Here is a 144179-nt window from a genome sequence, read left to right as displayed (position 1 = left end):
ACTTGGTATTTATTCCTGAGACCCTCTGCCATTAGGGTCATAACAATACACACAGCACTGATCACTGTACACAGGTGCTGGACCCCATATATCACCATTATTACCGCATATACTGTATACACACAGCACTGATCACTATACATAGGTACTGGACCCTATGTATCACCATTATACACACAGTACTGATCACTATACACAAGTACTGGACCCCATATATCACCATTATTACCTCATATACTATTTATACACACAGTACTGATCACTATACACAGGTACTGGACCCCATATATCACCATTATTACCTCATATACTATATACACACAGCACTGATCACTATACACAGGTACTGGACCCCATATATCACCATTATTACCTCTTATACTATATACACACAGCACTGATCACTATACACAGGTACTGGACCCCATATATCACCATTATTACCTCAAATACTATATATACACAGTATTGATTACTATACACAGGTACTGGACCCCATATATCACCATTATTACCTTATATACTATATACGTGCAGTGCCCCAGAGTCCTGGTCGTTGCAGTACTGTGGCTCCGCCGCTAAGGGGGGCTATGGTACGTCTGATGGCACTGAAGGAGTTCACCTGACCAGGTATCACAGACACCAATACATTTCACAGTCTGGCCTCCAGGGGGAGCTAAGGGTTCTATTCATTAGGCCACTCCTCACAGTCTGGTAAAACTGGGGGTTAGGCAGGAAGTTAGGAAGAAAGCTGACTGGGTTGGAACCAGGCAACATCTTGTGGCAGAGGGTGTTGTAGGGGAAGATTCGGTAGGGTCCCTGTCAGGGGTGGGATCCTGACAGAGACCTGGCAAACAGAGAGAAAGCTACGGGACCGCGCCTGCACTTCATAGCGGCGGTGCCCTAAGAAAGGACAAGAAGCAAGATTTATTCTGCTGAGTGAGAAACGAGATCAACGCAACAGGGAGAAAGACCAGTAGGAGTCGTGCTGTTAGACCGAGGCAACATCCTACTGAGGCGTAACTAACCGGTGGCCGGAACGCCGAGGAAGTACAGGGCTCTAGGCATTACTTCAAACCAACGGCAGGGCAGAGAGCTATAGGCTGGCTGTCTCACCTACATCACCTACGCAGACATAGGGGGCAACTTGTGGAGAGGGGCGACTCTAGGGTCCCGGAAGAGCTCCGAGCCTTCCCGTCATACGGGTGCGTCCTACCATAAGATCTGGGGGATGAGAAGAAGAAGAAGAACATCAGAATCGAGTTGTGAGGGAACACGAGAAACAGACACAACAGTTGTGGGGACTATCCCGTAAGCACAGCAGGGGAGGACCACAACACATAAGCGCTAGAAGGAAGGCACAGATTTCCACCTGCGAAGGGAACTCTGGAGGTGCCATCGGACCGGCCGGACTTGCGCAGCCCGGTTAACCGTATTCCGGACTGAGGACCCAGAAGCCTTCAGTAAAGAGGTAAAGAGACTGCAACCTGGTGTCCTCGGTATTTACTGCACCGCACCACCACCACCATCCACATCTATTACTGTACGCCCCTCAGCAGGGTCACGGACCGGGCCTAGCCACCATGACAACCCCAGAGCAGAGACTCAGAGGCCCGGTACCGGGTACCCCTCGGCCCTGCGGCTGTGGGGGCGCTACATACGCATAGCACTGATCACTATACACAGGTACTGGACCCCATATATCACCATTATTACTTCATATACTGTATACAGGCAGCACTGATCACTATACACAGGTGCTGGACCCCATATATCACCATTATTACCTCATATACTGTATACACACAGTACTGATCACTATAGACAGGTACTGGACCCCATATATCACCATTATTACCTCATATACTATATACACACAGCACTGATCACTATACACAGGTGCTGGACCCCATATATCACCATTATTACCTCATATACTAGATACACACAGCACTGATCACTATAGACAGGTACTGGACCCCATATATCACCATTATTACCTCATATACTATATACACACAGCACTGATCACTATACACAGGTGCTGGACCCCATATATCACCATTATTACCTCATATACTAGATACACACAGCACTGATCACTATACACAGGTACTGGACCCCATATATCACCATTATTACCTCATATACTATATACACACAGCACTGATCACTATACACAGGTGCTGGACCCCATATATCACCATTATTACCTCATATACTATATACACACAGCACTGATCACTATACACAGGTACTGGACCCCATATATCACCATTATTACCCCATATACTATATACACACAGCACTGATCACTGTACACAGGTACTGGACCCCATATATCACCATTATTACCTCATATACTATATACACACAGCACTGATCACTATACACAGGTACTGGACCCCATATATCACCATTATTACCTCATATACTATATACACACAGCACTGATCACTATACACAGGTGCTGGACCCCATATATCACCATTATTACCTCATATACTAGATACACACAGCACTGATCACTGTACACAGGTACTGGACCCCATATATCACCATTATTACCTCATATACTAGATACACACAGCACTGATCACTATACACAGGTACTGGACCCCATATATCACCATTATTACCTCATATACTATATACACACAGCACTGATCACTATACACAAGTACTGGACCCCATATATCACCATTATTACCTCATATACTAGATACACACAGCACTGATCACTATAGACAGGTACTGGACCCCATATATCACCATTATTACCTCATATACTATATACACACAGCACTGATCACTATACACAGGTGCTGGACCCCATATATCACCATTATTACCTCATATACTAGATACACACAGCACTGATCACTATACACAGGTACTGGACCCCATATATCACCATTATTACCTCATATACTATATACACACAGCACTGATCACTATACACAGGTGCTGGACCCCATATATCACCATTATTACCTCATATACTAGATACACACAGCACTGATCACTGTACACAGGTACTGGACCCCATATATCACCATTATTACCTCATATACTAGATACACACAGCACTGATCACTATACACAGGTACTGGACCCCATATATCACCATTATTACCTCATATACTATATACACACAGCACTGATCACTATACACAGGTGCTGGACCCCATATATCACCATTATTACCTCATATACTATATACACACAGCACTGATCACTATACACAGGTACTGGACCGCATATATCACCATTATTACCTCATATACTATATACACACAGCACTGATCACTATACACAAGTACTGGACCCCATATATCACCATTATTACCTCATATACTAGATACACACAGCACTGATCACTATACACAGGTACTGGACCCCATATATCACCATTATTACCTCATATACTATATACACACAGCACTGATCACTATACACAGGTACTGGACCGCATATATCACCATTATTACCTCATATACTATATACACACAGCACTGATCACTATACACAAGTACTGGACCCCATATATCACCATTATTACCTCATATACTATATACACACAGCACTGATCACTGTACACAGGTGCTGGACCCCATATATCACCATTATTACCTCATATACTATATACACACAGCACTGATCACTATACACAGGTGCTGGACCCCATATATCACCATTATTACCTCATATACTATATACACACAGCAGTGATCACTTTTCACAGGTACTGGACTGCATATATCACCATTAGTACCTTATATACTATATACAGTACACTGCACTGCACTGAGGAAATCCTCATTTTTTGCTGCTGTATCCTGCTGAAAGATGGATCTTGGCATGGAGAGCTTCTATGTTAATCTGGATTTACAATTGAAACGGCTGTTGCCTTTGCTTTTGCTTGTCAAGAAGAAAGAAGAAAACAAAGACTGAGAAGGCGTCATCGCTACTGGCAACACCCCATCCTTGAACTCCGAAAGAGCCGTGGAGCATAGCACTCATTATACACCGACCTGCGTGCAAACCCACAGCAGTTTTTTGACTATACGAGGATGTCTGAACGGAGTTTCGATGACTTGCTGCAATGTGTCCGAGGATCCATTACCAGGCATGACACACAACTCCGTAGAGCAATTCCTGCTGAGGAACATCTGTTGGTGACCCTGAGGTAAGTAATTGTGAAAAACAAACACATGTTCATGGTATTATTGTTAGAAAACCCATGTATTCATTTTCTCCTTCGCCTCATTGGGGGACACAGGACCATGGGTGTATGCTGCTTCCGCTAGGGTTAAAGAACACAGCGAACACCTCTAAAGACCACAATTCAGACCTAAATAGGAATAGAAATCGTAATATATCCCAAGGGGTTAGGGTGCACTGTGAAAGCTTCAGTGAAAAGACTGAGAAAAGGGACCGAACCACCCAGCCACCACAGAATAAGAAATCACTAGAGAGTATCACAACGTTAGGATCAATAATAAGCCTTTATTAAATATATTGGCATTTCATACATAAAAAAGTTCTTGTTAAAAATATACATATAAATAAAATATAATAGAGAAATAATAACAAAAACGCAGGAAATATTATCTGGTACCCCGAGACCCCTAGATAATGAAGGTAGCAACCCACCAAGGTTAAAATTGCCTTTACTTGCTGTGTATATACAGAAATAGTAATAATAATAATCTGAATAAAAAAAGGGTTCAGTAGTAAACAAAAATTATATAGCAGTGAAACAAACTGGTGAAACCAGAAAAAATAAGGCTATATATCCACTAAAAAAATATATTATAAATTAATTCTTGAAAATCAGTGCAAAACCTCATAAAAATTGCATATATTACTGTCCATAGACAACAAAGGTGCTAAAAAAATTAAAATACATGAAAAATGTATAAGAGAAATCCTTATATAGTGGCAAAGTGTAAAGAGGATTATAGCAGCATATTTCAAACAAAATGACTAAAGTGCATACGATGATTCTAGTGCAACACAGTAAAATGGGGATATTGATAGTGATGTAAATAAAGATTGTATTCACTCACTGTATACAAGGTGATTAGGTGCAGAAAAGTGATTATAGCACAGCGAGGTAGGTGGGGATGATGTTAGTTTCACCGCATAAATATGTGTCCAAATACAATGGAGGGCCGTGAGTTAATAACCCTGCAGTCTATCGACTCACTATATAGGCAGATACCCACATGTAGTAATCAATAGCTAGTAAGTAAATCGGCGGTCATAACATTGCCGCAGACAAGCTTTCCATATATATTAGTAAATTAATAATTAAATGGACAAATCATTACCGCAGATGATCTACCTTCAGGGAGAAACAGAGTCCAGGACCTGCGTGCGCCCGACGCGCGTTTCAAAAATGTTTCTTCGTGACGAAGAAACATTTTCGAAACGCGCGTCGGGCGCACGCAGGTCCTGGACTCTGTTTCTCCCTGAAGGTAGATCATCTGCGGTAATGATTTGTCCATTTAATTATTAATTTACTAATATATATGGAAAGCTTGTCTGCGGCAATGTTATGACCGCCGATTTACTTACTAGCTATTGATTACTACATGTGGGTATCTGCCTATATAGTGAGTCGATAGACTGCAGGGTTATTAACTCACGGCCCTCCATTGTATTTGGACACATATTTATGCGGTGAAACTAACATCATCCCCACCTACCTCGCTGTGCTATAATCACTTTTCTGCACCTAGTCACCTTGTATACAGTGAGTGAATACAATCTTTATTTACATCACTATCAATATCCCCATTTTACTGTGTTGCACTAGAATCATCGTATGCACTTTAGTCATTTTGTTTGAAATATGCTGCTATAATCCTCTTTACACTTTGCCACTATATAAGGATTTCTCTTATACATTTTTCATGTATTTTAATTTTTTTAGCACCTTTGTTGTCTATGGACAGTAATATATGCAATTTTTATGAGGTTTTGCACTGATTTTCAAGAATTAATTTATAATATATTTTTTTAGTGGATATATAGCCTTATTTTTTCTGGTTTCACCAGTTTGTTTCACTGCTATATAATTTTTGTTTACTACTGAACCCTTTTTTTATTCAGATTATTATTATTACTATTTCTGTATATACACAGCAAGTAAAGGCAATTTTAACCTTGGTGGGTTGCTACCTTCATTATCTAGGGGTCTCGGGGTACCAGATAATATTTCCTGCGTTTTTGTTATTATTTCTCTATTATATTTTATTTATATGTATATTTTTAACAAGAACTTTTTTATGTATGAAATGCCAATATATTTAATAAAGGCTTATTATTGATCCTAACGTTGTGATACTCTCTAGTGATTTCTTATTCTGTGGTGGCTGGGTGGTTCGTTTGCTTCCGCTAGGGGGCTGACACTAAGTAAATACGAAAAAAGTTACCTCCTCCTCTGCAGTATATATCCTCGTGCTGGCTCCACAAGAACCAGTTCATGCTTAGTGTCTGTAGGAGGCACACTGGTCTGTTTTTTTCAGACCATTCATTTTTATTTTTTTCCTACCAAGATGAGATAGGGGCGATGGACCCTATTGAAAGGGTCCAATCTCCCCAACCCAACAACAGGCGATCACGTGGAGTGTCGCCTCCACGTATCCTCTCCTGTGACGTGGGACATTTTGACGGACACAGCCATGTCCACCCTAAGGTATTGAAACCCTAGGCTGCATAGAGGCACAGATTTAGTCTGTGCAGCCTGGAAGAAGGCGGACGGTCCCTCTCCTCATCCCTTACAAGGGAGGATGGATTGCGGGTGCCTGCACCGTCTATAATACAGCCCCCTCCCCTCTGACCTGGATCTTCATGGAGTATGTGAAGAAGGGGGGCTGGGAGGGCTCCTGCAGCGTTGCGTTCCTATCCGGCTGCTTCACATCGCGCCGATGCTGTAGTTTTACTCCCTAGCTTCGACCTGTACTAGGCCGCAGGCTGGTGGCTCCGCCCTCTTGCACATGTTCTTCTGGTGGCCCCACCCCAAGCGAGCATATTTCCGGCAGCCCCGTCCACCCGCCCGGCGCTTCCCAGAGGCGCCTCTTTTGAATCTGGACAGGGGCACCACCGACAAGCCGCAGATCTCACACGATCTCCGCAGATCCAGGACACTCACGGGTACAGGTCCTGGGGTACGCACTTCAGCCCTATATCAAAATAGGCTGCGCTGACACTTAGTACTACGGCACCATAGCAGCCTCCCAGCAGTATAAAGCCATCTTAACCAGGTATGATTTACCATACGGTGTTGTTCACCTCATGTACCTCCTGTCACTGCTTTCCCGCGAGCGCAGAATAAGCATTTATGCAAAGCCTGCGATCCCGAACGCGCTCAGGAGCCCTCCGCTGTGACTTATCCCAGTGTACCTGGCCCTTCTGAATGGGCCTCCGTCGCAGTCCATGGCATCACTGGCTAGTGCAATTGGGTCCCTTCAGGCCCCCAACAGGTGTAAGGACAGCTCGCCTGTCTCAGAGAGATCCTCCATCTCGCAGGATCCATCGGCCTGCAGGGGCCGCTCTCACTCTAGGCATGCACAGACAGCCAGAAAGCGATCCCATACTGCGTCTCCCGGGCCGTCTGGCACCTCGGCACCCATGAGCTCCGTCTCTCCCTCACCAGAGGTTGGTAGCAAGCAGAACTCGGACTACGATTCTGATGGGCCCCTCAGTCTAGATGCACCTGGTTATCAAGAGACAGTTGATAGTCTCATTGAGGCTGTCAATCAAACCCTGGAGATTGATGAGGAATCCACTCTTATCACAGGCCACAAGGTGTCATTTAAACGGGCCAAACATCCCCATAGGATGTTCGGCAGTCACCCCGAGTTCAACGACATAGTGCAGTGGCATAGGGAGCGGCCAGACAAGCATTTTTCAGGCCACAAGGTGCTTAAAGTGAGATAGCGGGTTCAGCGCTCTCCCCCTCCTTTGCAGCAGCATGGGTGGCTGGGGCCATGTTATCCTGGGCGGAGTCTCTAAACAGAGCTTTGCAGGGTACTGCCTTCCACCAGAGGTTGCTATTTGGTTAATGCATCCCTGGACACGGCTAACTGCACGGCGCTTGCGGCCACAAATGCTATTTCTATTAGGAGAGCTCTGTGGCTCAGGACATGGCAAGCAGACTCTACAAAAAAGTCCCTAACTTCTCTGCCTTACCAAAGCGGCCAGTTATACTGTGAGAAGTTAACCAGCTTATCTCGGACACCACTGTCAGAAAAAGTAACTTCCTCCCCCAACAGAAGGTTAGGCGACCCTTTCGTCTCCAGCTGCAAAGCGTTTTCGGACCTTTTGCAGCCCCAGTTGGGCGACCTCAACCAATCCTTCAGGCTCGGGCCACCCCGCTCTGGGGGACAGAGATCGTCAAATCTCTTACAAAATGAACGCATTGTGGAAAAACCATCTCATCCGGTCCAGATCTAAGGGATCCAGGTCCCACAGATTTTCAATCAAATGACTCGAGGCTCTTTTCGGTCAACTCCGGTAGAGTAGGCGGTTGCCTTTCTGGTTTCGCAATGTCTGGCTCTCTGTCGCTCACGACGCATGAGTCAGAGATCTGGTGTCTTCCAGATACAAAATAGAGTTTTGCTCCCACCCTGTTAAATATGCTTATTTTCGCACATTTATTTAATCAAGACTATTCACCAGGTGCATTACTCTTAAAGAAAAATGTCATGATATTCCGATGTCCATGGAGAATGATGGTAAAGGCAGGAGGTGTCAGTCCCACGTGACAAAAAGCGAACCCCCACCCTCCTAAGAGCTGTGTTTATATATGTGTCCTCAGACCACGTGTTCCCCTTTATATGGAGTTGACTTATGCTCTGAGATTCATGCACACAAATAGCTCTTTGTAATGTCAGCAAGAAGCAATGTGCTCAGTACAGGATTGAATAAGAATAATTCAATTAATTAATATTTAACAATTCCCCCTTTTGAGGGTGACAGACATTGATTGGTACCCTCAAATTAAAATATATTAATAAGATCTTTCTTCTTTTCTTCTTCTTTGGCAAAATAATTTAATGTTCATAATAATATAAATAATAATATCATTATACGTATTCAATAATATAATGATATGTAAATTCATGTTATGGTAAGCCGTGACTAATCTAATATATAAAGCTGAATGTGTGTGTGTGTGTATGTATGTATGTATGTATGTATGTCCGGGATTGGCATCTGAACCGTAGCAGCTACAGCCACAAAATTTTGCACAGTCACACGTCTGGACCCCGAGAGCGTCATAGGCTATGTTGTGAGGTGAAATTTTAACCCCGCGCTTTCCAATTCACCAAACAATTTTGCCCCTATCTACATAATGGGGAAAAAGTGAAAGGAAAAGTGTTGGAGGCGTCGCAGCTACAGGCACAAAATTTTGCACAGTCACACGTCTGGACCCTGAGAGCGTCAAAGCTATATTGTGAGGTGAAATTTTAACCCCGCGCTTTCCAAGTCACCAAACAATTTTGCCCCTATCTACATAATGGGGAAAAAATGAAAGGAAAAGTGTTGGAGGCAAATTAACAGCTGCCAGATGTGAACAAGGGGGACTTAAAGAATGACAGCGATGGCACCAAAGAGTATATACTGTACAGTTGCTAAGGTGGGGCCCCAACATGGGATAATCACACCACCACGGGGATATGAACACACACACAAAATGCGCCACACACTACCACGTGCTCGAACACATATACCACCCTCAGTGCACATTTCACCACACATACACCAACCTCGCCACATAAAAGTAGAAACACAAAAGTCGCCGCTCAAAACTCGCCACGCGCAAAACTCTCCACATGCAAAACTCGCCACACGTGCAAAACTCGCCACACGCAAAACTTGCACACGCAGAAAAATTGCCACACGCAGAAAAATTGCCACATGCACAAAAGTTGCAACACATGCAAAAGTTGCCTCACACAAAACTTGCACATACTCAAAAGGCACCACACATAAAACTCGCCACGCGCAAAACTCGCCATGCGCAAAACTTGCTGCACACAACTTGCTACACTAACCTGTCACATGCAACTCGACACACAAAAAGTTGCTACACGCATGTCGCCACACAAAACTCATCTCACAAAAGTCCCTACATGCATGTCGCCACACGCAACTCAACACACACAACTTGACACACGAAACTCGCCCTAAAACACACACAAGTCTGGTATCCTTCAAAAATAAAAATCTGATTAATAAGCAGACAAACTACAAGAGCAACAAATGTACCATATAGGAATCCGGCAGCTGTCAGTCACATGACCAGTCTATTATGTGTATGTGTGAGCTAATATATACTGCCAGGGGGTGGGCTTACTGTTGGCTGGGGATTTATCAGGCTGCCATTTTAGCTTACAAATACTGAGGTAAAAATACTGACCAAATAACGTGTGAACGAGGGCTAATACAGGAGGAGATGGCATACAGCTATATACTATATACAGGAGATGACACACAGGTATATACTATTTACAGGGGAGATGACACACAGGTATATACTATATACAGGAGGAGATGACACACAGATATATACTATATACAGGAGAGATGACACACAGGTATATACTATATAGAGGAGGAGATGACATACAGGTACATACTACATACAGGAGGAGATGACATACAGGTATATACTATATACAGGAGGAGATGACACACAGGTATATACTATATACAGGAGCAGATTACCTACAGGTATATAGTATATACAGGAGGAGATGACACAGGTATATGCTATGTATAGGAGGAGATGACATACAGGTATATACTATATACAGGAGATGACACACAGATATATACTATATATAGGTGAGATGACACACAGGTATATACTATATACAGGAGATTACATACAGGTATATCTAATATATAAAGCTGAATGTGTGTATGTATGTATGTGTGTATGTCCGGGATTGGCATCTGTACCGTCGCAGCTACAGCCACAAAATTTTGCACAGTCACACGTCTGGACCCCGAGAGCGTCATAGGCTATGTTGTGAGGTGAAATTTTAACCCCGCGCGTTCCAATTCACCAAACAATTTTGCTCCTATCTACATAATGGGGAAAAAGTGAAGGGAAAAGTGTTGGAGGAAAATTGACAGCTGCCAGATGTGAACAATGAGGACTTAAAGAATGAGAGCGATGGCGACAAAGAGTATATACCGTACAGTTGCTAAGGTGGGGCCCCGACATGGGATACTCACCACACACGGGGATATGAACACAAACACAAAATGCGCCACACACTACCACGTGCTTGAACACATATACCACCCTCAGCACACATTTCACCACACACACACACCAACCTCGCCACATAAAAGTCGAAACACAAAAGTCACCACTCAAAACTCGCTACATGCAAAACTCGCCATATGCAAAACTAGGCTCACGCAAAACTCGCCACACGTGCAAAACTCACCTCATGGAAAACTCACCTCATGCAAAACTTGCACACACAGAAAAATTGCCACATGTACAAAAGTTGCACCACATGCAAAAGTTGCCTCACACAAAACTTGCACATACTCAAAATGCACCACACATAAAACTCGCCACGCGCAAAACTCGCCATGCACAAATCTTGCTGCACACAACTTGCTACACTAACCTGTCACATGCAACTCAACACACAAAATGTTGCTACACGCATGTCGCCACACAAAACTCATCTCACAAAAGTCGCTACATGCATGTCGCCACACGCAACTCAACACACACAACTTGACACATAAAACTCGCCCTAAAACACACACAAGTCTGGTATTGTCCTTCAAAAATAAAAATCTGATTAATAAGCAAACTACAAGAGCAACAAATGTACCATATAGGAAATACGGCAGCTGTCAGTCACATGACCTGTCTATTATGTGTATGTGTGAGCTAATATATACTGCCAGGGGGGAGGGCTTCCTGTTGGCTGGGGATTTATCAGGCTGCCAATAGCAACCAATCACAGCTCAGCTTCTATTTTGCTACAGTTAATTAACCTGAGCTCTGATTGGTTAATATAGGCAACAAAGACATTCTCAGTATAACAAAGCTAATATATGTTGTGAAATGCTTCTATTTGCTTAGTTTTTGCCTTTTAATAATTACATTTCTATCTATTTGTTTTGTGGTTTTTGTGTGCAGAATAAATTTTTGTTAACACATTCTATTTTGCTAACAGCAGTCATTAACCCGGGCGAAGCCGGGTAGTACAGCTAGTATTCATATAAAATATATAATTATACTTCCCTATATCTACTTGAAGCATCTCAGGTCTGATGTCATCTGGTCTTCATCTTGATGTCTTCCTCTTGGTTCTTTTAAAACAATCTTTATTATAACTCTTTTGAAATATATGATATCATGTAGATATTGTAGAGACTGTGTGTCATGTGTCAATCAAAGTCCATAAATTCAAATGTTGATAAGAAAACAAAGTTCATAGATGAAATGTAGGTTTAATATCTGTGCAGTGTCACCTTTAGAGACCTGGACTTACATTGGCTCGCCTTGGAAATCATCTGGAATCTCCATATCATCCGCATTGGTCTTGGAACAGGTGTGACATCTTTAGTCGGCACAGCAAGGGTTACATTGACTCTTCCTTGCTAAACATAGCACCATAACCAGTCTTTAGTGCACAGGACACATGTCAGGGTTGTAGCATCCTGACAATTACCTGATTGTTCACCAGCTTTCATGGAAGTCTTATAGGTGATAGGAAACCACTAGAACGTAATAACACAGTTCATTTTCGCTTCATAGGATCATCGTCCCAATTGTGATTGTCAGTTTAGATACTGTACTCATAGTTGTCAGTGATGGATGCTGTAGGTGTGAGTGGTGACATGAATTGTATTTGACACAGTCTATTATTATTCAGAAATCATAGCATTGTTACCTTGTGGAACTTCTGGATAACGGCTTTTTCTTCTTGCAACTTTTAAGAATCAATTGAATTTAAAAATATAAAAAGTCTTTATTAACGCAACTTTCTGTATCTTGATTGAAGTCTTCATTCCCTATTCTATACCAAATCTGGTAATTTTCCTAACCTATAATATCACAGCGTACCATAACAATCAATAATATCCATATAATTATTATTAATATTCTTGTATTAGACATTACTTTATTAAATATTGATTTATATTTTGAGATAAAATAAAAATTAAGAATAAAAATTGAAGAAAAAATGAAAAATAAAAAATAAAATTAAGAATAAAAATTGAAGGAAAAATTAAAAATGAGAATAAAAATTAAAATAAGAATAAATGAAAAATTAAAAATAAAAATGAGAATAAAAATAAGAATAAGACCTTTATATGTTGATGATAAATGCAGAGGTTATGTCTCAATAACACATTCCCTTTAATATTTCCATTATTTAGATGTTGTCATAACCTTGGATTACTGAAATATTGAAATTATGCAGCTTTGCATGTAATATCCTTCATTAGAGAAAAAATTACTTTTATAACACTTAATGTTATTATACCCAATAATACCTTATTAATATTTCTTCTTTATTAAAATGTGTGAAGAGGTATTGATGAAATGTGATGATGTAATCAAGATCAAAAACACATTTCCCCCTTATTACCAAAAAATAATATTTTATGAAAAAAATTTGTAAAAACCAAAATTAAAAAATAATCATTTTTAGAACTGTCATATCAGCTTGTGCCATAAATTTGTTTGAAGATGTGTACCCATCTATGTAACTATTAAAAAAAACACTATCATAAAATTATCATTTGGAAAAATGTTCTAAATGTAGATTTTCTTGATAAACCATATTGATGTGTGATTGCACTTATTCACTATTAACTAAATCAAGAAATAATAATTACTAAAGAAATATAGAAATATATGTTGAGTAAATAATATTTAAATATATCTTAATATTGACTGAATCTTATTTTCTATAAACACAAAGTTGTGGGGTTTTTTTTCAACATACCATAAATCATGAGACTGAAAGAGGCCAGTTTCATACTGTACATTCCACACTATAGTCACTCCTACATTAACTTCACTCTTACGTTAACTCCACTCTTAGCAGCTGCTCATACGCTCATCTGTCATCTGTCACTCAGACTGTGACACACATAGAAGTTCACAATACATATTTCACATACAAAGAATAAGAATACATGTATATTAACCCAAAATATTGTATCCTAATTATCAATGCGCATTGTATACTATTAAACTTAATATTCTAATTTTTTTTTTTTATATTCCCCAAATACATATCTACAGTAACGCTATTTTCTAGCCTATAGATAAGACTCATCCATTTGAATGTAAAGGCTGAGGAGCTTTCTAAATTCTTCTTACACTAAAACAAGGGTATATGATATCTTTATTTTTAACTCACAGTTGTCACATGTCATGCACCATGCAATGGAGGAAAAAAACAAGTTTTAGATTATGTTAGAGAACAAAAATTACAGTACACAAATTTTAGATTGTTAGTTATGTATTATTTTTTTAAAATATAAAATATATAAAATCATGCAGTTATTATAGCTTCCTGTGTGAATAAATACATAAATTCATGTAAGAAGTGTTTTGTTCAATTCCTGCTTTGAAATGAAAGCTCTAAGGAAAAATAAAAGATAAGGTTAATTTCATATTTATTTAAAAACAAAATAATTTAAATATCTTATACATATGTATATATTTAATAAATGTAATTACCGTATTTTTCGGACTATAAGACGCACCGGACTATAAGGCGCACCCAGGTTTTAGAGGTGGAAAATAGGGGAAAAAAATATTTGAAGCAAAAAAATGTGGTAACATATTTAATAACATAAATAACATACTATTATATGTGGTGTTATTACATATAATAGTATGTTATTATGTTGGAAGCTGCAGGACCAGTGTGGTGTCTGTGAAGTACTATATGAAGATGCTGGAGGGTGAGTATAAGAATGGGGGCACAGGGCTGATATTGAAAGCACCACTCCTGCACTGCAAAATAGCACTGGAGTGCTGCTTTAAAATCCCATGGGAGAACTATAACTCCCAGCATGTCCTGCAGATCCTATGACATGCTGGGAGTTATAGTTCACCACAGGAGTGGCAGAGTGCTTTATTGTGTATTGTAAAGACTAACCTCTTAATTGTGGCAGAGAGCCAGCCTGTGGTGAGGTAAAAGCATCCCATGACTGCACACAGAGCCCTCCCTCTTGTTGCCTTTCCACAGCACAGGTTTTGAGGACGCTGCAGATTCTAGTGGAGAGCCTGAAGGACCTGTGATGATGTCAGAAGAGGGAGGGCTCTGAGCTGCCATGTGATGCTCCAGCCCGCCCACTCCTGACATCACACAGGTCCTGTTTGTGCACTGCACTCGGCATCCAGGCATTGCAGGCAGGTATACAGCGATCTCCTCTCCGCTCTGGCCCCTGCTGCTGCTGCCTCCTCCCCAGGACACACGGATCTCCCCAGCTGCTGCAGCAATCAGCGCTGAGGAAGCCATGCGTGTCCCCGCTTAAGTGCAGTATTCATTTGCTGCTCCCGGCTCACCGCTCAGCTGATCGGTGGGCGGGGAGCCGCTAATGAATATTCACTGCACTTAATCATCGGGACCACGTGGTTTTCCCAGCGCTGATTCCGGGCAGCGGGGACATCCTGAAGTGGGATAACAGTGCGATCCCACTCACTGCTGCCCCCCTCCCCACATGCTACATCCGTACCATAAGACGCACCCACACTTTCCCCCCAAATTTGGAGGAAAAAAAGTGCGTCTTATGGTCGGAAAAATACGGTAATGTAATTCTAAGTATTATTACTGGAGTAAATTTTAATTATTTCACTATACATATAAAAATACAGTTAATATAATCTCTACTTATACAAATATGCTACAGTATTTACTGTATACTATATTAATATATATATATATAACTGCAGAAATATATTTTATAAAATAATTACATATCAATAAATAATACATTGTATAACTCATCTACACATCATATAATATTATTATATTTTTAGCCAATTCCTAAACCAAATCTCAACTCTCTGTCAATAATTTGTTGAATAGCACTATTTAATAAGGTCAATTTTAACCCTATGGACTCTTTGAAGAGCTGTGATAATGGAGTATTCAGTTCACCCCCTGGGATACTCACCTGCTTCCGTCTGTCAATTTCCGCCATCTTTACAGAGAGATCTGAACCTTCAGCTTTTAACCCTTTCAGAGCTACTTCTTTAATGGACTCCTGAATCGTTTCATAGGGTTTGTAGCAAATATGTAATTTTCTTCGTACTTCATAGATTTGATTTTGGGTAAATTTTGGAGATTTTGATTTTGGCTTCTCATAAGATATAATTCTGCCTGGTTTAAAAAACTTAGTATGATTTGTTTTCCTTTCAAGATACTCATGTTTTCTAGAAAAATCAAGGGATTGCGCACATTCAAATAAAGAATCTTTTGTGACGCAATAACACAAGATACAGGATTTAGGAATCTAAATTTGTTTACAAAGCAATTTATCATTGATTTTTCATTCAAATTCATACTGACCATTCTGTACACCCTTTCAAAAATGGACATAAATGTAAAAGTACATTCTTTCCGGACAATCTTTAATTTGAGAAGAATATCAAGATCTGGATAATTTTCTTTTAATCCACAAAATATCAACATTTTTAATCTTTCTATATCAGTTATTTCTTCATGGAACTCATCATCCTGCATTTTTAATGAGAATTTTCTGGAAAAAATTACTGGAAGCCAAATTTTAAACAATTCATTTTTCTGTTCATTAGTCAAATCAAACTTATCAGCAAAACTCTCAAATATCTCTGAATTTCTGCACACATAGATTTTGTCATCATATGCAGGAATGATTTTGCATAATTTTAACAAGATTTTCCTAGATTTAGTTTGGGGTTGGGCTTCTGAGTCATCTTCTATTTTAAGTGACCCTTCTACATCATCTTTGTCAGTTGTCATGTCTCCTACGTGTCCTCCATCTTGTTTTTCATCATGAGACACAAAGTCACCTTGGGTGGCCATTAATGACACGTGCATCACCTCTTGCTCACTCTTCACATTACAGTCAATCTTGGGAACATCAATAATTTCCATTTCCTTAGAAATTCTTTGTGCAAGAAGAAGGAAATCCACGCAAAAATAGCACAAAAAATCAAAACTAGCTGGCTTGGCCAATGTTAAATATGCTTATTTTCGCACATTTATTTAATCAAGACTATTCACCAGGTGCATTACTCCTAAAGAAAAATGTCATGATATTCTCATAAAAAAGGTAGTGGTTTATTGAATTGTCCACAGAAAAAACACTTTTTAGTGAAACATAAAAATAGATGAAATAGTTGCGAACAGATTGTCCATGTGTAGATATCAGCACTTGATACTCATCTTTCTCAAAGTTTGAATGGTAAAAGCCATCTGTCTGTGTGAAGTCTGAAGGTCATCATGGCTACCGCTACCAGCTGTTGCTTCCTTGAGTGACTTGTCCGATGTCCATGGAGAATGATGGTAAAGGCAGGAGGTGTCAGTCCCACGTGACAAAAAGCGAACCCCCACCCTCCTAAGAGCTGTGTTTATATATGTGTCCTCAGACCACATGTTCCCCTTTATATGGAGTTGACTTATACTCTGAGATTCATGCACAGAAATAGCTCTTTGTAATGTCAGCAAGAAGCAATGTGCTCAGGACAGGATTGAATAAGAATAATTCAATTAATTAATATTTAACACACCCCCCAAAATGTTTTTTTCTTTCCCATACCCCCAAAGCAGAGGCACGCGCCCGATCCTTTTTTTTTTCAGGCCATCGAGTCACTCCGGCACAACGGGGTTATCATTCCTGTGCCGAAAAACAAAAGATTCCAGGGTTTCTATTCGAACCTGTTCGTAGTTCCAAAAAAGGACGGAACTGTAAGGCCCATTCTGGACCTAAAGCTCCTTGTCAGGACTCTGAACAATTTTTATTATTTTTTTGTGCATTACTACCCTTTACCAAGATGGCGTCTTTGGTCTCATGTGCACTGTGTCTTCCTGCTATAAAACTCCACCACAGTCTTCAGTCTGTGCTAGAGTATTCTGCCTTGCATCCAGCTCCTGACCTCTGGTGACTCCCTGGCTATTTACCTGCTCCTGTGAACCTGTGGGGTTATCCTGCTACTCTGCTCTGAGTTCCTGCTGCATACACAGTTCCAGTAATCCTCCCTCATCTGCTGCTCGTGTTTGCTCCCATCTGCATTTGCTGGACATGTAAGCTGTTTCTGCTCTGCAAGAACCTGAGACTATTACCCAGACCTCCCTGGTTGAGCTAAGATATTATTTGCACTGCCTTATAAGCATATCTATCTGTGTTGTGGACTAAGCAAGGACTTATTCGTGTCAAGTATCCTCAAGAATAATTGTGCTTCATAGACTTTCTGCGTGATTGCATTTTCCTCTGAAGTTTCCTATAGACTGCTGAGCTGCATTTGATATTTGCACCAAGTGTTGTGGACTTGAGTTTCTCTCTGCACCTGTTTGAATCACCGTGTTATAATATAGACTTTACCACTTATAAAACTGTGTCCTGTAGTTGTCTTGTTCCACGCAAAGAGTCTCCTGAGTTATCCCCTATAATTATTACACTCCTGAACAGGTTTGTCAAAAGCAGACTTTTCCGGATGGAGTCCCTCTGCTCCGTCAACTCTTTGATGGAAAGGGGAGAGTTCTTGGTGTCTATCGACATCCAAGACGCCTATCTTCATATTCCTATTTTTCACTATCATCAAAGGTTCCTGCATTTCGCTGTCTGCGGGCCACACTTTCAGTTTACAGCCCTGCCCTTCGGACTAGCCACCGCTCCTAGGGTGTTCACAAAGGTCATGGCGGCCGTCATGTCTATTCTGCATTCTCGGGGCTTGGTTGTCTTCCCATACTTAGACGACCTCTTGATCAAGGGACCGTCTTTTCAGGCCTGCGAAGAATGCGTCCACATCATGTTGGATACGCTGTCTCACCTGGGGTGGCTCATAAACTTGAGAAAGACTTCTCCCTTCCCAGCTCAGAAAATTTCCTTCTTAGGAATGATCTTGGACTCATCCCAAGGGTTGGTGATTCTCCCTCGAGACAAGGTCATAGCCATTTGTCTGGGAGTTCAGGCACTCCTTGGCCAATTCCTCATTCCATCCAATTTGGCATGAGGGTCCTAGGAAAAATGGTGGCAACAGTGGAAGCTGTTCCTTTTGCCCAGTTTCACCTCTGCCCCTTGCAGCATGCGCTGCCGGCAACCTGGGGCAAGAGCCTGCTTTTTCCCGACCGCCCGTGTCGTCTGTCTGCCCGGATCACGCAGGCACTCAAGTGGTGGACGTTGAGCTCCTCCCTCCTTCAGGAGAAATCCTTCTCCCCGGACCACTGGCTGGTCGTCACTACCGACGCCAGTCTCCTCTGCTGGGGAGCTGTTTTCCATCACCACACGGCTCAGGGGCGTTGGTTGCCTTGGGAGTCACGCCTTCCTATCAATCCCCTAGGAATATGGGTGATTCAGTGGGCTTTGCGGCACTTCCATCATCTTCTGGCGGGGCGCCCAGTCCGAATTCAGTCGGACAATGCCACGGTCGTGACTTATATCAATCTTCAATCTCCAAGGGGGCACCCGCAGCAGAGCGACCTTGCTCGAAGTAGAACACGTCCTCCGCTGGGTAGAGAAAAAACACTCAGTGATCTCAGCAGTTCAGCAGAATTTCTCATCCGGCAGGGTCTCTCATCGGAGGAATGGTCTCCATCCAGAGGTTTTTCAGCAGATTTGTCAATGCTAAGGAACCCCGAATGTGGATCTGATGGCCTCCAGGTTAAACACCAAGGTGCCTGAGTTTGTTGCTCGATCCCGAGACCCAAAGGCCATCGGCATGGATGCCTTGGTCCTTCCGTGGAATCAATTCCGGCTACTGTACGTGTTTCCCCCCGTTGCCGCTGCTTCCGAAAGTTATCCGGAAGATCAAATTGGAAGGGGCCCAGTAATCCTGGTCGTCCCGTACTCGCCTCGTTGGGCATGGTACACAGAGCTAATGCAACTAGTTGCTGAGGTCCCCTGGCGGCTACCGGATCGTCCGGACCTACTTTCCCAGGGTCCGATCTACCACCAGAACTCAGGGACTCTGTGTTTTAACGGCTTGGCCATTGAATCCTGGGTCCTGACCCAGGCCGGACTCATGTCCACACTCAGGCCTCAGCAGAGGTGAGTCTGGGCAGAAAAATTCTGCAGACAGCAGTAGCACACCTGTAGATAGTTGGTATTTGTGGCTTATTCTGTTGGGTCAAATTTCCCACCCAGGGACTACTTTTGGACGTCCCTTGGTCCTGTGTCCCCCAATGAGGTGAAGGAGAAACAGAGATTTTTGTGTGCTTACCGTAAAATCCTTTTCTCCAAGACACTCATTGGGGGACACAACACCCGCCCTTTGGCCTGATGGCTCTTTATGATATTTGGGTCTTCTTTTACACATTTTGTACCTTGTATTAGATATTTCTTTTTTGTTCTACTGCTTTTGCACTGAACTGGTTCTTGTGGAGCCAGCACGAGGGTATATACTGCAGAGGAGGAGCTAACTTTTTTTCGTATTCACTTAGTATCAGCCTCCTAGCGGCAGCAGCATACACCCATGGTCCTGTGTCCTCCAATGAGTTTCTTGGAGAAAAGGATTTTACGGTGAGTACACAAAAATCCCTGTTTTTTTATTTCCATTGTCTGTTCAACAGATACCTGGCTACCGGAGAGACTTTATCATCTCTCCATTTCCAGTTCCGATTTGAAAACAGCTGACATGTCGCGGCTTTGAGGTGGGCTCACCGCCGGAGCCCACCTCAAAGTGGGGAAGTCTACCAGCTGATGTACTATCCCGTCTTCTGGCAGAAAGGGGTTAAAAAAACACTGAATACCATGAAGTTATCATTTGGAAAAAATATTCTAAATGTAGATTTTCTTAAACCATTTTGATGTGTGATTACACTTATCCACAATTAACTAAATCAAGAAATAATAATTAATCCAGAAATATAGAAATATATGTTGAGTAGATAATATTTCATTATATCTTAATATTCTAATAATTTAACTGATTTGCATTATTTCCCATAAACACAAGTTTTATTTTTATTTTTTTTCTTCTAGCATACCATGAATCATGAGGCCTCCCATACATCACACATACCACGTTACTCTTGCGTTACATTCCCTCTCAGCAGCTGCTCTTATGCTCATCTGTCACCTATCACTCAGACTGTGGACAAATATATAAGTTCAAACCACATATTCCACATACAAAAATATGAATACATGTATATTAACCCAAATTATTGTATCCTAATTATCAATGTGCATTGAAAACTATTAAATTTAATATCTTAATATTTCTTTGAATATTCCCCAAATACAAATAACACTTTGTAAATCATTCTATAGATAGAAGGACTCATAAGAAAATTGGGCATGAGTTGTAACCATATATTTGGTGCAGGGGCTGCAACAGAATACAAACCTTTAGGGTATGTGCACACGTCAGGATTTCTTGCAGAAATTTCCAGAAGAAAACTGGAAATTTTCTGCAAGAAATCCGCATTTTTTTTTTGCGTTTTTTTCCCGTTTTTTTTTTCGCTTTTTTATTAGCATTTTGCAAGCGTAATTAGCTTGCAGAATGCTAAAGTTTTCCAAGCGATCTTTAGCATCGCTTGGAAAACTGACTGACAGGTTGGTCACACTTGTCAAACATACTGTTTGACAAGTGTGACCAACTTTTTACTATAGATGCTGCTTATGCAGCATCAATATTAAAAAGATATCATGTTAAAAATAATTAAAAAATGGTTATACTCACCCTCTGCAAACAGCCGATCTCCTCAGCGGCGTCTGTTCCTATAGATGGTGTGTGCAGGACCTTCGATGACGTCGCGGTCACGTGAGCGGTCACATGAGCGGTCACGCGACCAATCACAAGACCGCGACGTCATCGCAGGTCCTTCACACACACCATCTATAGGAACGGAAGCGGCAGCGTGCACCGATGAGAGGCGGGAAGACTCCGGGGCCATCGAAGGTGAGTATATCACTATTTTTTATTTTAATTCTCTTTTTTTTACCAATTATATGGTGCCCAGTCCGTGGAGGAGAGTATCCTCTCCTCCACCCTGGGTACCGACCGCACATAATCTGCTTACTTCCCGCATGGTGTGCACAGCCCCGTGCGGGAAGTAAGCAGATCAATGCACTCCTAGTTGTGCGGAATCCCCGCAATTCCGCAAATTTAAGGAACATTTTTTTCCGTGATGCGATTTTTTTCGCGGAAAAAAATGCAACATTTGCACAAGAAATGCGGAATACACTGTAAATAATAGGATGCATATGTAAGCGGTTTTTTTTGCGTTTTTATCACGTTTTTATAGCGAAAAAACGCGAAAAATACTGAACGTGTGCACATGGCCTCAAACTTAGGCCTAAAGAATTGCTTTGACTTGTTAAAGTCTCTCAGAAGTTCTTCTCACTGAGGTTACAAGCTTTAAGTTACACAACTGAAATAGGGGTATGGTATCCTTATTATTAGCCCACAGTTCACAAGTCACCTGCTGTGACTGTCATGACATCCCATGCAGTAAAGATATATATATATATATATATATATATATATATATATATATATATATATATTCCCCACCATCCTGTAGAATGTAAGCCCACAAGGGCAGGGTCCTCGCCCCTCTGTACCAGTCTGTCATTGTTAGTTTACTGTAAGTGATATCTGTAATTTGTATGTAACCCCTCCTCATGTACAGCACCATGGAATCAATGGTGCTATAGAAATAAATCTGCAAAATGTTACAAAAAAATTAACAGCGCACAAAAACTAAATTTAGATTCAGTTATATATTATTTCTTTGAAGCGTTAAATATATCAAATCATGCAGTTATTACAACTTCCTGTGTAAATAAAGACATAAAGCCATGTAAGAGGTTTTTGATCAAATTCTGCTTTGAAATAAAAATTCTAAGGAAATTGAAAGCTAAGGTTAAATATCATATTCATACAGAAACAAAACAATTTAAATATCTTATACATATACTGAATGTATATATATATATATATTCAAAGAATAATAATAGCCACGCCCCCGGAAGAAGCTCTGGGCGAAACGCGCGTCGGGGCGCACGAGGAGGAAAGGGACCTGCTGTATTGCATTATCTGGGTCTGTATACATATACATTTGATATCTTTATATGCCGTACTAACTAATGGGTGTGTATAGCATTAGTTATATGTGTGAAATATGTGGACGGGATAATCATCCTAATAGTGAGAGGAACTTTATTTCCCTGTATTTCCACAATATATTTTCTAGCATATTAGGCTGTTATATCAGTACCATTGGTTACATTTGTTATTTGTTATTTAGGATACTGTGCAGGTCTCCTTTCTCTTCAGGACACTCTGTCATTATATCAGGTCTTATTACTAATTTTTGTTGTCTTGTAAATTGATTTAATAAAGATATCTTGATTTTATATCTTGGTTCTCTTCGTGCGGTTAATGGTATCTAAATCCGCGTTTTGTGTAGATATATTCAAAGAAGCTTTATTGGCAGGACCAAATACACATCAGTTTTGCCAAAGCAAGTGTATAAAGACAATTGGAATAGGGACTGTGGGGATGTTGGGTAGGAGCTGCAGGGGAGGTGGATGGGGGCAGATCCAGGGTGGGGGCTATAGTCCATGGCATAGGGGAGGTGGATGGGGGCAGATCCAGGGTAGGGGCTATAGTCCATGGCATAGGGGAGGTGGATGGGGGCAGATCCAGGGTAGGGGCTATAGTCCATGGCATAGGGGAGGTGGAAGGGGGCAGATCCAGGGTAGGGGCTATAGTCCATGGCATAGGGGAGGTGGATGGGGCAGATCCAGGGTGGGAGCTATAGTTCATGGCATAGGGGAGGTGGATGGGGGCAGATCCAGGGTGGGGGCTATAGTCCATGGCATAGGGGAGGTGGATGGGGCAGATCCAGGGTGGGGGCTATAGTTCATGGCATAGGGGAGGTGGATGGGGGCAGATCCAGGGTGGGGGCTATAGTCCATGGCATAGGGGAGGTGGATGGGGGCAGATCCATTGTGGGGGCTATAGTCCATGGCATCATGGCTGTCTTTCTCGCAGTCTATGACATTCGCTCACATACCGCGCTGCTATCTCCACTGCTCTCTCTTCTTCTCCCAGCAGGATATATGTCTTCCTTCATGGTGATGAAGTCCGGGAAGAGATGTGAGAGTCTCCTGAAGTGAGTGTCCCTCACTGCTGAGTATTTGGAGCAGTGTAGCAGGAAGTGGGTTTCGTCCTCTATGGCCTCCTGATCACAGTGTTGGCACAGTCTGTCCTCCCTGGGCTTGTAGTTCTGCCTGTGTCGGCCACATTCGATGGCCAGACTGTGGGCACTGAGTCTATATCGGCTCAGGATCTTGCAATCTCTGGGGTCCGGGAGTTTCTCCAGATATGGGGCCAGTCTGTAGTCTCTCTGTAGACTCCGGTACATGATCAGTTTCTGTGAGTTGTTGATATCATTCTTCCAGTCACTGACATACCTCTCCTGGCCTTCGTCTGCCAATATAATATAGACCATTTGTGACTTCATGAACAACGTGCGCTATTTTGGCACAAAGACCACGGACAAAAAAGAGAAGTGACTTTAAAAAAAACACGTAAATGATAATTTGAGGCCATTAAGTAAATCAATGTTCCATATTTTGAATTCACTTTCACTTGATGAAACTGAATAATAAGTAATCCATTCTCACATTGTGTTCTATGATCTGAAAAATCAAGTACAGAAATGCACTAATTTTTAGGAGTCATATTTTGGGTCTGATGTTTTGGGTGTTGGTTGGATATCAACCTAGAAAATTAAATCCGATTAGAATAAAAGTTATATTGTGCAAAATAAAAAGTGCAGAATAAGGACGACAGTCATCCACATTTACTTGTTATGTTTAATAGGTGGACAACCTTATTTTAGTACTAGTAGTAGGCAGATGAGCTCCATCTATCATAGTGACGCATGCTGTCTGATAGATATGGCGCATTTGCTATACACTTGCTCTCTCACCCATATTTGCCTTAATTTAGACCATTAATTTGCACTAAAACTCAGGACACGCCATTAATAAATCTGGCACATTTTGAGATTCACCAGATCTATGCACCATTTTGTAGACAGTAGACACATGTAAAAAGTATCCAGTGATTGTTACAAATCCATTTTCTGGAACAAAGCAATGAAAAATAATCTGGTGCCAGAATTTGGCGCAATAACAATGAATCTTTGAAAACAGAATTATCTCACAAGATATTTCAGGATAGAACAATGCTGTATTCCCGTACACCTGTTCTCCATGTATCACAATTACGGTAGTCATTTTTTTAACATTTATTTTATTTGAAAATTTCCAGGACATGCAGAAAGATCTTCATGGACGTCAACACTTGTAACCAATATGATGCACAAACCACTTTCTTGTAAGCGATGGCCTGGATGGAGCTGCATCATTAGACTTCTCTACGTTTGTCCTGCTGTCAGAAACACACATACCAGTTAGTTAAGTCTTTACTTCTGGATAAATTGTTCACATCAGTCAGGATGAACAAGGCTCCGATCACACTTGCTTTGGCTCTTTTTTTTTGTTAGGCTTCAGTGTTTTTTTTTGATGGTCATAATCAGGGCTGTGGAGTCAATGTCCATTTTGGTGGAGTCGGTATCAATTGGACAGACAATTACAGTATAATAAATTGGGTACAGTATTTAATTGCAGTATGTGCTGAATATTTTTTCAGAATTTGGGAAAGTTATGAAATGTCTTATAAATGTCTGTTGTATAATTGATCTGAGGATCTCGGCTTTTAGTGGAGATGAATCTGTGCTGCACTTTATGCATGTGCTCAGTAGTAAAGCTCTTCTACAGATCAGAGCACAAAGCCTCGGGTAAGGAACGTCTGCAGCGCTGCACTCATCACAAGAACTGCTAGTGTGAACAGGAAAACAGGATTAAGGCAAGTACTTATTACACAGATCTAAACTTTCGGAATTCATCTATGGCTGCAGTGACTATTTTGTAACATCTTCACCGCTCTTTGTTCTGGAGATTTGAAAATATGCCAGTTAAGTGCCCATGCATTGTAGGGACCCCATACAGTGTAAAGCCCCCATGTGTTTAGCAAATATGTCCACAGTAACATCACTAAGGGTACCGTCACACAGTGCCATTTTCATCGCTACGACGGCACGATTCGTGACGTTGCAGCGTCGTATAAGTATCGCTCCAGCGTCGTATACTGCGGTCACACGTTGCAATACACGGCGCTGGAGCGATAATTTCATGATGTATTTGCGATGTAGAAGCCGTTGGTTACTGTGCGCACATCGTATACAACCTGTGTCACACAATGCAATCATGCCGCCACAGCGGGACACTAGACGACGAAAGAAAGTTTCAAACGATCTGCTACGACGTACGATTCTCAGCGGGGATCCGGATCGCAGTAGCGTGTCAGACACAGCGATATCGTAAATGCATCGCTGGAACGTCACGAATCGTGCCGTTGTAGCGATCAAAATTGCACTGTTTGACGGTACCCTAATACCAAAAATGTGCAAATAGATGTGTCAAATTAATTACTCTGCATGGACCCAGTAGAGGGTTCAATACATGAAGCAACATAAATCATATAGAAAAGAATGTACAACTGAACCCATATATTGTAGCGCTACCATGAATTGTTTCCCCATTCATTGTAGTACCCCTATACATTGTTCCCCTATACAGTGTAGTGCGCCCATACATTGTGCCCCATACAATGTAGGGCCCCCATACATTCTCCCTCCATACAGTGTAGCGTGCCAATACAGTGTAGAGCCCCCATACAGTGTAGCTCCACTGTACACTGCAGCCCCATACATTATAGTGCCCCCATACCATGTAGGGCCCCATAGATTGTTCCTGTTACGGAACCCCCCAGCACCCAGAATATGTTGCGCAGTCATATGTATGTATAATAGGTTCCATGTGAGATGCATGTCCCTAATGCATCAGCCCACAGGCTACGCCCCTGGGCAGAGGGGACAAGATATCCCCCTTCTGACCTTCCCCACCTTTGTAATTCCCACAGTAAATATTGTCAGGCTCCGGCCACCTGCGGCTATTGTAATGTATGTCTGGCCTGCTGCTTTTCAATTGGCCTGCAACCTGTATCTGTGTGATATATTCTGTGTCCTGTGAGTATAAAGTGTTGTCATACTGGAAATACGTGGAGAAGCAGTGATCTTTTATATGCGCCCATGCAACCAAGCAATTCCAGCCAGCGTCCTTCATTCAGACTCCAGCCAAAGCAGAGTGGACCTCCTGAACCACGGGGTGGTACTGAAAGAGGTACTCCAGCACGGTAGACCCCGTTACACTGGTGGCAGACAGCGGGATGTGATACCCAGTCTACAGGAGGAAAGGAATGAATGGAAAACAACTACTGTGATATATGTGATGCAGTAACCCCTGTAACAGGTAGGGGGCGCTGCATGATCTCCCCAGTATGCGCTTGGAGGCGTGATGGTGTAGAGAGAAAGTTTGGCAGAATTGTAAATGGCCAATATGTGTGTTGCAGAGGAGGTTACTCTGCACTGTCAATCTGAATGTAAGTTGGTCTGCTGGGACCTGTAGTCCCTCAAGAGTTTGTGTTATGTGTATAGTTCTCATGGGAGATTGGCAGGGCTAGTCATGAGAGATGGGAGGGTCAGACTAGCCACACACACACACACTCCCACCCAGGGGAGTGGTTACCAGTATGTAACGTGACCAGGGTGTGGGTCAGTGTTCGTTGTGAGCTCACTGTGTGTGGGGCTGAGAGGTGTGTCCGGTAGGTCCTGTGTGGTTCCTGTGTATGGACCTGACTGGTGAAGGTGCTGGATTGTCCTAGGAATGACTAGGGTCCTGCAAGCACCTGAGACGGTCGGTGCTGGATTGTCCTAGGAATGACTAGGGTCCTGCAAGCACCTGAGACCGTGAGACTTGGCTTCGGGTGGCCTGGGTATTGGACGTTCCCGGCTGGGGAAGGACGTCCTGAAGAGTACCCGGACTAGGCCACCAGGTGGGGTCCTGGCTACCTGGGTGTTGGGAGGTCCTGCGAGGAGGACCGGATCCCTGAATAGCACGAGGTGAGGACCGGGATCTGCGGGGCCAGGGACAGTTACTGTGTGGGGAAGCTGGAGTCCTTCGGTGAGGTCTGGACTGACTACTGGGTGCCGACCAGGCAAGTTGGGGATCCCCGTTAGGCAGCTTACCCAGAAGAGTGTTAACGGAGTGTGGGGAAGCTGGAGTCCTTCGGTGAGGTCTGGACTGACTACTGTGTATTGACCAGGCAAGTTGGTGATCCCCGTTAGGCAGCTTACCCAGAAGAGGTTAACGGAGTCGGCATGAGGAGCAGGAGCTCCCGTCAGGTACCAAAGAGACTGTTGGTGCCTGTTGTGTTTTATATGATATAAGTAATGAACTTTGCATAACCCGGTTTATGGCATATTCAATAAACCGCATGGACTGTTTTGTTAGAAAATTGTGCCCGGCTACATTAATCCCGCGCCAAGTGAGTGTCCCCCAATACACTCAGTAAGAGAAATCTTACACTACCAGAAGTTAAAGAGGACTACATTAAAAGATCTGGTGGAAGCCCGTGGGTTCATCGCCAGCAACAAAACAAAAACGGATTTGATAGCTGCCATCATGGAACACGACTGGAACACGACTGGAACACGACAGTGCAGCGCCCCCCAATGTGAACGTGGAGGAGACTGAATTCCAGAGGGAGGTAAAGAACAGACTGGCGTTCTATGGCCCAAACCCTGCAGTAGAGATCATATGAGAGGTGATGGCTGATGTGCGTACTGATCTGAAGGAAAAGATGGCCGAGCGGACCAGGATAGAGCTAGCCAAGATGGAGTTGGCAGAGCGGACCAAAGTGGAGCTGGCCAAGATGGAGAGTCAGCGAGCAGGGGGAGCTCTGGCCTCCGCCCAGGTACCTTCAACAGTAAGCCACAAAAAGATCCAGTATAATGCCTTCCGACAGTTGGGGGAGGCAGAGGAAGATATTGATGGCTTTCTGCAGGACTTTGAGCGGCAGTGTGCCCTTCATCAAGTGAAGCCGGAGGAACAGGTTCAGATTCTGGCCAGCAAGCTGACAGGCCGGGCAGCGGATGCCTATCGCACGGTACCTGATGAGGACTGTATGGACTATGAGCAGATCAAAGAAGTGATCTTGGCCCGGTATGCACTGACACCAGAAGCATACCGCCAAAAGTTCCGCGGACTTATAAAACAAGTAACCGATACCCACGCTGAATGGGCCTGTAAATGACGGCGGTCACTGCTACAGTGGGTACAAGGGAGCCAAGCAACCACTAAGGAGGACGTCCTCCAGCTCTTCTTGTTAGAACGATTCCTTAATGGACTAACCCCCGAGACACCGGAATGGCTTCGGGACAGGCGGCCAACGACTCTTGAGGAGGTCGCTCGTCTGGCCGATGAACATCATGATGCCAGGAGGCCTCAGTTGTCCGGATCAAAGATGGTCACTAGGGGTCCGCCCATGGACCTGGAGGCCCCCAAACCACAGAAGATTGTAGGGGGACCAGCTAAAAACCCGGCCTACCACAGTCCCCCTGGGGTGCGATGCCACACCTGCCATCAGCTGGGCCACCTGCAAAGACAATGTCCCAACCGGACTCAGCATACCCAGTGGCCAAAGGCGGGAACAGCTACCTTCAGCCGGGCCGCTGTACACTGCTACCAAGGCGAAGCTGACCCGGCATTGGGGCCTACGACTAACCAGGGGGTGGAAGAGATGGAGGAAGTGCTGCATGAAGTAGACCCTGTGCAGGCAGCCCGGGCAGATAATCGACAACAGCATCGACAGGTCGTGTGGGTTAATGGGAAAAGTATGCAGGGACTAAGAGATTCCGGGGCAACTTTGACCCTTGTGAAGCCTCATCTCGCCCGGGACCAAGAGAAGACAGACCGGACAGTGGCAGTCCATGTAGCAGGGGGAGCCATACATCGACTGCCCACTGCCAGGATTCACCTGAACTGGGGAGTCGGGGATGGCCTGGTTGAGGTCGGCTTGATGGAGGATTTGCCTGCAGATGTCTTGCTGGGAAATGACTTGGGGCCCATGTTGTCTGCCTTCTCGGTTGCCCCTCTGGCTGAGACATATCCTGTGACCATTTATCCAGAGGACAATGAGTGAATACCAACAACAAATAATTCAAATATAACAATTATTTTTATTTTTACTGACATAAACTTGTTTACATCTAGAATAAATACATAGGTCTTCATAAAATTATGTGAATCACACCAAACTGTTTAGATGTGACACAGGATGGAGCATATCAGACTGTGGTTACTAAATAAATAATGAGGGATCCTTAGGGTACCGTCACACATTGAAATTTCCATCGCTACGACGTTACGATTCGTGACGTTCTAGCGATATCGTTACGATATCGCTGTGTCTGACACGCTACTGCGATCAGACACCCTGCTGAGAATCGTACATCGTAGCAGATCGTTTGGAACTTTCTTTCGTCGCTTGATCACCCGCTAACATCGCTGGATCGTTGTGTGTGACAGCGATCCAGCGATGTCTTCGCTTGTAACCAGGGTAAACATCGGGTAACTAAGCGCAGGGCCGCGCTTAGTAACCCGATGTTTACCCTGGTTACAAGCGTAAACGTAAAAAAACAAACCGTACATACTCACCCGTCGGTGTCCTTCAGGTCCCTTGCCGTCTGCTTCCTGCTCTGAGTGCCGGCCGGAAAGTGAGAGCAGATCACAGCGGTGCTGCGCTCTGCTCTCACTGTACGGCTGCACTCAGAGCAGGAAGCAGACGGCAAGGGACCTGAAGGACACCGACGGGTGAGTATGTACTGTTTGTTTTTTTACGTTTACGCTGGTAACCAGGGTAAACATCGGGTTACTAAGCGCGGCCCTGCGCTTAGTTACCCGATGTTTACCCTGGTTACCCGGGGACTTCGGCATCGCTCCAGCGCCGTGATTGCAACGTGTGACCGCAGTCTACGACGCTGGAGCGATGATTATACGACGCTGCGACGTCACGAATCGTGCCGTCGCAGCGATGAAAATTTCAATGTGTGACGGTACCCTTAATGCTTTTAACTAGGTGCCAATGAGTCCACTGAAAACAGTGCATCACTAATTGTGATTGCACTCCCTCCTACTCATGCCAAAGTATTCACACCATATGCTATAGACAACAAGGATAGATAAATCACCGGTTGCCAGTGCAACCCCTCCTATTTATATACATATGCTACGATTAGCTAATCCCACATCAGTATACAAAAGTAACAACTGTATTTACCCATGATAAGGTCCAATGTCCAGCTCCAAACTGTGTCAGGAACCCCAACGCGCGTTTCGCGTATAAATTATGTCGCTTCCTCAGGGGACCCCTGTTACTTGTTACTTTTGTATACTGATGTGGGATTAGCTAATCGTAGCATATGTATATAAATAGGAGGGGTTGCACTGGCAACTGGTGATTTATCTATCCTTGTTGTCTATAGCATATGGTGTGAATACTTTGGCATGAGTAGGAGGGAGTGCAATCACAATTAGTGATGCACTGTTTTCAGTGGACTCATTGGCACCTAGTTAAAAGCATTAAGGATCCCTCATTATTTATTTAGTAACCACAGTCTGATTGGCTCCATCCTGTGTCACATCTAAACACTTTGGTGTGATTCACATAATTTTATGAAGACCTATGTATTTATTCTAGATGTAAACAAGTTTATGTCAGTAAAAATAAAAATAATTGTTATATTTGAATTATTTGTTGTTGGTATTCACTCATTGTCCTCCGGATAAATGATATATTTATGAGTTATTATACCTACATGGGTCTGTAGTAATTTCTGGTGCCGTATAGAAATATCCTGTGACCACTCAGAGACAAGCTCAAGCTGCAGAGGCGGAATCACACTCAGAGGAGGCCCAGGTAAGACATCCCAGCCCTACACGTATTCCCATAGCCAGACACATTTCTTGGGCCACCCCAGCTGAATTTAAGAGGGAGTTACTTGAGGATCCTTCATTGGAGGGATATTGTGGGAAGGAACAGGAGGGGAGAGGGGTACTGGAAGGGGAACAGTTTGTATGGAAGCAGGGTCTCCTCTACTGGATCACAGAGCAGCACCACACAGGGACGAGCCCCACTATAAAACGACAGCTGGTAGTTCCCAAGAAGTATAGGCAGGAGTTACTGCAAATCTCTCATGACATACCCTTGGCCGGGCACTTTGACGTCAGTCGCACCAGGCATCGTCTGACACAAAACTTCTTTTGGCCGGGGGTAACCTATGATGTTTGTCAGTACTGCCAGACCTGTGACAGTTGCCAGCAAATTGGCAAGAGGGGAGATCGATGCAAGGCCAAATTACACCCCCTCCCCATTGTGGAGGAACCATTTAGCCAAGTAGCGGTCGATCTGATAGGGCCGTTAGCCAAACCTAGTCCGTCAGGGAAAAGGTATATATAGACAGTGGTAGATTATGCCACACGGTATCCAGAGGCGGTTGCGTTACCTAACATCCTGGCAGAGGCGGTGGCGGCTGCCCTGCTCCAGGTTTTCTCATGGGTTAGATGTCCCCGGGAGATTATCTCGGACCAGGGTACCCAGTTTACAGCAGAGGTGACCAACCAACTGTGGAAGCTGTGCGGCGTAAATCCATTAGAAGCGCCCTGTACCCCCCGCAAACCAATGGGTTGTGTGAACGCTTTAACAGGACGTTAAGACAACTCATTGGGACTTTTACCAGGACCTACAGGGACTGGGAGAAATTCTTGCCACACCTCCTGTTTGCCTATCGGGAGGTGCCCCAAGAATCCACGGGGTTCTCCCCATTCGAACTGGTATAAGGGAGGCAGGTAAGGGGACCCCTAGACTTAGTGCTAGAACACTGGGAAGGCGAGGGCATCATAGAAGGGGTACCTATTGTACCCTATGTGCTGGAATTCCGGGACCGCTTACAGGAGCTGACCCAGGCTGTTCATGGGAACATGCAGGTGGCCCAGTGGCACCAGCACGTATGGTATGATCGGAGGGCCAGAGAACGCACCTTGGAAATAGGACAGAAGGTCCTGGTGTTAGAGCCCACTAGGCAGAACAAGTTCCAAGCTGCATGGCAGGGGCCCTACCAGGTAGTGGGGAAAAGAGCCGACACCACCTATAATGTCGCCGATTGTGACGACACCAGGGTTATCCGCATGTTCCATGTGAATATGCTGAAGCCCTACCGGGAGTGCCCTGAAGAGGTAGTGGCCATCTGTGCACCTGAAACAGAGGATTTAGCCGGACTTCCCTTGCCTGATGTCTTAGGGGAAAGGACTCAGACTAAAACATGGGACCAGGTACACTGGGGTGAAGACCTAGATCCCCGGGAGAGACAGCAGGCGGAGGCGTTGTTGAGGCAGCGACAGAGGATGTTTTCGGGGAGACCAGGGTACACTCGCCTGGCACAACACAAGGTTGAGACCCAGGATCAGACTCCCCCTGCGACAACCCCCCTTCCGCGTCCCTGAGTCTGTATGAGAAGGGATGCGACAAGAGATACGAGAGATGTTGGGGTCATTGAAGAGTCAGATAGTCCCTGGGCATCCCCCGTAGTGTTAGTGCCCAAGAAGGATGGAACTACACGGTTTTGTGTAGACTATCGTAAGCTCAATGAGAAAATGGTGACGGATGCGTATCCCATGCCGCGTGTGGATAAGTTGTTAGACCGGCTGGCGGGGGCAAAGTATTTGACCACCATCGATCTATGTAAAGGCTACTGGCAGATTCCCCTTAGTCCTTATGCTATTCCCAAGTCGGCATTTGTCAACCCGTTCGGCTTATTCCAGTTTCGAGTTATGCCATTCGGGATGAAGAATGCCCCGGCGACCTTCCAGAGGCTGGCTGACCGGCTTCTGGATGGTCTCCAGGACTATGCTTGTGCCTACCTGGATGACATCGCCATCTACAGCGCGACATGGGAAGAGCATCTAAATCACCTAGAGACAGTATTGGACAGGATCCACAAGGCCGGAATCACCCTGAACCCAAACAAGTATCACGTGGGCAAAGCAGAGGTTCAGTATTTAGGGTATTGGGTGGGAAGTGGGAAACAGCAACCAGAACCAGCCAAGATTGAGGCCATAGCCAAATGGCCCACTCCACGCACTAAAACCCAGGTCATGGCGTTTCTAGGGACAGCGGGGTATTACAGGAAATTCGTCCCCAATTACAGCAGCGTAGCCAAGCCCCTCACTGATCTGACCTGTAAGAACCAACCCGGTCAGGTAACCTGGACCCCAGAGTGTGAGGAAGCCTTCCGCCAGCTAAAGGACACCCTCCCCAATACCCCTGTATTGGCCGCACCCGATCCAACTAAACGTTTCCTTGTTCACACAGACGCTTCAAAGTTTGGATTGGGGGCAGTACTGAGCCAAGTCGGGCCGGACGGCCAAGAACACCCGGTAGCTTACCTGAGTCGGAAACTACTGCCCCGTGAAGTAAGCTATGCGGCCATCGAGAAGGAGTGCCTGGCGGTAGAATGGGCACTCAAAAAGTTGCAACCATATTTGTATGGATGATAGTTTTCCCTCCTAACGGACCATAATCCCCTAGTCTGGCTTAATCGGGTCTCCGGAGACAACGCCAGATTACTGCGGTGGAGTTTAGCCCTACAACCTCTGGACTTCACCATCCACTACAGACCCAGCAAACAAAACGGTAACGCCGATGGACTAAGTCGACAAACGGAACTTGTACCAACCCCATAAACTTCGGTCATCCCCAAACTGATCCGTTAACCCCTTCACCCCCAAGGGTGGTTTGCACGTTAATGACCGGGCCAATTTTTACAATTCTGACCACTGTCCCTTTATGAGGCTATAACTCTGGAACGCTTTGACGGATCTTGGCGATTCTGACATTGTTTTCTCGTGACATATTGTACTTCATGTTAAAGGTAAAATTTATTCGATATAACTTGCGTTTATTTGTGAAAAAAATGGAAACTTGGCGAAAATTTTGAAAATTTTGCAATTTTCCAACTTTGAATTTTTGTGCCCTTAAATCACAGACATATGTCACGCAAAATACTTAATAAGTAACATTTCCCACATGTCTACTTTACATCAGTACAATTTTGGAACCAAAATTTTTTTTTGTGACGGAGTTATAAGGGTTAAAAGTTGACCAGCAATTTCTCATTTTTACAACACCATTTTTTTTTAGGGACCACATCTCATTTGAAGTCATTTTGAGGGGTCTATATGATAGAAAATACTCAAGTGTGACACCATTCTAAAAACTGCACCCCTCAAGGTGCTCAAAACCACATTCAAGAAGTTTATTAACCCTTCAGGTGTTTCACAGGAATTTTTGGAATGTTTAAATAAAAATGAACATTTAACTTTTTTTCACACAAAATTTATTTCAGCTCCAATTTGTTTTATTTTACCAAGGGTAACAGGAGAAAATGGACCCCCAAAGTTGTTGTACAATTTGTCCTGAGTACGATGATACCCCATATGTGGGTGTAAACCATTGTTTAGGCGCATGGCAGAGCTTGGAAGGGAAGGAGCGCCATTTGACTTTTCAATGCAAAATTGACTGGAATTGAGATGGGACGCCATGTTGCGTTTGGAGAGCCCCTGATGTGCCTAAACATTGAAACTCCCTACAAGTGACACCATTTTGGAAAGTAGACCCCCTAAGGAACTTATCTAGATGTGTGGTGAGCACTTTGACCCACCAAGTGCTTCACAGAAGTTTATAATGCAGAGCCGTAAAAATAAAAAATCATATTTTTTCACAAAAATGATCTTTTCGCCCCCAATTTTTTATTTTCCCAAGGGTAAGAGAAGAAATTGGACCCCAAAAAATGTTGTGCAATTTGTCCTGAGTACGCTGATACCCCATATGTGGGTGTAAACCATTGTTTGGGCGCATGGCAGAGCTTGGAAGGGAAGGAGCGCCATTTGACTTTTCAATGCAAAATTGACTGGAATTGAGATGGGACGCCATGTTGCGTTTGGAGAGCCCCTGATGTGCCTAAACATTGAAACTCCCTACAAGTGACACCATTTTGGAAAGTAGACCCCCTAAGGAACTTATCTAGATGTGTGGTGAGCACTTTGACCCACCAAGTGCTTCACAGAAGTTTATAATGCAGAGCCGTAAAAATAAAAAATCATATTTTTTCACAAAAATGATCTTTTTGCCCCCAATTTTTTATTTTCCCAAGGGTAAGAGAAGAAATTGGACCCCAAAAAATGTTGTGCAATTTGTCCTGAGTACGCTGATACCCCATATGTGGGTGTAAACCATTGTTTGGGCGCATGGCAGAGCTTGGAAGGGAAGGAGCGCCATTTGACTTTTCAATGCAAAATTGACTGGAATTGAGATGGGACGCCATGTTGCGTTTGGAGAGCCCCTGATGTGCCTAAACATTGAAACTCCCTACAAGTGACACCATTTTGGAAAGTAGACCCCCTAAGGAACTTATCTAGATGTGTGGTGAGCACTTTGACCCACCAAGTGCTTCACAGAAGTTTATAATGCAGAGCCGTAAAAATAAAAAATCATATTTTTTCACAAAAATGATCTTTTCGCCCCCAATTTTTTATTTTCCCAAGGGTAAGAGAAGAAATTGGACCCCAAAAAATGTTGTGCAATTTGTCCTGAGTACGCTGATACCCCATATGTGGGTGTAAACCATTGTTTGGGCGCATGGCAGAGCTTGGAAGGGAAGGAGCGCCATTTGACTTTTCAATGCAAAATTGACTGGAATTGAGATGGGACGCCATGTTGCGTTTGGAGAGCCCCTGATGTGCCTAAACATTGAAACTCCCTACAAGTGACACCATTTTGGAAAGTAGACCCCCTAAGGAACTTATCTAGATGTGTGGTGAGCACTTTGACCCACCAAGTGCTTCACAGAAGTTTATAATGCAGAGCCGTAAAAATAAAAAATCATATTTTTTCACAAAAATGATCTTTTTGCCCCCAATTTTTTATTTTCCCAAGGGTAAGAGAAGAAATTGGACCCCAAAAAATGTTGTGCAATTTGTCCTGAGTACGCTGATACCCCATATGTGGGTGTAAACCATTGTTTGGGCGCATGGCAGAGCTTGGAAGGGAAGGAGCGCCATTTGACTTTTCAATGCAAAATTGACTGGAATTGAGATGGGACGCCATGTTGCGTTTGGAGAGCCCCTGATGTGCCTAAACATTGAAACTCCCTACAAGTGACACCATTTTGGAAAGTAGACCCCCTAAGGAACTTATCTAGATGTGTTTTGAGAGCTTTGAACCCCCAAGTGTTTCACTACAGATTATAACGCAGAGCCGTGAAAATATATTTTTTTTTTTTTCTCAAAAATGATTTTTTAGCCCCCAGCTTTGTATTTTTACAAGGGTAACAGAATAAATTGGACCCCAAAATTTGTTTTCCAATTTGTCCTGAGTACGCTGATACCCCATATGTGGGGGGGAACCACTGTTTGGGCGCATGACAGAGCTCGGAAGGGAAGGAGCGCCATTTGGAATGCAGACTTAAATGGATTGGTCAGCAGCCGTCACGTTGCATTTGCAGAGCCCCTGATGTACCCAAACAGTACAAACCCCCCACAAGTGACCCCATATTGGAAACTAGACCTCCCAAGGAACTTATCTAGATGTGTTTTGAGAACTTTGAACCCCCAAGTGTTTCACTAAAGTTTATAGCGCAAAGCCGTGAAAATAAAAATTCTTTTTTTTTTTTCACAAAAATGATTTTTTAGCCCCCAGTTTTGTATTTTCACAAGGGTAACAGGATAAATTAGACCCCAAAAGTTGTTGTCCAATTTGTCCTGAGTACGCTGATACCCCATATGTCGGGGGGAACCACTGTTTGGGCGCATGACAGAGCTCGGAAGGGAAGGAGCGCCATTTGGAATGCAGCCTTAAATGGATTGGTCTGCAGGCGTCACGTTGCATTTGCAGAGCCCCTGATGTACCCAAACAGTACAAACCCCCCACAAGTGACCCCATATTGGAAACTAGACCTCCCAAGGAACTTATCTAGATGTGTTGTGAGAACTTTGAACCCCCAAGTGTTTCACTACAGTTTATAATGCAGAGCCGTGAAAATAAAACATCTTTTTTTTCCCACAAAAATGATTTTTAGCCCCCCAAATTTTTATTTTCCTAAGCATAACAAGAGAACTTGGACCCCAGAAGTTGTTGTTCAATTTGTCCCGAGTACGCTGATAACACATATGTTGGGGTAAACCCCTTTTTGGGCGCACGGGAGAGCTCGGAAGGGAAGGAGCACTGTTTTACTTTTTCAACGCAGAATTGGCTGGAATTGAGATTGGACGCCATGTCGCGCTTGGAGAGCCCCTGATGTGCCTGGACAGTGGAAACCCCCCAATTCTACCTGAAACCCTAACCCAAACACACCCCTAACCCTAATCCCAACGGTAACCCTAACCACACCCCTAGCCCTGACACACCCATAATTCTAATCCCAACCCTAATCCAAACGTAAATGTAATCCAAACCCTAACCCTAACTTTAGCCCCAACCCTAACTTTAGCCCCAACCCTAACTTTACCTCCAACCCTAGCCCTAACCCTACCCCTAACCCTAACCCTAACCGTGACTGAAATACGTGGCACTGAAATACGTGGCACTGAAATACGTGGCACTGAAATACGTGGCACTGAAATACGTGGCACTGAAATACGTGATACGTGGCACTGAAACACGTGGCACTGAAACACGTGGCACTGAAATACGTGGCACTGAAATACGTGGCACTGAAATACGTGGCACTGAAATACGTGGCACTGAAATATGTGATATGTGGCACTTAAATACGTGGCACTGAAATACGTGGCACTGAAATACGTGGCACTGAAATACGTGGCACTGAAATACGTGGCACTGAAATACGTGGCACTGAAATATGTGATACGTGGCACTTAAATACGTGGCACTGAAACACGTGGCACTGAAATACGTGATACGTGGCACTGAAATACGTGGCACTGAAATACGTGGCACTGAAATACGTGCAACTGAAATACGTGGTACTAAAATATGTGGCACTGAAATACGTGATACGTGGCACTGAAATACGTGGCACTGAAACACGTGGCACTGAAATACGTGATACGTGGCACTGAAATACATGGCACTGAAATACGTGGCACTGAAATACGTGGCACTGAAATACGTGGCACTGAAATACGTGGCACTATGACTGTCAGAAAATGTTCATTAAACGGTTAGGGGTGAGGTTAGGGGTAGAGTTAGGGTTAGGGTTTGGATCCCTTTATCACCTTGATGGTGGTGGGTGGCTTTTCAGTGTGTTTTCTGTTTTTTTCGATAAAAATGCATGCGTTTTTAACGCAAACAAACGCATGTGCTTAAAAACGCAAGAAAATACTGCAGGTTGTATTTCTGAAAATGAACGCATGCAGAAAAAAACCGCATGCGTTTGAAAACGCGACCAAACGCGTACAAAAAAACCGCATGCGTTTTCAATGTTAAATATAGGGAAAAAACGCATGCGTTTTTTTGTGCAAAAAACGCTGCAGACAAAAACGGAAGTGTGAAACCAGCGACGCTTTTTATAGCAAAAAAGTTTTTGCGTCTCCACATTTTGAGACCTATAATTTTTCCACATTTGCTCCACAGAGTCATGTGAGGTCTTGTTTTTTGCGGGACGAGTTGACGTTTTTATTGGTAACATTTTCGGACACGTGACCGTTTTTGATCGCTTTTTATTCCGATTTTTGTGAGGCAGAATGACCAAAAACCTGCTATTCATGAATTTCTTTTGGGAGAGGCGTTTATACCGTTCCGGGTTTGGTAAAATTGATAAAGCAGTTTTATTCTTCGGGTCAGTACGATTACAGCGATACCTCATTTATATCATTTTTTTATGTTTTGGTGCTTTTATACGATAAAAACTATTTTATAGAAAAAATAATTATTTTGGTATCGCTTTATTCTCAGGACTATAACTTTTTTATTTTTTTGCTGATGATGCTGTATGGCGGCTTGTTTTTTGCGGGACAAGATGACGTTTTCAGCGGTACCATGGATATTTATATCAGTCTTTTTGATCGTGTGTTATTCCACTTTTTGTTCGGCGGTATGGTAATAAAGCGTTGTTTTTTGCCTCGTTTTTTTTTTTTTTTTCTTACGGTGTTTACTGAAGGGGTTAACTAGTGTGGCAGTTTTATAGGTTGGGTCGTTACGGACGTGGCGATACTAAATATGTGTACTTTTATTGTTTTTTTTTTTAATTTAGATAAAGAAATGTATTTATGGGAATAATATTTTTTTTTTTTTTTCATTATTTTGGAATATTTTTTTTTATTTTTTTTTACACATTTGGAAATTTTTTTTTTTACTTTTTTACTTTGCCCCAGGGGGGGACAATACAGATCGGTGATCTGCCAGTTTGCATAGCACTCTGACAGATCACCGATCTGCGAGAAGTACAGGCTGCTTCACAGTGCCTGCTCTGAGCAGGCGTCTGTGAAGCCACCTCCCTCCCTGCAGGACCCGGATCCGCGGCCATCTTGGATCCGGGTCTGGAGCAGGCAGGGAGGGAGGTAAGACCCTCGCAGCAACGCGATCACATCGCGTTGCTGCGGGGGGCTCAGGGAAGCCCGCAGGGAGCCCTCTCCCTGCGCGATGCTTCCCTGCATCGCCGGCACATCGCGATCATGTTTGATCGCGGTGTGCCGGGGGTTAATGTGCCGGGGGCGGTCCGTGACCGCTCCTGGCACATAGTGCCGGATGTCAGCTGCGATATGCAGCCAACACCCGGCCGCGATCGGCCGCGCTCCCCCCGTGAGCGCGGCCGATCGGCTATGACGTACTATCCCGTCGGCGGTCATACGGGCCCACCCCACCTCGACGGGATAGTACGTCAAATGTCGGGAAGGGGTTAAGGATCAGACTGTGTATGCCGATCGCGTCGCTGAAAAGGGGAGCCGTGTTACGGAACCCCCCAGCACCCAGAATATGTTGTGCAGTTATATGTATGTATAATTGGTTCCATGTGAGATGCATGTCCCTAATGCATCAGCCCACAGGCTGCGCCCCTGGGCAGAGGGGACAAGATATCCCCCTTCTGACCTCCCCCCACCTTTGTAATTCCCACAGTAAATATCGTCAGGCTCCGCCCACCTGCGGCTATTGTAATGTATGTCTGGCCTGCTGCTTTTCAATTGGCCCTACACAGTATAGGGGTACTACAATATATGGGGACACTACACTGTATGGGGGTACTACACTGTATGGAGGAACAATGTATGGGACACAATGTATGGGAGTGCTACAATATATGGGGGCACAATGTATGGGGGCCCTACACAGTATAGGGGTACTACAATATATGGGGACACTACACTGTATGGGGGTACTACACTGTATGGAGGAACAATGTATGGGACACAATGTATGGGAGTGCTACAATATATGGGGGCACTACACTGTATGAGGGTTCTACATTGAATGGGAAAACAACATGGGGGAACAATATATGGGGGCCCTACAATGCATGGGGGAACAAAGTATGGGGCACTACACTAAATGGGGAAACATTGTATGGGGCACTACAATTTTTTGGGGCACAATATACGAGGGTGCTACAATATATGGGGACCTACACTGTATGGGGGAACTGTAACGGGGTCTACCGTGCTGGAGTACCTCTTTCAGTACCACCCTGTGTTTCAGGAGGTCCACTCTGCTTTGGCTGGAGTCTGAATGAAGGACGCTGGCTGGAATTGCTTGGTTACATGGGCGCATATAAAAGATCACTGCTTCTCCACGTATTTCCAGTATGACAACACTTTATACTCACAGGACACAGAATATATCACACATCATACAGTGTAGTGTCCCCATATATTGTAGTACCCCTATACTGTGTAGGGCCCCCATACATTGTGCCCCCATATATTGTAGCACTCCCATACATTGTGTCCCATACATTGTTCCTCCATACAGTGTAGTACCCCCATACAGTGTAGTGTCCCCATATATTGTAGTACCCCTATACTGTGTAGGGCCAATTGAAAAGCAGCAGGCCAGACATACATTACAATAGCCGCAGGTGGGCGGAGCCTGACGATATTTACTGTGGGAATTACAAAGGTGGGGGGAGGTCAGAAGGGGGATATCTTGTCCCCTCTGCCCAGGGGCGCAGCCTGTGGGCTGATGCATTAGGGACATGCATCTCACATGGAACCAATTATACATACATATAACTCCCCATACAGTGTCTCCCCATACAGTATAGTACCCCCATACATTGTTCCCCCATACAGTGTAGGGCCCCCATACATTGTCTCCCCATACAGTATAGTACCCCCATACATTGTTCCCCCATACAGTGTGCCCCCATACATTGTCTCCCCATACAGTATAGTACCCCCATACATTGTTCCCCTGTACAGTGTGCTCCCATACATTGTCTCCCCATACAGTGTCTCCCCATACAGTATAGTACCCCCATACATTGTTCCCCCATACAGTGTAGGGCCCCCATACATTGTTCCCCTATGCATTATAGAAATACATGCAGCTGAACGATCCGATCCCGAGTGCCGGCAGCAGTGCCGGGCATTGATACGAGAGACTCGCATCACACTTGCAAGTGTGACCCCGGCCTAACAATGCTTGTTTCTAAAAAAAAATTAAAAAAATGTTGTCTCCATACTCTTGAGAGATATTACTTTTTAATTTTTTGGCAAATGGAGCATTTTGAGGCCTTACTTTTTGAGGGACAAGTTGATGTTGTTTTTGTACCTTTTTGGGGTATATAACATTTTTTTTTATCACTTTATTCATTTTTTTCAGATGCAGAATGAACAAAAATCAGCAATTCAGTTATTAGGCAGATTTATTCATTGTGTCAGTACGATTACAGTGATACCAGATTTATAGCTTTTTTTTTATACTTTCCTACTTTTACAGACTAAAAACAATATTTTACAAAAATGAATTTTTTTTTTCATCGCCATATTCTGAGAGCTGTAACTTTTATATTTTTTGTCAAATGAGCTATATTAGTTCTTGGTTTTTTTTGTGAGACATTTGGCATCTTCATTTATAGAATATTTTTTTTGCACATGACTATCTGATCGCTTTTTTTTTATTTTTTTTATGTGTTAGTATTTTGAAAAAGCTACATTTTTGGCACTCTTTTTATATATATTCTTTTACAGTTATTAGCAGTTTTATAGGTCGGGTCGTTACGGATGTGGTGATACCAATTGTGTGTATATTTTTGTTTACTTTTGTTTTAACACAAAAGTTGCATTTTTAGTGGCGAAACAGGTTTTGAGGATTTTTGTATGTTTTTTTTGTACTTTTTTACATATTTTATTTAACTCTTTTTACCGTTTCACTTAGTCCCACTATGGACATTAATATTTTTTGCTCTGATCAGAATGGTTTTCGAAAATTACCAAAATGGTTTTCAAGAATTACTGTTCGCATTTGTTTCTCTGACTGCTCCCATAATAGCTGTTCAGATAAAAATCACCTGAGGCTGAAATCCTGCACAGCAGATGACCTCACAACCAAAGTGTTCCATATAACAAAATAACTCAACCAGAGATCTTCTGCGAGATTTATTACATCTTCTTACCATATTACTTTTATCGTCATCTGTTCTTTTTCTTTTACGCGAAGAAGTTGAATTAAGGCCGTTGCTTTGTGGTGTTGAAACATTTGAATCACTTGTAATTTTTACTTCTAGATTTAAATGTACTTCTGCAATAAGACCTAACACAATGAAAGTGTTATATTCATAAAAATAGGCATAAAAGCAGATTGAAAACCAAGACATTGATAAGAGCCTGATAGGTAAGGTACACAGGGCTGCCACTAGGAATTTCGGGGCCCCATACTGGCAACATTTTCGGGCCCCCTTGAGACTCCGCCCAGACTCCACCCCAGCTCCACCTCCACCCTTCAAACCTTCCACAGTCCCACCGCTCACTCTTGGAAAAGCTCAACTTCTCCACCACATCCTCATCAATCCGGTAGTAACAGTTCCCATCAAACACCAGATCACATACATAGACAGCAGTTTTTGTTCTGGCCAAAAGAATTTTTAAGCCGCCACTACGACACGTTAAGACTCTTTTGGCAAGACCCTACTCAACTCTAACCTATTAAATATAAGTATATTTTTATGTATTTTTCATTAAGGGAATGAGTCACATACATTTTTTTTAAATGACCATTAATACAACATACAAGGGACAAATATCGTAACACCATGACCAGACCACATATTACCACCACATGGAGACCTATAATACCACACACAAGGGACAAATGCAGTCACACCATGACCAGACCACATATTACCACCACACAGTGACCAAATAATATCACATACAAGGAACAAATGCCACCACACCATTACCAGACCACATATTACCACTACATAGTGACTGAATACTAAAATGCTGATCATTAATTAAAAAAAACAACAACACAATACTAAGTGACATTATACACAGGAACTCTGTATGCAGTGTCAGTGTACAGATAATATAGTGATCTCTGCTGACATTATACACAGGAGCTCTGTATATAGTATACAGTGTATAGTGTCACTGTACAGGTAACACACTGACTCAACAGTGACGTTTCTAGATGAAATCCTTCATCTTTGCTTTTCTTTTTCATGCAGCGCAGACCACCATCACTTCTTCCAGACAGGACTCATCTCTGCATAAAATAACACATAGTTACCTAGAGCACCGCTTCCAGAGCACATTCCTCTCTTTTTCCCTTTCTTCTACATTACACATCTGAATATAGATATGCACCCACTATTAATACATAATTGGTTATTATGCAACCCACCATTCCAAATATAAATTATAATATGCCACTTTCCCCACCTAATAAATATATAAATGAATTAGCACCTGTACTCTTTTCCCCAATTCATTACCAGTCACTGCATGCTCAACGCCCCCCACAATGTACCTCATGCTCCCCCGACTTATTATATTTACATGCCCCTTCTGCCCCAATTCATTGTCATGTCTTCTCTCTCCCACCCTCTATTCATTATCAACAGCTCTACCCCCACAATCAATACATCATTTACTCCCCCACCCTCAAAATGTGTTATTATTTGCTCTCTCCCGATCATCATTTGCTCTCCCCACCTCCTTCCTTCAATTCAATTGCTGTCCCTCTTCCCTCACTCTCAATCCATCATTTGCAGTCTCCCATCCCCTCCCCCACTTCATCATGTGCAGTCCCTCTCCCCCCTCTTCATCATGTGCAGTCCCCTTCCCCCAATTCATCATGTGCAGTCTCCTTTTCCCCCCACTTCATCATGTGCAGTCCCCCTTTACCCCATGTCCTCCTTTGCAGTTCCTTTTAACCCCCCACTTCATGTGCAGTCTCCCTTTAACCCTCTCTCCACATCGTAATGTGCAGTCCCCTTTAAACCCCCTCCCCATATCATCATGTGCAGTTTCCCTTTAACCCCCCTCACCACATCATCATGTGCAGTCCCCCTTTAACCCCCCCACATCATCATGTGCAGTCCACTTTACCCCATGTCATCCTTTGCAGTTCCTTTTAACCTCCACTTCATGTGCAGTCCCCCTTTAACCCCCTCCCCACATCATGTGCAGTCCCCCTTTAACACCCACACATCATGTGCAGTCCTCCTTTAACCCCCCTCCCCACATCATGTGCAGTCCCCCTTTAACCCCCCACATCATCATGTGCAGTCCCCCTTTAACCTCCCTCCTCACATCATCATGTACAGTCCCCCTTACTCCTTCCCCCGTCATCATGTGCAATTCCTCCTTCCCTCACCCATTTAATGCCTTTTGTACAGAAAACAAAAAGTTTTGTATACTTACCTCATTGTCGCTCCCCAGCAGCGCGGCTCTGCCTCCAGCGTCCGGTACATGTCGGGCGGCGTGTACGTGATGACATCATCATGTACGCTCCATCACCTGACAGGAAGTACACCAAAGACGGAGGGAGCAGGAGCTGCGCAGCCGTCAAGGTCAGATGGCTGTGCAAAGCTCTGGGAAAACTCTCGGGCCGCAGCGCTGATGTGTGCGCCGCAGCGCGCACCACTTTGCCGCACAATGGGGCCCGATGAACAGTAGCACATAAGCGGGGACCCGGACCCGCGGACCCCTCTGTGTACTGCTGTGTTCACCCATACAGGAGTAAGGGCAGTAGTGCCCAGATGGCGGCCCTGAAGGTACGTGAGACCGCTGCTGCGGGACGCCTGCTAGTTCTTGGTGAGGCGCAGCTGGGTAGTGAATTGTAATTACACTAAGTGATTATTTGATGCACAAGACTTACAGTGGGTGAAATAAGCATTGAACACTTCCCCAGTTATCTAAGTAAATCTATTTCTAGGTGCTATTGACATTCTCACCAGATGTCAGTAACAACCCATCCAATCCACACAGGAAAGAAATCACCATAGATGTCCATAAATTATGTGTAATAATGAGAAATGACACCGGGAAAAATACTGAACACATTGCTGACATTTATTTAATACTTTATACAAAAGCTTTTGTTGGTTATGAAGCTACAAGACTCCTCCTGTATGAAGAAACTAGTCGCAGGCATTGCTCAGGTGTGATTTTGTCAAATTCTTCCACACAAACACCCACATCCTGAAGGTCCCGTGAGCTCCTTCTATGAACTCTGAGCTTTAGTTCCTTCCATAGATTTTCTCTTTTTCAGGTCCGGTGATTGGATCGGCCATTCTAGTAGATTTATGTTCTTTCCCTGAAACCAATTGAGAGTTTCCTTGGCTGTGTGTTTGGGATCATTGTCTTTCTGAAATGTCCATCCTTGTTTCATCTCCATCATCCTGGTGGACATTTGTCCATTCATCCTTCCATCAATGAAATTAAGTTTTCCAGTGCTGTATGCTGAAAAACAGAACAACACCATGATGTTCCCACCACCAAACATCACTGTGGGTATGGTGTCTTTGGGGTGATACGCATTGCCTTTCGGCCTACAAACATCATGTTTATTATGGCATCCAAATAGTTCAATTCTGGTCTCATCTGACCAGACTATATTCTCCCAGTATTTCACAGGCTTGTCTAAATGTGGAGCAAACTGTGAATATGCTTGAAGATGCTTTTTGAGCAGCAAATGAGTCTTGCATGTTGAGCGCACTCTCAAAAAAAGCCATGGAGGTTACGTGGTGAGCGTGCATACAGGCCATGGAGGTTACGTGGTGAGCGTGCATACAGGCCATGGAGGTTACGTGGTGTGCATACAGGCAGTCACGGTTCACAGGGAGGATACCTTTATCATCCCCACCACTCACACCAATTTGTCATGAACCGGGGTTGTTTGGTTGCCCCTGTTTTTTTCTGAAGGGGATTTATCTATATGTAATAATTATAGGGGATAACTCAGGAGACTCTTTGCGTGGAACAAGACAACTACAGGACACAGTTTTATAAGTGGTAAAGTCTATATTATCACACGGTGATTCAAACAGGTGCAGAGAGAAACTCAAGTCCACAACACTTGGTGTAAATATTAAACGCAGCTTAGCAGTCTACAGGAAACTTCAGAGGAAAATGCAATCAAGCAGAAAGTCTATGAAGCACAGTTATTCTTGAGGATACTTGACACGAATAAATCCTTGTCTTAGTCCAAACACAGATAGATATGCTTATAAGGCAGTTCAAATAATATCTTAGCTCAACCAGGGAGGCCTGGTTAATAGTCTCAGGTTTTTGCAGAGCAGCAAACGCTTACATGTCCAGCAAATGCAGATGGAAGTAAATAGGAGCAGCAGATGAAGGAGGATTACTGGAACTGGTGTATGCAGCAGGAACTCAGAGCAGAGTAGCAGGAACACCACACAGGTTCACAGGAGCAGGTGTATAGCCAGGGAGTAATCAGAGGTCAGGAGCTGGATGCAAGGCAGAATACTCTAGCACAGACTGAAGGCTGGGGTGGAGTTTTATAGCAGGAAGACACAGTGCACATGAGACCAAAGACGCCATCTTGGAAAAGGGCAGTAATGCACAAAAGGTAAAAAATGTTCAGAGTCCTGACACTATATCTCACTTCCCAGTTCCGGTTTGGAACTTGCAGCTCTCTGGCGTCCCCCTTAGCCTCAGGTCAGACCGGGTACTGCACCTAGGATAATTAGTCGCCAGAAAGGCTGCCTTACTTTGTACTGGCTAATGGGCACACTGCAGCGAGGACGATATAACTACTCCCACTCAGACGGGAACAATAATTATCAACGCCGCCGTCGCTACAAAGCCTCCTAAATGCACAGGACAAATCCGCTGCCACCAGCACCGATTTCTTAATTAATAACGGGTCCGGAGCCCACCCAAATTAGTAGCGTAATTCACTTTAGAGGCCGTGACAGTACGTTATAGAGCAAGGAGAGACAAAGCTAATAATTTTATATATTTTACTCCAAAAAAAGGTAGGCAGTGTTTACAGAAGTATAAAAAGATATTATAAAGAAGACAAGTATCGTATGTACAGTACAATTACAAATAAAACGGGATTAAAGTTGAAAGAACTTAAATTTCGTTCAGATCATTTCATCTCATGGCTGACCGTGCGCTGTGGGGGATGGGCGACACATCTAGATGCATCACACCTGTCTTGCAGCTAGATCACAGACAAAAGACACTGAAAACTCCTGATTCACTCACTTATTTCCCAGCTTAAAACCAAGGCACTCCCCCTGTGGTGACCTCACTCAGAGGCTGAATCTTCCCCTTTTCTTAGAGCTATGACAAACTATTTTTTTATATAGCTCGCTGTATGAACCTCGTATACGAATGATACAATGATCAGGATGTGCACCACATGGGGGGGATTCTTTTAAGTGTAAACACTGCATAGTTGCATGACCCACTTACAGAGAAATCCGCTCCTTGCAACTCGTTGGGTTTAGCTCCTAGCGACTTCAGTGAGCTATAGATCTCTCGATGGACATCCACAATATATAATCCTTATATCTCTAGCCCGAACTGGTGTCTGTATACATAAATTTGAGAGAATCGAGTCCCATGCAGTTTCTGTACCAGTTTTGGCTGGTATCAGGTGGGTGGGGGGAATGAGGGATTTACACAGAGGCTGGGTTTCGCAGCTAAAAGCCATAAACTGCTCATTGGGGGGCTGCTACACATTGGTATCAAGTTGCACAGAGTGTGTCTGCCATATGGCTTTGTTTTTGTATCAGCGAATGCAGTGGGGAAGAAAGGGGTCAAATCTGCAGCGCGTGTCTGTGCCATGGAACCTTCTAGAACTAAACTCATAATATGGCATTTTTACATTATTGTGACACCTCCCCCTTTTGGACCGTGCTACGGAGGCAGGACCTCTCAGTACTCCTCCATGCGCACCTCGGCAGGTTCGCCCTGGTGGGACAACCCATCTGCATTGCCATGCTTGCTGCCCTTTTTGTGTTTCACAGTAAGGTCGTACTGTTGGAGGGCAAGGCTCCAGCGTATCAACCTTCCGTTGGTTCCACACATGACTTGTAGCCAGCGCAGAGGGTTGTGGTCAGTCACCACAGTGAAGGTGCGACCATACAGGTAGGGCTGGAAATGTTACAGGGCTCAGACCATGGCCAGGCACTCCTCGATGGTGGAATAGGCCACTTTTCTCGGCAGAAGCTTCCGGTTCAGGTACAACACGGGGTGCTCTTGGTTCGCTGAGTCAACCTAGCTGAGCACAGCACCGAGGCCAAACTGCTATCGATTGCTTTTAACACGGGAGAGTTGCACAGGGCTGTTTTCAAAGCCTGGAAGGCCCCTTACTCCAGTCGACTATTTGGGGTAGCTTCTTCCTGGTGAGGTCCGTCAAGGGTTTTGCCTGGCTACTATAGTTCTGTACGAAGCGCCTATAGTACCCTGCAGTGCCCAGGAAGGACCTGCAGTGCCCAGGAAGGACATCACCTGCTTCTCGGTGCTGGGGGTGGGCCAGGATGCGATTGCGTCCACTTTCCCAGGCTCTGGCCTTATGGAGTTCCCGCCTACCCGATGTCCCAGGTGGTGGACCTCTCTCATGCCCATCTGGCACTTTCACGGGTCGATGGTCAGACCTGCTTGGTGAATTCTCCTGAGCACCTCCTGAAGATGCCTCAGGTGTTCGTCCCAGGAGGAACTGAAGATGGCAGTGTCATCCAAGTACACCACTGCTTACTTCTCCAGTCCCTGAAGCAGGTGGTTGACCAGCCGCTGGAAAGTGGCAGGGGCATTCTTCATGCCGAAGGGCATGACCATGGACTTGTACAGTCCGAAGGGTGTGATAAATGTGGACTTCTCCTGTGCCTCAGGGCTCAGGGGAATCTGCCAGTGTCCTTGACTCAGATCCATTATGGTCAGATATTCTGCGCCAGCTAACCGCTCAGGCAGCTCCTCGATGCGCGGCATTGGGTGCGTGTCAGAGGCTGTGATGGCGTTGAGCACCCTGTAGTCCTTGCAGAACCAGGTGGTCTGATCCTTCTTTGGAACGAGAACTACAGGTGAGGCCCATGTGGTCTTTGACCGTTGAATCACCCCCAGCTGTAACATCTCATCGATCTCCTAGCGCATAACCTGCTACACCTCTGCGGAGATCCAATAGGATGTTCGCCGTAGTGGGGCATGATTCCCCAGACTTGCCTGCCGTACAGAAGCTCGGAGGGGGAGAACCCCATTGAGGCCTGCGGAACCTCTCGGTAAGCGAATAGCAAGTGTGGGAGGTACTGCTTCCAGTCACGTCCTTGGGTCTCAGCCAGTATGCGTAGCATTTGTTTGAGGGTACCGTTGAAGCGCTCACACAAGCCATTGGTCTGTGGGTGATACGCACACAATACCATGTGCTTCACCTGCATTCTCCTACAGAGAGCCTCCATTAGGGGAGACATGAATTGGGTCCCTTGATCGGTAAGCATCTCCCTGGGAAATCCTACCCGTGAAAAAAAGATGGCCAACAGTGCATCCGCCACCTTATCTGCCCTAGTTTAGGACAGAGCCACTGCCTCTGGGTACCGGGTAGTGTAGTCTACCACTGTGAGGACGTATTACTTTCCAGAGCTGCTAGGGGCGGCCAGCGGGCCCACAATGTCCACCGTGATCCTCTGAAAAGGCTCCTCTATCACTGGCAAAGGGATGACGGGAGCTTTAAGAACAGGCCCCACCTTCCCCACTCTTTGGCAGGTGATACAGGAGCAGCAGTAGTTTGTCACATCTGTCCCCATCTTGGGCCAATAGATGTGTTGAGACATCCGGGCCTTAGTTTTGCTGATCCCCAAGTGTCCAGTGAGTGGGATCTCATCGGCAATCTGTAACAACTCACTCCTGAACTGGTACGGGACGACCAGCTGTCTTTCCCTCAACCACTCCTTTTGGGATTTTCCAGGTACTGTTTCCCGGTACAACCTCCCTCATTCCCAGACCACCCTCTCCTTATCCATCATGGAGGTGGGCATCTCGGCGAGGTGTCTCAAATTCTCCAGGTTTGCATCTTAGTGCAGAGCTGCCTGGAACTCCTGGCTAGGGGCAGCCAGAAGCCACGTCAGGGTCCCATCCCCACGGGAACCCTCTGGGACCTGCTCTTGGTCCATCTCTGGTTCAGTCATGCCTGTGTTTGAGGAGGGTCCAGAAGGCAGAACGATATCTGCGTTCCAGGAACTCTAACTGCGGGTGACAGCAGCTAAGTAGGCTGTTTCCCCAGGGATTTCCACAGATCCATCAGCCGTCGCTGCTATTGGTAATACCTCCCCATCCACCCCAACATTTCAGGAGCAGTGCTACTTGTGGGGCAGTTACCTTCCTCTGTGGCACTGGTCAGTTGCACAGCATCACCTTCCTCACGGTTCCCATGCACCTCCCCATTTCCCTTAGCACCTTCGCTTGCTCCTGGTGGGGGTTCCTCAGCCATCTCTCCCCGCAGAGTGACGTGGCTGAGCACTCCTGCAACTGTGAGCACATCATTCTTAGGAAATAAATGGTTAGCAGGTAAAACATGCATATTTTCATCATCAGTATTACCCTCAGCATTTTCAGAAAACTGATCATCAGGTACAGCATTAACCGGTAAAGCATTGTCCGGTAACACATGCAATTTCCCATAGCTATCATCAGCATTCGATCGGGGAGGGGAGTCAGGGACATAATATGCAACCATCCTCCCCAAATCAGTCCCCAATAAGACATCAATGGGCAAGTTATCGGACAGCCCCACTTCCTTCACCCTGCTCCAGGCACCCCAATCTATATGCACACGGGCCATTGGCAGGGGACAGCGGATTCCTCCAATCCCGGTGACAGTCAGGGTTTTCCCCGGAATAATCTCTTCAGGGGCCGCCAGTTCGGGTTGGATGAGGGTTCGTTCAGCCCCGATGTCCTTGAGGCCTGTTACGACATGGCTTCCGACGGTGACGTGCTGCACGTTGTCATACACCCTCCCAACTGTCCCACCCACCAAAATAACTGCTGCATTAGGCCCTGGGGCCTTGGCTGGGGGATTCTTCTGCTTCCCTGGACAGTAGGCGCTGATATGACCAGTCCGTTTGCAGAAAAAACACTGGCGAAGGTCGGTAGTTGGTCTGATGCTGTTGGCAACGGGGACAGGGCCTCTGGTGATTTGGCTGGCAGGGGTACTGGCATTGGTTGCAGGCTTACCCCCTCTGCAGCTGGCAGTGACTGGCTACTGCTCTTCCGATTTACGGTTGGCCTCAGGCATCGGCAATCTGCGCTGCTTTAGTCAAATCTTTGGGCTCTCTGTCCATCACGAACTGTCGCACCTCAGCTGGGGACAGATGTAGAAATTGGTCTTTGATCATCAGGTCCCTCAGCTGTGCAATGGTGGTCACTGACAGTCCTTGAGTCCACGTGTCAAAGTGAGTCCCTGCTCCATGCGCCACATCACCGTAGCTGTCGTGTGGGCCACGTTGGAAGTTCTGGAACTTTCCATGGTAAACCTCAGGTGTAAGCTGTTACTTTGTTATCAGGGCCTGCTTGATGGCCTCATAATCTTCATATCTTGGTATGGCGGGAGAGAAGCAAACGCCTCCAGAGCTTTGCCTTCTAGCCTTGTGGTCAGGTATCAGGCCCATTGGTTATCCGTCAGCTGGTACTGTCGGCAGGCTTTCTCAAAGGCCCGCAGAAAAGTGTCCAAGTCCCCGTCTTTTTCCATCACAGGAAAGTGCTCTGGCCAGGGTTTTGGGAACTGCGCGTTGCTGGACTCACTGCTCTGCGTGGTATATGGTACTGCTCTGAGTTGGGCCAGCTGCAGTTAATGGTCGCTCCGAGCTTGGGCCTCTCGCTCAGCTCTCTCCACTTCCTGCTGGGCTCTCTCCGCCTCTCACTTTTCCGCTTTTTCTTGGTATTGCTGGATCAGATGCAGACGTCCATCACGGTCGTCGGCGGGGAGTTGTTCCAAGGCCGCCAGCAGGTGGGGGTCCAATCCATCCTGGTTGCTAGTAGGGCCGGCATTTAGTGGTTGGACCTCTGCTGCAGCACCATTTTCGCTGGTGCTGGCTTCTGTGTCCGCTGGGTCCTGAGGCCAGACTTGGTCCACTTCAAATTGCACCAGTTCTGTGACCAATTGAGCCTTGGTTTTGCCATGGGGGTCCAGGCCGTGGTACGTGCATACTCCAACAAGATTGTCCTCCTTCTGCTGGGTGTACCAGCCTTCTCCTTTTGCGGCCATCATTGCCAAATAAAAGATAGGATAGAAAAACAAAGAGAAAGGGGGTAATTGCTATACACACAATTGTCTCAGGACAAGTAAACACTGAGCTTGTTCTCCAAAACTTTTTTGCGTCAAGTCCTCGCAAGAACTGTGCAAGTTTTTAGTGAGAGGAATGATTGCTCAAACCAGATCACTAATGCTCTATTATCCCACCGCATTGCCACCAATATGTCACGGTTCACGGGGAGGATACCTTTATCATCCCCACCACTCACACCAATTTGTCATTAACCGGGGTTGTTTGGTTGCCCCTGGTTCTTTCTGAAGAGGATATATCTATATCCCACTTCCCAGTTCCGGGAAGCTCTCTGGCACCCCCTTGGCCTTAGGTCAGACCGGGTACTGCACCTAGGGTAATTAGTCGCCAGAAAGGCTGCCTTACTTTGTACTGGCTAATGGGCACACTGCAGCGAGGGCGATATAACTACTCCCACTCAGGCAGGAACAATAATTATCAACGCTGCCGTCGCTTCACAGCCTCCCAAATGCACAGGACAAATCCGCTGTCACCAGCTCCAATTTCTTAATTAATAACGGATCCGGAGCCCACCCAAATTAGTAGCATAATTCACTTCAGAGGACGTGATAGTACGTTATAGAGCAAAGAAAGACAAAGCTAGTAATTTTATATATTTTACTCAAAAAAGAAAGGTAGGCAGTGTTTACAGAAGTATAAAAAGATATTATAAAGAAGACAAGTATCGTATGTACAGTACAATTACAAATAAAACGGGATTAAAGTTGAAAGAACTTAAATTTCGTTCAGATCATTTCATCTCATGGCTGACCGTGCGCTGTGGGGGATGGGCGACACATCTAGATGCATCACACCTGTCTTGCAGCTAGATCACAGACAAAAGACACTGAAAACTCCTGATTCACTCACTTATTTCCCAGCTTAAAACCAAGGCACTCCCCCTGTGGTGACCTCACTCAGAGGCTGAATCTTCCCCTTTTCTTAGAGTTATGACAAACTATTTTTTTACATAGCTCGCTGTATGAACCTCGTATACGAATGACACAATGATCAGGATGTGCACCACGTGGGGGGGATTCTTTTAAGTGTAAACACTGCGTAGTTACATGACCTGCTTATGGAGAAATTCGCTCCTTGCAACTCGTTTGGTTTAGCTCCTAGCGACTTCAGTGAGCTATAGATCTCTCGATGGACATCCGGAATGTATAATCCTTATATCTATAGCACGGATCAGCACCAGTATACATAACTTTGTGAGACAAAAGAGCCCCATGCAGTTTCTGTACCAGTTTTGGCTGGTATCAGGTGGGAGGGGGGAATTAGGGATTTACACAGAGGCTGGCTTTCACAGGTAAAAGCCATAAACTGCTCAGTGGGGGGCTGTTACACATTGGTATCAAGTTGCACAGAGTGTGTCTGCCATAGGGCTTTGTTATTGTATTACCGAATGCAGTGGTGGAAGAAAGGGGGGTCGAATCTGCAGGGCGTGTCTGTGCCATGGAACCTTCTAGAACTAAACTCATAATATGACATTTCTACATTATCGTGACACAGGCCATGGAGGTTATGTGGTGAGCATACATACAGGCCATGGAGGTTACGTGGTGAGCATGCATACAGGCCATGGAGGTTATGTTGTGAGCGTGCATACAGGACATGGAGGTTACGTGGTGAGCGTGCATACAGGCTGTCATGGGTTTCTTCTCCGGTATCACACAATCAACAGAGCAAGAGAATAGTGAACAATTCCAAGACCTTTATTTAGGAAAAACACGAAAGGTCCATATATACGATCCATCACACAAAGGATAAAATAGTCCAGAACACGAATGGATTTCAGTAACAGGATAAAAGTCCAACAATCCAGCACAGAGAATAACAGTCCATATTCCCTTCTTTCTCTCTGATATGCTCTTCACATCATGGTTCCACATCAGACTGCTCTCTGTGTCTCACCTCCCTGATATTTACAAGTCTCCCCCCTCATTCACAGGCCAGGAGGGGGAAGGTCTCAGGGTCTCATTGTTTCAACAAGCTAGGTCAACATGTCATTAGCATATTAGCAAACAACATTATTCACTGACCCTGTGGAGAGATAACACAGAACTGTGGGGAGAATATCAGATGGCAAATAACAACTCATCCTACAAGATACAGTAACACCATGATAATCAATAAAATAGAAATATACACAAAAATGATACCCACATAACATATCACACCATCACAACCTCTCCCCCCTCATAATAAGTGAGCACGCCATGAGGCCTACACAGACCTCTGGCCTGCTCACCTTAGTCAACTTTGCTCCACTGTTTATAGTTCCTTGTACAGTGGCAGGGGTTGCAATAATCATGAGCACTTGTCCATAAATTCCGGGGTCCTGGCTTTATGGTCATACCAGGCTTTTTGACGGGACTGGGCCTTTTGCTGATGTTCATTAGCCAAGGTAGCTAGCTGGGCGAGACAGTCTCTGAACTCTAGAACGTAGGGAATGATGGGCGTTATGGTATCTGCGATATCTCCTTTCAATTGTTCTTTCAGAAGAAGGAGAGGCCCACGGACCTTCTGCTCCCACAAAATGACTTTGCAACTCCCCAACGTCATTTCCAAGGAGGATATCTGCAGGAAGTCCTCCCATAACGCCAATCCAACACAGTTTTTCTCCAAAACCGAAATCCAAACATACCAAAGCTCTCTGTATATATTTGCAGACACCCCCGCCAGGATAATGGGAATTCCTGGGCCCTGGTGAATTGCCTCGGGTCGAACCACACGGGGGGCAGCGATAGTCAGGAATGCCCCTGTGTCTCTAAATCCAGACACTTTGTATCCATCAATTAAGACATCCTACCAGTGGCAATGCCGTTGCTTTGTATTTCTGATGGACAAAGGCCGGAGTCCGTACACTCCAGGAGGAGTATCTATGGTGCTGTGGTCGGTGGTCCACTCTGGTGGGGGTGGTGGTTCCTCTTCCTCAGGCAGGATGGAGTGCACAAGATGCACTGGACGAGGTGGGGCTGCGTGGGGCTCCCTCCGAATCCTTGAGGGACAGCCAGACTGCAAATGTCCCAGTTGCCCACACCCGTAACATCTCTCTCTGTGATACCCCCAGGTTGTGGTCGGAACTTTTGGGGCCCAGGATTGTGAGCTGTGATTTTCATCGGCCTGCGGCTGGGTGGAGGGGCAGATATAATCGGAGGGGAACGGGGCGCGGTCGAAGGCCGTGGTTCATTGTCCAGAAGCCTCCTCCATTGCGGTCGGAAAGTGAGGGCTTCATCGGCCAGGGCTGCAGCTCTATCCACGGTGCACGGCGTGCGCTCCCGGACCCATTCCCGTACCTCTGCGGGGCACTTGGCAAGAAATTGTTCTATAAGGAACGCCTGTATAACATCTTCCACAGTAAAGGTGTTTTCTGCATACATGCTAAACGATCCCCCCGTAGTGCATGGGAGGTCTCGGAACTTGGCCCTATATGAGTCTGGGGTGATAGCATGGTAATCCAGGATAGTCTGCTTTACAATGTTATAATCCCGATTCCGCTGTGAGTCAATGGTTCGGTAAGCCTCCGCCAGGCTACCGTTCAGGAGTCCCACTAATAAACGCATCCAGCCAGAGTGGGGCACCTCCATCACAGCACACTGCTGCTCAAAGTCCTTGAAGAACCCCTCCACATCTCCGGAAGCCTCATCAAATGGCTTAAACTCTGTGCGGGTGATCAGTACAGGCTCCCAGATCGTTGGGTTTACATTCCACATTGCATTACTCCCTCTTTCAAGCTCCATTGCTTCTTGTCTCCGCTGTGCGTGGCGGGCAGCCTCCTCCTTGTACTGCTGAGAGACACCTGGGCCCAGAACCGCCATCTCTTCTTCGTACCACACCACCCACTGGCTTTTTGAGGTAGGGGTCCTCGTCTCCAGTGCTCGTCTTTCAGACAGATGGGAGTAAGTGGTCTGGCTAGCACCCACCAGTAGATCGATTAAGGGCCTCTTTAGTCAGTCCCTGGTAGTTCAGGCCCAGGTCTCTGGCTCTCTCCTGTAAACTGGATACAGTCCAATTTCTGTACTCACTCAGTGGGTGGTTCTCCATTAGGTTGCGCTCTGTTGTTCCTGCTGCTTGCCACCAGTTGTTACAGGTTCCTTTTCTGGTATCACACAATCAACAGAGCAAGAGAAGAGTGAACAATCCCAAGACCTTTATTTAGGCAAAACACGAAAGGTCCATATATACGATCCATCACACAAAGGATAAAATAGTCCAGAACATGAATGGATTTCAGTAACAGGATAAAAGTCCAACAATCCAGCACAGAGGATAACAGTCCATATTCCCTTCTTTCTCTCTGATATGCTCTTCACATCATGGTTCCACATCAGACTGATCTCTGTGTCTCACCTCCCTGATATTTACAAGTCTCCCCCCTCATTCACAGGCCAGGAGGGGGAAGGTCTCAGGCTATGTGCACACATTGCGGTTTTTACCGCGGAACAGCAGCGATTTTGACACTGCGGGTCAGCAGCAGTTTCCATTGCGTTTACAGTTACATGTAAACCTATGGAAAAAAGAATCCGCTTTGCACATGCTGCAGGAAAAACCGCGCAGAAACGCAGCGGTTTACATTCCACAACATGTCACTTCTTTGTGCAGAATCGCGGCGATTCTGCACACATAGGAAAGCATTGATCTGCTTACTTCCCGCAAGGGGCTATGTCCACGATGCGGGAAGTAAGCGGATCATGTGCGGATGGTACCCGGGGTGGAGGAGAGGAGACTCTCCTCCAGGCCCTGGGAACCATATTTGTGTTAAAAAAAAGAATAAAAATAAAAAATAATGATATACTTGCAGCGCCCCAGAGACCTGGTCGTTGCAGTAACGTCGCTCTGCCACTAAGGGGGAGTGATGGTACATCCGATTGCACTAAAGGAGTTCACCTGACCACAGGTATCACAGACACACAATACACTTCACACTCCGGCCGCCAGGGGGAGCAAAAGGCCCTATCTACTAGGCCACTCCTCACACTTGGGTAAAACTGGGGGTTGGATAGGAAGTGGGGAAGAAAGTAGCTGGGAAGAGCTCGAGAGAGGACCTGTCAGGGGTGGGATCCTGGCAGAGTCCTAGAAAGGGACAGATTGTTACGGAGTTGTGCCTGTGCCTGTGCCTTACAGCGGCAGACTCCTAAGAAAGGACAAGAAGCGAGGTTTATTGCGGAGAAGTGAGAAACGGGAATACAGGAAAAAGGAGATAATACCAGAAGGAGTCGTGCCTCAAGATCAGCAACATCCTTCTGAGGCGCGTAGCCGGCGGCCGGAACGCCGAGAAAGTAAGAGACTCCACGCATTACTTTAAACTACGGCCGGGCAGTTAACCATAGGTTGGCTGTCTCACCATTACACCTAACGAAGACAACGGAGGCAAACTGTGGGAGAGGGGCGTCCCTAGGGTCCCTATAAAATAGCTCCAGGCCTACCCCGTCATACGGGTGCGTCCTAGCCATATCATCTGGGGGACGGAGAGAGAGAGAAAGAACAGAAATATACACGACAGTTGTGAGGACTATCCCGTGGTGCTCAGCAGGGAAGTACTACCACACACAGGCGCTAGAAGGTAGACACTGATTTCCACCTGCAAAGGGAACTCTGGATGTGCCTTCGGACCGGCCGGTCTCAGCCAGCCCTGTTAGCAGTGCTCTGGATTGCGGATCCCAAAGCCTTCAGTAAAGAGGGAAAGAGACTGCAACCCTGTGTCCTCGTTATTTCATCGCACCACCCACCATCATCTCATCTTTCATTGGACGCCCCTTAGCAGGGTCACGGACCGGGTCTAGCCACCGTGACGACCCCAGAACTGAGACAGAGAGGCCCGGTACCGAGTACCCCACGGCCCTGCGTCTGGGGGCACTCCAAACTTGGCGTCACGAACAGGATCTACTTAAGCCTGAAGAATCAGGTCATGTGTGCCTTGGAACTGTGTCTGAATTGTGCTTGAACCGTGATTTATTGCAAAGACTGTGTTGCTATTTGCCGCCAAAATCCTCCATCGCCACGCACGAAGGGAGGAGCCATAGCTTCGTAGGCGGAGCAGGTCAAAAAGAGCTCGGAACCCGAAGACGCGGTAAAGCGACGATCCCGGAAGAGGAACACCAACTTCCAGCAGGTTAGCAAGGGGAAGGAGCGGCCATGTCTGAGTCGGGGGGAGCAGAGGCGGCGGTCGCAGCCGTAGACCCAGAGGCACCTTCGGGCCCCGCAGTAGACGCAGCCGCGGGCCTTGTACCACAGCCGGTTGCCGCAGAGCTCGCTGCTCCTATCCGCCAGCCGGAGGCTGCTGCGACTACAACAGCCATAATGCCTTTCTCCATGCCGTACCTACCTGGAGCAGCCTGGCTCCCGCAATACTCTGGAGAGTCACATACATTAACTTACTTCAAAGAGGGGATCTGCAGCCTGCTCGAGTTCTATCCCTTGACAGAGCCTCAGAAAGTTCATATGATAACAGGCCAACTCTTTGGGGCGGCTCTGAGAGAAGTGAAGTCCTGGCCCGCCGCGGATAAGGGAACTGCACAGCAGGTCTTTGCAAAGCTTAAAGCCACCTTTGACACCCGAACCGCTACGGAAATTAAGTTGACTTTCTATGGGTGCAAACAGAGGCCGCAGGATAGCTTACGGGACTATGCCCTTAATTTCCAGGAGGCACTGCGGGCCATCAAGCAGAGTGACCCCGGCAGCATGCAAGATGAAGATAAACTCCTGAAAGAGCGGTTCATTGAGGGGCTCCTGTGCAGCCACCAAAGGGGTCAACTGCACTTCCTGGCCATGCAGAATCCAGACCTGACTTTTGCGCAATTCAAGGATCAAGCCATCCAGGCGCTACAAGAGCGACAACCCAGCCGTCCAGTGCCTCCCAGGCGTCAAGCTCTCACATACCACCAGGAGGTGGCGTCGGATGCCCCAGTCACCGCCGAGGCCGAGGCCCAGATCCTAGAGGACGATCCCCCCGCAGGACTCCGCCTCCAGATGCAGGAGCTGACCAAGAGTGTTGCTGCCGTAGCCCGGACCGTGCAGTCCCTACAGGAGGCCCCCAAGGAGAAGAACCAGCTGGCCTCCAGACCAGAGGATGTCCCCTGGATGCGACAGAGGAGGACTCCACCGACCAGAGGCAGGGACGACGATCGCTTTCATCGGGACGGATGACCTATCTGCCGCCGCTGTCATCAGGTGGGCCACCTTGCAAGGTACTGTCATTTAAACGAGCAACCCCTGGGGCAGAGGGCCAACCCCCAGGAGTAGGAAGATCAGGCCCGCAGCATTGGAGAGCCAAATACATTGGAGGGCGACCAGTTCTCCCTATTGTGATCGACGGTATCCCCATGAACACTTTGCTGGACACCGGTTCTCAGGTGACGACTATGCCTTACGTGCTTTATAAACGGTATTGGGAGGACGCCGATATTACTCATGGCCCCGATGACGATTTCACCATAATAGCCAGTAATGGTCAACCATTGCCACAAGTGGGGTATAAAGAGGTCACCATCAAAGTGGGGCGGGTGGAATTGAAGGCCCAAGGGATTGTAATTGTTGATATTGACCGCCGTGAATGTAATCCCATGATGACCATTGGTACTAATGTTATAGAAAATTGTCTTGCAGAAGTTATTGTCCTATTACAACAGGTAGCAGAAACAGCTGGCTACCGTGAACAACGTGCCCTGCAAAAAGAAATCAGGGCCCTGATGCAAAGACAGCAGGTGGAGCTGACTGGTGGTGAAATTGGTCGTGTCACAGTGAGTGATTCAAACCCCATTGCGATACCCCCCAGGAGTGAAATGTTAATATGGTGTCGGGCAGCCATAGGCCTCAGGGGTAAAGACTATCAGGCCCTGGTAGAACCCGTATATTCGGATAATCGGCCTACCCTCCTGACAGCCAGAGGGGTGGTTGACGTCCGCAAGGGGAGGGTGCCAGTACGTGTTCTTAATTGCGGGGAGGAAGAAGTCCAGCTAGCCAAATATGCCACACTTGCCAAACTGTTTACTGTTAATAGTAGTGTGATACAGGCACCTGGGCCCTTGGTCCCGTCCAATCCGGCGGAGAACAACGGTTCTGCAGGGCAACCGAAAGATTGGTGTCGGGAATTACACGTGGGCACTGACTCTACCCCACCTCACCAGAAACAGGGGGCCTACAGGGTGGTTCATGAGTACGAGCGGGTCTTTAGCAAACACCCCCTAGATTTTGGGCAGGTAAAAGGGATCCAACATCATATCCCCACAGGGGATCATCGACCCATAAAAGAGAGATACCGTCCTGTACCCCCAGCTCATTATCAGTGTGCCAAGGACATGTGAGAGATGAAGGAGGCAGGGGTAGTGAGGGACAGTTGTAGCCCCTGGGCAGCTCCATTAGTCCTCGTTAAGAAAAAAGATGGCACAATGAGAATGTGTGTGGATTATAGGCAGTTAAATCGCATTACACATAAAGATGCATACCCACTGCCCAGGATAGAGGAGTCCCTGGCTGCTTTAAAATCTGCTAACTACTTCTCTACCTTGGATCTCACCAGTGGGTACTGGCAGGTTCCCGTGGCGGAGGCGGACAAGGAGAAGACGGCCTTCACGACGCCGATGGGTCTCTGTGAATTCAACTACATGCCCTTCGGATTATGCAATGCCCCGGGGACGTTCCAGAGGATGATGGAGTGCTGTCTGGGGCACAAGAACTTTGAAACCGTACTGCTGTATCTGGACGATGTCATTGTCTTCTCCAAGACCTATGAAGACCATCTGAAGCACCTGGCCGAGGTGTTTGAAGCCCTGTCCAACTTTGGCTTAAAGGTGAAACCATCCAAATGCCACCTGCTGAAACCCAAAGTGCAGTATCTAGGCCATGTGGTGAGTGCTGAAGGAGTGGCCCCAGACCCCGACAAGGTTACGGTGATTAAGGACTGGCCGAAACCCAGCAACCTCCATGAAGTCCGGCAGTTCCTCGGGTTGGTAGGCTATTACAGGAGGTTCATCAAGGACTTCACCAAGAAGGCCGCGCCATTGCAAGATCTGTTGGTGGGCCAATCCAAGTAGACCAAGGGGAAGAATACCCCATTTGATTGGAACGAAGGACTGAAAGGATCATTCACTTGCTTGAAGATGGCGCTGACGGGAGAAGAGGTACTGGCCTACCCTGAATATGATCAGCCGTTTGTACTGTATATGGATGCCAGCAACGTAGGACTGGGAGCTGTGTTGTCCCAGGTCCAGAAAGGCAAGGAGAGGGTAATCGCTTATGCCAGCAGGAAACTTCGTCCCACGGAAAGGAACCCTGACAACTACAGTTCCTTCAAGCTGGAATTCCTCGCCATCGTTTGGGCAGTGACGGAGAGGTTCAAGCACTACCTGGCTTCAGCAAAATTCACCGTCTTCACGGATAACAATCCACTAATGCACTTGGACACAGCAAAACTCGGGGCCTTGGAACAGCGGTGGATGGCCCGGCTGTCCAATTACGACTTCACCATCAAGTACCGGGCAGGACGCAAGAATGCGAATGCCGATGCCTTGTCCCGGATGCCCAATTTGCCAGAAAAGGGGAGGATCGGGAGGCACTTGAAGAAGTAGAGCTGCCCGCTTTCCATCGCCCCAAAGCCACTCAGTGCTCCCATCATGTGAAGAACAGGCACAGAAACAACCAGGATGCCACACTGAATCCCCTGCCCCACCACGGGTGGGCAGAGACCCAGGATGGTGACCCTGCGGTCCGTCGGGTGAAAGAGCTCCTGACGCAGGCAGGTTTGCATCCCGGCCCGGATGATCCACAAGAAACCCAACAGCTGTGGAAAGGGAGAAGCAAACTGTTTATTCACGATGGTAAGCTGTGCCGAAGAAGTATCGACCCCCGCACTCATGAATTGGTGTGGTAGATAGTGGTTCCCAGGCAAGATGCGCCAATGGTTCTGGGAGCGTACCACGATGGGGCTGGACACTTCGGGTGGAGGAAGTTGGAGAGACTACTCCGAGGGAGATTCTATTGGATTGGCATGAAAAGAGCCATCGAGAAGTGGTGTCGGGAGTGTGGCCCGTGCAGCCTACGCAGGAAGGACCGTGACAGCCAACGGGCTCCTTTGCAGCCCATCATCACCAAACGGCCGCTAGAACTGGTCGCGCTAGACCACGTGAAGCTGGTCGGGCTATATTTATGCCCTCACCATAGTGGATCACTACTCCAGGTTCCTGGTGGTTGTACCTGTCAAGGATCTAACGGTCAGGACAGCCGCCAAAACCTTCCAGCAGTACTTCTGTAGGCCCCATGGGTACCCGGAGAAGGTACTGACCGATCAAGGACCAGCGTTTGAGGCGGAGGTGTTCCAGGAGTTCTGCAATCTGTACGGGTGTAAGAAGATCAGAACCACACCGTACCATCCACAAACCAACGGGATGTGTGAAAAGATGAACCAAGTGGTGATTGACTTATTGAAGACCTAGCCTGTAGAAGAACGGAACTTGTGGCCCACAAAGTTGCCCGACCTGATAGACATGTACAACCATATCCCCGTGAATTCTACCAACTGCACTCCGGCGTACCTGATGCGAGGAAGGTCCAGCAAGTTGCCCGTTGATCTGGACATGGGGGTTCTAACCCCCGAAGATACCTCGCCGGATGCCGAGTGGGATACGGAGAGGCAGCAAAGGTACCGCAAAGTACAGGAATGCGTGGAAAGAAGTCTCGCTCAGGCCAGGCAAAAACAGGAAAGGGACTACAACCAGCATGCTCCTGCGATTCCCTTGCCACCTGGTGAGCAAGTACTCAAGCGGAAGAGAAGGCTACACAAGCTTGACGACCAATGGGAAGCGGAACCGTATACCATCCTGCCGTCCGATTTCGACAATATTAAAGTCTGTCTCATCAGCAAAGATGGAGGGGAAACCTCAACGGCAATATCCAGAGACCACCTTAAGGTATGCCCTGATAAGTTGAGGTAAAAGGAAACAGATCCAAGAGCCTCTCCACCTGTAGAAGAGGAGAAGATGATACACTCTGTTCTTGGTGATTTTCCCCAGTCTTGGACTCAAATAAATCAGGCCATCGTGGTACCTGTTGTAGGGATTTCACTCACTCAGGTGCAACGGCTGACACTCAGGAGGCACGTTCCTTTAAAAGTTCACAGGGTTTATTACTTCATAAACCACATGGCAAAATAACAGCAAACAAATAGCCTTTAGTTCAGGAAAAGGAAAAACAAAGTGTCCAGTCCACCAGGCTAAGTCCTGTAGCCTTAACACACTCAGGAGGGTTTCACCTCCACACATATCCACTGTGTTAAGCATTAGCCTGTCTTATATAGAGCTAACCACACCCAGTAACCCATCACATGATTAGCCATGTGGTCTGACATCACCACAGGTCCTGAAGCACACATATATACATGGTTATGTACAACAAAAAAATACTCCGGGCTACATTACAGCAACAAGCCACCTATGCGACACATATCTCCCGTCGATTACACACCCTTTAGCCATGCTACATACCTCCCCCCTCTGCCTAAAGCTGTGGGGCTTGGCACTTTCCCCCACTAAACAAGGGATTCTTGATAGGGCATCCGCATTGCCGTGCAGCTTTCCGGCCCTATGTTCCACATGGAAACTGAAGTCCTGCAAGGCTAAGAACCAACGGGTGACCCTAGCATTTCTACCTTTTGTTTCCCTCATCCATCTAAGTGGGGCATGGTCAGATATTAGTCTGAATTTACGACCCAGCAGATAGTACCGTAACGTGTCCACCGCCCACTTTATGGCCAAACACTTTTTTTCTACGACTGAGTAGTTCTTCTCAGATGAGGACAGCTTTCTACTCAGATAGAGGACAGGATGCTCCTCCCCATGTAGCTCTTGGGAAAGGACTGCTCCTACCCCAACATCTGAGGCATCTGTCTGAAGAATAAATTCTTTCTTGAAGTCCGGGGCCATCAGAACGGGCTGCTTACATAGAGCCCCTTTCAACTCTTGGAAGGCTGACTCTGTCTCTTCGGACCATTTAACCATCACCGATTTTGTCCCCTTTAGTAGATCAGTCAGAGGCGCAGCCACTGTGGCGAAATTCGGGATGAACCTCCTGTAATATCCCACGATTCCCAGAAAGGTTTTAACTTGCTTTTTGGAGAGTGGTTTCGGCCATGTTTGGATTGCCTCCACTTTCCTGATTTGGGGCTTTATTTCTCCACGACCCACTATATAGCCTAGGTATTTAGCTTCTTCCTTACCCAAGGCACACTTCTTCGGGTTTATTGTAAACCCCGCCTCTCTCAGAGCATCAAACACCGCTTGGACTTTCTCCAGATGACTCTCCCAGTCCGGGCTAAAGATGACGATATCATCTAAGTACGCAGCAGCGTAGGCCTTATGGGGTGCAAGGACTCTATCCATAGCCCTCTGGAAGGTCGCCGGAGCTCCCTGTAGGCCAAACGTCATCCGGACATACTGGAAGCATCCATCAGGAGTCGAAAAGGCCGTCTTCTCCTTGGCTTCCTGTGCCATGGGGATCTGCCAATACCCCTTTGTCAAATCCAAGGTGGATATATATCTGGCGTGCCCAAGCCTTTCGATGAGCTCATCAACGCGAGGCATGGGATAAGCGTCAAACTTGGAGACCTCATTCAACTTCCGATAGTTGTTGCAAAACCTCCACTCTCCATCAGGTTTTGGGACCAGGACAATTGGGCTCGACCAACCGCTCTTGGATTCCTCAATGACTCCAAGCTTCAACATACGCTCCACTTCCTTGGAGATAACTTCTCGACGAGCCTCAGGAATACGATAGGGCTTCACGTTCACCCGCACATGTGGCTCTGTTAGGACCTCGTGCTCTATGACCTTCGTGTGTCCTGGCAACTCTGAAAACAGGTCCCTGTTTTTCTGGAGTAACTCCCGGCACTGCTGTTTCTGGGTCTTCGATAGCGTCTCCGCTATAGTAACCGCTCCAACCTCACCTTCTGGGTTGCTTAACAATGATGGAGTTACTGTCGGCTCTCTATCTTGCCACGGCTTGATGAGGTTGACATGGTATACTTGGAATTGTTTCCGTCTTCCTGGTTGGTGAATTTTATAATTTACTTCACCAAGTTTCTCGACAACCTCATATGGCCCTTGCCATTTGGCCAAGAACTTGCTTTCCACCGTCGGAACTAACACAAGAACTCGGTCTCCCGGATTGAACTGCCTCACTCTTGCAGACCGGTTGTAGACTCTGGCCTGAGCTTCTTGTGCCTGGAGGAGGTGTTCTTTCACGATAGGCATCACCTTTGCAATCCTCTGCTGCATCAGGGCCACATGCTCAATGACGCTTCTGTGGGGCGTGACTTCGGCTTCCCAGGTTTCCTTGGCTATATCCAGGAGTCCTCGCGGATGTCGGCCATATAGAAGCTCAAATGGTGAGAACCCTGGGGAGGCCTGTGGAACTTCACGAATGGAAAACATCAGATAGGGTAAGAGACAATCCCAGTCTCTACCGTCTTTCTCTATAGCTTTTCTCAGCATGCTCTTCAGTGTCTTGTTAAATCTCTCAACAAGGCCATCTGACTGGGGATGGTACACCGAGGTCCTCAACTGGGAGATTTTCAGGGCTTTGCATAACTCCCTCATCACCTTGCTCATGAAAGGTGTCCCCTGGTCAGTCAGGATCTCCTTCGGCAGACCTGTCCGGGAAAAGACATGGACCAACTCGTGGGCTATACTCTTCGAGGAAGAATTTCTCAAGGGAATTGCCTCAGGATAGCGTGTGACATAGTCCAGGATAACTAATATATACTGATGGCCCCGGGCTGATTTAACTAAGGGACCAACCAAGTCCATGGCAATTCTCTCGAACGGCACCTCAATAATGGTCAGTGGCACAAGGGGGTTCCGGAAATGAGAAGTGGGAGCAGTTAGCTGACATGTAGGGCAGGACCTGCAATAGTTCACTATTTCCCGGTGACACCCAGGCCAATAGAACCTCTGCACAACCCATTCCTGCGTTTTTTCCACCCCTAGGTGTCCACCCAAGATGTGTGAATGGGCCATGTCCAACACCTTCCGTCTATATGGACCCGGCACTACCAACTGCTCTACCAACTCCTCCCTTATTTTCGTGACCCGGTACAACAACTCCCCACTCATCAGAAAATGGGGAAATCTTTTGTCTGCCCCTGGCTCCTGTACCACCCCGTCAATGACTGTGACATTATTAAAGGCTTCCCTCAGAGTGGGGTCCCTATGTTGGGCAGTCCCAAAATTTTCACCGGTTACCTCTAACTCCATAATGTCAGATGCAGGGGACACTTCCTCCTCATCCCCAACCAGAACACAAAAAGGAAACCTGTCTGTCTCTGGGTGTGGCGACACCCTTCCAGGGTTCATTGGTTCCCTACTCTTGCTAGGGAGCTCAGAACCTTTTCCCCACAAATCCCAAAACAAACAGAAATCCCGGCCAATAATTATAGGGTGCAACAAGTCCTGCACGACGCCGACTATGTGGGACTCAGTGCCACATGCCGTTTCAATGTCCACCCTGGCCAAAGGGTAGTCCTTTGCATCACCATGTATGCACCGCACTCCGACCTTCTTTCCCGGGAGGAGGTGGAGAGGAAAAGTGGCCCTCACCAGGGTCACTAGGCTCCCCGAGTCTAACAGTGCCGTGACTGCTCGACCGTTCACCTTTACGGGACACGCTTGAGGTCCCTCGTTGGGCGGAGAGTTCACACAGCAGGCTGGATACGCATAGTATGAACAACGGCGTCCCATGCTGCAGTCCATCTGCTCAGTGGTTTGGGAACAACGGGCAGCTATATGTCCTGGCCTGTGGCACCTCCAACAAATAATATCACCCGTAGGGACCTTGGACACCACCTCCCCCGCCCTTTGTGACCTTGGACGCACCACCCCTTTTTGGGACTCCGCTCCCTTCTGGGACCCCCAGTACGGCATGGGTTGTCTCCCGGAGGAGCCTTCCAACGCTTGGTATCTCTCGACCAGTCCGATCAGTTCGTCGGCATTCTGGGGATCACCCTGGGCAACCCAAGTCTGTATGGACCTCGGGAGGGAATGCACAAACCGATCCATCATCACTCGTTCCACCATCTGTGCAGGGGTACATGACTCTGGCTGCAGCCATTTCTGGACCAGGTGCAACATATCAAACATTTGAGAGCGAGGCGGTTTGTCCCGGTGATAGGCCCAGCTGTGATCTCGCTGTGCCCTGACAGTCAGTGTCACCCCCAAACGTGCGAGAATCTCGACTTTCAATTTATGATACTCTTCGGCATCCTGCAAGGTCAAATCATAGTATGCCTTCTGAGGTTCTCCCGTCAGGTATGGCGCCAGTACCTCTGCCCACTGCTCTGGCGGGAGTTTTTCCCTCTCAGCGACCCTCTCAAACACCATCAGGAAGGCCTCAACATCATCCCCGGGGGTCATTTTCTGCAATGCGCGTCTTACCATCTTCCGGACGTGGGTGTCATCAGCCAAACCTGGGGTTGGAGCACTCATCTTGCCCTGAATGGCGGTTGCCAGAAGCTGCATCTGCTGCCGTTGCTCCTGCTGGCTCTGTTGCATCTGCTGCCGTTGCTCCTGCTGGCTCTGCCGTTGCTCCTGCTGGCTCTGTTGTATCTGCTGCTGGCTCTGTTGTATCTGCTGCATCAACAGCCTGTTGGTCTCTTGCTGCCGTTGCTCCTGCTGTGACTGCAACTGGACCAAGTGTTTCAGCAGGTCCTCCATTTTCCCCGGCAATGCTTGCTGGCTTACAGCCGACTTGACCCAGGACATCCAATAATAGACTTACGTCTCCACTGGGAACGCTGCCCGCATTCTCCACCAATTGTAGGGATTTCACTCACTCAGGTGCGACGGCTGACACTCAGGAGGCACGTTCCTTTAAAAGTTCACAGGGTTTATTACTTCATAAACCACATGGCAAAATAACAGCAAACAAATAGCCTTTAGTTCAGGAAAAGGAAAAACAAAGTGTCCAGTCCACCAGGCTAAGTCCTGTAGCCTTAACACACTCAGGAGGGTTTCACCTCCACACATATCCACTGTGTTAAGCATTAGCCTGTCTTATATAGAGCTAACCACACCCAGTAACCCATCACATGATTAGCCATGTGGTCTGACATCACCACAGGTCCTGAAGCACACATATATACATGGTTATGTACAACAAAAAATACTCCGGGCTACATTACAGCAACAAGCCACCTATGCGACACATATCTCCCGTCGATTACACACCCTTTAGCCATGCTACACTGTCTTAACGTTTTGTCAACCGAACCCGCCTGAACTAAACGTGATGCCAGATCCTCCGGACCCGCAATCACCACAGACCCCACCGGACGATGCCATGCCCACCGTCGGACCGGCGGAGCCTCCCTCTGCTATCGGCGAATCTGCCGTACCCACTGTTGGTAGCAGCATCTCTGAAAGATCCAGAATGCCATTGCTACCCAGACTCACTAGAAGCGTAGCTAGAAGGCAGTGCACTACACCAGTGATAGCAAGCATAGCGAGCTCTGCTAGGCCAATAGCAACCCCTGCACTACGGAGGTCTACACGTAGCACCAAGAATCAAACTCCCCTTCGCTACAAAACTTGGAGGTATTAACTAAAGTTGCTAATTGTGTTTGTGTAAATATCTTTGTTACAAGTTTAAAAATGGACAACGGAGCAATGGACAGTGAATTGCTCCAAAACGTTCAAAAGGGACCCCTTTGTTTACCCGGGGTCCCTGTTGTTTTAAAGTTACAACCACTGAACTGAGAGCCATGAACTGTGCATGGCCAAAACTTTCGCAACTTTCAAGTGTCCTCACCTCCCGTAAAGGGAAGCACTGTTATATTTACTTGTTCATGGCGTTTACTTGTTTATTGCATTTCAAAACTTTGTATGTCTTTAACTAACATGTATTGTTATTCTTCTTTCCCAGTCCGGGAGTACTGGATTTAACCGGGGGGGGAGTGCAGCGCCCCAGAGACCTGGTCGTTGCAGTAACGTCGCTCTGCCACTAAGGGGGAGTGATGGTACGTCCGATTGCACTAAAGGAGTTCACCTGACCAGGTATCACAGACACACAATACACTTCACACTCCGGCCGCCAGGGGGAGCAAAAGGCCCTATCTACTAGGCCACTCCTCACACTTGGGTAAAACTGGGGGTTGGATAGAAAGTGGGGAAGAAAGTAGCTGGGAAGAGCTCGAGAGAGGACCTGTCAGGGGTGGGATCCTGGCAGAGTCCTAGAAGGGGACAGATCGTTACGGAGTTGTGCCTGTGCCTTACAGCGGCAGACTCCTAAGAAAGGACAAGAAGCGAGGTTTATTGCGGAGAAGTGAGAAACGGGAATACAGGAAAAAGGAGATAATACCAGAAGGAGTCGTGCCTCAAGATCAGCAACATCCTTCTGAGGCGCGTAGCCGGCGGCCGGAACGCCGAGAAAGTAAGAGACTCCACACATTACTTTAAACTACGGCCGGGCAGTTAACCATAGGTTGGCTGTCTCACCATTACACCTAACGAAGACAACGGAGGCAAACTGTGGGAGAGGGGCGTCCCTAGGGTCCCTATAAAATAGCTCCAGGCCTACCCCGTCATACGGGTGCGTCCTATCCATATCATCTGGGGGACGGAGAGAAAGAACAGAAACATACACGACAGTTGTGAGGACTATCCCGTGGTGCTCAGCAGGGAAGTACTACAACACACAGGCGCTGGTAGGTAGGCACTGATTTCCACCTGCAAAGGGAACTCTGGATGTGCCTTCGGACCGGCCGGTCTCAGCCAGCCCTGTTAGCAGTGCTCTGGATTGCGGATCCCAAAGCCTTCAGTAAAGAGGTAAAGAGACTGCAACCCTGTGTCCTCTTTATGTCATCGCACCACGCACCATCATCTCATCTTTCATTGAACGCCCCTTAGCAGGGTCACGGACCGGGTCTAGCCACCGTGACGACCCCAGAACTGAGACAGAGAGGCCCGGTATCGAGTACCCCGTGGCCCTGAGTCTGGGGGCGCTCCATACTCACCTCTCAGCGCTGCACGCGGCCGTCCGGTCTCAGGATTGCTGTGCGAGCAGGACCTGCGATAACGTCGCGGTCACATGACCGTGACGTCACGAAGGTCCTTCTCGCACAGCATCTTTGGAACCGGACCGCCGCGTGCAGCGCCGAGGAGATCGGGACGTCAGAGGGTGAGTATAACCATTTTTTCATTATTTTTAACATTACTATTGATGCTGCATATTGCTGCATATGCAGCATCAATAAAACCTGCAGCGGAAACCGCAAGACAAACAGCGATAAATCTGCAGGGATAACCGCAGCGGTTTTGCCCTGCAGATTTATCAAATCCGCTGCGGGAGAACCCGCAGAGGACCCTCCCTACGTGTGCACATAGCCTCAGGGTCTCATTGTTTCAACAAGCTAGGTCAACATGTCATTAGCATATTAGCAAACAACATTATTCACTGACCCTGTGGAGAGATAACAATACAGAACTGTGGGGAGAATATCAGATGGCAAATAACAACTCATCCTACAAGATAAGGCCCCGTCTCACATAGCGAGATCGCTAGCGAGATCGCTGCTGAGTCACTAGTTTTGTGACGCAACAGCGACCTCAGTAGCGATCTCGCTATGTGTGACACGTACCAGCGATCAGGCCCCTGCTGCGAGATCGCTGGTCGTGTCGGAATGGCCTGGACCTTTTTTTGGTCGTTGAGGTCCCGCTGACATCGCTGAATCGGTGTGTGTGACACCGATCCAGCGATGTCTTCACTGGTAACCAGGGTAAACATCGGGTTACTAAGCGCAGGGCCGCGCTTAGTAACCCGATGTTTACCCTGGTTACCAGCGTAAATGTAAAAAAAACCAAACAGTACATACTTACCATCTGATGTCCGTCAGGTCCCTTGGCGTCTGCTTCCTGCTCTGACTGAGCCGCCGTAAAGTGAGAGCACAGCAGTGACATCACCGCTGCACTCTGCTCTCACTGTACGGCGGCTCAGTCAAAGCAGGAAGCAGACGGCAAGGGACCTGACGGGCAACAGATGGTGAGTATGTAGTGTTTGTTTTTTTGGTAACCAGGGTAAACATTGGGTTACTAAGCGCGGCCCTGCGCTTAGTAACCCGATGTTTACCCTGGTTACCCGGGTGCTGCAGGGGGACTTCGGCATCGTTGAAGACAGTTTCAACGATGCCGAAGTCGTTCCCCTGATTGTTGGTCGCTGGAGAGAGCTGTCTGTGTGACAGCTCCCCAGCGACCACACAGCGACCACACAGCGACGCTGCAGCGATCAGCATCGTTGTCTGTATCGCTGCAGCGTCGCTGTGTGAGACGGGGCCTATACAGTAAAGGTACCTTCACACAACGATTTCGCTAACGATATCGTTGCAACGTTACGCTTTTTTGTGACGTAGCAACGATCCCGATAACGATCTCGTTATGTGTGACAGCGACCAACGATCAGGCCCCTGCTGGGAGATCGTTGGTCGTAGGGAATGATCAGGACCTTTTTTTGGTCGCTGATCACCCGCTGTCATCGCTGGATCGGCGTGTGTGACTCCGATCCAGCGATATGTTCACTTGTAACCAGGGTAAACATCGGGTTACTAAGCGCAGGGCCGCGCTTAGTAACCCGATATTTACCCTGGTTACCATTGTAAAAGTTAAAAAAAAAAAAAACACTACATACTCACATTCCGATGTCTGTCACGTCCCCTGCCGTCAGCTTCCCGCACTGACTGTCAGTGCCGGCCGTAAAGAAGAGCACAGCGGTGACGTCACCGCTGTGCTCTGCTTTATGGCCGGCGCTGACATAGTCACTGCGGGAAGCTGACGCCGGGGGACGTGACAGACATCGGAATGTGAGTAACATAGTAACATAGTAACATAGTTAGTAAGGCCGAAAAAAGACATTTGTCCATCCAGTTCAGCCTATATTCCTATATTCCATCATAATAAATCCCCAGATCTACATCCTTCTACAGAACCTAATAATTGTATGATACAATATTGTTCTGCTCCAGGAAGACATCCAGGCCTCTCTTGAACCCCTCGACTGAGTTCGCCATCACCACCTCCTCAGGCAAGCAATTCCAGATTCTCACTGCCCTAACAGTAAAGAATCCTTTTCTATGTTGGTGGTAAAACCTTCTCTCCTCCAGACGCAAAGAATGCCCCCTTGTGCCCGTCACCTTCCTTGGTATAAACAGATCCTCAGCGAGATATTTGTATTGTCCCCTTATATACTTATACATGGTTATTAGATCGCCCCTCAGTCGTCTTTTTTCTAGAATAAATAATCCTAATTTCGCTAATCTATCTGGGTATTGTAGTTCTCCCATCCCCTTTATTAACTTTGTTGCCCTCCTTTGTACTCTCTCTAGTTCCATTATATCCTTCCTGAGCACCGGTGCCCAAAACTGGACACAGTACTCCATGTGCGGTCTAACTAGGGATTTGTACAGAGGCAGTATAATGCTCTCATCATGTGTATCCAGACCTCTTTTAATGCACCCCATGATCCTGTTTGCCTTGGCAGCTGCTGCCTGGCACTGGCTGCTCCAGGTAAGTTTATCATTAACTAGGATCCCCAAGTCCTTCTCCCTGTCAGATTTACCCAGTGGTTTCCCGTTCAGTGTGTAATGGTGATATTGATTCCTTCTTCCCATGTGTATAACCTTACATTTATCATTGTTAAACCTCATCTGCCACCTGTAGTGTTTTTTTTTTTAAGTTTTACAATGGTAACCAGGGTAAATATCGGGTTACTAAGCGCGGCCCTGCACTTAGTAACCCGATGTTTACCCTGGTTACCCGGGTGCTGCAGGGGGACTTCGGCATCGTTGAAGACAGTTTCAACAATGCCTAAGTCGTTCCCCTGATCGTTGGTCGCTGGAGAGAGCTGTCTGTGTGACAGCTCTCCAGCGACCACACAACGACTTTCCAACGATCACGGCCAGGTCGTATCGCTGGTCGTGATCGTTGGTAAGTCGTTTAGTGTAACGGTACCTTAACACCATGATAATCAGTAAAATAGAAATATACACAAAAATGATACCCACATAACATATCACACCATCACACAGGCCATGGAGGTTGCGTGGTGACAGTGCATACAGGACATAGAGGTTACGTGGTGAGTGTGAATACAGCACATGGAGGCTGCGTCGTGAGCGTGCTTACAAGCCATGGAGGTCAAGTGCATTACTTATTGTTTTCTATTAAACAATTGTACTTTCTTTTTTTAGGTCTTTCTCTCCACAGGTGGTCCTTAGCTCTTGGACTCCTGTGATAATTTTTTTTCACTCCTCTGCCTGAAATCTTGCGGGAGCACCTGTTCAAAGGTGGAATAATTATAATATATAAAAACTTGCTTTATTATTCCAATATATACACTATGAATAAGGCTCCTAGCTGAAGCGCCTTTGTCTACATGGTTGTCTTTTTATTTATTGGAATAAAAAGCAAATTTTTATATACACTGCTCAAAAAAATAAAGGAAACACTTAAACAACAGAATCTAACTCCAAGTAAATCAAATGTCCGTGAAATAAAACTGTCCACTTAGGAAGTAACACTGATTGACAATCAATTTCACATGCTGTTGTGCAAATGGAATAGACAACAGATGGAAATTATTGGCTATTATCAAGACCCCCTCAATAAAGGAGTGGTTCTGCAGGTGGGGACCACAGACCACATCTCATTATAGTGCTTTGGAACAAAGCACTATACTGTTATTCCATCGTGGTAAACTTCTTCTTCTTCTTATTATTATTATTAGGCTTTTTTTAGCAGTTAATGCGGCCCGAACCGCTGAACGCACAGACTCCAGTGAGGTGTCATTTGGAAGCCAGCGTCCACGAGAGGTGTGCTAAGTTATTTTCATGTCGATCGGATTTGTAGTTTTGGCGCAATTTGCATTTGAAAATTGTTTCCCCCTCATTGGAAAGCATTGTTTCAATGCATTTCAATAGGGAAATTTTCCTATACGTTTAAAATGGGCTGGTTTCTGAGGCAATTTCTAAAAATAACTTAACTGCTAAATGCCACCTGGCTGATTAGCTCATTGATATGCGCAGTCAGACACAGTTACTATGCCAACGCCTGCGAACTGTACATGACCACACCAGCACAGTTTTGCCAGATAATATCAGCTCTTAAAGTGAAAGCATAGCACAATTCCAAAGGACTATCTGTAGTCTTATTATTATTACAGTATACAGCGCAGAGCCCCGCAGTATACAGCGCAGAGCCCCGCAGTATACAGCGCAGAGCCGCGCAGTATACAGCGCAGAGCCGCGCAGTATACAGCGCAGAGCCCCGCAGCATACAGCGCAGAGCCGCGCAGTATACAGCGCAGAGCCGCGCAGCATACAGCACGGAGCCGCGCAGCATACAGCGCGGAGCCGCGCAGCATACAGCGCAGAGCCCCGCAGTATACAGCGCAGAGCCGCGCAGTATACAGCGCAGAGCCGCGCAGCATACAGCGCAGAGCCGCGCAGCATACAGCGCAGAGCCCCGCAGCATACAGCGCAGAGCCCCGCAGTATACAGCGCAGAGCCGCGCAGTATAAGCACGGAGCCGCGCATTATACAGCACGGAGCCGCGCAGCATACAGCGCGGAGCCGCGCAGCATACAGCGCAGAGCCCCGCAGTATACAGCGCAGAGCCGCGCAGTATACAGCGCAGAGCCGCGCAGCATACAGCGCAGAGCCGCGCAGCATACAGCGCAGAGCTGCGCAGCATACAGCGCAGCATACAGCGCAGAGCCCCGCAGCATACAGCGCAGAGCCCCGCAGCATACAGCGCAGAGCCCCGCAGCATACAGCGCAGAGCCCCGCAGCATACAGCGCAGAGCCCCGCAGCATACAGCGCAGAGCCCCGCAGTATACAGCGCAGAACCCCGCAGTATACAGCGCAGAGCCCCGCAGTATACAGCGCAGAGCCGCGCAGTATACAGCGCAGAGCCGCGCAGTATACAGCGCAGAGCCGCGCAGTATACAGCGCAGAGCCGCGCAGTATACAGCGCCCACCAAATCGGACCCAGAGTGGCTACAACTACCAAACCAGCGCCTGAGGGGCACCCAAGTGTGAAAGTCTTGCTGGGGCAACCCGGGCACCATTCCAAAGCACTATCTGTAGTTCCTTCAGGAAATACCCATCTATTTCTCTCTGTTACCAGCCATTCCCGGTCCTGCTGTCAGTCTATTCTCTCTGTTATCAGCCATTCCCCGTCCTGCTGTCAGTCTATTTCTCTCTGTTATCAGCCATTCCCCGTACTGCTGTCAGTCTATTTCTCTCTGTTATCAGCCATTCCCCTGTCCTGCTGTCAGTCTATTCTCTCTGTTATCAGCCATTCCCCGTCCTGCTGTCAGTCTATTCTCTCTGTTATCAGCCATTCCCCTGTCCTGCTGTCAGTCTATTCTCTCTGTTATCAGCCATTCCCCGTCCTGCTGTCAGTCTATTTCTCTCTGTTATCAGCCATTCCCCTGTCCTGCTGTCAGTCTATTCTCTCTGTTATCAGCCATTCCCCGTCCTGCTGTCAGTCTATTTCTCTCTGTTATCAGCAATTCCCCTGTCCTGCTGTCAGTCTATTCTCTCTGTTATCAGCCATTCCCCGTCCTGCTGTCAGTCTATTTCTCTCTGTTATCAGCAATTCCCCTGTCCTGCTGTCAGTCTATTCTCTCTGTTATCAGCCATTCCCTTGTCCTGCTGTCAGTCTATTCTCTGTTATCAGCCATTCCCTTATCCTGCTGTCAGTCAGAGTGACCCGGCCCACCAAATCGGACCCAGAGTGACCCGGCCCACCAAATCGGACCCAGAGTGATCCGGCCCACCAAATCGGACCCAGAGTGACCCGGCCCACCAAATCGGACCCAGAGTGACCCGGCCCACCAAATCGGACCCAGAGTGACCCGGCCCACCAAACCGGACCCAGAGTGACCCGGCCCACCAAATCGGACCCAGAATGACCCAGCCCACCAAATCGGACCCAGAGTGACCCGGCCCACCAAATCGGACCCAGAGTGACCCGGCCCACCAAATCGGACCCAGAGGGACCCGGCCCACCAAATCGGACCCAGAGGGACCCGGCCCACCAAATCGGACCCAGAGTGACACGGCCCACCAAATCGGACCCAGAGTGACACGGCCCACCAAATCGGACCCAGAGTGACCCGGGCCACCAAATCGGACCCAGAGTGACCCGGGCCAACACATCGGACCCAGAGTGACCCGGGCCACCAAATCGGACCCAGAGTGACCCGGCCCACCAAATCGGACCCAGAGTGACCCGGGCCACCAAATCGGACCCAGAATGACCCTGCCCACCAAATCGGACCCAGAGTGACCCGGCCCACCAAATCGGACCCAGAGTGACCCGGCCCACCAAATCGGACCCAGAGTGACCCGGCCCACCAAATCGGACCCAGAGTGACCCGGCCCACCAAATCGGACCCAGAGTGACCCGGCCCACCAAATCGGACCCAGAATGACCCGGCCCACCAAATCGGACCCAGAGTGACCCGGGCCACCAAATCGGACCCAGAGTGACCCGGCCCACCAAATCGGACCCAGAGTGACCCGGCCCACCAAATCGGACCCAGAGTGACCCGGGCCACCAAATCGGACCCAGAGTGACCCGGGCCACCAAATCGGACCCAGAGTGACCCGGGCCACCAAATCGGACCCAGAGTGACCCGGGCCACCAAATCGGACCCAGAGTGACCCGGCCCACCAAATCGGACCCAGAGTGACCCGGGCCACCAAATCGGACCCAGAATGACCCGGGCCACCAAATCGGACCCAGAGTGGCCCGGCCCACCAAATCGGACCCTGAGGGGCCCCGCCCACCAAATCGGCCCCTGAGGGGCCCCGCCCACCAAATCGGACCCAGAGTGACCCGGGCCACCAAATCGGACCCAGAGTGACGCGGCCCACCAAATCGGACCCAGAGTGACCCAGCCCACCAAATCGGACCCAGAGTGGCTCCACCCCCCAAATCGGACCCAGAGTGGCCCCGCCCACCAAATCCTCAACCCTGAGGGGCTACAACTACCAAACCAGCATCTGAGGGGCACCCAAGTGTGAAAGTCTTGCAGGGGCAGCCCGGGCACCATTCCAAAGCACTATCTGTAGTTCCTTCAGGAAATACCCATCTAGTATTATTATAGTGCTTTGGAACAAAGCACTATACTGTTATTCCATCATGGATAACTTCTTCTTATTATAGTGCTTTGGAACAAAGCACTATACTGTTATTCCATCGTGGTAAACTACTTCTTATTATTATAGTGCTTTGGAACAAAGCACTATATTGTAATCCGAACGTGGATAACTTCTTATTATTATTATTATTAGGCTTTTTTCCGCAATTAATGCGGCCCGAACCGCTAAACGCACAGACTCCAGTGAGGTGTCATTTCGAAGCCAGCGTCCACGAGAGGTGTGCTAAGTATTTTTTGTGTCGATCGGATTTGTAGTTTTGGCGCAATTTGCGTTTGAAAATTGTTTTCCCCCCATTGGAAAGCATTGCTCAATGCATTTCAATAGGGAAATTTCCTCATATGGTATAATGGCATGATTTCTGAGGCAATTTCAAAACTGCCACCTGGCTGATTAGCTTATTGATATGCGCAGTCAGACGCAGTTACTATGCCAACGCCTACGAGCCCACTAGGAAACAGGTTTTGTCAGTCAGATAATATCAGCTCCTTTCTGTTATCAGCCATTCCCCTGTCCTGCTGTCAGTCTATTTATTCTTATTAGGCTTTTTTCCCGCAATTATTCTCTCTGTTATCAGCCATTCCCCATACTGCTGTCAGTCTATTTCTCTCTGTTATCAGCCATTCCCCTGTCCTGCTGTCAGTCTATTCTCTCTGTTATCAGCCATTCCCCGTCCTGCTGTCAGTCTATTCTCTCTGTTATCAGCCATTCCCCCATCCTGCTGTCAGTCTATTTCTCTGTTATCAGCCATTCCCCTGTCCTGCTGTCAGTCTATTTCTCTCTGTTATCAGCCAATCCCTGTCCTGCTGTCAGTCTATTTCTCTCTGTTACCAGCCATTCCCTTGTCCTGCTGTCAGTCTATTCTCTGTTATCAGCCATTCCCTTATCCTGTCAGTCAGAGTGACCCGGCCCACCAAATCGGACCCAGAGTGACCCGGGCCACCAAATCGGACCCAGAATGACCCGGGCCACCAAATCAGACCCAGAGTGTCCCGGGCCACCAAATCGTACCCAGAGTGACCCGGGCCACCAAATCGTACCCAGAGTGACCCGGGCCACCAAATCGGACCCAGAGTGACCCGGCCCACCAAATCGGACCCAGAGTGACCCGGGCCACCAAATCGGACCCAGAGTGACCCGGGCCACCAAATCGGACCCAGAGTGACCCGGGCCACCAAATCGGACCCAGAGTGACCCGGGCCACCAAATCGGCCCCAGAGTGACCCGGGCCACCAAATCGGACCCAGAGTGACCCGGGCCACCAAATCGGACCCAGAGTGACCCGGGCCACCAAATCGGACCCAGAGTGACCCGGCCCACCAAATCGGACCCAGAGTGACCCGGCCCACCAAATCGGACCCAGAGTGACCCGGCCCACCAAATCGGACCCAGAGTGACCCGGCCCACCAAATCGGACCCAGAGTGACCCGGCCCACCAAATCGGACCCAGAGTGACCCGGCCCACCAAATCGGACCCAGAGTGACCCGGCCCACCAAATCGGACCCAGAGTGACCCGGCCCACCAAATCGGACCCAGAGTGACCCGGCCCACCAAATCGGACCCAGAGTGACCCGGCCCACCAAATCAGACCCAGAGTGACCCTGCCCATCTAGTTATTATTATTATTAGGCTTTTTTTCGCAGTTAATGCGGCCCGAACCGCTGAACGCACAGACTCCAGTGAGGTGTCATTTCGCAGCCAGCGTCCACGAGAGGTGTGCTAAGTTATTTTCATGTCGATCGGATTTGTAGTTTTGGTGCAATTTGCATTTGAAAATTGTTTCCCCCTCATTGGAAAGCATTGTTTCAATGCATTTCAATAGGGAAATTTTCCTATATGTTTAAAATGGGCTGGTTTCTGAGGCAATTTCTAAAAATAACTTAACTGCCAAATGCCACCTGGCTGATTAGCTCATTGATATGCGCAGTCAGACACAGTTACTATGCCAACGCCTACCAACTCCACCAGGTCACAGTTTTGTCAGATAATATCAGCTCTTAAATTGACAGCACAGCACAATTTCAAAGCACTATCTGTAGTCTTATTATTATTACAGTATACAGCACAGAGCCCCGCAGCATACAGCGCAGAGCCCCGCAGTATACAGCGCAGAGCCCCGCAGAATACAGCGCAGAGCCCCGCAGTATACAGCGCGGAGCCGCGCATTATACAGCATGGAGCCGCGCAGCATACAGCGCGGAGCCGCGCAGCATACAGCGCAGAGCCCCGCAGCATACAGCGCAGAGCCCCGCAGCGTACAGCACAGAGCCGCGCAGTATACAGCGCAGAGCCCCGCAGCATACAGCGCAGAGCCCCGCAGTATACAGCGCAGAGCCGCGCAGTATACAGCGCAGAGCTGCGCATTATACAGCGCAGTGCCCTGCAGCATACAGCGCAGAGCCGCACAGCATACAGCGCAGAGCCGCGCAGCATACAGCGCAGAGCCACGCAGCATACAGCGCGGAGCCGCACAGCATACAGCGCGGAGCCCCGTAGCATACAGCGTGGAGCCGCGCAGCATACAGCGCAGAGCCGCGCAGCATACAGCGCAGAGCCGCGCAGCATACAGCTCAGAGCCCCGCAGCATACAGCGCAGAGCCCCGCAGCATACAGCGCAGAGCCCCGCAGCATACAGTGCAGAGCCGCGCAGCATACAGCGCAGAGCCGCGCAGCATACAGCGCAGAGCCACGCAGCATACAGCGCAGAGCCGCGCAGCATACAGCGCAGAGCCGCGCAGCATACAGCGCAGAGCTGCGCAGTATACAGCGCAGAGCCGCGCAGTATACAGCGCAGTCAGACCCAGTTACTATGCCAACGCCTATGAACTCTACATGAGTCCAGCACACAGGTGTTGTCAGATAATATCAGCTCTTAAAGTGACAGCACAGCACAATTCCAAAGCACTATCTGTAGTCATATTATAATTATTGCCCCGCTCACCAATTCGGACCCCGAGTGGCGCCGCCCGCCAAATCGGACCCAGAGTGGCGCCGCCCGCCAAATCGGACCCAGAGTGGCGCCGCCCGCCAAATCGGACCCAGAGTGGCGCCGCCCGCCAAATCGGACCCAGAGTGGCGCCGCCCGCCAAATCGGACCCAGAGTGGCGCCGCCCGCCAAATCGGACCCAGAGTGGCGCAGCCCGCCAAATCGGACCAAGAGTGGCGCCGCCCGCCAAATCGGACCCAGAGTGGCGCCGCCCGCCAACTCGGACCCAGAGTGGCGCCGCCCGCCAACTCGGACCCAGAGTGACCCGGGCCACCAACTCGGACCCAGAGTGACCCGGGCCACCAAATCGGACCCAGAGTGACCCGGGCCACCAAATCGGACCCAGAGTGACCCAGGCCACCAAATCGGACCCAGAGTGACCCGGGCCACCAAATCGGACCCAGAGTGACCCGGGCCACCAAATCGGACCCAGAGTGACCCGGCCCACCAAATCGGACCCAGAGTGACCCGGGCCACCAAATCGGACCCAGAGTGACCCGGCCCACCAAAATCGGACCCAGAGTAACCCTGGCCACCAAATCGGACCCAGAGTGACCCGGGCCACCAAATCAGACCCAGAGTGACCCGGCCCACCAAATCGGACCCAGAGTGACCCGGCCCACCAAATCGGACCCAGAGTGACCCGGCCCACCAAATCGGACCCAGAGTGGCCTCAACCCTGAGGGGCTACAACTACCAAACCAGCGCCTGAGGGGCATCCAAGTGTGAAAGTCTTGCAGGGGCAGCCCGGGCACCATTCCAAAGCACTATCTGTAGTTCCTTCAGGAAATACCCATCTAGTTATTCTTCTTATTATTCAGTCCGCACGTAATGCGGCCCGAACCGCTAAACTCACAGACTCCAGTGAGGTGTCATTTCGAAGCCAGCGTTCCTGAGAGGTGTGCTAAGTATTTTTCGTGTCGATCGGATTTGTAGTTTTGGCGCAATTTGCGTTTGAAAAAAGTGTCTCAATGCGTTTCAATAGGGAAATTTTCCAATACGTTTATAATGGGCCTGATTTCTGAGGCAATTTCTAAAAATAACTGCCACCTGGCTGATTAGCTCATTGATATGCGCAGTGAGACCCAGTTACTATGCCAACGCCTATAAACTCTACATCAGCCCACCAGGTCACAAGTTTTGTCAGATAATGTCCGCTCTTAAAGTGACAGTAGAGCACAATTCCAAAACACTATCTGTAGTCTTATAATTATGGCCCCGCTCACCAAATCGGACCCAGCCCACCAAATCGGACCAGAGTGCCCCCTCTTGCCAAATCGGACCCAGAGTGGCGCCGCCCGCCAAATCGGACCCAGAGTGGCGCCGCCCGCCAAATCGCACCCAGAGTGGCGCCGCCCGCCAAATCGGACCCAGAGTGGCGCCGAACGCCAAATCGGACCCAGAGTGGCGCCGCCCGCCAAATCGGACCCAGAGTGGCGCCTCCCGCCAAATCGGACCCAGAGTGGCGCCGCCCGCCAAATTGGACCCAGAGTGGCACCACCCACCAAATCGGACCCAGAGTGGCGCCTCCCGCCAAATCGGACCCAGTGTGGCGCCGCCCGCCAAATCGGACCCAGAGTGGCGCCGCCCGCCAAATCGGACCCAGAGTGGCGCCGCCCGCCAAATCGGACCCGGAGTGGTGCCGCCCGCCAAATCGGACCCGGAGTGGCGCCACCCGCCAGAGTGGCGCCGCCCGCCAAATCGGACCCGGAGTGGTGCCGCCCGCCAAATCGGACCCGGAGTGGCGCCGCCCGCCAAATCGGACCCGGAGTGGCGCCGCTCACCAAATCGGACCCGGAGTGGCGCCGCCCGCCAAATCGGACCCGGAGTGGTGCCGCCTGCCAAATCGGACCCAGAGTGGCGCCGCCCGCCAAATCGGACCCAGAGTGGCTACAACTACCAAAACAGCACCTGAGGGGCACCCAAGTGTGAAAGTCTTGCTGGGGCAACCCGGGCACCATTCCAAAGCACTATCTGTAGTTCCTTCAGGAAATACCCATCTAGTTAAGTTACCAATGCTTTCTGGCTGATGTTTTGGTCACTTTTGAATGTTGGTTGTGCTTTCACACTCGTGGTAGCATAAGACGGACTCTACAACCCTACAACCCATACAAGTGGCTCAGGTAGTGCAGCTCATCCAGAATGGCACATCAACGTGAGCTGTGGCTCCAGAGGCTAAAGGCGCTACCAGGAGACAGGCCAGTACACCAGGAGATGTGGAGGGGGCCGGAGGAGGGCAACAACCCAGCAGCAGGACCGCTGCCTCCGCCTTTGTGCAAGGAGGAACAGGAGGAGCACTGCAAAATGACCTCCAGCAGGCCACAAATGTGCATGTCTGTACAAATGGTTAGAAACCGACTCCATGAGGATAGTCTGGTGGCCCGATGTCCACAGATGGGGGTTGTGCTCACAGCCCAACACCGTGCAGGACGCTTGGCATTTGCCACATAGCACCAGGATTGGCAAATTCGCCACTGGCGCTGTCACGATTCACGCCGTGACTGTCCAGATCCCTTAGCCGCGGCCAGCAGTTAGTGGTCAGGAATCCCTGTGGATTTTGTAACAGTCACCAATATGTCACGGATTGGGGTGACTTTAGACCAACAGCCGGCTATCACATGTGCAGGGGGGCTTATCTTAGTTATCTTAGTTATCCCTCCACTGCCACAATGTGATTAAAAAAAAAACACACACAAGGCTATTGACCTCTTAGTTTACAGCAGGGGCTTATTCTGGGTATCCCACTGCTCTTCAATACACCATGAACTGCAGGGATTTATGTATCCCGCTTACAGTTCCACTTAACACTTGCAGCTCTCTGGCACCCCCTTTACCCGCAGGTCAGATTAGGTACTGCACCTAGGGTAATTAGTCGCAAGAAAGGCTGCCTGCTATGTACGGGCTATTGGGCACGCTGCAGCGATGCGATGAACTACTCCCGCTCAGGCAGGAACAATAATTATCAAGCCGCAGTCGCTACAGTGACACCCAAAGGCCGGCACAGTACGGTATCACTGCCACCAGCTTCGATTAAACGGGTCCGAAGCAAACCCAAAACAGTAGCGTAATTTCCCTTCAAGAGACAGGGTACGTTTTTAGAGCATGGAGAAAGAACTGGCATGAAGTAATATACCCCACAAAATGTAGGCAGTGCTTTATCAAAATATTTTACAAAGATGTTACAAATGAGGCAATTGCAAATATGTACAAGGTAATTATAAAAAAAACCAGGGCATAACACGAGAAATAACACTTACAGTTGTTCAAAGCAGGCAACAGGCTAGGGGGACTTTCCATCTATCCCAGTGCATCAGGGCGTGCACTCTGGGCTCTTCAGGTAAAAACTCAAATCTGCCTCTCTTGGACGCCGGCCAGCACTTAAAACCTACAGCCTGTGACCTCACAGAAAGGGCTGGCTTTTCCAATCCCTCCTACCGCTTCCTTTTTACTAACAGGGCATGAAATATATCTGATGCCCGTAACTTCGCTCCAGAACATGTCATAGTCATATCAAACCCAGCATTCATCTCGGATTAACGTGAGCATTCTAATGAGATCAAATATGTCCTATCTGGGATACATATTTGCAGATAAATCCCTACTTCTTTATTAGATGGAGTTAGAAACCCGTGTTTCGAGGGATGGGTAGATCCTCCGAGTGTGATTATGACGATATATTTTTGTGTTCCTATCTCCCATGGTTGGCAAAACTTTGTAATATCTTACTTTTTGTAATATCTTACAAAAACAGAACAAAGAACTTTCATAGATTCTAGAAGTTTCTAGTCCAGTTATAGCTGGATAAGAGCTTACACGGCAGGAAATGCCGGTCGTAAATACCTTGGCTCTCATAACCCCCACACTCTCTGAGAAGGAAAGTCAGGAATTTGCAGCTACGAGCTGTTGCTGAATCACTCCAAGGAGGGGGGCTTAGCCCACAGCATGCTAGCAAGAGAACTAAACTTATGATATTTCATACCATCGTGACACCTCCCCCCTTTGGAGTGCGCTAGGGAGGTAGAACCCCACGGTATGCCTCCATGCGCACCTCCGTAGGTTCACCCTGGCGGGACAGTCCATCTGCATTCCCATGCTCTTTGCCCGCTTTGTGTTTAATGGTGAAGTCAAATTGCTGAAGGGCAAGGCTCCAGCGTAGCAACCTGCCGTTGGTTCCACACATGGTGCTTAGCCAGCGCAGAGGGTTGTGGTCGGTCACCACATTGAAGGTGCGACCGTACAAGTAGGGCTGCAAGCGCTGCAGGGCCCAGACTATGGCCAGGCACTCCTTCTCAATGGTGGAGTAGGCCACTTCCCTCGGCAAAAGTTTCCGGGTTAGGTACAACACGGGGTGCTCTTGGTCCTCCGAGTCAACCTGGCTGAGCACAGCACCGAGGCCAAACTTGCTGGCATCAGTCTGTACCAGGAACGGTCGACTGCTGTCGACTGCTTTCAACACAGGGGCGTTGCACAGTGCGGTTTTCAACGCCTGGAAGGCCCCCTCACAGCCATCTGTCCAGTTGACGATGTGGGGTAGCTTCTTCCTGGTGAGGTCCGTCAAAGGTTTTGCCAGGCTACTATAGTGCTGCACAAAGCGCCTATAGTACCCTGCAGTGCCCAGGAAGGACATCACCTGTTTCTTGGTCCCAGGAGTGGGCCAGTTCACGATCGCGCCCACTTTCTCAGGCTCGGGCTTTAGGGTGCCTCCGCCTAACCGGTGCCCCAGGTAGTGGACCTCCCTCATGCCCATCTGGCACTTTCCCGGCTTGATAGTCAGTCCTGATCGGTGAATTCGCCTGAGCACCTCCTCGAGATGCTGCAGGTGTTCCCCCCAGGAGGGACTGAAGATGGCAATGTCATCCAAGTACGCCACAGCGTACTTCTCCAGTCCCTGAAGCAGGAGGTTGACCATCTGCTGGAAAGTGGCAGGGGCATTCTTCATGCCGAAGGGCATGACCGTGGACTCGTACAGTCCAAAGGGTGTGATAAAGGCGGACTTCTCCTGTGCCTCGGGGCTCAGGGGAATCTGCCAGTATCCGCGACTCAGATCCATTATTGTCAGGTATTTTGCGCCAGCTAACTTCTCAAGCAGCTCCTCGATGCGCGTCAGAGGCTGTAATGGCGTTGAGCCCCCTGTAGTCCACGCAGAACCGGTTGGTCCGGTCCTTTTTTGGCACGAGCACTACAGGTGAGGCCCACGCGCTCTTTGACCGTCGAATCACCCCCAGCTGTAACATCTCATCGATCTCCTGGCGCATAATCTGCTGCACCTGGTCAGAGATTCGATAGGGTGTTCGCCGTAGTGGGGCGTGATTCCCGGTGTCCACCTAGTGGACGGCTAACTCAGTCCTTCCAGGCCGGTTGGAGAACACGACCCGGAAGGGTTCTAGTGTGGTTTGCAACTGCAACCGCTGTGGTTCATCTAGCGAGGCGCTTACCTCCACGTCCTCAATGGACCCATTGGCCTTGGCTTGGGCCAGCATGTCCAGGAGGGTGTCTTCCTCCCCGTCTTCGGGTGCGCTGCAGACCGGTAGGACAAAAGGTTCACGTTTGTGATGAGCCTTCATCATGTTGACGTGAAAGGCCTTTCGCCTACCCCGAGCGTGGTCAAGCGTGACCACGTAGGTGACCGGGTTGAGCTGTTGGTGGACGACGTACGGGCCCTCCCAGGCTGCCTGAAGCTTATCCGTTGGTACGGGGACCAGCACCCACACCTTTTGACCCACGTTCTGGTCGTACCAGTGCTTCTGATCAGCCTGAGCCTGCGTCATGTTGTCATGCACCAACTGCGTCAAGGTCTGCATCTTGTCATGGAAGCGCATGACATACTCCACTAGGGACACTTCAGAAGGGTTCGGCTCCTCTTCCCAGGATTCTCTTACCAACCCAAGGGGTCCCCGGACTCGCCTGCCATACAGGAGCTCGAAGGGGGAGAACCCCGCCGAGGCCTGCGGAACCTCTCGGTAAGCGAACAGCAGGTGTGGGAGGTACCGCTCCCAGTCGCGCCCTTGTGTCTCAACCAGCATGCGTAGCATCTGTTTGAGGGTACCATTGAAGCGTTCACACAAGCCATTGGTCTGTGGGTGATACGCACTCGATACCAGGTGCTTCACCTGCATTTTCTTACAGAGAGCCTCCATTAGGCGAGACATAAATTGGGTCCCTTGATCAGTAAGCATTTCCCTGGGAAATCCTACACGTGAAAAGATAGCCAACAGGGCATCCGCCACCTTATCTGCCCTAGTTGACGACAGAGCTACTGCCTCTGGGTACCGGGTAGCGTTGTCTACCACAGTAAGGATGAATTGCTTTCCAGAGCTGCTGGGGACGGCCAGCGGGCCCACAATGTCCACCGCGATCCTCTGGAAAGGCTCCTCTATCACTGGCAAAGGGATCAGGGGAGCCTTAAGAGCAGGCCCCGCCTTCCCCACTCTTTGACAGGTGACACAGGAGCGGCAGTAGTTTGACACATCTGTCCCCATCTTAGGCCAATAGAAGTGTTGAGACAGCCGGGCCTTTGTTTTGCTGATCCCCAAGTGTCCAGCTAGCGGGATCTCATGGGCAACCCGCAACAACTCACCCCGGAATTGCTGCGGGACGACCAGCTGTCTTTCCCTCAACCACTCCTTTTGTGCTTCTCCGGGTACTGTCTCCCGGTACAACCTTCCTCCTTCCCAGAACACCTTCTCCTTATCAGTCTCGGAGAAGCGCATCCCGGCGAGTTGTCTCAAACTCTCTAGGCTCTCATCTGTGTGCAGAGCGGCCTGAAACTCCTGGCTAGGGGAAGCCAGAAGTGACGTCAGGGTCCCTTCCCCACGGGAACCCTCTGGGACCTGCTCTGGGTCCACCTCTGGTTCAGTCATACTAATGACTGAGGAGGGTCCGGAAAGCAGACAGTTATCTGCGTTCCGGGCACTCTGACTGCGGGTGACAGCAGCTACGTAGGCTGTCTCCCCGGGGATTTCTACAGGCCCATCAGCCGACGCTGCTATGGGCTCTACCTCCCCATCCACCCCCATTACCTCAGGAGCATTGCTACTTATGGGCCAGTTACCTTCCTCGGTGGCACTGGTCAATTGCATGGCATCACCTTCCTCACGGTTCCCATGTATCCCCCATTTCTGGTAGCACCGACACTTGCCCCTGCCAGGGGTTCCTCAGCCGTCTCACTCCGCAGAGCGACGTGGCTGAGCACTCCTGTACCTATGGACACATCAACTTTCACAGAAAAATCATTATCAGGTTCGGCTGGCACAGGTACAACATTTTCACCATCAATCCTAGGGAAAAAATGGTTAACAGATGCATCATTACAAGATAAAGCATGGTCAGGTAACACATGCGATTTCCCATCATCATCATCATCATTGTCAGGGTTAACGTTACCCTCATTAGTAAATTGGGGAGGGGGGTCATCGACGAAGTATGCAACCAACCTCCCCAAATCAGTCCCCAACAAAACATCAGTGGGCAAATTATCAGACAGCCCCACTTCCTTCACCCCGCTCCCAGCACCCCAATCAATATAAACCCGGGCCATTGGCAAGGGACAGCTGATGCCCCCAATCCCAGTGACAGTTAGGGTTTTCCCCGGAATGATTTCTTCAGGGGCCGCCAGTTCGGGTCGGATGAGGGTTCGTTCAGCCCCGGTGTCCTTGAGGCCTGTAGCAACATGACCTCCCACAGTGACGCGCTGTACGTTGTCACTCACCCTCCCAACCACACCACCCACCAAAAGAACTGCTGCATTAGGCCCTGGGGCCTTGGCTGGGAGGTTCTTCTGCTTGACTGGACACTGGGGACTGATATGACCAAGCTGCCTGCAGTGGTAACACTGGCGAAGTTCGGTGGTAGGTCTGGTGCTGTTGGCCACGGGGACAGGACCTCTGGTGTGTTGGCTGGCAGGGGTACTGGCGTTGGTTGCAGGCTTACCCTCTCTCCAGCTGGTGGTGACTGGCTTCCGCACTTCCGATCTACGGTTGGCCTCATAGGCATCGGCAATCTGCGCTGCTTTCATCACGTCTTTGGGTTCTCTGTCCATCACGAACTGTCGCACCTCAGCTGGGCAAAGATGGAAAAACTGGTCTTTGATCATCAGGTCTCGCAGCTGTGCAAAGGTGGTCACTGACAGTCCTTGGGTCCACTGGTCAAAGTGGGTCCCCAGTCCATGCACCACATCACTGTAACTGTCGTGTGGGCCACGTTGGAGGGTCCGGAACTTTTTACGGTACACCTCGGGTGTAAGCTGGTACTTGGCTATGAGGGCCTGCTTGATAGCCTCATAGTCACCATCTTGTTCTTGAGGGAGTGCAGCAAACACCTCCAGAGCTTTGCCTCTCAGCCCTGGTGTCAGGTATCGTGCCCATTCATCTGTAGGCAGCCGGTACTGTCTGCAGGCTTTCTCAAAGGCCCGCAGAAACGTGTCCAAGTCCCCACCCTTTTCCATAACAGGAAAGTGGTCAGGCCGGGGCTTCGGTATCTGAGCGCTGCTGGGCTCACGGCTGGACTGGGACGACCCCTGCATTTGCAGTTGGGCCATCTGCAGCTGGTACTCCCGCTGCGCTTGGGCCTCTCGCTCGGCTCGCTGGGCCTCTCGCTCAGCTCTCTCTGCCTCTCGCTCGGCTCTCTCTGCCTCTCGCTGGGCTCCGGCCTCGGCCTCCTGCCGGGATTGCTGAATCAGCTGCCGACGTCCCTCATGGTCGTCAGTGGGGAATTCTTTCAAGGCCGCCTGCAGGTGGGGGTCCAATTCGCCCGGATTGCTAACAGGGCCAGCATGCAGTGGTTGGACCTCGGCTGGAGCACCATGTTCGCTGGTGCCGGCTTCTGCGGCTTCTGGGCTCTGTGAGTGGTCTAGAGCGGCTTCCCATTGCATCAGGACTGCGACCAGTTCGCTTTTGTTTTTGCTTGCATAGTCAATGTGCTGTGACTTGCATATGGCAACAAGGGTGTCTCTGGTCTGCTGTTCATAAAAGGCTTCTCTCAGCCCAACCATGGTTGCCAAATAAAAGATAGGATAGAAAAACGAAGAGAAAGGGAGGGGATAATTACCAGTACACAATTGTCTCACAACTAATAAACACTGAGTTCGTTCTCCAAACGTATTTGCGCAGTCCTCGCAAGAACCTTCTGCACGTATTTAGTGAGAGGAATGATTGCTCAAACCAAATCACTAATGCTCTAATATCCCACCGCCTTGCCACCAATTGTCACGATTCACGCCGTGACTGTCCAGTTCCCTTAGCCGCGGCCAGCAGTTTGTCACAAAATCCACAGGGATTCCTGACCACTGTCACCAATATGTCACGGATTGGGGTGACTTTAGACCAACAGCCGGCTATCACATGTGCAGGGGGGCTTATCTTAGTTATCCCTCCACTGCCACAATGTGATAAAAAAAAAACCACACACAAGGCTATTGACCTCTTAGTTTACAGCAGGGGCTTATTTTAGGTATCCCGCTGCTCTTCAATACACCATGAACTGCAGGGATTTATGTATCCCGCTTACAGTTCCACTTAACACTTGCAGCTCTCTGGCACCCCCTTTACCCGCAGGTCAGATTAGGTACTGCACCTAGGGTAATTAGTCGCCAGAAAGGCTGCCTGCTATGTACGGGCTATTGGGCACGCTGCAGCGACGCGATGAACTACTCCCGCTCAGGCAGGAACAATAATTATCAAGCCGCAGTCGCTACAGTGACACCCAAAGGCCGGCACAGTACGGTATCACTGCCACCAGCTTCGATTAAATGGGTCTGAAGCTAACCCAAAACAGTAGCGTAATTTCCCTTCAAGAGACAGGGTACGTTCTTAGAGCATGGAGAAAGAACTGGCATGAAGTAATATACCCCACAAAATGTAGGCAGTGCTTTATCAAAATATTTTACAAAGATGTTACAAATTAGACAATTGCAAATATGTACAAGGTAATTATAAAAAAAACAGGGCATAACATGAGAAATAACACTTACAGTTGTTCAAAGCATTGCAGGCAACAGGCTAGGGGGACTTTCCATCTATCCCAGTGCATCAGGGCGTGCACTCTGGGCTCTTCAGGTAAAAACTCAAATCTGCCTCTCTTGGACGCCGGCCAGCACTTAAAACCTACAGCCTGTGACCTCACAGAAAGAGCTGGCTTTTCCAATCCCTCCTACCTCTTCCTTTTTACTAACAGGGCATGAAATATATCTGATGCCCGTAACTTCGCTCCAGAACATGTCATAGTCATATCAAACCCAGCATTCATCTCGGATTAACGTGAGCATTCTAATGAGATCATATATGTCCTATCTGGGATACATATTTGCAGAGAAATCCCTACTTCTTTATTAGATGGAGTTAGAAGCCCGTGTTTCGAGGGATGGGTAGATCCTCCGAGTGTGATTATGACGATATATGTTTGCGTTACTATCTCCCATGGTTGGCCTAATATCTTACAAAAACAGAACAAAGAACTTTCATAGATTCTAGAAGTTTCTAGTCCAGTTATAGCTGGATAAGAGCTTACACGGCAGGAAATGCCGGTCGTAAATACCTTGGCTCTCATAACCCCCACACTCTCTGAGAAGGAAAGTCAGGAATTTGCAGCTACGAGCTGTTGCTGAATCACTCCAAGGAGGGGGGCTTAGCCCACAGCATGCTAGCAAGAGAACTAAACTTATAATATTTCATACCATCGTGACAGGCGCCCTGTGCTCTTCACAGATGAAGGCAGGTTCACATTGAGCACATGTGACAGACGTGACAGAGTCTGGAGACACCGTGGAGAGCGATCTGCTGCCTGCAACATCCTTCAGCATGACCGGTTTGGCAGTGGGTCAGTAATGGTGTGGGGTGGCATTTCTTTGGAGGGCCGCACAGCCCTCCATGTGCTCACCAGAGGTAGCCTGACTGCCATTAGGTACCGAGATGAGATCCTCAGACCCCTTGTGAGACCATATGCTGGTGGGGTTGGCCCTGGGTTCCTGCTAATGCAGGACAATGCCAGACCTCATGTGGCTGGAGTGTGTCAGCAGTTTATGCAAGATGAAGGCATTGAAGCTGTGGACTGGCCCACCCGTTCCCCAGACCTGAATCCGATTGAACACATCTGGGACATCATGTCTCGCACTATCCACCAACGTCACGTTGCACCACAGACTGTCCAGGAGTTGGCGGATGCTTTAGTCCAGGTCTGGGAGGAGACCATTTGCCACCTCATCAGTAGCATGCCCAGGTATTGTAGGGAGGTCATACAGGCACGTGGAGGCCACACACAATACTGAGCATCATTTCCTTGTCTTGAGGCATTTCCACTGAAGTTGGATCAGCCTGTAACTTCATTTTCTACTTTGATTTTGAGCATCATTCCAAATCCAGACCTCCATGGGATATTAGTTGTGATTTACGTCGATAATTTTTAGTTTTTTTTGTTCTCAACACATTCCACTATGTAATGAATAAAGATTTACAACCAGAATATTTCATTCAGTGATATCTAGGATGTGGGATTTTAGTGTTCCCTTTAGTTTTTTGAGCAGTGTATTATAAATATACCACCTTGGTCTATTGTCGCTGGAGATCACCTTTTTCTTTTCTGCATCTGATGATTACGTCCAAGACTGGGACGGCTCCGTGCGATCTGCCTCCACTTGATGATTGGTTTGGTGGTGGATCAGTGATGGTGTGAGGAGGCATGTCATTGGAGGACTGCACAAAGATAATATCCACCATGATGGCCAACAAGATGAAAGCCATTGTCAGACCTTACACTGGTGCAGTGAGCTGTTGGTTCCTCCTGGTGCAGGAGAATGGCCAGCTTTATATGGGCAGAGTGTGTGGACGGATTATGGATGATGAAGGCATTAATGCCAGTGACCGGCGCTGACGTTCTCCAGACCCAAATCCAACTGAGAACCTCTGGGACATTGTGTACCAGTCACCGGCTGCCATAAGTCCCTGATGTCCTGATACAGGACCGAGAAGAAGCCCCCCAGTGCACCGACTCATCAGGAGCCAAATGTCAGGGCACATCAAGACACATGGGGTCACACTGACCACATTATGGGATGTCAGGATACATACAGACACATAGGGTCACACTGACCACATTATGAGATGTCAGGAAACATACAGACATGTGGGGTCACACTGACCACATTATGGGATGTCAGAATACATACAGACACATGGGGTCACACACTGACCACATTATGGGATGTCAGGAAACATACAGACACATAGGGTCACACTGACCACATTATGAGATGTCAGGAAACATACAGACACACGGGGTCATACACTGATCACATTATGGGATGTCAGAATACATACAGACACATGGGGTCATACACTGATCACATTATGGGATGTCAGAATACATACAGACACGTGGGGTCACACTGATCACATTATGGGATGTCAGGATACATACAGACACGTGGGGTCACACTGACCACATTATGGGATGTCAGAATACATACAGACACGTGGGGTCACACTGATCACATTATGGGATGTCAGGATACATACAGACACACGGGGTCACACTGACCACATTATGGGATGTCAAGATACATACAGACATGTGGGGTCACACTGATCACATTATGGGATGTCAGAATACATACAGACACATGGGGTCACACTGATCACATTATGGGATGTCAGGAAACATACAGACACGTGGGGTCACACACTGACCACATTATGGGATGTCAGGAAACATACAGACACATAGGGTCACACTGACCACATTATGAGATGTCAGGAAACATACAGACACATAGGGTCACACTGACCACATTATGAGATGTCAGGAAACATACAGACACACGGGGTCACACTGATCACATTATGGGATGTCAGGATACATACAGACACATAGGGTCACACTGACCACATTATGGGATGTCAGGATACATACAGACACATAGGGTCACACTGACCACATTATGAGATGTCAGGAAACATACAGACACACGGGGTCACACTGATCACATTATGGGATGTCAGGATACATACAGACACGTGGGGTCACACTGACCACATTATGAGATGTCAGGAAACATACAGACACATAGGGTCACACTGACCACATTATGGGATGTCAGGATACATACAGACACATAGGGTCACACTGACCACATTATGAGATGTCAGGAAACATACAGACATGTGGGGTCACACTGATCACATTATGGGATGTCAGGATACATACAGACATGTGGGGGTCACACTGATCACATTATGGGATGTCAGGATACATACAGACACACGGGGTCACACTGACCACATTATGGGATGTCAGGAAACATACAGACACATAGGGTCACACTGACCACATTATGAGATGTCAGGAAACATACAGACACACGGGGTCACACTGATCACATTATGGGATGTCAGGAAACATACAGACACATGGGGTCACACACTGACCACATTATGGGATGTCAGGAAACATACAGACACACGGGGTCACACTGACCACATTATGGGATGTCAGAATACATACAGACACATGGGGTCACACACTGACCACATTATGGGATGTCAGGAAACATAGACACGTGGGGTCACACTGATCACATTATGGGATGTCAGGAAACATACAGACACATGGGATCACACTGACCACATTATGGGATGTCAGGAAACATACAGACATGTGGGGTCACACTGATCACATTATGGGATGTCAGGAAACATACAGACACACGGGGTCACACTGACCACATTATGGGATGTCAGAATACATACAGACACATGGGGTCACACACTGACCACATTATGGGATGTCAGGAAACATACAGACACATAGGGTCACACTGACCACATTATGAGATGTCAGAATACATACAGACACATGGGGTCACACACTGACCACATTATGGGATGTCAGGAAACATACAGACACATAGGGTCACACTGACCACATTATGAGATGTCAGGAAACATACAGACACGTGGGGTCACACTGATCACATTATGGGATGTCAGAATACATACAGACACGTGGGGTCACACTGATCACATTATGGGATGTCAGGATACATACAGACACGTGGGGTCACACTGATCACATTATGGGATGTCAGGAAACATACAGACACACGGGGTCACACTGATCACATTATGGGATGTCAGGATACATACAGACACGTGGGGTCACACTGATCACATTATGGGATGTCAGGAAACATACAGACACACGGGGTCACACTGATCACATTATGGGATGTCAGGATACATACAGACACGTGGGGTCACACTGATCACATTATGGGATGTCAGGAAACATACAGACACACGGGGTCACACTGACCACATTATGGGATGTCAGGAAACATACAGACATGTGGGATCACACTGACCACATTATGGGATGTCAGGAAACATACAGACATGTGGGGTCACACTGATCACATTATGGGATGTCAGGAAACATACAGACACATAGGGTCACACTGACCACATTATGGGATGTCAGGAAACAGACACGTGGGGTCACACTGACCACATTATGGGATGTCAGAATACATACAGAAACGTGGGGTCACACTGACCACATTATGGGATGTCAGGATACATAGACACGTGGGGTCACACTGATCACATTATGGGATGTCAGGAAACATACAGACACATGGGATCACACTGACCACATTATGGGATGTCAGGAAACATACAGACATGTGGGGTCACACTGATCACATTATGGGATGTCAGGAAACATACAGACACAAAGGGTCACACTGACCACATTATGGGATGTCAGGAAACATACAGACACATAGGGTCACACTGACCACATTATGGGATGTCAGGAAACATAGACACGTGGGGTCACACTGACCACATTATGGGATGTCAGAATACATACAGAAACGTGGGGTCACACTGACCACATTATGGGATGTCAGGATACATACAGACACGTGGGGTCACACTGATCACATTATGGGATGTCAGGATACATACAAACATGTGGGGACACACATCTCACATTATGGGATGTCAGGATACATACAGACACATGGGGTCACACTGATCACATTATGGGATGTCAGGATACATAGACACGTGGGGTCACACTGATCACATTATGGGATGTCAGGAAACATACAGACACATGGGATCACACTGACCACATTATGGGATGTCAGGATACATACAGACACATAGGGTCACACTGATCACATTATGGGATGTCAGGATACATACAGACACAAAGGGTCACACTGACCACATTATGGGATGTCAGGAAACATACAGACACATAGGGTCACACTGACCACATTATGGGATGTCAGGATACATAGACACGTGGGGTCACACTGATCACATTATGGGATGTCAGGATACATACAGACACATGGGGTCACACTGACCACATTATGGGATGTCAGAATACATACAGAAACGTGGGGTCACACTGACCACATTATGGGATGTCAGGATACATAGACACGTGGGGTCACACTGATCACATTATGGGATGTCAGGATACATACAGACACGTGGGGTCACACTGATCACATTATGGGATGTCAGGATACATACAAACATGTGGGGACACACATCTCACATTATGGGATGTCAGGATACATACAGACACGTGGGGTCACACTGATCACATTATGGGATGTCAGGATACATACAGACACGTGGGGTCACACTGATCACATTATGGGATGTCAGGATACATACAAACATGTGGGGACACACTGATCACATTATGGGATGTCAGGATACATACATATGCAAATTGCCTCTTCTGAGAAAAAGAGGACTTAAACTCTACAGCGCCACCTATTGGAAGTAGCGATCCTACAAGTCACAATTAACCCTTTAACGAGTCTTGTAATATGACTTAGGATAAAAGCCAAATCAGTATCTCAATTCGCAGACACGGTGTTTCGGGCTGTTGGCCCTCGTCAGTGCGAAGCATGAGAACTGATTTGGCTAGGTGAGAGGCTCTGGACATGGGGTCTAAGGGGTAACGTTTCTCCTTATGGAGAGTGACATACCATCTCTGGCTTGTCAAGGTAAGTCCTCTTTTTCTCAGAAGAGGCAATTTGCATATTTAAATTCCCAGAGGAGCATTGTACGGCAAATAAGCCTCCTTACCTTGACAAGCCAGAGATGGTATGTCACTCTCCATAAGGAGAAACGATACCCCTTAGACCCCAGGATACATGCAGACACATGGGGTCACACTGATCACATTATGGGATGTCAGGATACATACAGACATGTGGGATCACACACTAATCACATTATGGGATGTCAGGACACATACAGACACGTGGGACCATGCACACTGCTGATCGCATTATGGACTATACATAGCACATATAGTGCTAGGACCACCTGTCGCCTGATGTACGTCAGCCCCTTTGCCCCTGATTGATGAGGTTGATGTGTCATCTGGACACACTCATTGGACTCTGCACTACAGATGTTTAATGATAATTTTCATAATTATTTGAGGTGTAATTAACAGGATAGATGTGTAAAACATAGATTGCAACGAGAAAACCAAATGACAGGTTCCCTTTATGGGATGTTATTTGTTACCTTGCGATGGACTTTCTTTGTCAGGAGACAGATGCTGACTCCCAAATTCACTTGAAACATTAACAGTAAGACTATTTTGTCTTCTGGGAGAGTTGGAAGCGTTGATATCTGTCACAAAGTCCAAAAACAAATATTTTTTTCTTAGTTTTATAACATAACGCCAGAACCTAATAATTTGATATATTGCTAGTATCAAAGTGTAGATTCACCTTTCAACATCATCCACTAGTTTTGTGTAGCTGCACTCACTATTCTGCTGGTGCAGTCACTGTGTACATCATTACATTACTGATCCTGAGTTACATCCTGTATTATACTCCAGAGCTGCACTCACTATTCTGCTGGTGCAGTCACTGTGTACATCATTACATTACTGATCCTGAGTTACATCCTGTATTATACTCCAGAGCTGCACTCACTATTCTGCTGGTGCAGTCACTGTGTACATACATTACATTACTGATCCTGAGTTACATCCTGTATTATACTCCAGAGCTGCACTCACTATTCTGCTGGTGCAGTCACTGTGTACATACATTACATTACTGATCCTGAGTTACATCCTGTATTATACTCCAGAGCTGCACTCACTATTCTGCTGGTGCAGTCACTGTGTACATACATTACATTACTGATCCTGAGTTACATCCTGTATTATACCCCAGAGCTGCACTCACTATTCTGCTGGTGCAGTCACTATGTACATACATTACTGATCCTGAGTTACCTCCTGTATTATACCCCAGAGCTGCACTCACTATTCTGCTGGTGCAGTCACTGTGTACATCATTACATTACTGATCCTGAGTTACATCCTGTATTATACTCCAGAGCTGCACTCACTATTCTGCTGGTGCAGTCACTGTGTACATACATTACATTACTGATCCTGAGTTACACCCTGTATTATACTCCAGAGCTGCACTCACTATTCTGCTGGTGCAGTCACCGTGTACATACATTACATTACTGATCCTGTAGATCTTTTATTATAAAAATGAAAAACATAACAACAATAATAGCAGAAAACATAACAAAAATATTAGCCAGAAAATACTCAGTATACTGAACACTGGTCCAGCCGCTCATTCTCTCCTCTCACACAGTATATACAGAATAACTACTTTGACCTTCAGGTCCGGTCACCAAACAAAATAATAATAACAAATAAAATAAACAATGGAAAACAAAGACTATATACATGAACTTTTTTTTTTTTTTTTTTTTTTTTTTTAGTTTTAAATAAAATAACTACAAATTAAACAAATATATACAATTCTACAAGCTATCCTCCATTCCCAACCCCCCGCACTGACCTGAGAGCTGGTCCTGCATCTCATGCCTCAGTCCATGTCCAACGTCCATAGGCCAGATCAGGCAGTGCCAGTTTTTCCCCCAAACAACCCGGTGTCCCATAGTCCCACAAGATAAACCCACCTCCCCCCTTTTCCCACCACCCAACCTAACACCTACTCCCAAATCTATATCCCCATATACAATATATACATTATATACAGCAGCACACACCACAATAATTACAAAACACGAAGCCCAAGTTCGGCGCCTGCAGCCCTACATCACTGTATAATGATCAAACAAAACAAAAATCTACAGTGTCAGCAGCAGCCCACCACCAGGAAAGGAGATGACCAGACTAGGGCACACTAAAAGAAAAGCCCCTCCAGAGGAGCGCGGCCCTCCGTGCGCCCAGTCTCCCATACTCCAGAGAGCGCACCTTCACCAGGTCACCGAGTATGGTCCTAAACACATCGTCCACTGGGAGGATTTTTCGTTGCGTCGATACTAAGCACCGTGCGTTCCACGTGTGATACCTAACCACTGCGCTAACTAGAAATAAGGTGCAGCGGTCCCGACCACCCAGGTCTCCGAATGCTCCATAGGCCCATTCCGCATAGGAGAGACCGGCCAGCCGAGACCAGCCAATGGAGGCACCCACCCTGTTGTACACCTCTGTGTTGAAGGGACAATGAAGCAGGAAGTGGTCCATGCTTTCCAGCAAGGTACCACAATGCTCCCGAGGACAATTCCTGTCCTCAGAGCTCCTACACTTCAGATTGTCCCTCACACACAGTTTCCCATGGAAGCAGCGCCAAGCCAAGTCCCAAAACTTCGAGGGGATCCTGATAGAATTCAAAAGATGCAAACCCACCCCAAGATCCCGACTTGGGCAGTCCCTGAGCGCCAGAGGCCTCTGGAAATGGGTCAACAGAACCCTACTGTCAAGTAGTTTCCTTGGCAGAGTCCTGATCTCCCACATTCCCAGACCCCACCGACGAATTACCTTCAGAACCAAGGTAGCGTAAGCCGGAAGATGTCCATGCGGTGTGCGAAGATCCTTCACTTGCCCTCCTGTCTCCCATTCCTGGAAGAAAGGCTGAAACCATCCCCTACAGGAGAATACCCACGGAAGAGCCCTCTCTTTCCAGAGGTTTGCGATATTGATCTTAATGAAGGTATCCACAAGGAATACCACAGGGTTGACCATACCCAACCCTCCTAGTCTCCTCGTAAGGTAAGTAACCTCCCTCTTGACCAGGTTCAGTCTATTCCCCCATAACAGTTGGAAGAACAAACTGTAGACCCGAGTCCAGAGAGATTCCGGCAAGATGCACACACTGCCCAGATAAATCAGTAAAGGGAGCAGGTAAGTTTTGCTCAGGTTTACCCTTTCCCTTAGGGTCAAAGACCAACCCTTCCATTGGTTCACCTTCTGAGTGGCGATCTCTAGCCTGCTGTCCCAATTTTGTTTGGGGTAATCCCCCTGGCCAAATTCGATGCCAAGGACTTTTGCAGAGACTTTGGGTCCTGGAAGGGTGTCCGGGAGATCAAAACCAGGATCTCCTCCTCCCAGCCAGAGACTCTCACACTTATCCCGGTTGATCTTGGACCCGGATGCCTCCGAGTAGCGATCTACCTCTGACATCAGCCACCCTGCCTCCTCGTGAGAGGAAGCAAACACAGTGACATCATCGGCATATGCCACCACCCTCAGAGTGGCTTCCGGTGCTGCCTGATCCATCCCGATCCCGGCCAACGGTCCACGCTCCACCCTCCTAAGAAGAGGGTCAATCGCAAACACGTACAGCAGCGGGCTCAAGGGACAACCCTGGCGAACACCGGACCCAACCTCAAAAGAGCTACCAATCCAACCATTCACAAGCGGGAAACTCTCTGCCCCACTGTACAAGGTCTTAAGCCAATCAACAAACCCCCCCGGCAGGCCATATCTCAGAAGGACGGACCAGAGGTACTCGTGATTAACCCGATCAAACGCTTTTGCCTGGTCCAGTGACAGCATGTACCCCTTCCAGTGACCAGCCCTACCCTGCTCCACTGCCTCTTGGACACAGAGCACAGCACTAAATGTGCTGCGGCCTGGAACAGAGCAATGCTGGGCCCCCGAAAGGAGTCGGGGTGCAAATTTCACCAGCCGATTAAACAGCACCTTTGCTAGAACCTTCCTGTCTGCATTGAGAAGCGCTATGGGACGCCAATTCTCAATGCAAGACGGGTCCTTACCCTTTGACAAGATGATCAGAGCAGACCTCCTCATTGACTTCGGCAGAGTGCCCGAGGAAAGACACTCATTGAATACCTCAGTCAAGAGGGGAACCAAAACGTTCTTAAAGGTCTTATAGAATTCAGATGTTAAGCCATCTGGACCAGGCGATTTTTTGGGAGCAAGCCCTTCAATCGCCAACTGAACTTCCTCTTCCCTGATCATTTCTGTCAAAACGTCAAGAGAGGGGTCTACCCCTGGTTCGGGGACAGCTTCTGCCAGGAAAGCCGACATCTCATCCCAATCAAGATCCCTCTTCCCCAAGAGGTGCGAGTAGAAGGATCTGACAACCTCCAGGATCCCTGATCTGGATCGCCTCAGGGACCCCGTAGTGTCGACCAGTCCTGTAACCACTTTACTATTCACTGACATCTTGCAGTTTCTGTAAGGGTCGGGCGAGCGGTACTTCCCGTAATCCCTCTCAAAAACCAAAGATGCGTGTCTATCGTACTGACACCTCATAAGCAAAGATTTCACTCTGGAGATCTCCTCGCGGCTACCTCCAGTTGAGACAAGATGCTCGAGTTTCCTCCTCAGACCCTGATACAGGCGGTACCTGCTCAGACTCCTGAGGCTCGAGAGCTGGCGGAAGAATCTCGCCACCCTTTCCTTGAACATCTCCCACCACTCTGACCTACTACTACAAAGATCCAGTAAGGGTACCTGGCTCTGAAGAAAATCCTCAAAGGACTGTCTTATCTCCGCTTCTTCCAAGAGAGACGAATTGAGCCTCCAAAAGCCTCTTCCCATCCGGAGGGTCTCTGTAACATTCAGAGAAAACAAAATTAAACAGTGGTCGGAGAACTCCACCTCAACAACAGACACTGCTGAAGAGACAGCTTCCTCCTTTAAATAAAACCTATCTATTCTGGACCTACAGTTACCTCTATGATAGGTGAACCCCTCGTGGCCTGGGGTGTGCCGAATGTGGACATCCACCAGGCGAGCCTCACTAGCTATACTATTAAGGGCGACGCTATCATAAGTCAGCTTGTCTCTGGAACCTCCTCTATCTCGGGGCCTCGTGACAGCATTGAAGTCCCCTCCAAAGACAACCTGCCGACTTGTAAAAAGGTAGGGCTTGATCCTCATAAAGAGACACTTCCGGTCCCACTTAGATTGGGGACCATAGATGTTAATGAGCCGGAGCTCTTGTCCCTTCATGAGGACATCTAAGATCAGGCACCTCCCCATTTCTAACTCAATAACCCGTCGGCATTCCACCGGTGCGGTAAAAAGGACCGCCACTCCGCTATACGGCTCGGCCGCAAGAGACCAATAGGAGGGCCCGAGTCTCCACTCCCTCTTAGCTTTAAACACATCTGCCATGTTTGGCAGCCTGGTCTCTTGCAAAAAGAAAATGTCAGCTTCAACCCGGCTGAGAAAATCAAAGGCCGCAAATCTAGCTGTATTTGACTTTATGCTGGCGACATTAATGGACGCCAGCGTCAACGGAGTGGGTTCCGCCATCATTGGTGATTGAGTTAGATGGCTTTCTTTTTCCCACTCCCCTTATCCTCTGCCTCAGAGGAGGAATCCTTCCCCCTCTTTAATGACATGGAGGTATCCATTTCCACGCGTTTTTTATTTTTTTCGTCCTCGTCTCCGGACTCTGGGCCAGTCCCTCCCTCCAAGGATCTTACGTTCCCAGAAGGAGGAGACTCGGCGCCCCCTGTGAGCCCCGCCGAAGCCAGAACCTCACCCTCAGCTTCCTCCTCAGAGGAAGAGATGTTTTCAAGGGCTTGGAACCGGTTAGAAAGACCAACCAGAGGGGAGTCGGTTTTTCCTTCCTTAGGTACCTTGGTCAGAGCGGGAGAAGATTTTTTATCTCCCTTCTTTCTTTTCTTTTTGGTGCCGAGCTTACGCTTGTCCTCTAGCCACTGCCTATTATCCTCATCCATACTTTCATAATGGGAGGACTCTGAGGCAGTGGCACTCTCCTCCCTGTGGATCCTCCTGACCTCCTCATCCAACTCATCATCCCTTGGGGCCTCAGCAGCAAGACTGGCATGCAGGACAGGGGCCGCCCCAGTAGCCCGAGGCTCGCCCAGCTCCCTATCCTGTCTGCGCTTGTCTAGACGCCTTAGCTGGGCAGGCGTCTTTTTATTGCTTTTCTTCCTTGGCCCCTCAGCTCCCTCACCCTTGCTAGTCCCTTCCCCAGCAGAATCAGCCTCACGGCTTTCTCCCACCGGGGTCACGACTGCGTTAGCGAAGGAGCGAGGACAACGGCTGAATGGGTGACCTAACTCACCACACAGGTGGCACCTAATCTCCACACAAGATGCAGCAAGATGGCCGACATCCCCACACAATGCACACTTCTGCACAGTGCAGTTTGCGCTGAAGTGTGTGGGGTCGCCGCACCTGTGACAGAGCTTCGGTTGCCCCTGGTAGAAGACCAGGATACGATCCCTACCCAGGAAGGCAGATGATGGTATGTGGGCAACCGTACCACCTGAACGCTTAAGTTTTACCATAAACGTCCAGGCCCCTGACCAGATACCAAACTCGTCACGGTTTTTCTTTGGCATCTCCACTACCTCTCCATACCGGCCAAGCCACGTCATGATGTCATAACAAGAAAGCGACTCGTTACATGTCATCACGGTCACTTTCTTGACTTGATTTTGGCGAGACACCGCCTGAACGGCAAAGTCTCGCCAGCCGGGCTCATTTTTTGCCAACTCATAGTTCGACCAGAAAAGTTCAAGCCCCTCCGGCCGAACAAAGCTGACATCAAACTCAGGTGTGGAATAGGGATGTATCAAGGCGTAGATGTCAATCGCCTTGAAGCCCATCCTCAGCAGGAGCTCCACAACCTTCGACCTTGGAGGACACGCATCACTGCCCCTCCACCGAAGACGGACCACATTCCTACGCACACTACCCGGCCCGGCTGTTGGGAGGGACCACACTGTATCCCCCCCTCTTTGCTCTCGGAAGGCCCCGAGGCCATGCCTCTCTATCCAGAAGGATAGATCAACCTCTCGACCCTCTACCATTAGTGATCTCTCTCCCTTCTTTAGAGCTTCCAGGAGACGCCGTTGCAACATGCCGTCCCCAGAGCCCAGAGACGAGGAGGACGCCCTATTTCCCCCGGAGGTGACAGCGGCATAACTCCTGACAGGTGCTGCCACCACCGGGGGGGCAACCGGACCAGTGACCACATCCACACCAACAGTATCACCATTACCCACCTCCATAACCTCCTCACCCTCCACCAAACCAGCAACCACACCACTAGACAAAGAGTTTTCCTCATCCATACCCACCACCACATTCACTCCTGCTGGACCAGTGACAACAGGGGGTGACATTTTGGCCTCCGCATCATCAGGCACAAGGGGCTGAGTCTCCTCCACAGAACTGGAGGTGACCTCACCCCTGGTTTTATGTGTGCCCTCCGCATCATCAGTTGATATTTTCCGCTGCTTCATGGTTGCTACCAGGCGCCGCTGATCTTTCGCTGTTGTGAGGCACCGCTGATCCTTAGCATCAGGATCTTGTTGACCAGCGGCGCCAACACAGAACAGGACTTTGGAGGGAGGACCGGAACGCCCAGCCCCGGTAACCCCCTCACACCGCCGCCGCTTCTCAACTAAGTGATCAGCGGCAACAGCATTCAGGGGCACCGAGGCCACCGGAGCTGCCCCTGACACCGGGCTGCTCCCCCCTCCCACTGGGGAGCGCACCACAGTATCGTGGCCTGATTTTTCGCCCGCCGCCGGGCCGCCCTCACTGTCCAGCCTCTCGGCTGATGCACCTGCTGCTACGTCCCTGCTACTACAAGCAGAAACGGAGCTCTGCGCCTCACTACATTGCTTTGTAGTCTCCCCGCGCCTTTGCACCGGATCCACAGCAGAACCCGGGCTGGGCTGGGCAACGGGGCTTATACAGTGAGCTGACCCTGCAGCCGACTCAGGGGGTACAGGGAGGGGGGCATATAGATAGCTTACCGCTTCCTGCAGCTTAGGTTTGATCTTCTTCACCTTTTTTTTCCGGCCCCCAGGTGCCTCCTCTGGTAAATCATCACCAAGATGGAAGTTCTGAAGGCACACTGGGGACTCCAGGAGCTTGATCTCTGCCATTAGTGCCCCTCCCTGGTCGATGTCACTGTCCTCCCCAGAGCCAGCAGAACTGCGACGAGATGTCATTGTCGCCTGTCCAGCAGGGAGCTCGCTGCACGTGGCCTGTGAGTGACTAAGCAGGCTGCCAGGTGGGGCTTTCTGCTGGTCATCATCCTCCTCCTCATCATCATCATCCACCTGGCACTCAGGCTGCAGCCCCATCTGCCTTTGCTCTCTGTTATCAGCCATTTCTCTGAATCGATCTTCATTAATAAGTTTTTCCTTAAATGGTCCACTTTTTTCTCTAATGAAAGCTTTTCTGACTTCAAGCTCATTGATGTCATCCTTCAGTCTCCTTACCTCCGCCTGGAGCTGATTCTTCCTCGGTTTGGAGGAACCTGCAGCTTTGTTGCTTGTGCAGCGCAGCTCCTCTCGGAGCCTCGTGATGGTCTTGCTTGCGTCTTCATACTCACGGAGGTGGCTCATGACCCGGGAGGCATAGGTGGACACAGACTCCCGGGGGCTCTGCAGCGCCCAACCCTCTTCAATGAGGTCGGCTTCACCTCCGTGAGCACTCAGCTTTCCTCCAGAAGGACCGCCATCTTGCACACTAGCAGGCTTCTCCTCCATGGAAGCCTTGCGGCTTCTCTGGGTCTCTGCAGACCTGGGGGGAGTAGGAGCCACATTGCTGCGACTCCTGGTGGAGCGTCTCACCCCCGAATCCTCTGATGTGCAGGCTGGTTGCTGGTTCCTTCTGCCCCCCGCCAGCCTTGTCCGGGAAGCAGAAGCCTGGGACTTGGCTCCTTCACTCATCCCAGGAAACCCACTCCCTCCCTGGGTAAGAGAGAGAGCAGGTCCCCGGGTGGAGAGGTGGTGGTTCTCAGGAGCTCAGGAGCACACTGCAGGTTCAGCAGCGACCGCACCCACAATCAGCACAGTGAGTAGCAGCTGAGCAGAGCTGCACTCACTATTCTGCTGGTGCAGTCACTGTGTACATACATACATTACTGATCCTGAGTTACATCCTGTATTATCCTCCAGAGCTGCACTCACTATTCTGCTGGTGCAGTCACTGTGTACATACATTACATTACAGATCCTGAGTTACTTCCTGTATTATACCCCAGAGCTGCACTCACTATTCTGCTGGTGCAGTCACTGTGTACATACATTACATTACAGATCCTGAGTTACATCCTGTATTATACCCCAGAGCTGCACTCACTATCCTGCTGGTGCAGTCACTGTGCACATACATTACATTAGTGATCCTGAGTTACATCCTGTATTATACCCCAGAGCTGCACTCACTATTCTGCTGGTGCAGTCACCGTGTACGTACATTACATTAGTGATCCTGAGTTACATCCTGTATTATACCCCAGAGCTGCACTCACTATTCTGCTGGTGCAGTCACTGTGTACATACATTACATTACTGATCCTGGGTTACATCCTGCATTATACTCCAGAGCTGCACTCACTATGCTGCTGGTGCAGTCACCGTGTACATACATTACATTAGTGATCCTGAGTTACCTCCTGTATTATACTGTTGAGCTGCACTCACTATTCTGCTGGTGCACTCACTGTGTACATACATTACATTAGTGATCCTGAGTTACCTCCTGTATTATACTCCAGAGCTGCACTCACTATTCTTCTGGTGCAGTCACTGTGTACATACATTACATTACTGATCCTGATTTATATCCTGTATTATACCCCAGAGCTGCACTCACTATTCTGCTGGTGCAGTCACTGTGTACATACATTACATTACTGATCCTGAGTTACATCCTGTATTATACTCCAGAGCTGCACTCACTATTCTGCTGGTGCAGTCACTGTGTACATACATTACATTACTGATGCTGAGTTACATCCTGTATTATACCCCAGAGCTGCACTCACTATTCTTCTGGTGCAGTCACTGTGTACATACATTACATTACTGATCCCGAGATACATCCTGTATTATACTCCAGAGCTGCACTCACTATTCTGCTGGTGCAGTCACTGTGTACATACATTACTGATCCTGAGTTACATCCTGTATTATACTCCAGAGCTGCACTCACTATTCTGCTGGTGCAGTCACTGTGTACATACATTACATTACTGATGCTGAGTTACCTCCTGTATTATACCCCAGAGCTGCACTCACTATTCTGCTGGTGCAGTCACTGTGTACATACATTACATTACTGATCCCGAGATACATCCTGTATTATACTCCAGAGCTGCACTCACTATTCTGCTGGTACAGTCACTGTGTACATATATTACATTACTGATCCCGAGATACATCCTGTATTATACTCCAGACCTGCACTCACTATTCTGCTGGTACAGTCACTGTGTACATACATTACATTACTGATCATGAGTTACCTCCTGTATTATACCCCAGAGCTGCACTCACTATTCTGCTGGTGCAGTCACTGTGTACATACATTACATTACTGATCATGAGTTACCTCCTGTATTATACCCCAGAGCTGCACTCACTATTCTGCTGGTGCAGTCACTGTGTACATACATTACATTACTGATCCTGAGTTACCTCCTGTATTATACCCCAGAGCTGCACTCACTATTCTGCTGGTGCAGTCACTGTGTACATACATTACATTACTGATCCTGAGTTACCTCCTGTATTATACTCCAGAGCTGCACTCACTATTCTGCTGGTGCAGTCACTGTGTACATACATTACTGATCCTGAGTTACATCCTGTATTATACCCCAGAGCTGCACTCACTATTCTGCTGGTGCAGTCACTGTGTACATACATTACATTACTGATCCTGAGTTACATCCTGTATTATACCCCAGAGCTGCACTCACTATTCTGCTGGTGCAGTCACTGTGTACATACATTACATTACTGATCCTGAGTTACATCCTGTATTATACCCCAGAGCTGCACTCACTATTTTGCTGGTGCAGTCACTGTGTTACTGATCCTGAGTTACATTCTGTATTATAACCCAGAGCTGCACTCACTATTCTGCTGGTGCAATCACTGTGTACATACATTACTGATCCTGAGTTATATCCTGTATTATAAACCAGAGCTGCACTCACTATTCTGCTGGTGCAGTCACTGTGTACATACATTACATTACTGATCCTGAGTTACATCCTGTATTATACCCCAGAGCTGCACTCACTATTTTGCTGGTGCAGTCACTGTGTACATACATTACTAATCCTGAGTTATATCCTGTATTATAAACCAGAGCTGCACTCACTATTCTGCTGGTGCAGTCACTGTGTACATACATTACATTACTGATCCTGAGTTACATCCTGTATTCTAATCCAGAGCTGCACTCACTATTCTGCTGCTGCAGTCTCTGTGTACATACATTACTGATCCTGAGTTACCTCCTGTATTATACCCCAGAGCTGCACTCACTATTCTGCTGGTGCAGTCACTGTGTACATACATTACATTACTAATCCTGAGTTGCCTCCTGTATTATACCCCAGAGCTGCACTCACTATTCTGCTGGTGCAGTCACTGTGTACATACATTACATTACTGATCCTGAGTTACACCCTGTATTATACTCCAGAGCTGCACTCACTATTCTGCTGGTGCAGTCACTGTGTACATACATTACATTACTGATCCTGAGTTACACCCTGTATTACCCTCCAGAGCTGCACTCACTATTCTGCTGCTGCAGTCTCTGTATACATACAAACATTTAAGTGTTTAAGAACCTGAAGACTCACCTCTTCCGACAGGTTTACAGCCTGCAGTGATCCTCAACCTACTGAAAAGCCACACAACCAGCTCTACCCTCTCCTAGTGTATCCTCACTAGTGATGAACGAGTATACTCGTTGCTCCGGTTTTCCCGAGCACGCTCTGGTGGTCTCCGAGTATTTATGACGGCTCGATTTAGTTTTCTTTGCCACAGCTGGATGATTTGCGGCTACTAGACAGCTTGGCAAGGCAACAACTGTTGGCACAATTATTAGAGAATGGAAAAAACACAAGATGACTGTCAATCTTCCTCGGTCTGGGGCTACATGTAAGATCTCACCACATGGGGCAAGGATGAGTCTGAGAAAGGTCAGGAATCAGCCCAGAACTACATGGGAGGACCTGGTCAATGACCTGAAGAGAGCTGGGACCATAGTCTCAAATATTACCGTTAGAAACATACTACAACATCATGGATTAAAATCCTGCAGGGCACGCAAGGTCCCCCCCTGCTCACACCAGCACATGTCCAGGCCCATTTCAAGTTCGCCAATGACCATCTGGATGATCCAGAGGAGACATTGGAGAAGGTCATGTGGTCAGATGAGACCAAAATAGAATTTTTTGGTATCAACTCCACTCACCGTGTTTGGAGGAAGAAGAAGGATGAGTACAACCCCAAGAACATCATCCCAATTGTGAAACATGGAGGGGGAAACAACATACTTTGGAATGCTTTTCTGCAAAGGGGACAGGACAACTGCCCACTACTAAAGGAAGGACAAATGGGGTCATGTATTGCGAGATTTTGGCCAACAACCTCCTTTCCTTTAGTAAGAGCATTGAAGATGGGTCGTGGCTGGGTCTCCCAGCATGACAATGACCCGAAACAAACAGCCACAACAAGTAAGGAGCGGCTCAGTAAGAAGCATTTCAAGGTCCTGGAGTGGCCTAGCCGGTCTCCAGACCTGAACCCAATAGAAAGTCTTTGGAGGAGCTGAAACTCAATGTTTCCCAGCGAAAGCCCCGAAACCTGAAAGATCTGGAGAAGATCCATATGGAGGAGGGGGCCAATATCCCTGCTGCAGTGTGTGCAAACCTGGTCAAGAACTACAGGAAACGTCTGACCTTTCTAACTGCAAACAAATGTTTCTGTACCAAATATTAACCCCTTCATGACCTTGGGATTTTCCGTTTTTCCGTGTTCGTTTTTCGCTCCCCTCCTTCCCAGAGCCATAACTTTTTTATTTTTCTGTCAATTTGGCCATGTGAGGGCTTATTTTTTGCGGGACAAGTTGTACTTTTGAACGTCACCATTGGTTTTACCATGTCGTGTACTAGAAAATGGGAAAAAAATTCCAAGTGCGGTGAAATTGCAAAAAAAGTGCAATCCCATGCGTGTTTTTTGTTTGGCTTTTTTGCTAGTTTCACTAAATGCTAAAACTGACCTGATATTATGATTCTCCAGGTCATTACGAGTTCATAGACACCAAACATTTCTAGGTTATTTTTTATCTAAGTGGTGAAAAAAAAATCCAAACTTTGCTAACAAAAAAAAAAAAATTGCACCATATTCCAATATCCGTAGCGTCTCCATTTTTTGTGATCTGGGGTCAGGTGAGGGCTTATTTTTTGTGTGCCGAGCTGGCGTTTTTAATGATACCATTTTGGTGCAGATACGTTCTTTTGATCGCCCGTTATTGCATTTTAATTCAATGTCATGGTGACCATAAAAATGTAATTTTGGCGTTTCTAATTTTTTTCTCACTTCACCGTTTAGCGATCAGGTTAATACTTTTTTTTTTAATTGATAGATCGGGCGATTATGAATGTGGCGATACCAAATATGTGTAGGTTTGATTTTATTTTTATTGTTTTATTTTGAATGGGGCGAAAGGGGGGTGATTTAAACTTTTATATTTTTTTAATTTATTTCATATTTTTTTAAACATTTTTTTTTTCAACTTTTGCCATGCTTCAATAGTCTCCATGGGAGGCTAGAAGCAGGCACAGCACGATTGGCTCTGCTACATAACAGCGATCATCAGATCGCTCCTATGAAGCTGAATTACAGGTGTGCTAGGAAGAGGCCATGGAAATTGGCCCCCTCCCAGACTAAAAACATCAGGTCTCAGCTGCCCCAGAAAGGCGCAGCAATAAAGTCTGATTCACTGAGTTTCTGGCATATACCGTTATTGTTGTTTTCATTGCTGTTCTCTTCTTCCTTATTCTGCTCGGTTTCCTCTGAATAATCCATGTCTTTAAAAAAAAATAGAAATTAGACGATTATATCAGAAGATCACATCATACACACTCCAATCCAGGGTGACCATTTACGTACATGACTCCAGGCTGCCGGAGGCGCTCGTCATCTCCTGTGTGCTGGATTCTGCAAATGAAGAGTGAACATAGTGATCAGAACCTTCACAGATCCAAGAGTTCTTTAAGAAATATATAATCTAATATATAAAGCTGAATGTGTGTATGTATGTATGTATGTATGTGCAGCGCCCCAGAGTCCTGGTCGTTGCAGTACTGTGGCTCCGCCACTATGGGGAGCTATGGTACGTCTGATGGCACTGAAGGAGTTCTTCTGATCAGGTATCACAGACACCAATACATTTCACAGTCTGGCCTCCAGGGGGAGCTAAGGGTGCTATTCATTAGGCCACTCCCCACCATAGTGGGTAAACTGGGGGTCAGGCAGGAAGTTAGACAGAAAGCTGACTGGGTTGGAACCAGGCAACACCTTGTGGCAGAGGGTGTTGTGGGGGAAGATACAGTAGGGTCTCTGTCAGGGGTGGGATCCTGACAGAGGCTTGGCAACTTGAGAGAACGTAACGGGACCGTGCCTGCTCAGGATAGCGGCGGTGCCCAAGAAAGGATCAGAAGCGAGATAGATTGTGCTGAGTGAGAAACGAGATCAAAGCAATAAGGAGAATACCAGTAGGAGTCGTGCTGTAAGACAGAGGCAACATCCTACTGAGGCGCACAACCGGTGGCCGGAACGCTGAGAGAGTATTATAATATACAGCTTCAAGCAATACTCTAAACAGCGGCAGGACAGTCAGTCTAAGGCGGGCTGTCTCACTTAAATCACCTATGCAGTCTTGGGGGGCAACTTGTGGAGAGGGGCGACTCTAGGGTCCTGGAAGAGCTCCGAGCCTACCCGTCAAACGGGTGCCGTCCTAACCAGAACATCAGGGAGGAACGGAGGATTAGCAGAACATCATCTAATCGAGTTGTGAGGGAACTTAAGAAACAGACACAACAGTTGTGGGGACTTTCTGTAAGCACAGCAGGGAAGGACCACAACACATAGCGCTAGCAGGAAGGCGCAGATTTCCACCTGTGAAGAGAACTCTGGAGGTGCCATTGGACCGGCCGGACTTGCGCAGCCTGGTGAACCGTATTCTGGACTGAGGACCTAGAGATCTTCAGTAAAGAGGTAAAGAGACTGCAACCTGGTGTCCTCGTTATTTACTGCACCGCACCACTACGGCATCTGCACCACCATCACCATCCACATCTATCCACATCTTTGACTGTGCGCCCCTCGGCAGGGTCACGGACCGGGGCCTAGCCACCGTGACAACCCCAGAGCAGAGACTCAGAAGCCCGGTACCGGGTACCCCTCGGCCCTGCGGCGGTGGGGGCGCTACAAAACTTGGCGTCACAAACAGGATCTACTTAAGCCTGAGGAATCGGGTCATGTGTGCCTTGGAACTGTGATTTATTATGCTTGGACTGTGACTTATTGCAAAGACTGTGTGTTGCCACTTGCCGCCAGAAGTTCCCGCCAAAACCGCCGCCATTATAGCGCTAAGGAGAGCGCAGAAGAAGAAGGGCGTGGAAGTGGGCGTAAACAAGCTGAAGAGCGCGAAAGACAATGGCCGCCCAGTCTAAGTATTTCTGCCCCTTGAGGACGTGTCCGTCAGCAGCCGAGGTCCGCCTCCTGATCCTCAATGGTGGGCAGAGACAAAGAAAACGAAACCGCCCACGAAGGAGAGAGCGGGAAAAGGACCAGGAAGAAGAAGTCAGCGACATGGAGGACGCCATGGCCAGCCGCTCGGAGCCGGAGCGTGGGGTCGGAGCCGAGGACTCCCCCAGCTACCCGGAGAGGCACCGCAGCCAGACCTCCACAGCGGGCGCTGACCTCCTGCAGACCAGAGCGGACGGGCTGATCCACCAACTCCCGCGGACGCAGCCGAGCACTGAGGCCGGGTGGAAGAAGACCATCATCGGGAGCCTCGCCAGACGTCTGCCGGCAGCCTCGTCTGGTCCGGAGCAAGAAAGAAGTTCCAGCGCTCCGAAGCCAGAAAGCAAGGCCCTGCCGGAAAGCAAGGTGCTGCAAACGGAGATGACAACGCCGCAGCGCAAGGCCCTGCAGCTAGCGTTCCAGACCCCAGCGGAGACGGAGCAGACCGGCACCGGAGGAACCGCATCTGAAGCAGGTAGGAAGGACGACCCTGCCCTGACGACCGACACCCCTCCAGTGACTGCTAGTGCCACAGCTGCTGACTCCGTTCCAGTGACTGATCTTGCAGCAGCCGCTACCTCTGCTGCAGCAAATGCCCATACTCAAGCTGCGCAGACCTACATCACTGCGCATGATTTAACCGTACATGAAAGACGGATTAACGGCGTTTGTCCAGCACTGGGTGTAACCCTGGACCTCACCTTTCCCCGGCCAGGAAGGGTTAAGTGCCAGGTGCAGCCCTGGAAGCCGTTCAACTAAACCTCGGAAACCTGAAACTGTACATAGTTAACTGTTTGTTTCCCTGCTTTTTGCTGCTTTAAACCCGACTAGGGTTAACTCTTAAAGGGATCCCTTTGTTTACCCGGGATCCCTTCCTCTGCTTTTGCTTTTGTTTCCTGTTTCCTCATTGTTGAAAAGAACTGCTGGAATCATGAACAGTGCATGATACAAACTTTTTGTAAATAGTTTGCACCTTATTAAAGGTGCTCCCTACTGGTTTTACTTCAAAAAGGACTCTTTGTGAAGATACCACACTGGAACCTTTGCTGAGTACGGACTGGTAGCTTGAGAAGATATGCTACCTCATAGAGACTTGGTCCCCTCTTAAAGGGGATGTTCACTTGTTGCATTTGAAGAATGGTATTGCTTTAAAACTGATGGATAGCAATAATGTTTTGATAAATAGAAAGTGATGATAATGTTTGCATGAGAAAGTTATATGTATCCAAATAGTTAATTGTAGAGAAATGCTGATGATGTTCCCTGAAAGAAAGTGAAAGCTGGAAGAAGGATGCAGTGGGCCCGTAGGGGTAGACGTGGTGTCCAGCATGCATGTTAGTGAGAAAAATAATGAGAAGGTTTAATGTTCTATAGGAAATGTTTGATATTGTTGATAGACAACGAGGACAGAAGGTAAACCCTGAGTCCTCATAGGAGTCATGTAGAGATGGCTCGGTGCTCTTAAACTGAAAGTAATGTTATGTTCTATATTGTGTATAGTAGTTGAAAAGACAGAAGGCTCGGGCTGAAAGGAGCGGTCCTGTAAGAAAGGAGAGGCAGTAGGTCTGGTGCCGTTAGGACAGGCGGTCCTGCAGATTTAAAGAAGGAGAATGTAAAAGTTAAATTGCCTTATAATGTGATTATAAGAAGGTCTTTAGTGGATTCAGAGTGTACATCCTTAAAGGCGATGTTAAGTTATTGTTCAAAAGTTTGTACAAGGTAGAATACCCGGTTGGGTAAGAAAAGTTATTTATAGCATGTTGCTATGATATTTAACCATGTTTGTAACGTTCAAGTGTCCTCACCTCCCATAAAGGGAAGCTCTGTTCAAGCTTCCTTATTGTTATTGCACTCAACAAAACTGTATGTCTTTTTGCTAACTTGTATTGTTGTTTTCTTCCCAGTCCCGGAGTACTGTGTTTAACCAGGGGGGAGAGCAGCGCCCCAGAGTCCTGGTCGTTGCAGTACTGTGGCTCCACCACTATGGGGAGCTATGGTGCGTCTGATGGCACTGAAGGAGTTCTTCTGATCAGGTATCACAGACACCAATACATTTCACAGTCGGGCCTCCGGGGGGAGCTAAGGGTTCTATTCACTAGGCCACTCCCCACCATTGTGGGTAAACTGGGGGTCAGGCAGGAAGTTAGACAGAAAGCTGACTGGGTTGGAACCAGGCAACACCTTGTGGCAGAGGGTGTTGTGGGGGAAGATACAGTAGGGTCTCTGTCAGGGGTGGGATCCTGACAGAGGCTTGGCAACTTGAGAGAACGTAACGGGACCGTGCCTGCTCAGGATAGCGGCGGTGCCCAAGAAAGGATTAGAAGCGAGATAGATTGTGCTGAGTGAGAAACGAGATCAAAGCAATAAGGAGATTACCAGTAGGGGTCGTGCTGTAAGACAGAGGCAACATCCTACTGAGGCGCACAACCGGTGGCCGGAACGCCGAGAGAGTATTATAATATACAGCTTCAAGCAATACTCTAAACAGCGGCAGGACAGTCAGTCTAAGGCGGGCTGTCTCACTTAAATCACCTATGCAGTCTTGGGGGGCAACTTGTGGAGAGGGGCGACTCTAGGGTCCCGGAAGAGCTCCGAGCCTACCCGTCAAACGGGTGCCGTCCTAACCAGAACATCAGGGAGGGACGGAGGATTAGCAGAACATCATCTAATCGAGTTGTGAGGGAACTTAAGAAACAGACACAACAGTTGTGGGGACTTTCTGTAAGCACAGCAGGGAAGGACCACAACACATAGCGCTAGCAGGAAGGCGCAGATTTCCACCTGTGAAGAGAACTCTGGAGGTGCCATTGGACCGACCGGACTTGCGCAGCCTGGTGAACCGTATTCTGGACTGAGGACCTAGAGATCTTCAGTAAAGAGGTAAAGAGACTGCAACCTGGTGTCCTCGTTATTTACTGCACCGCACCACTACGGCATCTGCACCACCATCACCATCCACATCTATCCACATCTTTGACTGTGCGCCCCTCGGCAGGGTCACGGACCGGGGCCTAGCCACCGTGACAACCCCAGAGCAGAGACTCAGAAGCCCGGTACCGGGTACCCCTCGGCCCTGCGGCGGTGGGGGCGCTACATATGTGTGTATGTGTGTATGTATGTGTGTGTGTATGTATGTATGTGTGTATGTATGTATGTGTGTATGTCCGGGATTGGCATCTGAACCGTCGCAGCTACAGCCACAAAATTTTGCACGTCTGGACCCCGAGAGCGTCATAGGCTATGTTGTGAGGTGAAATTTTAACCCCGCGCTTTCCAATTCACCAAACAATTTTGCCCCTATCTACATAATGGGGAAAAAATGAAAGGAAAAGTGTTGGAGGCAAATTAACAGCTGCCAGATGTGAACAAGGGGGACTGTTATGACCCCAATGGCGAGGGTCTCAGAGGAACGTGGAAGTCTGCAGAATACAAAAATCCAGCTCATAGGGCAGTGGTAACTGGGTTGACCATATATCTACTCCTAACGCCAACACTAGAAGTAGCCGGGGATCATTCCTACGTTGATTCTAGATGACACGCGCCAGCCGGAGAATCTAGCTACCCCTAGTAGAGGAAAACAAAGACCTTTCTTGCCTCCAGAGAAGGGGACCCCAAAGCTGGATAGAAGCCCCCCACAAATAATGACGGTGAGGTAAGAGGAAATGACAAACACAGAAATGAACCAGGTTTAGCACAGAGAGGCCCGCTTACTGATAGCAGAATAAAGAAAGGTAACTTATATGGTCAACAAAAACCCTATCAAAATCCACACTGGAAATTCAAGAACCCCCGAACCGTCTAACGGTCCGGGGGGAGAACACCAGCCCCCTAGAGCTTCCAGCAAAGGTCAGGATGTAAATTTGGAACAAGCTGGACAAAAATACAAAACCAAAACAAATAGCAAAAAGCAAAAGGCAGACTTAGCTGATATAACTGGAACCAGGATCAGTAGACAAGAGCACAGCAGACTAGCTCTGATAACTACGTTGCCAGGCATTGAACTGAAGGTCCAGGGAGCTTATATAGCAACACCCCTAACTAACGACCCAGGTGCGGATAAAAGGAATGACAGAAAAACCAGAGTCAAAAAACTAGTAACCACTAGAGGGAGCAAAAAGCAAATTCACAACAGTACCCCCCCCCTTAGTGAGGGGTCTCCGAACCCTCACCACGACCACCAGGGCGATCAGGATGAGCGGCATGAAAGGCACGAACTAAATCGGCCGCATGAACATCAGAGGCGACCACCCAGGAATTATCCTCCTGACCATAGCCCTTCCACTTGACCAGGTACTGAAGCCTCCGCCTGGAGAGGCGAGAATCCAAGATCTTCTCCACCACGTACTCCAACTCGCCCTCAACCAACACCGGAGCAGGAGGCTCAGCAGAAGGAACTACAGGCACAATGTACCGCCGCAACAAGGACCTATGAAATACATTGTGAATAGCAAACGACACAGGAAGATCCAGACGAAAAGATACCGGATTAAGGATTTCCAATATCTTGTAAGGCCCAATAAAACGAGGTTTAAATTTGGGAGAGGAGACCTTCATAGGAACAAAGCGGGAAGAAAGCCATACCAAATCCCCAACGCGTAGTCGGGGACCCACACCGCGGCGGCGGTTGGCAAAGCGCTGAGCCTTCTCCTGTGACAACTTCAAGTTGTCCACCACATGATTCCAGATCTGCTGCAACCTATCCACCACAGAATCCACCCCAGGACAGTCAGAAGGCTCCACATGACCCGAAGAAAAGCGAGGATGGAAACCAGAGTTGCAGAAAAAAGGCGAAACCAAGGTGGCGGAACTAGCCCGATTATTAAGGGCAAACTCAGCCAACGGCAAGAATGTCACCCAATCGTCCTGATCAGCAGAGACAAAACACCTCAAATAAGCCTCCAAAGTCTGATTGGTTCGCTCCGTCTGTCCATTAGTCTGAGGATGGAAAGCAGACGAAAACGACAAATCAATGCCAATCCTACTACAAAAGGATCGCCAGAACCTGGAAACGAACTGGGATCCTCTGTCTGACACAATATTCTCAGGGATGCCGTGCAAACGAACCACGTTCTGGAAAAACACAGGAACCAGATCGGAAGAGGAAGGCAGCTTAGGCAAAGGAACCAAATGGACCATCTTGGAGAAGCGATCACATATCACCCAGATAACGGACATGCCCTGAGATAGCGGAAGATCAGAAATGAAATCCATGGAGATATGTGTCCAAGGTCTCTTCGGGACAGGCAAGGGCAAGAGCAAACCGCTGGCATGAGAACAGCAAGGCTTAGCTCGAGCACAAGTCCCACAGGACTGCACAAATGACCGCACATCCCTTGACAAGGAAGGCCACCAAAAGGACCTGGCCACCAGATCTCTGGTGCCAAAAATTCCCGGGTGACCTGCCAACACCGAGGAATGAACCTCGGAAATGACTCTGCTGGTCCACTTATCCGGGACAAACAGTCTGTCAGGTGGACAAGACTCAGGCCTATCAGCCTGAAATCTCTGCAACACACGTCGCAGATCCGGAGAAATAGCTGACAAGATAACTCCATCTTTAAGAATACCAACAGGATCAGCGACTCCAGGAGCATCAGGCACAAAGCTCCTAGAAAGAGCATCGGCCTTCACATTCTTTGAACCTGGTAAATACGAGACAACAAAATCAAAGCGGGAGAAAAACAATGACCAGCGGGCCTGTCTCGGATTAAGGCGTTTAGCAGACTCGAGATACATCAGATTTTTGTGATCAGTCAAGACCACCACACGATGCTTAGCACCCTCGAGCCAATGACGCCACTCCTCAAATGCCCATTTCATGGCCAACAACTCCCGATTGCCCACATCATAATTTCGCTCGGCAGGCGAAAACTTCCTAGAGAAAAAGGCACAAGGTTTCATAACAGAGCAACCAGGGCCTCTCTGCGACAAAACGGCCCCTGCCCCAATCTCCGAAGCATCCACCTCAACCTGAAAGGGAAGTGAGACGTCAGGCTGGCACAAAACAGGCGCCGAAGTAAACCGGCGTTTCAACTCCTGGAAAGCCTCCACGGCAGCAGGAGCCCAGTTAGCTACATCGGAGCCCTTCTTGGTCATATCCGTCAAAGGTTTCACAATGCTAGAAAAATTAGCGATAAAACGACGGTAGAAGTTAGCGAAGCCCAAGAACTTCTGAAGACTCTTAACTGACGAGGGCTGAGTCCAATCAAGAATAGCTCGGACCTTGACTGGGTCCATCTCCACAGCAGAAGGGGAAAAAATGAACCCCAAAAAGGGAACCTTCTGTACACCAAAGAGACACTTTGAGCCCTTGACAAACAAAGAATTTTCACGCAAAATTTTAAAGACCAACCTGACCTGCTCCACATGCGAATCCCAATTATCAGAAAAAACCAAAATATCATCCAGATAAACAATCAAAAATTTATCCAGATACTTCCGGAAAATGTCATGCATAAAGGACTGAAAAACTGAAGGCGCATTGGAGAGCCCAAAAGGCATCACCAAGTACTCAAAATGACCTTCGGGCGTATTGAATGCGGTTTTCCATTCATCACCTTGCTTAATGCGCACAAGGTTGTACGCACCACGAAGGTCTATCTTGGTGAACCACTTGGCACCCTTAATCCGGGCAAACAAGTCAGACAACAGCGGTAAAGGATACTGAAATTTGACAGTGATCTTATTTAAAAGCCGATAATCAATACAAGGTCTCAAAGATCCGTCCTTTTTTGCCACAAAAAAGAATCCCGCACCAAGAGGGGAAGAAGACGGACGAATATGTCCTTTCTCCAGAGACTCCTTGATATATGAACGCATAGCGGTATGTTCAGGTACCGACAGATTAAACAGTCTTCCCTTAGGAAATTTACTGCCTGGGATCAAATCTATAGCACAGTCACAGTCCCTATGAGGAGGCAGTGCACTGGACTCAGACTCACTGAAGACATCCTGATAATCAGACAAATACTCCGGAACTTCCGAAGGCGTAGAAGAAGCAATAGACACAGGCAGGGAATCCCCATGAATACCACGACAGCCCCAACTTGAGACTGACATAGCCTTCCAGTCCAGGACTGGATTATGGGTCTGTAACCATGGCAGCCCTAAAACAACCAAATCATGCATTTTATGTAAAACCAGGAAACGTATCACCTCGCGGTGTTCAGGAGTCATGCACATGGTAACCTGTGTCCAATACTGCGGTTTATTTGCTGCCAATGGTGTAGCATCAATACCCCTAAGAGGAATAGGATTTTCTAATGGTTCAAGAGTAAAACCACAGCGCTTAGCAAATGAGAGATCCATGAGACTCAGGGCAGCACCTGAATCTACAAACGCCATGACAGGATAAGATGACAGTGAGCAAATCAAAGTTACAGACAGAATAAATTTAGGTTGCAAATTACCAACGGTGACAGGACTGACAACCTTAGCTATACGTTTAGAGCATGCTGAGATAACATGTGTAGAATCACCACAGTAGTAGCACAAGCCATTCCGGCGTCTATGAATTTTCCGCTCATTTCTAGTCAGGATTCTATCACATTGCATTAAATCAGGTGTCTGTTCAGACAACACCATGAGGGAATTTGCGGTTTTTCTATCACATTGCACCGAATTAGGTGTCTGTTCAGACAACACCATGAGGGAATTTGCGGTTTTGCGCTCCCGCAACCGCCGGTCAATTTGAATAGCCAGTGCCATAGTATCATTCAGACCTGTGGGAATGGGAAAACCCACCATAACATTCTTAATGGCTTCAGAAAGGCCATTTCTAAAATTAGCGGCCAGTGCACACTCGTTCCAATGTGTCAGCACGGACCATTTCCGAAATTTTTGGCAATACACTTCAGCCTCGTCCTGCCCCTGAGACATAGCCAGCAAGGCCTTTTCTGCCTGAATCTCAAGATTGGGTTCCTCATAAAGTAAACCGAGCGCCAGAAAAAACGCATCAAGATCAGCCAATGCCGGATCTCCTGGTGCCAGCGAAAAAGCCCAATCCTGAGGGTCGCCCCGTAAGAACGAAATAACAATTTTTACTTGCTGAGCAGAATCTCCAGATGAACAGGGTCTCAGGGACAAAAACAATTTACAATTATTCACGAAATTCCTAAACTTAAACCTGTCTCCGGAAAACAGTTCAGGAATCGGTATTTTAGGTTCTGACATAGGATTTCTGATAACATAGTCTTGTATGCCCTGCACACGAGTAGCCAGCTGGTCCACACTTGTAATCAAGGTCTGGACATTCATGTCTGCAGCAAGCATAGCCACTCTGAGGTAAAGGGGAAGAAGAAAAAAAAAAAAAAAAAAAAAAAAAAACTCAGAATCTTCTTTCTTATAATCCCTCTTCTGCAATGCATTAAACATTTAATACTGGCCTGGCAAACTGTTATGACCCCAATGGCGAGGGTCTCAGAGGAACGTGGAAGTCTGCAGAATACAAAAATCCAGCTCATAGGGCAGTGGTAACTGGGTTGACCATATATCTACTCCTAACGCCAACACTAGAAGTAGCCGGGGATCATTCCTACGTTGATTCTAGATGACACGCGCCAGCCGGAGAATCTAGCTACCCCTAGTAGAGGAAAACAAAGACCTTTCTTGCCTCCAGAGAAGGGGACCCCAAAGCTGGATAGAAGCCCCCCACAAATAATGACGGTGAGGTAAGAGGAAATGACAAACACAGAAATGAACCAGGTTTAGCACAGAGAGGCCCGCTTACTGATAGCAGAATAAAGAAAGGTAACTTATATGGTCAACAAAAACCCTATCAAAATCCACACCGGAAATTCAAGAACCCCCGAACCGTCTAACGGTCCGGGGGGAGAACACCAGCCCCCTAGAGCTTCCAGCAAAGGTCAGGATGTAAATTTGGAACAAGCTGGACAAAAATACAAAACCAAAACAAATAGCAAAAAGCAAAAGGCAGACTTAGCTGATATAACTGGAACCAGGATCAGTAGACAAGAGCACAGCAGACTAGCTCTGATAACTACGTTGCCAGGCATTGAACTGAAGGTCCAGGGAGCTTATATAGCAACACCCCTAACTAACGACCCAGGTGCGGATAAAAGGAATGACAGAAAAACCAGAGTCAAAAAACTAGTAACCACTAGAGGGAGCAAAAAGCAAATTCACAACAGGGGACTTAAAGAATGAGAGCGATGGCGCCAAAGAGTATATACTGTACAGTTGCTAAGGTGGGGCCCCGACATGGGATAATCACCACACCACCACGGGGATATGAACACACACACAAAATGCGCCACACACTACCACGTGCTCGAATACATATACCACCCTCAGCACACATTTCACCACACATACACCAACCTCGCCACATAAAAGTCGAAACACAAAAGTCGCCGCTCAAAACTCGCCACGCGCAAAACTCTCCACATGCAAAACTCGCCACACGTGCAAAACTCACCTCATGGAAAACTCGCCACACGCAAAACTTGCACACGCGGAAAAATTGCCACATGCACAAAAGTTGCAACACATGCAAAAGTTGCCTCACACAAAACTTGCACATACTCAAAAGGCACCACACATAAAACTCGCCACACACAAAACTCGCCATGCGCAAAACTTGCTGCGCACAACTTGCTACACTAACCTGTCACATGCAACTCGACACACAATAAGTTGCTACACGCATGTCGCCACACAAAACTCATCTCACAAAAGTCGCTACATGCATGTCACCACACGCAACTCAACACACACAACTTGACACACGAAACTCACCCTAAAACACACACAAGTCTGGTATTATCCTTCAAAAATAAAAATCTGATTAATAAGCAGACAAACTACAAGAGCAACAAATGTACCATATAGGAATCCGGCAGCTGTCAGTCACATGACCAGTCTATTATGTGTATGTGTGAGCTAATATATACTGCCAGGGGGTGGGCTTACTGTTGGCTGGAGATTTATCAGGCTGCCAATTTAGCTTACAAATAATGAGGTAAAAATACTGACCAAATAACGTGTGAACGAGGTCTAATACAGGAGATGACATACAGATATATACTATATACAGGAGGAGATGACACACAGATATATACTATATACAGGAGGAGATGACACACAGATATATACTATATACAGGAGGAGATGACACACAGGTATATACTATTTACAGGGGAGATGACACACAGGTATATACTATATACAGGAGGAGATGACACACAGATATATACTATATACAGGAGAGATGACACACAGGTATATACTATATAGAGGAGGAGATGACACACAGATATATACTATATACAGGAGGAGATGACATACAGGTATATACTATATACAGGAGGAGATGACACACAGGTATATACTATATACAGGAGCAGATTACCTACAGGTATATAGTATATACAGGAGGAGATGACATACAGGTATATGCTATGTATTGGAGATGACATACAGGTATATACTATATACAGGAGGAGATGACACACAGATATATACTATATATAGGTGAGATGACACACAGGTATATACTATATACAGGAGATTACATACAGGTATATACTATATATAGGAGGAGATGACATACAGGTATATACTATATACAGGGGAGATGACACACAGCAGGTATATACTATATACAGGGGAGATGACATACAGGTATATACTATATACAGGAGATGACATACAGGTGTATACTATATATAAGGGAGATGACAAACATGTATATACTGAGGTGAAAATGAGAGGTGTGAGGTGAAAATAAAAAGGTGTGAGTGCAAAATGAGAGGAGTGAAGGAAAATAGTGGAGTGATCGGAAAATGACAGATGTGAGGTCGAAATGACAAGTGTTAGGGGGGAATGAGAGGAGTGAGGGGGAAAATAAGAGGAGTGAGGGGGAAAATGAGAGGTGTGAGGGAGAAAATGAGAGATGTGAGGGGGAAAATGAAAGATGTGATGGGGAAAATGAGAGGCGTGATGGGAAAATAAGAGAAGTGAGGTGCTATAACTAACCACAGATATTTACTATGCCCAGGCAACGCCGGGCTCTTCAGCTAGTCCTACATAAATCAACCCAAGCAATATGGGAATGGAATAGATATTTGTGGCAGCACGGTGGCTCAGTGGTTAGCACTGTATGGTGGCTCAGTGGTTAGCACTGTATGGTGGCTCAGTGGTTAGCACTGATTAGGGGCTCAGTGATTAGCTCTGTTGCTTTACAGCACTGGACTTTTGGGGTTTTTATCCCACCAAGGACAACATGTGCAGTGAGTTTGTGGGTTTTGTGGGTTTCCCCTGGGTTCTCCGGTTTCCTCCCACATTCCAAATATTTATAGGGAATCTAGATTGAGAGCCCCGATGTGGACAGCGATGATGATGTCGGTACAGCGCTGCGTAATATGATGGCAGAATATAAGCAAAGCAAAATAAATGTCTAGACAAAATCTTTCAACATTAAAGCAATAATATAATACAAAAACATTTCTCTACTTAAATGATAAAAAATACCTAATTACAAATATCACTCAAATTAGTACAAAATTACAAAGGAATCCTCAATACAAAGAAAAAAAAAAATCACGCATATAGTCAACGGTAAACACCTAATCAAAACATGATTCTAAAGAGTGGCTTTACCTAATGATGCTGATTGGTGTAACCGCTCTTGTGCAAACACCTTGACGTGTTTCCTTTGTCAGAAGGTCCTGACAAAGATTGTGAAACCCCCATGTGATTGCACAAGAGTGATTACACCAATCAGCATCATTAGGTAGAGCCACTCTTTAGAATCATGTTTTGATCAGGTGTTTATCGTTTATTTTTCTGACCGGCATATAATTATGCTGTATTTCTAATCATGACTATATATTAGCTTCATTTATTTACAATTTACAAATGTACTTCTTTGAGCCCAGTTGCTTCTAATATGTAGCTGAAATTTGATGCATCATTACCTATAGGTTTTGTTGCTATTACCTCTCTTTTGTGTTTTTTAGAGGTTTTTTTGTCTGTTCTGGGAATTCCTTTGTATTTTTGTTCTGATTTATTTTTGTGATTAATAAGATTTTATTTTTATTATTTATGTATACAAATATGTTTTGATTTGATTTTCTTGGTTTAATTTTCTTTCAAATAAAGTATATTTAATTTAGACGATGAATGCAAATCATGACATTAAATTGCAACATGAAAGGAGTTGGAAAGCTGGAGCCGGAGCAGGACAGGGAAACTATTTATGATTATAAAGTTAATTGCACAACTAGGAGTAAAGTTTGCCCCCATTGCGGTCCCCATAGCTTGCAACATTTACTGATGTTTTTACAGGTCACTGAACTTTTTTTTTTCTATTTAGCTTATCGTATTTTCTATTTACCCCCAGTTTGGTCACTGTATGGCTCTGAACAATCCATCTCTAGACCTGTGAACACAGTTAAGTGGAAATACAAAACATTTAATAGCATGGTGTCAGCACATGTACAGATGGGAGATTATTGTGTGCGTTGCATTACATACTGGATTGACAGCTTCTACAGGATTCTGTGGTCTCCTGGGAATGATTTTCATCTTCTGAGGGTGATCTGAGGAAAAAGAATTAAATGTCTGTGATCACATTGAGTGTTTGAGGCAGTGTAGCAGCCTCTGGATTAATAATTCTGCTACATATCTTCATGCAGTAATGACCATAACACCTTCCGCTACATGATATATCATTAAGTCATGCAGCAGATGCAAGAGTATGGAGTGGGCTCAGGATCCTTGCCCACTCCCTGCACGGCGGATGCTGGCTGTGCCATACAGCCAAGGAGCTAAGCTACGATCGTTGCTGTTGACCCCATTAAAAGCTGCTGTAAATCCCTTACAGTAACATTTAATAACATTTAAGGCCCATGGTCTCGAGATCGTGCCGTTTTAAGTGCAGTATGCTCACACTGCAGGATATAGAGCGATCAGATGATTGCATGTTCAAGTTTTGTAAGGGAACTAAAAAAATAATAACAAAAACAAAAAAAAACACTTCAAATCTTTCCCTTTTTTCACCATAAAAAAAGCTAAAGAAATTTGTTACCGCCACATCCATTAAAGTCCCATCTATCAACATATATAGAATTAAAAATTGTTTAACCAGTAGAGTAAACACTGCAAAGCAAAAAAGAAATAAAAACACCAGAATTACCATTTTCATCACTGCACCTCCCCTCACACAGCATCAAGGATGAAAAAATAAGAAGTTACCGGTCTCGGAAAATGGTGACACAAACCAAAGGTGTTAATGTTTTTCCCAGTAAAATAAAACCACCTTATGAATTTGATATCTTTGTAATCGTTCTGACCTGAAAAATCATGTTACAAAAAAACAATGGCAGTATTACGTTTTTTTTACATTTCCCCACTCTTGGAAATTCTTTTCTCATTTTTTCAGTATATTATATGGTATTCAAAACTACTACAAGTTATGGCTGTTGGAAAATGGGAAGGAAAAATTTACTGCTGGTTAAAAGGGTTATCCACTGCATGAAACGTTATTCTCAGACCCAGGGTGGTGTAAGAAGTAATCATGAGGCGCTGCCGGCCTGCACAGAGCCCATATATTGTTCTGGCACAGGGGCCCCGGATGTCAGGGGGCCACATCGACCTCCACAGCAGGGGCGATTGTGCATTGTAATACTGAGTGGCAGGTTGGATGCCTGCACCGCCATCCATTTATTCTCTATGGGGCTGTCTGGAGGGGGCACAGGAGACTGGAGGAGACAGAGGAGCCTGGAGGAGGAGGATAGAGTCTGGGGGAGAATAGAGGAGTCTGGAGGAGGAGGACAGAGGAGTCTGGAGGGGACAGAGGAGTCTGGAGAGGGATGACTGCTCGGAGATTTAGTTTTCAAAATTGATTAATAAAAAACAAATTGAACATGAAAGCAGATGAAGAGTCAGCCGAGCCGATCATTCAAGTGTTTGGAGGAGTCGGGAGAGATCGCTGATGGCCGCGGAAGCATTCAGTCTCTGACTCCCTAACGAGTAGATCAGGAGCCCCCTGCTCGTCAGTACGGGTCTGACACTGATTTTATAATGAGTTATGAACAGAATATAAAGTAAAAAATATTTCAAAGAAATGGAGAAGACAGAAAAGCCCTCAGGACATGAAATGGTTAAATAACTTATGTATTTTTACAAAGTACGAAGCTTAAAGATAAATTGACACCTGGACAAAAGCCGTGAAACGCGTCTCCGCTCTGACAACATGGCTGCCGCCCCCTCGCTCTGCCGGCTCTTCCTGTTACTGAGGAGGAGCAGAGTTCTTGGCGCCTTTTTACAAATCCACAAACAACGCAGGTTATTCGAGTGTCACATATGTTGCAGAGTGCGTCTTCTTGCAGTCACGCTGTAGTTACGAGCGCTTCAATCAGCAAGATATCTTGAGTAAACAGTATTTACTTCATACTGGATAAACATGAGATACAATTCAGTGTCACACAATCCGCGCACTGAGGCATATACATTCATGAAGAAGAAGGAATAATCAGGAAGTAAGAAAAAAAAACAACAATTGAGAGTTTCCCTCCCCACATTACAGCAAGTATATAACTTTACACACTATCGCCATCTGCTGTCTGGTTAGTGTAAAGTCCTCCTTTCACTTATAATAAGTCCTAATCTGTTGCATATGCCAACAACATAGTCCCGACGTCCACAGCTGTAAGAATGTGTCCAGGGTGGGGGAGGACGGGGGTCCAATATAGTCTCATCCTCACCTCCACCTGTTATCCCTCCGTGTCACCCTATGTGCACCGCTATCATCCCCCTATGTGCACTGCTACCGTGTTTCCCCGAAAGTAAGACAGTGTCATACATTCTTTTTACCACTCAAAAGTCCCAGTATGTCTTACTTTCGGGGTATGTCTTATATTGGAAAAAAATGTCGATTTTTGTTTTAACCATAAAATTAAAGGGCACCTGTCACCCCGTTTTTTCAGTATGAGATAAAAATACTGTTAAATAGGGCCTGAGCTGTGTATTACAATAGTGTATTTTGTGGACCCCGATTCCCCACCTATGCTGCCAAAATACGTTACCAAAGTAGCCGTTTTCTCCTGTCAATCAGGCTGGTCTGGTCAGATGGGCGTGGTGTCTTCCCCCAGATCTTGCTTAGTTTTCCGTTGGTGGCGTAGTGGTGTGCGCATGTCCAAGGTCCCAAATCCACTGCACAGGGGAGTTAAAAGAGCGCGATGTGCGTTATTTCCCTGTTGATCGGTGGGGGCGGCCATATTCCTGCAGATGGAGATCGCGGCGGCCATTTTCCTGAAGCAGAGTTCGCATCTCGGCTTCAGGAAAATGGCCGCCGCGATCTCCATCTGCGCACGCGCGGCATCCCGCGGCCATTTTCCTGAAGCCGCGGCCAGCAGAGCGCCGCTTCTGCGCACGCACGGCCAAAGGAATATGGCCGCCCCCACCGATCAACAGGGAAATAACGCACATCGCGCTCTTTCTACTCCCCTGTGCAGTGGATTCGGGACCTTGGGCATGCGCAAACCACTACGCCACCAACGGAAAACTATGCAAGATCTGGGGGAAGACACCACGCCCATCTGACCAGACCAGCCTGATTGACAGGCGAAAACGGCTACTTTGGTAACGTATTTCGGCAGCATAGGTGGCGAATCGGGGTCCACAAAATACACTGTTGTAATGCACAGCTCAGGCCCTATTTAACAGTATTTTTATCTCATACGGAAAAAACGGGGTGACAGGTGCCCTTTAACATTTATTAACAACCTGAACAGTATGGTATTCACCACAAAACAGTTTTATAAAAGCAAATGCCAAGAATGTCTTGTTACAACCGTATCATGACGGTATTTCCATGTATAACATGTAAAACAATGAAAAACGGTAAGAACAAACAGTCTGAATATGTTATACTGGAAGATAAAACAGATTTATTCCATGACAACCATACAGCCCCATACAGCCTCCCATAGGGTAACAGCCCCATACAGTATCCCACAGCAATCGCAGCAAGTCTCCATGCAATGTACCGTATGGGGACTTGCCGCGATTGCGCCGTAAGTGTGCCGCAAGTTAAGGAAACTTTACATGGTGCATTTTGTGAATTGCTTACTTGGTACCGTAATGGCGATCGGATCAATTCCTCTGCGGTGCTGGGTAGAGGTGTGGCTTCTTCTTCCTCATGCAGGAGCCGCTGGGCCAATCAGAGGGGCCACCAGCGGCTGCACATGAGGGCACTGAGGCTGCGTGTTTTTGTACCTTATGTTGCCCATGGTCCTGATGGACCACGGACAACATTACTGCTGCTCCTACAGCCTCCACATCCCTCCGCTCATTCCGCTCCAGATCCGTCCGCATCCCGCTCTAAGGGCTCATTTCCACATGCGAGGCACAAGTCCGTATCGCGCATGTGGAAACCAAGCTGTGGAGCCAGCACTCCAGAGCGGAACGTGCGGCAGCATAGGAACACATGGAGCTACACGCTCCGCTCCAAAGTGCCGGCGCCAGAGCTGGGTTTCCACATGCGCGATACGGACTTGTGCCTCGCATGTGAAAATGAGCCCTAACCACCCGCATCCCGCAGTTAATGCAGCAAAAGGTACCGGTACTACCATATGGCTTATATTTTTCCAACGTACAGTTTACTGTGTCTTACTTTCGGGGTGCGTCTTACATTAGCCGACCCCGCTAAAACCCCCACTACGTCTTACTATCGGGGGTGTCTTACTGTCGAGGAAACACGGTATCATCCCCCATTGTCACAGTATCATCCCCCATTGTCACTGTCATCCCTCCTTGTCCCTGTATCATGACCCATTGTCACCGCATCATCCCCCATTGTCCCTGTATCGTCCCCCATTGTCCCTGTATCATCCCCCATTGTCCCTGTATCATCCCCCATTGTCACCGCATCATCTCCCATTGTCACCGCATCATCCCCCATTGTCACCGCACCATCCCCCATTGTCACCGCATCATCCCTCATTGTCACCGCATCATCCCCCATTGTCCCTGTATCATCACCCATTGTCCCTGTATCATCCCCCATTGTCACCGCATCATCCCCCATTGTCCCTGTATCATCCCCCATTGTCACAGCATCATCCCCATTGTCCCTGTATCATCCCCCATTGTCACCGCATCATCCCCCATTGTCCCTGTATCATCCCCCATTGTCACAGCATCATCCCCATTGTCCCTGTATCATCACCCATTGTCCCTGTATCATCCCCCATTGTCACCGCATCATCCCCCATTGTCACTGTGTCATCCCTCATTGTCACCGCATCATCCCCCATTGTCCCTGTATCGTCCCTCATTGTCACCGCATCATCCCCCATTGTCCCTGTATCGTCCCTCATTGTCACCGCATCATCCCCCATTGTCCCTGTATCGTCCCTCATTGTCACCGCATCATCCCCCATTGTCCCTGTATCGTCCCTCATTGTCACCACATCATCCCCCATTGTCCCTGTATCGTCCCTCATTGTCACATCACCCCCATTGTCCCTGTATCGTCCCTCATTGTCACCGCATCATCCCCCATTGTCCCTGTATCATCCCCCATTGTCCTTGTATCATCCCCCATTGTCCCTGTATCGTCCCTCATTGTCACATCACCCCCATTGTCCCTGTATCGTCCCTCATTGTCACCGCATCATCCCCCATTGTCCCTGTATCGTCCTTCATTGTCACCGCATCATCCCCCATTGTCCCTGTATCGTCCCTCATTGTCACCGCATCATCCCCCATTGTCCCTGTATCGTCCCTCATTGTCACCGCATCATCCCCCATTGTCCCTGTATCATCCCTCATTGTCACCGCATCCTCCCCCATTGTCCCTGTATCGTCCCTCATTGTCACCGCATCATCCCCCATTGTCACCGCATCATCCCCCATTGTTACCGCATCATCCCCCATTGTCCCTGTATTGTCCCTCATTGTCACCGCATCATCCCCCATTGTCCCTGTATCATCCCCCATTGTCCTTGTATCATCCCCCATTGTCCTTGTATCGTCCCTCATTGTCACCGCATCATCCCCCATTGTCCCTGTATCGTCCCTCATTTTCACCGCATCATCCCCCATTGTCCCTGTATCGTCCCTCATTGCCACCGCATCATCCCCCATTGTCCCTGTATCGTCCCTCATTGTCACCGCATCATCCCCCATTGTCCCTGTATCTTCCCTCATTGTCACCGCATCATCCCCCATTGTCCCTGTATCGTCCCTCATTGTCACCGCATCATCCCCCATTGTCCCTGTATCATCCCCCATTGTCCTTGTATCATCCCCCATTGTCCCTGTATCGTCCCTCATTGTCATCGCATCATCCCCCATTGTCCCTGTATCGTCCCTCATTGTCACCGCATCATCCCCCATTGTCCCTGTATCATCCCCCATTGTCCTTGTATTATCCCCCATTGTCCCTGTATCGTCCCTCATTGTCATCGCATCATCCCCCATTGTCCCTGTATCGTCCCTCATTGTCACCGCATCATCCCCCATTGTCCCTGTATCGTCCCTCATTGTCACCACATCATCCCCCATTGTCCCTGTATCATCCCTCATTGTCACCGCATCCTCCCCCATTGTCCCTGTATCGTCCCTCATTGTCACCGCATCATCCCCCATTGTCCCTGTATCGTCCCTCATTGTCACCGCATCATCCCCCATTGTCCCTGTATCGTCCCTCATTGTCACCGCATCATCCCCCATTGTCCCTGTATCGTCCCTCATTGTCACCGCATCATCCCCCATTGTCCCTGTATCATCCCTCATTGTCACCGCATCATCCCCCATTGTCCCTGTATCGTCCCTCATTGTCACCGCATCATCCCCCATTGTCCCTGTATCGTCCCTCATTGTCACCGCATCATCCCCCATTGTCCCTGTATCATCCCTCATTGTCACCGCATCATCCCCCATTCCTGCAGACATTTCCCGTCTCACCTGTTGTCCCTCCATGTCCCCCTATGTGCACCCACCGTTATCATCCCCCATTACCTGTTGTCACTTTGTTCCATTTCTCTGATCAGCAGGGTCCTCACAGGTGAGATATGGGGGAGCGATGTCCGGAGATCTCCAGATTACAAATTAATGTCCACAGATCAATGCCTGAAATCTGAGAGGTGAACACGGCTCCTCCTCTTGGGTTTTGCTGCAGAAACTTTCACTTTTAGAAATCTGACTTCTAGTTTCCAGGAAAACAAAACTGTATAGAAAGAGGAAGATAGATCTACTGTGATTACCCCCTCTCTCACCTGGTGGACGTAATCGCTGCACAGTATTTCACCTTCCAGCACGACATGGACTGATGGTAGTGAAAGGGTTAATCACAGTAAATCCAGAGCAAAGCTTCGTCATCCGATGTAAATGTGAAACGGAGAGCGCTGCTCTGCGATATTAATTCTGCTATTATATTTATTTGTACAAACAAATCGGTAGTCACTTTTCATTAATGTATTACGGAGAACTTTTTACTCCAATTTTACAAACTGACGCTCATGGAACACTTGCAAATTCTGGAGGAAATGGTTAAACATGAACTAAACTTTTTTCTGTAAATGCAATTTTTGATCAGCGTTTGCAAAGTGGTGAATCTTTGTAACATACTCCATCACCTTATTCTGCTTCCTTTTTCCCATGCTCCATGATGAAAGTGCTGTTTTATCTGGACGATTCATGCACTTAGAGCAGCTCCTACTCCAGTGTGATGTTCTCTGCTCCCCTCCCCAGGATAAGAGGGTGAGTGTAACAAGTAGTGTCTGGTGATGGGGGGAGTGTAACAAGTAGTGTCTGGTGATGGGGGGAGTGTAACAAGTAGTGTCTGGTGATGGGGGAGTGTAACAAGTAGTGTCTGGTGATGGGGGGAGTGTAACAAGTAGTGTCTGGTGATGGGGGGAGTGTAACAAGTAGTGTCTGGTGATGGGGGAGTGTAACAAGTAGTGTCTGGTGATGGGGGGAGTGTAACAAGTAGTGTCTGGTGATGGGGGGAGTGTAACAAGTAGTGTCTGGTGATGGGGGGAGTGTAACAAGTAGTGTCTGGTGATGGGGGAGTGTAACAAGTAGTGTCTGGTGATGGGGGGAGTGTAACAAGTAGTGTCTGGTGATGGGGGGAGTGTAACAAGTAGTGTCTGGTGATGGGGGAGTGTAACAAGTAGTGTCTGGTGATGGGGGGAGTGTAACAAGTAGTGTCTGGTGATGGGGGGAGTGTAACAAGTAGTGTCTGGTGATGGGGGAGTGTAACAAGTAGTGTCTGGTGATGGGGGGAGTGTAACAAGTAGTGTCTGGTGATGGGGGGAGTGTAACAAGTAGTGTCTGGTGATGGGGGGAGTGTAACAAGCAGTGTCTGGTGATGGGGGGAGTGTAACAAGTAGTGTCTGGTGATGGGGGGAGTGTAACAAGTAGTGTCTGGTGATGGGGGGAGTGTAACAAGTAGTGTCTGGTGATGGGGGGAGTGTAACAAGTAGTGTCTGGTGATGGGGGGAGTGTAACAAGTAGTGTCTGGTGATGGGGGGAGTGTAACAAGTAGTGTCTGGTGATGGGGGGAGTGTAACAAGTAGTGTCTGGTGATGGGGGGAGTGTAACAAGTAGTGTCTGGTGATGGGGGGAGTGTAACAAGCAGTGTCTGGTGATGGGGGGAGTGTAACAAGTAGTGTCTGGTGATGGGGGAGTGTAACAAGTAGTGTCTGGTGATGGGGAGTGTAACAAGTAGTGTCTGGTGATGGGGGGAGTGTAACAAGCAGTGTCTGGTGATGGGGGGAGTGTAACAAGTAGTGTCTGGTGATGGGGGGAGTGTAACAAGTAGTGTCTGGTGATGGGGAGTGTAACAAGTAGTGTCTGGTGATGGGGGGAGTGTAACAAGCAGTGTCTGGTGATGGGGGGAGTGTAACAAGTAGTGTCTGGTGATGGGGGGAGTGTAACAAGCAGTGTCTGGTGATGGGGGGAGTGTAACAAGTAGTATCTGGTGATGGGGGGAGTGTAACAAGTAGTGTCTGGTGATGGGGGGAGTGTAACAAGTAGTGTCTGGTGATGGGGGGGCACACTGGAGTGTGGATCCTTGGAAGGGCTGCTCTGAGTGCAGGGACAAGGCAGATAAAACAGCTCCTTCAGAGCAGTGTGGAGTTTAGGAAATAAGATAAAGTAATGGAGAATATTGCAAAGATTCAGGACACCACAAAGACTGATCAAAAACTAAATACATAAAAGTTTAGTTTCTTCTTAAGAAATATGTTGCTCAGCAGTTGGGAAGTAAAGTGCATGGAAAATGTGCACAGATACATTAGTAACTATGGACCATGGAGCTTTGCAGCCCACGAGGACACTCACAATTTTTAGCCTCCCCCATACAGACCCCCCAGCACATAAGGCAGAAGCCCCGAAGAAACAATTAGACAGTACATTAAAGGAATAGCGGATAATTACTGAGGGAGCATTGTGCACGTGTTCTTCAGAGCGCTGGATTCACGATTATCTCACAGTGTAAACTGGCATTTCAATCATGTGATGAACGAGCAAAACGCTTGTTCATGGGGTAAAATGATCTTTTGCGCAGTACAAAAAAATAATTGCTCTCAACCGTGTATCAACCGGAGTAAACAGAACTTGTGCTGTCGATAACCATGGCGGCCTGTGCACACGGATATGATGCAGATCACTCGGTGCACACAGATATCATACAGATCACTCGGTGCACATGGATACGATACAGATCTCTCTGTGCACATGGATATCATACAGATCACTCGGTGCACATGGATATGATACAGATCACTCGGTGCACACAGATATCATACAGATCACTCGGTGCACACGGATATGTTACAGATCACTCGGTGCACACAGATATCATACAGATCACTCGGTGCACACGGATATGTTACAGATCACTCGGTGCACACAGATATCATACAGATCACTCGGTGCACACGGATATGTTACAGATCACTCGGTGCACACAGATATCATACAGATCACTCGGTGCACACGGATATGATGCAGATCACTCTGTGCACACGGATATGATACAGATCACTCGGTGCACATGGATATGATGCAGATCACTCGGTGCACACAGATATGTTACAGATCACTCGGTGCACACGGATATGTTACAGATCACTCGGTGCACATGGATATCATACAGATCACTCGGTGCACACGGATATGTTACAGATCACTCGGTGCACACGGATATGATGCAGATCACTCGGTGCACATGGATATGATGCAGATCACTCTGTGCACACGGATATGATACAGATCACTCGGAGAACACGGATATGTTACAGATCACTCGGTGCACACAGATATGTTACAGATCACTCGGTGCACACGGATATGTTACAGGTCACTCGGTGCACACGGATATGTTACAGGTCACTCAGTGCACATGGATATGTTACAGATCACTCGGTGCACACAGATATGTTACAGATCACTCGGAGAACACGGATATGTTACAGATCACTCGGAGAACACGGATATGTTGCAGATCACTCGGTGCACACGGATATGTTACAGATCACTCGGTGCACATGGATATGATGCAGATCACTCTGTGCACACGGATATGATACAGATCACTCGGAGAACACGGATATGTTACAGATCACTCGGTGCACACAGATATGTTACAGATCACTCGGTGCACACGGATATGTTACAGATCACTCGGTGCACACGGATATGTTACAGATCACTCGGTGCACACGGATATGTTACAGGTCACTCGGTGCACACGGATATGTTACAGATCACTCGGTGCACACGGATATGTTACAGATCACTCGGTGCACATGGATATGATACAGATCACTCGGTGCACATGGATATGATGCAGATCACTCTGTGCACACGGATATGTTACAGATCACTAGGTGCACATGGATATGTTATAGATTGCTCTGTGCACATGGATATGACACAGATCTCTCGGTGCACAGGAGTTGTTTCTCTCCGGCAGGATCTCCGGGGTTCCACTAATCCTGAGAGCTGGGATCTGTGATGTCATACACCTTCTGGCCTTGGAGTTGGCCAAATCCATGTATACCTCGTGTGTTAGGCTGGACCCCCAGCATTCAGTTCGTCCACATCCGCGTCCGGCTGGACCCCAGCATTCAGCGTGTCCACTGTTATGATCCTTAGTGGTTGAGGATCACAAAATACTCCAGCTAAGTAACAAAACATTGGACAAGCTCTAGAGAGGTGGCAAACTGGACTGACCGCAAATCTGAACCTATCCAACACACTAAAGGTAGCCGGTGAACGTGTCTAAAATCCTAGACGTCTCGAGCCAGCCTGAGGAACTAACTACCCCTAGAGAGAAAGAAAGACCTCACTTGCCTCCAGAGAAATAATCCCCAAAGATATAGAAGCCCCCAACAAATAATAATGGTGAGGTAAGAGGAAGGCACATACACAGGGGTGAAAGCAGATTCAGCAAATGAGGCCCACTAATACTAGATAGCAGAAAATAGAAAAGGGGTCTGTGCGGTCAGTAAAAAACCCTCACAAAATATCCACACTGAGATTTCAAGAACCCCCGCACCAACTAACGGTGTGGGGGGAGTGTCATGAATCCCAATGGCTAGGGATAGCACAGGACAAGCAAGGTACAAATATAAAACGGACGAGCTCTAGGGTGATGGAACCTGGGCTGACCGCTGCCCTACGCCTGACAAACGCAACTAGAGATAGCCAGGGAGCGTGCCTACGTTGGTTCTAGACGCCACGCACCAGCCTAAGAGCTAACTAGCACTGCAGAGAAAATAAAGACCTCACTTGCCTCCAGAGGAATGAACCCCAAAAGGTATAGTTGCCCCCCACATGTATTGACGGTGAAATGAGAGGAAGGCACACACATAGAGATGATATATATAGGTTTAGCAAATAGAGGCCCGCTGTAAACTAGAAAGCAGAACGATACAAAAGGGGTCTGAGCGGTCAGCAAAAAACCCTAATCAAAAAAAACATCCTGAGATTACAAGAACCCATGTGCCAACTCATGGCACATGGGGAGAACCTCAGTCCACTAGAGCTACCAGCTAGCATAGAGACATAATAAGCAAGCTGGACAAAAAAACCAAACAACTGAAAATCAGCACTTAGCTTATCCTGAAAGATCTGGGAGCAGGTAGGCAGGAACCAAACAGAGCACATCTGAATACATTTATAGCCGGCAAGGGAATGACAGAAAGGCCAGGTAAAATAGGAAACACCCAGCCTCTGATGGACAGGTGGAAACCAAAGGCCGCAACCCACCAAAGTCACCCAGTACCAGCAGTAACCACCAGAGGGAGCCCACAAACAGAATCCACAACAGTACCCCCCCCTTGAGGAGGGGTCACCGAACCCTCACGAGAACCCCCAGGGCGATCAGGGTGAGCTCTATGGAAGGCGCGGACCAAATCAGTCGCATGAACATCGGAGGCGACCACCCAGGAATTATCCTCCTGACCATAACCCTTCCACTTAACCAAATACTGGAGTTTGCGTCTGGAAACACGAGAATCCAAGATCTTCTCAACAACATACTCCAATTCTCCCTCCACCAGCACCGGAGCAGGAGGCTCAACCGAAGGAACAACGGGCACCTCATACCTCCGCAACAACGATCGATGGAACACATTATGAATAGCAAACGATGCTGGGAGATCCAAACGAAAAGATACAGGGTTAAGAATCTCCGAGATCCTATAAGGACCGATGAACCGAGGCTTGAACTTAGGAGAAGAGACCTTCATAGGGACAAAACGAGAAGACAACCACACCAAATCCCCAACAAGAAGTCGGGGACCCACGCGGCGACGGCGATTAGCAAACTGCTGAGTCTTCTCCTGAGATAACTTCAAATTGTCCACCACCTGGTTCCAAATCTGATGTAGCCTGTCCACCACCACGTCCACTCCAGGACAATCCGAAGACTCCACCTGACCAGAGGAAAAACGAGGATGAAACCCCGAATTACAAAAAAAAGGAGAGACCAACGTGGCAGAATTAGCCCGATTATTAAGAGCAAATTCGGCCAGTGGCAAAAAAGCAACCCAGTCATCTTGATCAGCAGAAACAAAACACCTCAAATAAGTTTCCAAGGTCTGATTAGTTCGCTCCGTCTGGCCATTCGTCTGAGGATGGAATGCAGACGAGAAAGACAAATCAATGCCCATCTTGGCACAAAACGTCCGCCAAAATCTAGACACAAACTGGGATCCCCTGTCAGAAACGATATTCTCCGGAATCCCATGCAAACGAACCATGTTCTGAAAAAATAAAGGGACCAACTCAGAGGAGGAAGGCAACTTAGGCAAGGGCACCAAATGAACCATCTTAGAAAAGCGGTCACACACAACCCAGATAACGGACATTTTCTGTGAAACCGGGAGATCAGAAATAAAATCCATGGAAATGTGCGTCCAAGGCCTCTTCGAGATGGGCAAGGATAACAACAACCCACTGGCCCGAGAACAGCAAGGCTTAGCTCGAGCACACACTTCACAAGACTGCACAAAGGTACGCACATCCCTAGACAAGGAAGGCCACCAAAAAGACCTGGCCACCAAGTCTCTAGTACCAAATATTCCAGGATGACCAGCCAACACAGAAGAATGGACCTCGGAGATGACTCTACTGGTCCAATCATCCGGAACAAACAGTCTTTCTGGTGGACAACGATCCGGTTTATCCACCTGAAACTCCTGCAATGCACGTCGCAAGTCTGGAGATACGGCGGACAATATTACCCCATCCCTAAGGATACCAGTAGGCCCAGAGTCTCCAGGAGAGTCAGGCACAAAACTCCTGGAAAGAGCATCTGCCTTCACATTCTTTGAACCTGGCAGGTATGAAACCACGAAATTGAAACGAGAAAAAAACAACGACCAACGAGCCTGTCTAGGATTCAAACGCCTGGCAGACTCAAGGTAAATGAGATTCTTGTGATCAGTCAAGACCACCACACGATGTTTAGCACCCTCAAGCCAATGACGCCACTCCTCAAATGCCCACTTCATGGCCAAAAGCTCCCGATTACCCACATCATAATTGCGCTCGGCGGGCGAGAATTTTCTAGAGAAGAATGCACATGGCTTCATCACCGAGCCATTAGAACTTCTCTGTGACAAAACCGCCCCCGCTCCAATCTCGGAAGCATCAACCTCAACCTGAAAAGGAAGTGAAACATCTGGTTGACACAACACAGGAGCAGAAGAAAACCGGCGCTTAAGTTCCTGAAAGGCCCCCACGGCCGCAGGAGACCAATCAGCAACATCAGCACCCTTTTTAGTCAAATCAGTCAAAGGTTTAACAATACTGGAAAAATTAGCAATGAACCGACGATAAAAATTAGCAAACCCCAAGAACTTCTGTAGGCTCTTAACAGATGTAGGTTGTGTCCAGTCACAAATTGCCTGAACCTTGACGGGATCCATCTCAATAGTAGAAGGAGAAAAAATGTACCCCAAAAAAGAAATCTTCTGGACTCCGAAGAGACACTTTGAGCCCTTCACAAACAGAGAATTGGCCCGCAGAACCTGAAACACCTTCCTGACCTGTAGAACATGGGACTCCCAGTCATCAGAAAACACCAAAATATCATCCAAATACACAATCATAAACTTATCCAGATATTCACGGAAAATATTGTGCATAAAGGACTGAAAGACTGACGGAGCATTGGAGAGTCCAAAAGGCATTACCAAATACTCAAAATGGCCCTCAGGCGTATTAAATGCGGTTTTCCACTCATCACCCTGTTTTATCCGCACCAGATTATACGCACCGCGAAGATCTATCTTAGTGAACCACCTAGCCCCCTTAATGCGAGCAAACAAATCAGTCAATAATGGCAATGGATACTGATACTTGACTGTAATCTTATTCAGAAGGCGATAATCTATACAAGGCCTCAGGGAACCATCCTTTTTTGCCACGAAAAAAAAACCTGCTCCCAGAGGGGACGAAGATGGACGAATATGTCCCTTTTCCAAGGACTCCTTAATATAATTCCGCATAGCAGTATGCTCTGGCAGTGACAGATTAAATAAACGACCCTTAGGGAACTTACTGCCAGGAATCAATTCTATAGCACAGTCACAATCTCTATGAGGAGGGAGCGAATTGAGCTTAGGCTCCTCAAAAACATCCCTATAGACAAAAACGCAGGGATCTCAGAAGGAGTAGATGAAGCGATTGAAATCGGAGGTGCATCATCATGAACCCCCTGACATCCCCAGCTTAACACAGACATTGTTTTCCAGTCCAGGACAGGATTATGAGTTTGTAACCATGGCAGACCCAGCACTAGTACATCATGTAAATTATACAGTACAAGGAAGCAAATCACCTCCTGATGAACGGGAGTCATGCGCATGGTCACTTGTGTCCAATACTGCGGTTTATTCATAGCCAATGGTGTAGAGTCAATTCCCTTCAGAGGAATAGGAACTTCCAGAGGCTCCAGACTAAAACCGCAGCGTTTAGCAAATGACCAATCCATAAGACTCAGGGCAGCGCCCGAATCCACATAGGCATCAACGGAAATGGAAGACAGTGAAAAAATCAGAGTCACAGACAAAATGAACTTAGGCTGCAGAGTACCAATGGCAAAAGATTTATCAAGCTTTTTTGTGCGTTTAGAGCATGCTGATATAACATGAGCTGAATCACCACAATAAAAACACAATCCATTTTTCCGCCTATAATTTTGCCGTTCACTTCTGGACTGAATTCTATCACATTGCATAGTCTCAGGTGCCTGTTCAGAAGACACCGCCAACTGGTGCACGGGTTTGCGCTCCCGTAAACGCCGATCAATCTGAATGGCCATAGCCATAGACTCATTCAGACCTGTAGGTGCAGGGAACCCCACCATAATATCCTTAATGGCCTCAGAAAGACCATCTCTGAAGTTTGCAGCCAGGGCGCACTCATTCCACTGAGTAAGCACCGACCATTTCCGAAATTTTTGACAATATATTTCCGCTTCATCATGCCCCTGAGAGAGGGCTAACAAAGCCTTTTCAGCCTGAATCTCCAGGTTGGGTTCCTCATAGAGCAATCCCAATGCCAGAAAAAACGCATCCACACTGAGCAATGCAGGATCCCCTGGTGCCAATGCAAATGCCCAATTCTGAGGGTCGCCCCGCAGGAAAGATATTACAATCCTGACCTGTTGAGCAGGGTCTCCAGAGGAGCGAGATTTTAAAGAAAGAAACAATTTACAATTGTTCCTGAAATTCAGGAAGGTAGATCTATCTCAAGAGAAGAACTCTGGAATAGGAATTCTAGGTTCAGACATGGGAGTGTGAACAACAAAATCCTGTATGTTTTGAACTTTTGCCGCGAGATTACTCAGGCTGGAAGCCAAACTCTGGACATCCATGTTAAACAGCTAAGATCAGAGCCATTCAAGGGTTAAGAGGAGGTAAGAAGCAGCTAGACAGCAATTAAGGGCTAGGCAGCAAAACTCTGAAGGGGAAAAAAAAAAAAAAAATTTCCCTTAAACACTTCTTTTTCTCCTGCTTCAGCCCAAACAATTAACACTTTGTGGGCCGGCTATACTGTCATGAATCCCAATGGCTAGGGATAGCACAGGACAAGCAAAGTACAAGTAAATAACGGACGAGCTCTAGGGTGATGGAACCTGGGCTGACCGCTGCCCTACGCCTGACAAACGCAACTAGAGATAGCCAGGGAGCGTGCCTACGTTGGTTCTAGACGCCACGCACCAGCCTAAGAGCTAACTAGCACTGCAGAGAAAATAAAGACCTCACTTACCTCCAGAGGAATGAACCCCAAAAGGTATAGTTGCCCCCCACATGTATTGACGGTGAAATGAGAGGAAGGCACACACATAGAGATGATATACACTCACTGGCCACTTTATTAGGTACACCATGCTAGTAACGGGTTGGACCCCTTTTGCCTTCAGAACTGCCTCAATTCTTCGTGGCATAGATTCAACAAGGTGCTGGAAGCATTCCTCAGAGATTTTGGTCCATATTGACATGATGGCATCACACAGTTGCCGCAGATTTGTCGGCTGCACATCCCTGATGCGAATCTCCCGTTCCACCACATCCCAAAGATTTCATGTTGTTTACGCCAAATTCTGACCCTACCATCCGAATGTCGCAGCAGAAATCGAGACTCATCAGACCAAGCAACGTTTTTCCAATCTTCTACTGTCCAATTTCGATGAGCTTGTACAAATTGTAGCCTCAGTTTCCTGTTCTTAGCTGAAAGGAGTGGTACCCGGTGTGGTCTTCTGCTGCTGTAGCCCATCTGCCTCAAAGTTCGACGCACTGTGCGTTCAGAGATGCTCTTAGGCCTACCTTGGTTGTAACGGGTGGCGATTTGAGTCACTGTTGCCTTTCTATCAGCTCGAACCAGTCTGCCCATTCTCCTCTGACCTCTGGCATCAACAAGGCATTTCCGCCCACAGAACTGCCGCTCACTGGATTTTTTTTCTTTTTTGGACCATTCTCTGTAAACCCTAGAGATGGTTGTGCGTGAAAATCCCAGTAGATCAGCAGTTTCTGAAATACTCAGACCAGCCCTTCTGGCACCAACAACCATGCCACGTTCAAAGGCACTCAAATCACCTTTCTTCCCCATACTGATGCTCGGTTTGAACTGCAGGAGATTGTCTTGACCATGTCTACATGCCTAAATGCACTGAGTTGCCGCCATGCGATTGGCTGATTAGAAATTAAGTGTTAACAAGAAGTTGGACAGGTGTACCTAATAAAGTGGCCGGTGAGTGTATATAGGTTTAGCAAATAGAGGCCCGCTGTAAACTAGAAAGCAGAACGATACAAAAGGGGTCTGAGCGGTCAGCAAAAAACCCTAATCAAAAAAACCATCCTGAGATTACAAGAACCCATGTGCCAACTCATGGCACATGGGGAGAACCTCAGTCCACTAGAGCTACCAGCTAGCATAGAGACATAATAAGCAAGCTGGACAAAAAAACCAAACAACTGAAAATCAGCACTTAGCTTATCCTGAAAGATCTGGGAGCAGGTAGGCAGGAACAAAACAGAGCACATCTGAATACATTGATAGCCGGCAAGGGAATGACAGAAAGGCCAGGTAAAATAGGAAACACCCAGCCTCTGATGGACAGGTGGAAACCAAAGGCCGCAACCCACCAAA

At 47.6% G+C, this 144179-nt stretch overlaps 1 protein-coding gene across 7 annotated transcripts; it reads right to left on the bottom strand.

Annotated features, from left to right (window-relative positions):
• Nucleotides 1–25428: 25428 nt before the first annotated feature.
• Nucleotides 25429–133751, bottom strand: LOC143804171 (uncharacterized). Of its 7 annotated transcripts, none has more exons than XM_077281993.1 (8): nucleotides 128218–128553; nucleotides 126537–126601; nucleotides 126397–126441; nucleotides 112404–112451; nucleotides 112253–112321; nucleotides 98697–98804; nucleotides 43830–43966; nucleotides 25429–25630 (listed from the first exon to the last, which is right to left on the bottom strand). In XM_077281993.1, exons 1-8 carry the CDS (start codon nucleotides 128256–128258, stop codon nucleotides 25610–25612), a joined length of 534 nt encoding a protein of 177 aa, XP_077138108.1. In that variant the 5' UTR covers nucleotides 128259–128553; the 3' UTR covers nucleotides 25429–25609. The 7 variants fall into 7 exon arrangements, with proteins under 7 accessions (XP_077138108.1, XP_077138107.1, XP_077138105.1 ...); XM_077281992.1 differs by having other exon boundaries at nucleotides 25434–25633; nucleotides 128218–128548; XM_077281988.1 differs by lacking the exons at nucleotides 25429–25630; nucleotides 43830–43966 and adding an exon at nucleotides 46523–47124 and having other exon boundaries at nucleotides 128218–128562.
• Between the last annotated feature and the right edge of the window lie 10428 nt (nucleotides 133752–144179).

The sequence above is a fragment of the Ranitomeya variabilis genome, chromosome 2 (genome assembly GCF_051348905.1).
Source record: "Ranitomeya variabilis isolate aRanVar5 chromosome 2, aRanVar5.hap1, whole genome shotgun sequence".
NCBI classification, from domain to species: domain Eukaryota; kingdom Metazoa; phylum Chordata; class Amphibia; order Anura; family Dendrobatidae; genus Ranitomeya; species Ranitomeya variabilis.
Note: the sequence above shows the minus strand (reverse complement) of the source record. Positions and strands in the feature narration are given on the sequence as shown.

Coding starts and splice junctions, on each gene's coding strand:
- LOC143804171 (XM_077281988.1), bottom strand. CDS start 128,258: ATGTTGTCAGAGCGGAGACGCGTTTCACGGCTTTTGTCCAG. Junction 98,805..112,252: donor CAATGAAAACAACAATAACG/GTATATGCCAGA, acceptor ACTTTGTGACAG/ATATCAACGCTTCCAACTCT. Junction 47,125..98,696: donor CAAAGAAAGTCCATCGCAAG/GTAACAAATAAC, acceptor TCTGTTTTTCAG/CATACAGCACTGGAAAACTT.